We start from the raw sequence: 107,460 nt of genomic DNA on the forward strand, positions 1-107,460 counted from the left end.
TTTACACAGAAATTTGATGAAAGCGGTTAGGCCTAGCTCTTTGGTGTGAAAATACAAATGAATAAGCGACAGATCAAAGTTTCTGGGAAGAGTTCAAAGCCTTGACCTGGACTTACTGTTTGCAACTGACCTCTATTTCTTGTTTGGAATCCAATGCATCTGCATCTCTGGCAACACAAAATAAAACCTCGGTGATAATTAAGATAGTTTTCTGTCTGCATACCATCACATGCCTGCAGATAAATAGACTGAAACAAAAGGAATATCCACATGCTTTCACAGGGATCCTCCATTCTTTACAGCTTTCTAGAACATACATAGCTGTTCCGTTTGACCTTCCTGCAGTCAGTTGCTTGCCATTTTCCTCTCTTCTGCACTAATACACAATTGTTGCCTCTCTTTGGAAAGTGATAGAAGCCTCTTCTCCAGTTAACGTATGTGACAGGTTCTCCTCCATTCCACTCCCAATGTCCAGGATTGACTTGGTCATTCAAGCCTGTATGAAATAAGACCAAATGAGTGATATTGTTCATCCCTGGAGCCTGATGTCAACAGAAGCATGTTGTCCTATCCCTCTTAAAAAATATATGCAAATTGTGCAGGCCAAAAATAAATAAATAAATGAACAAATCTGGAGAAATACAAGCAATAATACACTTTAATATTTTGTACGGCATCTACACTTAACTTTTTTCCACATTACTGGCCTGAAATGTTTTCTTTCTCTCCATGTCTATCATACCCCAAGTTTCTCTTTTGATACTTAGGATGCCAAATAGAGTGTCATATTCAAGCCTGGGCAGCTTCAGACTTCATGGATTCCTCCTGAAAATAAAATCCTGCAGATCTTCATAGATCTTGTTTATACTGTTGAAAGGATGATAGTTAGCACAACTTAAAGTATGCATTTTCACTTAGCCTCTGAGTTCCTAAGACCAAAATGGGTCAGATATGACCTTTCTTCTTAGCTAGAAGAGATGACAATTAGAAAATTGACACAATGGGCTTGTAGTTTTTATTCTTATCAAAGGACTTTATTTCTCTCAGGGTAACAGAATCATTATGCCATTAAACATGAGTACAAACTGAATGTAGTTTTTAAAGCTGATTTAGTTGATTTATTTTACCAGCTAGGTTTAAAACGGGAAAGGTTTCTAGGCAACACAGATCATGATAAACTCTTCTTTTTGATAAAGACATAAAATTATCCAGGTGCATGACAGCTATCAGTTTATGCATTGCTCTGAAATACCAAAAGCTGCAGAAAGTTGAGGGCAATGAAGCATTTGGAAATGGTGCTGAAAACTTGTAGCAGTTTAAGGCTTTATCATCAGTCACTTTATTGTCAGCTGATATACTTGCCTATCCAAAAAGGCTTTCTCCCGCTGAAGTCCCACAGCCACTGCATGTGTTGTTCATTAGCCACACTTGCTAGACTCCCCTGGTATCTAGGCTCAACAAGAGAGAAGAAAGTAATTAGAATTCCACAGAGCGACAGACATCTCCCACAGACTTACCAACAAGATGCATGAAGGATTCTAACATACACCATATAGCTCACATTTCACAGGAAAATCAGTACAGGCATGAAAGAATAACTACATAAAGATTTAGTCTTACATTTACCAATTACTTGTAGAACTTAAGTCCTAGATTGATTTTTCTAATTTTCTAATGGAAAAATTAAAATGTCTGCGCAAATAAAATATGTGTATACTGGACATGTGTAACAAACTCAAAAACTATGTTTTAAATCATGGACATAATTGTTTATCAATACTGCCTTTTCTCTAAAATAAAAATCCACCACACTAAAAATCCAACACAGCACAGGATTCACCCCCCTACCCCTCTTTGCACAGTGGATCCCCCAACACCTACAGGACAGCTGTGTGTTAGCCCTTACGCTGTGTACCTGATGTGCCCTGATGCAAGGCTACCCTAGACCAAGGACCATACACAGGCCCCATCAAGGTCCCTTAAGATCTGAGACCACCAAAAAACAAAGTATGAAGGATCTTACTGACATCTTCCATGTACAATCCACAGGTAGAGGTGTGGCAGGGTGGCCTCAGAAGCATTGATCATGACTTTACAAATGGTAGACTGACCCAGCAGAAAGTGGTTAGAAGCACCCAGACAGGGGCCAGGGATTGCACACCTCCTTATGGTACAGAATCCCCAAACTTCACCCACTGATTGCAAAGCTGTGTTACCAGCTCTTGTGTGTGTACTCTTTGTCCCCTTGCGTCACAAGGGTGACATGCTTCTTCTCTGTGCTCAACCACCAGGCCCATCTACCAAGTCTCCAGTGAACAAAGCAGTTACTCTGGCTAATGCTCTTGGAAAGTTTTGGATTCTTCTTCTTCAAACAAAAGGTCCAGGAAAGCAGGGCAGCTCATTCAGGGTGTCCTCCCCAGGTAACTGATTCAGCAGCAGAACGCCATTCCCCCTCACAGTGACTGTGGCTGGCCAGTCACCAAACTTGAGGCTGAGAAGAGTTTTGGGCAGCAGTCTCTGTGGTATCACCATTAGTAAGCAAGAACAAAAATAGGCATTTTATCTGGCTGCTGCTTAAAGACAATCAAAGCACCAGAACTTAGTCAGATACTTTAGAGAGTTGTAATAGTTTCAAGAAAATTAAAAACAAAAAAAAGCATCAATTTGTATCAGTAACTGCTATACCATTTACATACAAGGGTGGTCTGAGCAGTAACAGATTCAGACTTTCTTCAACACAAGCACCAGTGAGAGCCTTCAGCATTGTGAAGGGAAAGCAGTGCAATAATTATGTTATCTAATCTTTCCTCCATAAGAGTGCTTTCTAAATACAGCCTGACCAACAAACATGACTGGAGAGAGAACAACTATTCTAATCATTAAACCTGGTCAAGGGTTTTGCGGTATTGTAGGGAAATGAAAACAGTACTGAAATACCACTGCTGTTAATATTTCTAACCTGTATCTCCAGGCAGAGCTCCTGACACAAGAATTGATGAAATAATGTTCATTATGGAGTTATGTAAATCTACCACTTCCTAATTTAAATTACTCCATACTGCCTTATTTATAAATATTTATAAATAAGGTCATACTGCCTTATTTAAACAACAACAAAACCACAACACTGATTCCTCTGGTAAGTAAGTCCATTTGCAAATCATTCCTTTGTGATTTAAAATTTTTGCTTTCAAGTCAAGAGCATTCTTCTAAGAGCAGTTTCCCAAGCTAAGGAAATATTTCAGGTAGCCATTAACCTTGAAGTATTATATGCAAAACACTTACCACAAAGACTTTTCTGATTTTACATGAAATTAACCAGTACGTTTAAAGGAGGTCTGTACCATTCTGATAAACTGAACTTCTGCAAAAGCAGACTTGACTGGCAGTGAAGATCTCTGTAGCACAGGAGGACATGTGATATGAATTACTGCAGTAAATTCATGTCCCATACTGACAGTGAAGGGGCAGTGACTGAGAGGCTCTGCTGTAATTATCCCAGGCTTTTGTTTGCTCACCTAGGGAGTAATCCTGGTGCCTTGAAATAGCTGTCTAGCGTTGCTTATGACACCTCCTGATATTTAAAACAATCAGATGAGATTGACAGACATGATGCTGAGTTTACAGGAGCCCTATATATCCAGAGTGGCTGTTGAAAGTCAAACACCTTGGGCCTTCAAAATTACTCCCTGTAATTACTCTCCTATGCTGGAGTCGCCTGTAACAATGTAAGTTAAATCAGTCTCTTACAGAACTAGTACAGCATTAGGAGTGGAGAGCAGTTGGGTCCACCCTGCTTTGCACAAGGCAGTACAGAGCCATCACAAAGGATCTAACCATTGTTTTAGATATGGCTTTACCTGTGATTCCTAAGGACTGAAGTCACATGTTGCTAAAATACAAACACAAAACAGAAGAACAGCCTGTCTTAAAAAGCTGGCAGCAAATGATCTGCAATCTGATCATATTTAGATTCTCTTTGAATATTTAACTTTGAGATGGTGAAGGCATCATTTGACTAACAGCAAATCAAGCAACAGTGGATTCTGTCTTTGCAGGAGCAGCAGTGAAACCATCTTACATGTGAGTGAGCCCTGCTGCATTGACCCTAGGGGAACATGTCGTTCTATGGGATAAACAAAAACTGCAACATAAATGACCAAAATTGCTGCTAAATCAGGCTGCTGTGTGGTCACTGAGCCATAATATCCCTCAGATGCCTCTCTTCATGCTGCCAAGAGTCTCCTCATGCATAAGAAACAAACACAGATAAATGAGTTTTAAAACACCTTTCTCTCCAGTGTATTGGAGGAGGCTTAGAAATGGTACAAGATTTTATGTGCAATTAGCTGAGATTTTTTTTTAACCATACTATCACTATTCAGCAACTTCTGTCAAGACAAGCCCATTTTTATGTTGTCTTCTATCTCTGCACATGGAAACCAAAGAGTGGTATGTCCCTTGTAACAAATGGATGCAACACATATCAAAGCTCACTGCTGCAACATGCAGCGATAGAACCCAAATGGGTTTGCATAAGCCCAAATACATAGTTATGTCCAGACAGCAGTTGCTTCCATGATAAATTGTTTGTGCTGTTTATCCTGATCTACATACTAGCAAATGTCAAGCAAGAAAATAGAATAGAAAATTGAAAATAATGCCACTTTTTTAGTAATAAAAAATATTCTTTTTTTGTATTTTTTTTAGTTATATATATATATATATTTATTTTTTTTTTCAGTGAAATTGGCTGGTATCATGAAAGTCAATTCTAATCTTTTTATTCAATATCTGATGTTTCTATGATCTATTAAGTGGCATCCATGTTGATTTCATTTGCTTATTGGAAAACTTCAGCCAATTAAATGCCAACAGTAGAAGTACTAGAAGTATTAATTACAGAAATACCAGAACCAGCAGTGGTGGATGATGGGGGCATGGGAGGATGAGGACAAAAGCACAAAATAAGATGTATTAAGTTATCTTATAGTAACACTTTAAAGTGTGTGCTTGGGGTCCTACTTTGGAAATCAATTCCAGGTGGAGGGCAGGAGTACTCCATTTACCATGATAAGGCTTCATCAGTCTGTGGTAATCTGACATTAATTAAATTGTCACTGCCCTAGGATTCACTTGCTTGTGGATTGTGATATGCCTTGACTCTTTGTGTATCTGTTTCACGCTGTCACTAACTTACTGTTACTCAGTTTAAATTCTGTATTACACACTATAGCCTTCAGCAGGAAGTTATCTTCCACAGACAGTATGGGTCCCTGGGAACACACTCTTCTACGAAATGGGAATACCTCCCAGCATACAGACATGTGATTAATTCAGTGAGAATTCCTCAGAAATCAACTGAATGCTGAGTCCTTTGGGAAGAAATACTAGAATATTCACAACTGACAGCTTTGCTGGGATAACCCAACACTTTAGGAAAAACTATCAACAATATGAGATTTGTGGTGAGTTTTCATACAGAGTATTGTCCATTATCTGGATAGAACATATTTGGAACTAAGACTCTCCTTTCGCCTGTTACCAAGACAAAATAAACCGGTATAACTGACTGGAATAAATCAAGGTTTGTCATGCATGCTTGTACATGTTTCATGTTGCCTATATATTCTTCAACCACTTCCTGAATATATTCTGTTTCTTTCATCTGCAACCCATCTGTGTGTTTCAATTTTCATTTCATGGAGCAATAGAAAGAGGCAATTAAAGCCCATCCTTTTGTTCAGCCTGGTGCTCAGGATTCAACACAAGATACTGAACATGCATGACCCCAGGCAAGCTCAATGTTACCAAGGCTAGCATTTCTTCCAGTCCTAAACTGTTGCTCCTAAAACAAAAATCACAAAGCAGGCCTCAAAAGTTCAAGGCTGGCTTGTATGGTGGATTTTGTATTTGCCTCCTACTCTGTTACAATTATTATTATAATTTACTAACTTTCATTTTTCCTTAGAAGTCAAAATCTTATTGTAAAATTGGATGACAAAGTTTTTGAGTAGTTACAGATCCTGAATCAGCTTCTTCAGAAGAATACCATGCAGCACAAAGGAGCTGGTAACATTGTGCTGTTGCTAATATTAACTGAAGACAGAGTCAAAGAAGCGGTGGATCAGAGAAGGCTGAAGAAAGGCATCCATATAATGAATATAGTATGATAACCACCCAAAATCCTATGACACTAATGATATGTGAATTTTCCACTGGGTCAGAATCCCAGGGCTTGTTCAATCATGTTGTAGCTGTGCAGCACAACAAAAGCAGGGCTTATCCAAGTGAGCTTATCCTCAGGATCAACATTCAGTTCAGGGCAACAGTCAGTGCACATCAAATACATTTGTTTTGAGAAGTGGCTTACTGTTCTCTGCAAGCCCGAGCAGCAGTATTCCAGGTGACCTTGTGATTTACTACCAGTAAATAGCAGTTCCCATCATGATGACTCCATCCGGAGGTACATTTTTTTGGGCTCACCTCCTGAAATAAAAGATGAAAAGGCAGAACAGACTCTTACTCACAGTAGTCTAGCTCTGCCCTAATAATCAGGCTTGAAGCTGAAGGTGCTGCTGATAGCCTCTCCAGAATTCGACTGAACATGAAAATTAGTGTATGTCAATAAAGCTAAAGCATCACTTAGAAGATGTAAAGAATTACATGCCTACCAGAGGACTCCATGGTTTATAACCAGTAGCATAAAGCTGACACAAAGTCTCAGATCCAGAAATCCTCTTAAGAGAGGACATTGCTTTGGATAACATTTCCTGGCTCCTACAGTTTGCGTAGGGAATGAGGTATAACAAAAATTCAGTATGAGATAGTGAGTGGCAAGGGAGGATGTTTGCTTACAGAATACCTAAGTCAGTTGATTTTACTAAATCCCATCCACAAGCATCAAGACAACTGTGTCCATGCAGTTTGTCTAGAAGCACCTGTGGGTGGCAGAAACAAAAGGTAGCCACAGCAATCAAGCTCTCATCTTGTCTCTGGGAATTTTCACTTCTGTTCACAGTAAACGTGACTCTGGACAACTTTTTTATCCCCTGCAAGCACAACTCAGTAGTTGTTACAGGCTGAACCTTTGCTTCAGAGTCTTAAGCTTTGCAGACTCCATGCTCTGCTTCAAATGCATAGTAATGGTGACCTTTTTACCTTGCTTTGGGAACTCCAGAATGTCCATATTATCCCATCACACTGAAATAACTTCTGAGTGCTTTCTTCATAATGCAAGAGCCCCTTCAAATCTGGTGTACAAGCCTTTGGAAAGGAGTTGAAGTCCTGGAAAAGGGAATGGCACTTGAACATTTGAAGGGAAATAATTACAAAAAACAAACAAGTTACGTGAAACAGATGCAACAGCTCTTATATTAAACTTCATTACACGAAAACTGCAAGGATTAAGTTGTTAATTTATCTGCGTATTGTTCAAACTCAGTTTTGGAACAGGGGGAGTTAGGCTTCTGATCTCAGAGGCATTAACTAATTTTGGAAAAGAGCACGACTGAAAGCAGATGGTAAAAATTCCTATGAAAGAAAAGGTTTCATACTTCATGGCTTGAGCGTGGTTCAGATGCCAGTTCTGCCTTATCAGCTTGTGGGATTTCTGTCTTCCTAGAGGAGACGACATTTATCTGCGTTTGTGCTTGATTAATTACTGACACTTCAGCCTTCTTGTTTGCTTTAGCTGATGAGGTATCATCCTCCATTTTGAGTGATACCATCCCATGATACTTGGATTTACAGTACCACAAACAAGCAAAACAGGAGAGGAAAAACTGTGTTAGCTCTTACAAGCAGCTTTTAAATACTGCCTCCCCTCCCCTACCTCCTCACCCCCACCCCCAGCAATAGTACAAACTGTTGGAAATTAAAGGGGAATTATACCAATGAAAAAGGAAGATACACAGAAAAATAAAGCATTGGTCACAATGAACAATGAACTTGGTTAGCAAGTTGTTCTGCATAAAGTCCAGAAAGAGCAGAATCAGAAAGAAATCACAGAAATGTATGAGCAATATTCACAAGATTCTTACTTTGAAAAATACATCCGTTCCATTTCTAAATACAGATGAAGGATGAACCTGAAAAAAAAAAAAAGTACAATAGCAGAACGAGATGGACATATTCATACATTAAAGAAACAAAAATTTCAGTGAGATGTGCTACATGGTCTAAATTACAAATTATGCAGAATGATTTTAGCTCTTTCTCTCTGAAAATGCAGACTAATGACTTTTGAAAACAGCCGTCAAAAATCACACGTTAAAAGTGTTTTTATAAACAGATTGCATTAACTTTTAAGCAGAACATGACAAAACCAACATAGCTTAAATAGGAAAACTCAATGGGCAGGCTCTGTTCACTGTTTAAACTAACAGTATTTTTACCCTTACAACTTCAGGACCAGTTTTACAATTTCCATGCACTGGCATGACTCGAGTGTCTTCAGTGAAACCTTGCATCTTTCTTCTAGCTGACCCATAACTTAGACAAGATTAAAAGCTACATAATTACTGTTGTTGCTTGTTGAACTTTTCCTTGTCCCAGCTGCTTTCATTCCTCTCCCTCATACACGGATCTTCAAAATCAGGAAAGGTTCCTGTGCCTCCTCACTCCCCATCCCCCTTCACAGTATTTTTAGTCCTGTAACACTTATGTCTGACTCAGGACAAATGCAAATAGGTAGTACCTATTGCACAGTCAGGTAGAATCACTTCAGAAATAGGACAATTAAATGAAGATATCAAACCCCAATTAATATATAAATCAGTCCATCACCACACAACAGAAGTGTCTTACTATTCTGCCATTTCCTATCACTCTCAGCCTGGTCCTTGACTGATTCACCAAGCTGTGCTCCTGGAGCGTGTCCCCTCTGTGCTCTCTCATCCCTTTGGAAGGAGGTGGTGGGATCCCTTCCAAGTGAATGCTGCCAGGCCTGGAAGGTGATGAGGAGCCTGAGGAAACTGCAAACAGCGTGCCTCTCCTCCAGAAGTCATGCTTGCTTTGGCCAGAAGAATGAAAAGAGCTGCACTGACCTGAAAGCATTAAAAATGGCAGATGGTCAGTTCTAGCTGCACGATCAGATAACTGGTCATGTTGACATGGCCACATAAACAGTTTGTCCTTAAAAGCTGGATGACTCTTTCACTTGATGTGGCTGATTTGCTGTTTGTTCAATCATCCTTGTTTGTGGGGTTTTCTTAATTATAACTGTCTATGACTGCAGCTATCTGTATATGTACATTTTTTTGCATAATGCATTTACATAATCATAGATCAGAATCCCTACCAAGTGTCTGCAGAAGATACCTGTTTTCATGGATAGATTAGGGTTTGGAGAGCTGGATTTTTGGGCAGGGATAGGTATCTTTAACTAATATTGGTGATACGTCCAGTATGACCAGTCAATTTCCTCTTCAGAAACCCAGGACACTATTGTTCCTTCAAATTAGTTGTGACAATTAACTCCTGGCTTATGTTATGAATGTTAAAGAGAAACTAGATCTCAAAGTTTAAATGGAATTTTGGTAAAATTAAGCCTCATTCATTACAACACATGTATTTAAAATACTGTTTCACTAAGTACCAGATGGGAAAATATTATTCACCTTTTACAGGACTCAGCTGCTTTGCTAATCATTTGTATTTTTCTTCAGTTGTTACTTTTTGGTGTGCTTTTAGGCACACTGAAAAACACAATAATAATAAAGAAATAAAGGCCTAAAGTCTGTAATAATCACTGCTGTGCACTGTAATGTTGTGGCCTGTATTTGCTATGCATTAGAAAATGTATTTCTAAGAGCTGTGTCTCGTTATGTTTCTTTTTAGAGAGGAAAATCAATCTTTTTCAGAGGTGTGTAACCGCTGTTGTACAATCACTGAAAAACAATTCTAATGGACTCAACAATCTTTTTTTTTTTCCACTTTAATAAATAAGAACTGAACTCATGTTGTTATGAAAAGTGGTTTGTTTCCCCCCACTCTTCTCATTTTGTACTTGTTGCTTTCTCCATGCTGTGTTTCCTAAGAGGATGAATATGATTGTGTGAGAGAATAAATGGTCTGCAACTGCCAAGCCTGTTTTCTCTGAAAAGAAAGTAAGCATTTTGATGTGAAGGTAAGTGTTAGGAACAACTTGTGGTTGGCAATAAGTAGCTACCTAGCCAAGATTGTCCCACAGTTTAAAGATGAAGATCAAAAGAGAATACCTCCTTTTGAGTCCAAAATTTTCACTACAGCTTTTGTCCTGGTGCCAAGAACAGCATTCACAGGGGAGTTCAGAACTACTTCAAAGACTTCATCATCTTCCTCTAATCCATCATGGGTAATTGCAATATTCCACATCTTGGTTGACATTCCTAACAGAAATAAACATTTTAATTACTCTTTAATTGCTATTTCAATCAATTGGAGTGTCAAAGAAATATATTAATTAACATGTCTGTAGCTAGAATGGAGTAGTTTATGTATGTTATTGTACTCCCACCAACTGACTGGACTCCTGCTGTTCTCCCAGATAACTTTAGGTTCGAATTTGCTCTTGAACAAAGATGATTCATTTCAAGTGCATACACTGTAACAAAAAGCTGCTTTAGACACTGCAAATGGCAATACAATACATAAATTTGGGACTTCCATTGGGATTTTCAGGAGGAAATGTAGCATATGCTTTTTATGCTGAAAACTTGGAGATGGAACAGCTATTCAAAATACCTGCAAATGGATCAAAGAGTACATCCAAAGAGGACACCAAGTACAACCTTTCAGAAGGCACAACATACACCTGGTTACAAAATTTGGCTTAGTTGCTTAAATTAAATTCTAAATTAATATCAGGCTTGCATTAGTGAAAATGAGAAAAGATTATTCCAAGACAAAGGACTAGACTAGTTATTAGCCAAAAATCTTCAGAATTTGTCTGTGAAAGGTCAGAGGTATTATGGCAGAAGCCAATCTGTGTACACATTGTTGTAATATAAATTTTTCAGGAACTGTTTCTGCATTACAAATTCAATGCTAAGGTCCAGAATTAGTATCAAAGACACAAGGGCAGCATGGAAAAATAGAATCTCTACAACCTTATGACACCTTCCGTTGCTTCCAAGTTGCTTCTTCCCAGTTTGTATCCTTTGGCCGAGAGCAGCTCAGTTAGTACCTACGGATCCATAAGCTTCAATAGGGCTGCCTTTGTCCTAACTTTCATTTAGAATTTATTGATATAAATCTAACGTGTCAAGTGGTTCCATCAACTGGCATGGTTGAAGTTTGTTTTTAAAACAAACCTGTCAGACTTATGATTAATAAATACAACTAATGAAAAAATATCAAACCTCTTGAATTGAGAACTGAGAAATTGATGCCCTTGATGTACCATTCTAGAAGGTCCTTCCAGGTAAACCTAAGCAAAAGACTGAGAGACAGCCACCCAGAAAGACCGTGTGAGGGAGCTCATCTATTTGAAAGAGAAGCTGGCCAGAAAAGGGGAACAGTGTGCACCTCTCCTGTCCACGTTCACCATCAACTTTCATGTGACTCACCATCATAATCAGGAAGCACCATGCTTGGAGAATCTGCTGCTACCAGCAGAAAAGGAAAATTCAGTAAGGGGACTTACACAGAAAATCTCTTTGCAATGATTTCTAGCCATTTTCATCCAAAGTTGGGTAAGTTTGATTGCACAATACATTACAGGAAGGAGAGCTGGAGTGATGTGTAAGCACAGTGTGAAAGATTTTTTCACACTGATCTCTAATCTTTCTTCCATCTTCTAATTTAGCATGAAAAAAACAAAATCTAATACTAAATATAGGGCATTAAGGAGTGGCTCACTGGTTTCAGAGATTTCATGTGTGCTTCAGAGTATTGAAAATTAGGGCAGAGTTCCACCTTCCCCCCTCCCCACCCCTTTTTTTTTTAAATTGTTGTCTGCTGAGGTACATTTATGATTTCATCTATGGAATACAGTGCTACATAATCTCCAAAGGATGTGATGCTCTTTTTTAATTAACATAAAAGCTGAGGTGCTAAAGTAAAAATCTCCAGGCTGGAACTGACTTGCTGTATTCCCAGTATCTGTTTTCCAAATGAAGATAAGCACTTGGACTAATTTTTACCATCAAATATGTGCTATTTATTTCAGCCTTTTACCCATTCTATATTTTTTCTCCTCTATAGCCACAGTGACTTTCTGCCATTGAAATCTTACTCCTGTCAGCAGTGGCATAACCTCCACTATCATTGCAGGGCACACCCAAGGGGCCCTCTGTGGACTCCATTTTCTAAACCCTAATAAATCCTAGTCTATGCCTACAGAATGCATTCCAAAAATCTCCAAAAGGCTAGCATATGCAAACGGACTGATTGTGATAGCATATGGGTTTTCATACCTAGATAATCTATTTATATGCGCAAAAACTTTCTTTTTCCTTCCCTTCCCTTCCCTTCCCTTCCCTTCCCTTCCCTTCCCTTTTTTCCTTTCTTTTCTTTTTTTGGGTGAAGCTGAATCTCTGAATGGTAAATTGTGAAACTCAGTCCCAGAGTATTTTTTCCCCAGAGACACCCAAAACATGACAATAATGAAGCCCACAGCACTTCTGGAAAATGAACCCAAGTATCTTTAATCATATGTTGCTCCTCTAGCTATGAAAACATAACACATTGCACTCACCAAAATGAGACTTTACACCTTCAAAATCAGTGAATTTGTTTTAAAATTAGTCAGTGCACTTGTTTGTACCTGGATCAAACTGAACAAGTTTGGAGGGTGTCACTGTGAAGTCCTTTCCCAGCACAGCAGATATTTCATTGACCTGCAAAGAAACAAAGCAGTACATGGCATGCTGCAACCTGTTTCACCAAACCAGTGTGCTGTGCTGTGTGCTGAAGGTACAGCGTTTCTCCACAGGATCCCAGCAAGACATGCTTAGGTGAATGTGTGCATACACTGAAAAACAAGATGAAGGCCTAAAGAATAAATGTTGTGATATGCAGCTGTCATTCAATGCCAGTCCAAGGAAGAAATTAACAGACTCCACTACTTATTATTAGTTTCCAGTTAAAACTTTTGGTTTTAGCTTTACCTTCACTGCGATGAAGGCAGAGTCGGCAGAGTGTCCTGCCCTGGTGATTTTCAGGGACAGCATCCCCACATTCTCACACACCTCATACTCGGTCTGCTGCATTTCAATCCGAGACCACTGCAGCTCCAGCCTGTAGGCAGAGGAAGGAAAGCCTGCATAGAACAAAGCCACCTTTCCCTGCTGCCCCCACCCCCTGCTGTCTGCAGGGTCAGTAAGGTGGCGCTTCTCTCTCTCGACTGTTAGTCTAGGCAATACACATACTCAGTCTTTCCTTCCAAGTCAAAACAAAAACATTTGTGTGTGATTTGGCTGATTACAAAGTGAGAAGCAGTTAATAAATCTTCCAGTTGAGACCTTGTCTGACTCAAGCCAAGCTTAAACTTTTTTTTTTCTTTTTTTTTTTTTTTTTTCAGAACCAGAGAGGTTCTGCAGTGGGTTTGGAAAGAGCATGGTTTGTCCATAACATCAGACAGGCCAAGCAATACAGGCTGTTGTGGTTCCCACCATCCCTGTGATTTGTTTTTATTGTCACTCCACAGTATTTACTCTGCAACACCCTCCTTTCCTCCCACTTCATTTCTCCTCCAACTCACCTCCTCTAGTGTATGGGCACACTCCAGGACTTCACTGCTTCTATATGTGTGTTCACCCCACAACCCTTCATTTCATACTCTGTGTGCTTTTCTCCTCAGCCATAGAAGTAGCTGAATCCAAACTTCTCATATAATCAATTTTAGAATGGCCTATAGGGAATGTGACTGAACCTTAGAGAATCCCATGCTGCACAGGGTAACCAATAAAGATCTCACCTTTTGAAAAGCTGTAATAAAAATTAGTGAGAGTCAGAGATGAATGAGACAGAGCAGAATGAAGGAAAATGAGCTTCACTACTTACAAATCAACCTCAACTTTTCCAAAACAAACTTCTAGAACTTTTGGGGTTGAATAGCTGTAACACTAGTGGAAGTTTCTTCCTGTCCTCCTAATATCTGCTGATACCCAAAAGTAGACAACCTACTTAGAAACTGATTTTCTTTCTTTTTTTCTTAAGAGTATTAATGATCCTGATATGGTGCAGCAGTCAGACAAAAGGTGGGATTCAATTTTGATAGTATCAATATACACATCAACTTTTCTTTTGACCCATTGACAATTAAGTGATGAACTATTAAAAAAAAAAAAAAAAGTCACAAGCTTATAAATAACATAATGAAAACATTATTTTTTCCTTAAAAGACAAATTCCTCTTTGTTCTGGGGTCCAGTGCAGCTATAAAATATTTTCTACTTCTCTGAAATTCCTTTTTCCCATAGGAATAATGTTTACTCTTTTCGCTTTTCCTAAAAACTATATTATGCCTTGCTATTTATATGCAAGTTCCCATGCTTTCCCATGAAGAGTGACTGCATATTAATATTGTGTTTAATATCAGAACATCTCTGAGCAAGCACAGGGCAGCTGAGAAGCGCTCAGGTTAACTATGTTCAGATGTGTTTGGATATAGGGACATCTTTTGGCTTAGTGTGTAACTGCGGAAACACTGGCTCCAGCTCTGCTCAGCCTCAATCCTCTCTGTCTTTCAAGTGCTTTGCAGAGGGACCTGGAGCCTGAAGCCATCTGTCTGCTCCTTCCCCTTTTTCCTCTCCAGAGAAGTTTCCTTTGTGATTCCTGGTTTGTGGGAACCAGTTCAGCACAGGGAAATAGTGTCAGTTATTTTTCTCAGTTACTTCAGATTAAATAAATTGAACATTCAGTCCTATTTGCAGAAATAAGAAAAACATTGTCCCCTTTGGAAGAGTTACTCCCACTTTCAGCCTTTATCTTCAAAGTACAGTTCAGATGATAACCCAGTGTGCAATTTTTGTACAAAAGGTTTATCATATGTCAAAAGGAAGATTGGATAATATGCCTAGTTGAAACTGTAGAATTACATGACAAAGAGAATGATGTGTGCCCTCCACCTTCTTTCATTTCTCTTTTGAAAAATTATGACTCCCTTAGCTTTTACAGCTGAAGAGCATCTCCACCATCGTGATCTTAGGCCTGTGGCAAAAAGTGTGCCCCAATCTGACTTGAAACTAACCCTTTGTATTTTGCTACCCCAAGGGGAAGAAAACTTCTCTATTTTTTAGCAAAAGAAATGGTGGTTTGAGTCTTTGAAACCATAGCTACATTCAGTTGTGCTCAGCTTCCAGGCCAGCACTGATTCATTTGACCTTAGCCACCCCAGAGCCCTGAGAGATGATGTGCACAGTGCATTGCAGCGCTCAAAACCAACAATCAAACTTACATTTGGGGAACTGCTGAATTTCCACTGGGATCTGTGACCTGAAACTCCAAGTTGTCTGAATTCATCTCCCACAATGGATTGATGACATAAAGTATAATCTTGCTATTTACATCCTTTTGGCTAAACCCTTCATGGATAAATCCACCTGGGAAAGAAACGAAAAGTCAAGGTAAGTTAGAAGTCTTTTAAGTCTATATGAACCATGTAGCTCATACAGACTGTTTTCAATATTTATCCTTGTTAAACACTTAGAAAACTTTGAAATTCCAGAAAGCTGTTTTTATAACTACACAGCAACAGTTTATTATCCCAGTTTATTATAAGCCCCAGTCAATTAGCTCCTGTGTAACATGTTGATCAAGTGAGCTAGTTCGATATTCATTATTACTCTCCTTGTCATAAAGTTCAGAGTACATATGCTTTATTCTAGTTTGCTACCTCCTATACCAATCTTTCAAGCTTCCTTTCCTAAAAGCAGTTTCTGAACTGCAACTACTAACAATCTTCTCAAACTTTGTAAGGATTAATGATGAACATGACATTCAGGTCTTGGTGCAAAAGCTTTGCTACTACAATCAAACTTTACCCAAAGTTTGCTAAAAATTTTTGCTTTCCTCTGCCAAGCAACTATTAAGAGAATAGGTTTTGAAATCTGGTCTGATTATGTCCCAAAAGACGGAGATAGAGATTACAGAATACAGTACCCGATGTTACATTTTCCAGGTAGCCATAATGAGGACCTCGTAAAATCTTAAAAATTATTTTGTCATCTTCTGTATTGTGATCAGATGCCTTCAGGGACCTGGCAGTAATATAGATCCCATAATTGCCATTCTTCAGCAGTTCCACATCAGAACAGCAGTGGAGGTGAATAATTTTTGGTGCCATTTTGTCCGTATGATCCACCTAAATCAAAGTTAGATAAATGTATATTTATTTTACAGTATCAGGATATTCTTTATCCATTCTTCTTTTGCTACAAGCACAATAGCCTGCTTAGGAGAGCAACTATCATCTTGATTAGCTGTCTGCTCCAGAAGAAATCTGACTACCAGTTAAGTACTATTTTCCATGTGAGGTTTCCAGGCTCTGTTTGCACAATTGCTTGTTTCATGCAGTGAGATACAGCACATGCTTGGGAGAGCAACACAGGTTCTGTGTATCTCTTTCCTATATCTATCTATCTATCTATATAGATATGTATATATATTTCTCTGAGTAATGTATTGTGGTAATTACTTAGAACATGGAAAGCAAGCCTTTTAGCTTATAAATATCTCTGTTAAATAATAGGCTGCAGCAAGTAGCAATTCTAAGCTTAGTCAAAATCAGTGCATTTCCCATCTTATCATGCTATATATCTCTTTTAAGTAGGCCTGTGGTCACACTTGCCTGAATGGTGAATGCCACTGGCTCGATCTGCACCCTCCCATTCACGATGAAGCCTTGATTAGTCCTATCTGTTGCAACAAATGTAAATCTGTCAATCTGGGAATCCCCACCTCGGTGCTTGTATGCAACATCCATGTTGTCCACATCTTTCTGAGTGAAATTGTACTGTAGCAGCACAACCCCTCGATAATAGAGATGACCATATTGGGGGAGCTGAGCCAAGAGGAAGGTAAGGTCTTCATTAGCTGTGTCTGGATCTGAAAGCTGCAGGACATCAGGGGAAAGGAGTACCATAGCACCTTCCACTAATCTTAACCCTGTGTTCCTAGATAGTGTCGGCAAAGCTTGGTCGACTGCCTCCAAGGAGATCATGAATGTCCCATGCTTAGTCCTCAATCCATTGCTGATGACGAATCTGGCAAAAAGAGGCAAGGTAGTCTTCAACATGTGTCTTGATTCACCATCTACTGAAATGAAATGATAATACACACCTTTACTACAGGACTTGCCTGTGGTGATACTGCAAAACACATGAAGACTGGAGCTGATTTGAGATCAAACCCAGACTGTGGGGCCTATGTATAACTTAAAAACATGAAATAATATAGCCAGGTATATTGTCTCTGCAGGAATATGACAAAATGCCAAAGGAATGGCTTTGAGAATACACCTGTCAGTCTCAGCAGTCCTAACAGAGTTGATCTGATCTTCTAGCTCAGGTACAGATGGAGCATATCTAAAATGAAGGGATGGTACAGATACAGATGTATCTTTAACTATATCTTCACCTGGTAACCTGCCAGTGGTAAAGTGAATATGCTGGCTTTGCCTACAAATTGCAGAAAGAGGTGTGTAAAGTACATGGTCTGCCTGGACAATGGTTTTGTTCTGTTCACTGCTGCAAACCTGTTATATCTAGTAGTCCCCAAACTACCTAAAGAAGACAAAGTGGGAAAAGAAATGTAGAGATCCCTCCTCATCTTGCTTTATAGCCTAGATTGGGCACTAGCTGTAACTATACATTTCTGTATATTCAGAGGAACTGAATTATGTTTCTTTACAAAAGACTAGTGCAATTTCACTGAAATATTAAGAATCTGATGAATATATTGGGCAGAACTGTACAAGTTGCTAGGGTAATTTAAAAAAATATAGATGTCCGTACCAGATTTTTATCAAAGAGTCACATCTGCAGGATTATTACTCTATGTTGGGAATTTCTATTAATAGCAGCATAGTTTCTTATACTTCTCTCCCAAGCTGTAATAGCTCTTCAGATATACTAAAGACATGATTATGCTTTATAGTTATTTTTCCTTTCCTGAACTTGAAAAAGATAAAGATACCCATGTATGGAGAGAAAATCTGTTGGAAGTCTACCAGCTGGGTATGGTCTTTTCAGTATAAGTGACAGCATGCTCTGCAGACATTTATTTATCAATTTTTTTTGGCAGATAAAGACTGAGACAATCAGTCTTTTAACCTTCAACATTCATTCTAGGTTTCACTGCCAATATTACTACTTAAATATTTTTGTCTGAAAGCAGTAACATTGCACATTCTCATGCCTGTAACAAAACCCATTGATAGTATAGAAAAAATAAAAATTGTCTTGGAAGCATCTCATCAATCTTAATGTCACATCATCATAAAATAAATGAGACTTACCTTTCTCTCTACAGAGCTTTCTCTGGTTGTGGCACGTAGTACTTACTAAAGCTTCTTGGAGATTGGTTTTCATGCAAGTTTGTTCTGTCTGAGTGAGAACAGAGTACCAAAAGGCCTTGTTTGGACCAAGGCTGCCTTGCAAAGAAATGCTGTTCACATTACCTGTTTTTGTTTTTGTTTTTGTTTTTTTTTTTAGTTAGTTAGTTAGTTAGTTTGTTTTGGTTTGGTTTGTTTTTTTGCACAATCCTTTGAGGACACATACAGCACCATTTAGACTGTTGATCTTGTGAGGGACATCACTGCATGCCAAAGAAAATATGTGGGCCAACCTAGCTGGCTGCTTTCCATCTATACCATATATATATATACCATCTATCTTCTACCATATATAAGTGGAATGAGGACTGGTTGAGGTTTAGATTTTTCCCCTCTTCTTGCTTTCTTGCCTACAGACTTCAGAGGAGTATTAAAAGAATCACAGTGTCAGAACCTGGTCTGCTGTTGTGCGCTTGGAATATTTGACCTTCAGTACGTCATGATGTACCTTCCTGTGTCACACAGGCTGTCCATCTAAAACTCCTCACTGACTTCACCAATGCTGGATGATTAGGGCTTGATCAACTTGTAAGCAGGCAAAATGCCATGAAGCAGATGGGAATGAGCATAGGCAGAGCAGGGACAATATAGCAGTTAGAAATATGTTTACTGAGGATGGTTTTCCCAGCTGGGAACCTAGAGACATCTGTCTGCACTGACCTAATGCTATTGTGCCAATGGTAAAAGCGTTGTGCTATTAGTAATCTAGCTAAAATCAAATACAGAATTAGAATAATGATGATTAATAGTATGCTAAAGGGAAAAAAAAAAAAAAAAGGGCAAAATATATTCAGTGAAGACCTTATCTGTATCTCAAAAAATCTGGGAGATTGCAGCTGAAGTGAGTTTTGTCTGATTTCTTTGATGGCTATACAATCATTTGGATAATATCTGAAACCATATGCAAGTGAAAGACTTAAAGAGGGTAATTCAGTTTGTGAAAGTGAAGATTCATCCGGAATCTTCTACAGAATACCAGACTGGAGCATACTTCTTGATTATACATCAGATTGAACATTACAATGTAAATGTTGTATTCCAATTGATTTTACAGGTGATGAAGCTGTCAGTGTCCAAGAAGTCCTTTTTTTTTTCTGTACTTGGGGAGACTTTGTTTTTTTATTTCTGGTTTATGGCTGCTTCATCTTTCCCCGGGGAATGGAGAACAGCCAATATTCTCCTCACTCTGATGAAATTTAGGGTAAAACTCCCAAGCACAGTTAGGAGGACATGTTGCATGGTTTGATTTCACCATTACCAACATTTCATGTTTTCTGCAGTTAGATGGCAATAGGACCTACCATCTGTCATGGCATTTAAAAGATAAAAATGGAATCATAAATAGTGCCAGCTCATTACAAAATTGAGCCAGCGTGTCAAAATGGAGGACATTAGCATGTTCTTTTAGCATCCTGCTGCCAGCATCTGATGTCAGGTTGCTAATCACTTGAAGTCATCTGTCCAAACAAGCACTGCCAAATCTTTCTTCCAGGCCAGCAGCACCAAACAATACAGGCAAATTTATGACCAAAGAAAGTATTTCAGTGGAAGGTAAAAATCTGATCTTTTCATTTCCCAAACTCCTACCCACCCACCCTCCATAATTACCCATATAATTAACATAACCATTCCTAGTTTAAATAATAATAATATTCTGCCACAAAAATTATGTGCCTATACAAAACCAAATTCTTTGCCAAAAGCTAACTTCAAGGAACATCAATTATTGTGATTAAAATATTTATCAAATATCAATATTTATTAAAACATCACAACCTTACTTTTATTAAAGCTGATTTTCTAATTTGTTTTTCAGCAGTTGTCCTAAACAGAGGACATTGACCATATATATGCACATTTGCCCTAGAATTATTTCATCTGTTGTCATTAGTCTGGTACAAGTCATACTGATGCAAGCCACTCATACACTACCAATTCCACTACCTATTTTAGAGTTGGCACAACTGCAGGTTTTCTTGCCTGAGATAATTTTAGTTTTGGTCATAGTGTTTTACAACTGTATCACTAAGCTTCCATGTAGCCAAAGAATATTCATTCACTTTTCCTTTTATGACAAGTGGACCAGACAAGTCTCATAACTATAGGCATCTGAAAATCTGAATTTCTGTTGCACTGAATTCAGTGGAAGGGATAGTTTTAAGTGTTTCTACTGAGGAATGTCTCAAAATTACATTTGGCTTAACTATAGATAACATCACTGGAGCTGCCCCACTGGAGCAGTGTCATAGGGAGGTTTATTTGATGTTTCCACACCCCACTTCCTTGGCTTCCCTCCAAAAAAGCTCTTAAAATGGTTGATGAAACATGTCCTTGTAGCTTCATCATGTATCATGGAAAATGCAGTAAGGATTCTATTCTTGTGAGTGTGAATACCTCTGAACTGCAACCATTAGGAGTGACACACTCCATTTCTCATAGTCACAAATGAAAAATAATTGACTTTTCCTGGGGAAAATCTGAATTTTAAAGGAACTTCTTTTTCCATAAAAGTCTCTTTTTAGGAAAAAATTAAAATAAGTAAATAAATAAAACAAAACAAAAAACAAAAAACAAAAAAAACAATGCTAACAAGAAGTTATCATTCTTTCCTTAGAAACATTTTATTTACTTCTGAACTATTTCTTTCTGAATTTTCTCTCTTTTACAAAACTTCCCTTGAGACAATACATATCCCCTGTTTTTACCTGAGGATAACTCATTGCATCATTCCATTCACTAAACAAGGGAAGTTTATTTAATAAAATAAGGAAATATTCACTTTAGGATTGAGCCTAGTCTAAGCTGGTATAAGGGAAAGGTTCAGAATAATGTGAAGCAAATTTAAATATCACTAGACTGCTGAATTGCACCTATAAGTAGCCAGGTTTGCTCCAAAAAAAAAAATAATCCAGTTTCTACATGATTTTATGAGCCATTCGAAGCTAGTCAGAATTGATTAATTGTTTCCAGTGTGTTGAAGAACAATTTATGCATTCAAAAAGCCTACAAGAGAATAGACATAATAAATACGAATGGAAAAGCAAGCAGTTGGCTAATAGCTGGATGAAGCTGTTTTATCACATCCGTCCACAGCAAGAAACCAAAGGAAATTTACACAGAGGATACTCTTGGTCCATCTCCCCCACTTAAATCTTAACATCTGTGTAAGCTTGGGTGCTATGATAATATTTAAGCCAGTATCATTAATTGCATGTGCCTCTGGCTACTATTTAAGCATCAATTAGAAAATACAGTTATTACTAAGGCAGTCACAACTAGCTATATAAATATTGAATATTCCCATAGAGCTTCCTCTTTCTTTTATTTATTTTTTTCTTTTCGTAGTGGATATGCAAGAAATACAAGGGGAAAATTGTTCAGATGAGGTTTTGCATGCCTTACCTCAGTGTATCTTCTGGAACAGCTGCCTTAGTGTTGTGAACGTAACAGACTATTTGTCTTGCTACGTCCATTTGACTGAAGCTTGTAATGGGGATTCCAGGGTGGCTGACATACTCTATTTGTCCATACTGGGGTGGGGAAGTTATCACATACAGCAGCTCCTCTGGCTTGTCAGTACCATCCAGTGCAAGCAGGACGTTGGTTGTAATGTAACCCCGATCCCCTTTAGGTACTTTGAGAGGTTTTATGAAAACAGCAATGTCTCCTGCAGGATAGGCAAAACAACACAAAAATAGTCATACTGAAGTGAAAATTGATCTCTCGTGCATCATTTAGCTATAGGGAAATTCACGTGGGAAGGGACTTCAGGACCCTTCTGCTCAAAGTAGGGTCAGCCATGGTACTAACAATATCCAGTGTTCTCAGAGCTTGATCCCATCAGGGCCTGAAAACCACCAACTGTGGAAAGAACAGAACCTCTCTTGATGTTTGTCTCAATACCCATTCCTAAACTAACATGGTGTTGGGATAGCCTGATCTAATTTAGGGCTTTAATAGCTATCCAGTGAAGGAAGAGAGATTGTAAGACAACAGCACAAACCTGGGAGGAAGGGTTGTCTTTGAGCAACATTTTTCTTTTCTTATTACATTCTTGTCATTTTTTATTTTTTTTTCTATGCTGTGATTTACTCACATAAAGATAGTTTCAGAAAGATACTGTCAATTATGTTTGAAAAGTAGCTAGGATTCCCTGGAGGCAAGGTGGAGTGCACTGCCTTAGGCAGAGGCTTTTCAAATCTCATGATGCCTTCTCCAGCACCAGGAGCATCAGGGCTCTGATCAGCGTGAAATTTGAGCAGAGAGACTTTGGGGGCTGCAGGGAGACTTGCCAAGGGCCTACATAGTGCTCAGGAAAGTATCAGGACGTGCCCTCAGATCATCTTTGTTTCAGAAACAAGCACTGTAAAACATCATCAGGCAGATCTTTACCCTTTTCCATGTCCTTGATATTTATGTAGAAGTCTATAGCTGGGGATCTGTTGTACCCATCCCACAGATAAAATGTGAACCAGTCTTGGTTCTTGGACCCTAGAGTTCCTGTATGGACGTATCTTACAAGGTTCATATCCAGTTCTTCCTGAGTACACTTCATTCTGGTTTGGAGAGTCACCCAGTCTTTGCCTACCTAGAAAGAAGAAACATCCCTCAGTAAATAGATGCAATCTCCTGTGTATCCTCCACAGTTAATTCTGTTTATTTGTGGTTGTGAGAACTGAAAGTGGCAGCTACCTGGCTTCCTTTCTAAGCTTTAGACTTTCTTCATATATGTTTCGTAGGTTTTGAAGGGTGGGATTTAGATGCAGTTTTTCCCAGGCATCTGTAAGCCTGGAGAAAATAGAGCTATCATAAATAAATGCAGGTAAATGGAATTTAGTGACTTTTACTCTGGGAAACACGTTTCTGTATACTTCTCAGTGAGACGCCAATAAGATGAAAATTAAAGAGTTCCTGACTCAGCTTGTGTTTTCTATTTCTTAATCTGACAAAGCTGCTCATAATTCTGTCCCAAACGATACCTGAAAGGATAACACAAATGAATCTATGGAGAACTCTAGAGAAGCATAGAAACTTAGAAAGTTCTAGCCGTCTAATGGAAAAATGCAGTGTCCAATACAATTTCCTGCTTTTCAGAAGATGATATGGTAGCCTAAGCTAGACTCTCTGTGTATTTGAAATTTAGCATGTAGTTATAGTAGCACTGGCTTCAGAGCAAAAGATATCAAGCACAGAAGGTTCAAGTACGCTCTGGTACCCTCTATATTCTAAACTGTCAGACTTGTCAGTAACTCTCTCTTGTCCCAGTGTGTAGATCCCTTTGAATTCACAAGCCTCACATGGTCCCAGATTCTTTCAGAAAGCCACGATAAAATACTTTGGGGCTCACAAGTTTTTAAAATTTATTTTTTTCTTTCTATTATATGTGTGTGCAATAAAAAAGAGGCATTTTTTTCTCTCTTTTTTTTTTTGTTCTAATATCTTACCTTTGGTTAGTAGATAATCATCTTTCATTCCATTTCTAATCTTATTTTCTAACTCCCCTTTTGCTATATCCTTTTCTTTCTTTTTTTTTTTTTTTTTGTCTTTCTTCTCCCCATGCTTTTCTTCTAACTCATTAATTAGTCTTTCAGAAACGTCTCCCACCATTCCTTCTAAACCCTAAAGTAACTAAAGTAATGGCTTACTAGCCACCTTTGTTGGTCTAGAACTTTTTTCCTTCCTTTTTTCACTTAGTTTCACCCCACTGATTGTCCATCCCAGCATTTCTCTCTATTGTCACCTCAGATGATCTGTCCTGCTTTTCACCTTCCCTCCCATCCTGTTGAGGATATGGCTTTTAGTGTCAAAGCCTCTGGAACAGCATCATTTTTTTGTTCAAATACTCTCTACAATTGAACTAGCCACATCAGTCTACTTCAAAACATGAAAGAGATCTGGGAGAAAAGGAAAAGAAGCTACATTCTTGTTGTTCGCGTACCTGCTTCTTGTCAAAATATAAAACCTAACCTTGAGCTGAAGCTGACCATTTTCTGGAAGTCTTTCAAATAAGTAGTAAATTCTGTCCCTGGGGGTATCTTTATCTTCAGCTGACAGAACAGCACTAGAAATTATTCGAGTTTCGCCCATGTTCACCTCTATATCATCCTTCCTGCAAAAGTTAAAGGTTATGCATTTATTTAATGCAAGAAAACTAATGCAATACATAAATTCCTTTCCAGGAATATGGATTACCCAGATGCTGACAGAAATAAGATCTGCAGAATGGAACAAGGTTCCTATTTCAGCTCAAAACAGGAGAAGAATAGACCAGCTTCTCCTAACAGTGGTGAAAAACAACAAAGCAGCTCAATATGACAACTTCAGATTTACAAAGTCTGTCTTTTTCCCCCAGAAGAGTACACCATAAACAAAAAAGCTGCATTATATGTTACTGCCACTGCGGACCATAACAATATTGGCTCTGATGTTTATTAGAGAAAAGACTCTTTTTCAGTTAACTAGCTATCACTGCTCGTCTTTATCTTCAAGAGACACCCATCTACAAAGAACTAAGTGTCTTATTCTCTGAGCTCCCTGTTGCATATTTCTTTCTGGGTGTTTGAAGCAGGTAAATAGGTTAAAGTCACCTGCTCCTTGACAGTCAATAGCCACATGAGCTTTTTTCCTAGTTTCCTTATTTAAACTGAAATGGGTATGATTTCATGCTTGGCAAAATGAGAAGCAACCACAATGACATCATATAGCAAGGCATGTCAAGTCATGTGAGTGATAGGTCAAGCAACCTTGATAATTCACTAATATCACTAATCATGCTGGGGCTATCCAAACATAAAGACCAGTTGTTTGACTTAAAGACTGTATGACCAGGGAAAAGAAATTTCAAACAAAGAGTGTGTGAAGATAAACACATTTAGGTATGCTCCCCAAATGCTTTCTAATCCCAAAACATTTATCTGCGTAGCAGTTAGTTGGTTAAGTCTTTATAGCACCCATGTATCTGATCCTGAGAAGAAGCTTTCAAGGGGAATGCGTGGGGGCCTTATATTCCCCAACGGCACTCCTTGCTACAGCATGCAATCCAAGTAGTGACAGATTGAGTTTTTGGCAAACACTGCAGATTAGAGCCACTGTTTGCCAGCCGTTCTTCAGTCTGTTGACCATAGCTAATGGAGATGAGAACTGAAACTCCTTGGGGTGAAAAGATGCTCTTAGATCAAAAGGTGAGAAAAAGCTTACAGGTATTGTCATATGTTCACTTGCAAAACATCTCAGTGGCATAAGGGAGTTCATACCCCACAGCAAAGACGTGGCAGCTGCATATGGTGGCTAAACCACTTTGTGCCAAATTGGACATGTTAGAGCACTACTGCTTAACTGCTGGCAGCAAACTGCATCTCAGTGGAAGAGTAACAGGTAAGAAGCATTAAGTTCATAGAATGATAGAGCTGTTTTGCAAGGAAATGGCTCAGTATATGCTACTGTTCACTACAGGAATTGTGATTTGTAAGATGTAGTACTGCCAGCAAAAGAAACAACCTTTTCTGGATCCAGCTGGGCAAAAGTGCTCTCCATCACCTTCCTTCAGAGAGAAAGATGGAAAATGACATAGAAGCATGGAACGGCTTGAGCTGGAAGGGATCTTAAAGATCATCTAGTTCCAACTAGACATACCAACATTCAATAAGCAAAGAACAAAAAGGCCATGGCCTTTAATCTGTGCTTATCAGTAGCTGATGTAAATATATAAACTATATCCTTTATTCTAACTTGAAATGGACTTTGTCCCTTGTTAGTGTTGGGTGGTTTTTGATAATCCTCACTAGAAAACTAACATTTGTATTGCAGGAGGCTCTACATGGTAAACAAAACAATTCAAAACTCTCTGCAATGGGAAATATAGGTCTGGTTTGAAGATAGGCCAAATCCATACTGTTCTGTAGCTAAATATCCTGAGGGATCAGAAATTCCTGCATTAGTGGCAGCCTGCTTAACATGCTGCAAGTCATTTCCGAAACACAGACTTTGGAGGTTTGGAGCCATATCCCCAAAGCCTTCAGGCCTCTAGCTCCCCATCTGCCTGCCTGGGTCTGGAAGACAGCCAGGAGGATGTAGGCCATGACAATATTCTGGGGCAGGTCATCAGTTGAAAAATGGGGATCCCAAGGGACAAGTTCCCTACTAAAATGTCCAGGAGGTTCAGCTCAGTCACAGTCAGCTGCCTATCTGAAAAAGGTCTGCCAGGCAATTTCTGACCAGGGCTAATTCATTTATGAATTCTAGTATTGGAAAGTAAAGGAGATTAGTGTATACCTCATAAAAAGTTGAATTAGGGCTGAGCAATAGAGTATTTTTAATTGCAAAGAAGAGAATCATCAAACTGAAAGACTATCCCTGGTGAGTCAAGGAGGTGTCAACCTTGTGGACTCTTGTGAAAGAGCTGATTTCAGAGGGGTGTTTGACAGGCGGCTGCAGCAGGGAAGGGTAAAGCAAAGCATCTGGGGTGGATACCAGTACAGTGGCCCGCAGAAATGTGTAAATATCAGGGCTCCCTGACAAACATCTTGAAGTAGGTTGTGAAAAACAAAACAGGCATGTTCTCCCTCTTTCTTTTCCAGTATTCTCCCTATACGCAACTAACAACCCTGTTTTATGTATTTTGAATACTGAGCAGTATTCAACATGTCTTTCACTAAAAATGCTTTTATTAAACATTCTGATAGTGACCCACATAGAAACATCTGTGTTGACATTAATCTCTGACTAATTATGGAATCTTCTCCTTATCAGTCACAGATTAGCTCCTTTGATCACTTTTGGATCATTTTGTCTGATCTCAGCCCTGTGCCAGAGACAGAAACATGTGGCTTACTTGCTCAGCACTGGTTTCTCATCATTAACTGGGATGACCTTTACAAAAATGGTTCTGAGGACTTTATGTTTCCCATCTGAGAGCTGGATTTTAAAGCTGTCAGTGAGGTTTTCAGAATTGTCATGCATGTACATCAGCTTCATTCCTATGGGGGGGGGGGGGGGGAAGGGGAGGAGGGAAGGGGAGGGAAGTGAGACAAAGAGTAAGAGAGAAAGGAAAAGAACAAATAAATCCAAAGTGACCTTGGTGAGCTGCTGCCATTCATTAATTTAACAATGTAGTAGTGACTCAAAGACACCAGTCTGACCAGCCTGAAGGAGTTACCCACTTCACGAATGGCTCTCTGTCAGACTGGAAGAAGACACATTTCTTCTCCTCTCCCCCTTCCAATTCATTTTAACAGAGACCACAGAAAGGGTGAGACAATTAGGTAGTACTCTCTGTACCTTGAATAATCCTCAGGGAGCTTTAAAGTCTCCGAGAGAAAAGCTGGACTTGTGGTTATGGCTATGGCCATGGGCAATCAGAAGATCTGTGCTGGAGATAGCTAATAACAGATAATGGTAAGCTATAGAGCCTGATTTCATACCCTTATCATTTATGGCTATGTTGAACCCCATAATAAATATATATGACTAAATATGACTTCTCATAATCAGACAGCATGTTTTTAAATGAATCTCTCTCTTCTAGATGCTGTCAAACATTTTGAAATGTGTTTATTGATATGTTTCAATACTCCCTTTATTCTTTTCAGGGCAGATGGCCTCTCTAGTCAGATTACTACCTCTTCTGACAGGTAGGCCTCTCAGGGTGAGTTTATTGGCAGTTCCTCAAATCATTAGATAACATTAGTATTAAATAGGTTGGTTTATATTCTTTAAAATTATCTTGAAATTATACCTAAGGCAAATGAATAAATAAGTGATGAAGGTTTCTTATGGTGCCACTTTGTCTGCTATGAATTATTAAAGGAATGAAAGACCAATGTCAGAAGAACTTTGCACCTACCATTCTTCAGTAGGTCCATAGAAAATTCATGAACAAGCAAGCCATGCCTGTGGTGGTGAATTAACTCTTTGTAATGTAGAGTATCATGGCCATGAACTCCATTAATGAGGAAACCATGCAAGGGCTTCTGCACAACCCCAAATACCAAGTGGTCTTGAGGCACATCCAGATCAACTGCACTGATAACAGAGAGATCCAGCTCTTTCATCTCACCCTCTTGAACCTGACAATAAAAGAAAAAAAAATCTTTAACATAAAAAGAAGCTGTAGCATTTTAGCGCACTTTTCTAAGTAGACCTTTTTAATCTAGGAGTCTGTGTTTCCTCAACTTCTTTCCCAGTAGTTCTTGAGCAAAGCTACTGATTTCAACCAAGTGTAAGAGGCATAGAGTAGTAAGTGGTTGCAGTGATGAAAAGGTGAGATAAGGAATTCATATCTGCCCCTATTAATAGAAAAGCTTTGGTAAGTAAAGATCATTTTAAGACATTTACTTAGGTAAGTAAAGATCACGTTAAGCATTAGTGAATGCAGAGAGGAGAAAGCCTTTAAACACATAAATGTGTATGTATATCTGATATACATACATATATGTTTATGATATAAAAATACACACAATATAAAAATGTGTATATGAATACACATTTATACATATGTCTATGCATATATATGTATAGATCTATAAACATGCATACACTTTTTTCTTTACAGTAAGATAAACTCATGTTTCCCTGGCATAGTAGTCACAGATGTATTATTTATATTAAAAACAGTCTTCAGAGAGAGGCTTTGCCAGGAGCAAATACTACTCTGCAAAAAAATTCTGAAAGACTCATGTGTAACCAGAAGAAGCATAAAGATCCTTCTGCTGTCTGAATGACTTATTTCTTTGAGACCTCATTTACTTTACTTAAAGTTACCAAACAGAGCTGTGCACAGCTTCAGGCTCATTGAAGCTGTGTCTTACAGGTTTACATGGGATTTAACTAAGGTGTTTCCTGAACTAGGCTGAATTGCACACGAGAAGGGAAAGATACAGAGGAATATATGTCAGAACAATGTTCTGATTTATATTAAAGGGTGTTTTCTATAAAAAGTAGTACTATGGCAGGCATTTTTCTTCTGTCCTTACAGTGATGTTTCTTGCTATGAATTCTGGGACTTCATCATTGGTTGGGCTAATCAACACAAAAAACGGGGTCTCTGCTGAGCGATGCAGCCCATCGGTGACATAAAGTACAAAGTGGTCTGTCGTTGGCTCCATTCGCATGTGCCTGGCTTGTACATAGTTTATGTTCTGGGCTTTCAGGTGCTTCAGCTGAAATGAAGCTAGAAATGTTAAAGAAATGAGTTAGTGCAATCAGTCTTCTGTCCACTGGTGTGACATACCATAAACAAATCTGAAACTATGCCCTTCTTCAAAGACCAAATTGTTTGGATTTTGTAAGCTCTCAGACATTTTCTTGTCTGCCTTACTGGATACTGAGGAAAAAGACAGAAAAAGGCCCTCCCCTCTAACACTCTGCAAATCCCAGTTTCAGACCTCAAGGCAGGGAGGGAAGGCAATTCCTTGTTCCCATGATGCTCAAATGAGAGGACTGATGAGAGAATAGGAGCTGTTAATCCTTCTCTTCCACTACTCACAAGCCAGTTTGTGACTGGAAAAAAGTCAGTCGCTGGGAAGAGAAAGCCACCATGCACATTTCCAGAGGAGTATGCTGGACATATGACCTTCTCTCTGTGGCACACCACTCTGTCCATCTTAGTGTAGACTGCAGAATGGCCCCAGATAACAAGACCCAGAAAACATCTGGGGCCTAAGTAATTACATTGATTGTTTTTGACTGGCAGACCAAGAAACCGGGGACCAAAAGGCTCAGCAATGCTGGGTGTCCAGCTGAAGACACAAGTAAGCATTACCAGTGCATGCGTGGTACAGTTTATTCTGCAGCAATTGAAACTGCCTTGCGGTATTCGAAGGCAGACCAGGGAAAAGACTGAAGTCAACTACTATCTCTATCACTTTTGCAACTTGGCCTTGGAGAATAACACAGGATCCAGATTTTTCACATCCTCTGCTACAGGTTTTTTTTGACAGAAATAAAGAGAGGCTGGGGGAAGGTTGCTTGGGAGAGTGAAGGCACAGAAAGCAGATTAATATTTCTTATTGCCACTTCTACTGGATTGCAGCTGGAATGCATAACACAAGAGCTGGCTTGTGCACTCCAAGTGCCAATTGTTCACATTTGCATAGTTGCAGTCTCTTTTTGAACTCCCCCTACACAATCCTACAATTCTTAATTTGCCAGCCACTGCTTTCCCCAGTAAGCCCATACACACCTGAAGCTACCTTTCCACAGCCCACCACATGGTTCTCTCTGTGTTTCATCTTCTCTATTACTTCATGTTTTGTAGACTTACCTATGCTTATACCAATGTTGCTCTTCTCAAACCCAGGAGAAGGCAGTATATTTTCAATGTAACCAAACTGGGGAGGAGAAACCAAGACAAACTCTAAGTCATCGGCAGTGGTGTCAGGGTCAGTGGCAAACAAATGGTTAATGGTAAGGGCTGCTGAGGAGCCCTCCTCCACCACAAACCTTGCACCTGCACACAAACAATATGATAACCATTACTGCTTATTAAGTTCAGCTTACTATTGTTTTTGTTAACAAGAATGGAAATAATAACTATGGAGGAAATGACAATAAATTCAGAGTTACTGAGGGCATTGGTTTGCCTTGGGGATTTTTGCTTACACCATCAACTTTCCCCATCATATAAGTAAAGGGGAAGGGTATCACACAATCATTTTACTGGTAAGTTATTAAGTATGGTTTATGTGCTGCTCAGAATCACTTGTTACCTCTGTTTGTCAGAGCATTAATTACATGATAGCTGTTACGAATTGCTCATAATGAACAATTTTTCATGCATCACTGCTTAATTTCCCTGCTGGGACAAGGCTTCATTTCCAGAACATTGCTTGGGTGATAGCCTGTAAATTACAAAACTGCTCATACATATGCTTAAATATTCTCTGGAATACATACATATACATGATGCATACAAACAAATGACATTGAAAAAGAAAAAGACAAGCATATGGAAAGCACACCTTTAATACATATACTACAAGCCTCATCCAAAGCCCTGTGATTCAATGGAAATTTCACATAGTAGCTAGTTGTTGCATTAAATGTTTGTTATCAGCACAATTTCCTTTTCAGCTGAGAACTTTTGATCCTGAAAAGTACTAGAGAAAAAGTGGCTTCTGATCTATTCATTTCATTAGTTACATATATGGACTAGATTTGTTTCTATTCATTAACAGAATTAAACATAGAAAATAAAATATTCCCTTCCTTGATACCTACATACTCATATAAACTAAATTTCTGTTGCATACTTAACACACAAAGGTATATACATGTAGATACTTATGGGTATGTTTTTGCATTGTATAAACATGACAATTGTTTGGACCTAAGTTCTGGGATGAGATGTTGCTCTGTTTTACCCAGACATAGTGTACATCTACAACAATACACCACATGTGTAGATGGATGGGATCAGATCTGAGCACCCTAATTTCTAGCCACATGAATATGCAGCTGAACTCATACTTGCACCTGCAACTGAATTTGGTGGTTGCACTGCACTAGTAAAAGAATAAATAAATAAATAAATAGAAATTCAATCTAAAACTTCTGCATGTTGATCTCAGCTGACTCTTCCTGGTGCTTAAAGAAGAAAAAAAAAAAAAAAAAAAAAAAAAGCTTGAGTCTTTAGCTGTTACATTAATTACTGCATAGCCCACATTATAATAATATGCTATAGTGAGAGGAAGCTTTCACCAGTTGCAATGGATGGTGGCTGGTTGTCCACTGGGAGTATAGTGATGTTAAGGTCATACACTGGGAATGGATCATGGAGTGGAACTGGAGGAGGAAGAGGTCTATCATAACAGCAGTCTTTCACATCTGGGCCAGCTTCACCATCAGAAATAATAAAGGTTAAGATCTCAAAGGAAGGAGTCAGGCCAATCTCCCCACCTGGAAAAGATGTTGCAAGTAAGAAGAAATGTTTTACTATAAGGAACCAAAACTTCAAAAACTTCACAAAGAAGAGTCTTGAATCCTGCAAGGAGAGACTCCAGTATTTGAAATCAAAAGATGGAGACAGACCAAAAGAACAAAACAAAACAAAACAAACAAACAAACAAACAAAAACAGTAAAATAACTAGAATTCTTAATTTGGGCTGTTTGGTCCACAGTTTGGTTTGGTATTTTTAAATAATTTTAATCAGATTACTTCTCTTCTAGAATAAAAAGCTGTAGACAAGTGTACAACTAAGTTAATATTACTGCTTTAATGTTATAATTTAATATTTTAATATTATAATTATAATTTAATATTATAATTGTAATATTACTGCAATAATATAATATTCAATTGTAATAAAATTGCTAATAGTCCTCATGATTCTGTTCTGCTTGTACTGAAGCATGTTCAAAATGTTCTTTTGTGCAGAAAGGATATTTTTTCTGGATTCCTCATCCAAGAAAGTTGGCAAAGATCTTTCTTGTATAAAATACTGTCACTCTGTGACATGAGGCAACATTCATGCTCTTCGGGAAGAAAACATTTTTGCATACCAAGAAATGCATGTATTCCTATATGCCTCTTAACCAAATAAAATGGACTGTAACAAGGACTGTGCTTTGTTACTGTGCTATATATGATGCCTATATCCAATCACTTTCAAGCTGTGGGCTGATGTTGAATGTCACACAACAGGCCACAACTGCCACCCCTCACCAGAAGCATCTGAGGGTGAGTGCATTCCATTTCTCAGCAGCCCTGGCAGCCTGCATCCAGTGCTGCTGCAAGTTGCTCCTGATACACTGCCTGAGAAGGAAAGGGAGTGACTCCCTGCCTCCTGTGCAACAGCTACTGGAAGCACATCTAGCATGCAGAAAATTGGGAATGGCAAATGCAAGTGACTTTACTCTTGAAAGTCAGCTTCTGGCCTTTAGTGCCCCTGCAAAACACTACTATTAAAATAGCATTCACAATATCTTTAGGATAGTGCACAAAAGTTTGTTATGGGTGGCCATAACCAAGTACTTCCTTCTCTTCTTAAATGCCAGCTGTTCATTTTAGACAGCGCCAAGCCTGAAAATATCACATAAATTCCCCACGCTAGCACAAAGTTACAGACTAATTACACATAAAACTGGAGCCTTTGGAAAAAAAAAATAATAAAATTAAAGCTGTCATCAGAGATGCAGAAAAGAGAACCTCTTTCATGCTAATAAAAGGACCAAATTAAGTAGGAAAGGGAGCTAACCAGCCGTTGATTTCTGTGAGTAATTAAAAAAATGTATTTGGGGATTTTAAAGATAAAACCACAAAATGACATCTTTCACCACATTCTCTTGAAGGAAATCTGAACACATTTTACCTTGTGGTACAGATAGACTGTAAACTTTCCAAAAGTGGGTACCTATCTAAATTGGAGAGGCAAGTGGCTAGTACCTTATGTTGTAAGCAGTTCTCTATTATAACTCAGCATCGATATTTACAGCATTACATTACTTTATCTACACAACTAAGAAAAAAGTCAAAGATATTTTAGTGTCATAAAACAAACAAAAAGATTCTATTTAGCTTCTATTTTAATATTAATATTGATAAAAATAATTTAAAAAACAATATTGCATCTGCAGCAGTGAAAGATATTGTCCAGGATTATGTTGCTTTCACGTAGCTCTACTATAATTTTAATTTCAAACAGTGATTTGGAGAACACATTAAAACATTTGATAGTAGTACATCATCAGCCCTGTTTCAAAGGCACCTCAGTTTTCTCACCAATCACAACATGTGATTTCTCAGCAGCTCCTGCTGAGCTTCTGGGAAGATTTTATGGATAAGGTTAAATTTTCTGCCAAAACTACCTGACCACCTCCCAGTCTCACTTACCAGTATGTTTATATGTGACTAAACCAGAGATGACATCAGCCTGGGAGAAACGCTCCACAGCTATGCCAGCTTTCCTCACCACCCCATGGTAGGGCTGGCGAACCAGCATAAACATCAATCTCATGTCATCACTGTCTGCATCTGTGGCATAAATGTACTTGGAGGAGAGGACCACTTCTTCACCTTCTTGGCAGTGTACCACAGGGATGAGGCCTGTTTGCAAAATGGGTGGCTCATCATTCACAGGCAACACCTAATCAGAAAGAGAATTTAAGATCTTTTATTCTTCATTTCAATGAAAGCCTGTTGTTTTAAATGCATTGCTTTCCAGACCAAACCATCAGCACACTGTCACAGTAAGAGTACATTGAGCTCTCTGTGAACAAGATTGAAACAGCTGAATTAGGTCCACTGTTAAAATCCAGATGTGAAAGTAAACCAAATTAAGTAGACTGTGTAAAGGAAATGGAACACATATATTGCTTCTGTCTTTACTTGCTCGATGATAAGGATGATTTGCCAAATTAACCCAAAAGCTAGGGTGAAAATGAAACCTAACAAGTCCATTATCTCCCAGTTTCCAAGGGAATATGAAGATTTTCAGAAGTTAAGCTTTGCAGTCTTCTGCATGGGCAAATGCTCTCAGAAGTATGCAACACACTGACCTTGACATGTAGGATGAACTCTACAGAGTGGATGCTGTCTGTGGCTGCAAAGAGGATTTCATCAGTAAATGTCTCAGAGCCATCATGCCAATACCTGTGAGAAAAAGAAGCCATACTAATTTCACACAGAAAAAGGAGTTGTGGTTTTTGATCATGCCAGACAATGTGTATGCCCAGATAGAAAGCCAATCCCTGTGCAAGGGTTCCTATCAAAGACTTACAGTTCTAAATCACAGTATGTTCAGAAGGCTTGTGGGGTCTCCTATGTGAAGAACACCCCTAAGATATGGCAGATATCAACTACGAAAAAGTTTTCACTGAATCTTTGTTATTTCTGCTCTATTAAACTTGCTTTCTCTCTGCAGTACTAACAGCCTCTGACTAACAGACGGTAACAAAGTCAGGGATCTCTAATTCTGCATGCAGGCAGAAAGTCAGCATCCTGTTCTCACCCCAGATACAGTAGCAAAATTTGCATCTTCAGGTTAATCAGTTTCAATAACAACCAAACTTTCTTGTAAGTTTCATTAAAAGAAAAAAGCTGATAACTGTTGCATTCTTCAAAGGAACTACATGGCTGCATGGCTTCCTCCTCACATGCGTGAGACAATGCTTCCTATTTACATCAGACGTGGTCTCTAGCTCTGTTTACTGGCCACACTTCTAGTTAGTTTCCACAGTGACCTTTGTGGTCCTCTGAGGCTGAGGTGGTAGTTTTGGCCAGGAGCAATATTGCCAGAGCCTGCTGCAGTGAGAACTTCTTGCTGTAGCCTCTGCACCTCACACTTCTTCACTGCAAGCGTCTCACTCATCCAGCTGAGACAGCCACCACGAGAAGAAAAGCAAACACTCTTCTAACCTGACTGCCCTGGTACGCAGCTCCCCACAGGAAAACCTGTCACCTTCACTCATGGGAACACTATCCAGCTCCACCACCCCGTGCTGAGGCTGTCGCTGCAGGAGGAGGAAGAGATGTTCTTGTTTTGTGTCCACATCAGAGATGAGAATGTGTCCCTCTGTGACAAGGCTCAGGCCACCCTCTTCCACTGTCAAGTGGCTTGTAAAAACCTATACGGAGGAGAAATGCTTAACTGATATTTGCTACTTCATGTCCAAACATACATTGAACACAGCAATTTCAATTTGCTCTAGTATTAAGACAGGTGACATCTTAAAAATCAAAACACCAAAGGCTTTAATCTTTTCTAATGCATCTAGAAAACCTGAAGAGTATACTAACAGTATGCCTTAATATGTAAAGCCCAGTCCTGATCCCATTCAGGGAGGCTCTTGACCTTCAAAGGCAACAATGCAGAATAGGGATTTAGGAGTTGTGGTTGAAGCCCTCAGTTTACTCACTATAAAAATTTTTAAATTAATAATAATAATAAAATAAATAAATAAAAATGAACAAACAAACAAAACAAACAAACAAACAAACCAGGCAGAGATCAGGACATTTCCCTATATTTCTTTTTTCTACGCAAAGCCATTTCCAAGTCCTTCAACCTCCACCTCCCCATCACCCTACCTCTGGGGCTTGGTTGTCCACAGGAAGAATTGTAATATTGAAGCAGATCCCATATAAAGTGCCACCGTGCTGATTGCTGACAGAAAAAACAAACTTCACTTGCTGAGGTTCAGGACCAATGTCCTGAAGTGGAGGCATATAAGCAACTTTCATGTAGTTGACAGCATGCTGCAAAAAGTGAAGAGGGGTGCATGTAAGAAGATAATATAGGAGTAGTGAAAATCAGAACTTCAGGGACCTTTCTCATCCCCTCATTAGATGTTATCTGAACTTGCAAAATTAATTTCAGGAACATTGCTCACAGTCTTTAGCTATTGACAATACTGTGAGCAAGTGTATCTTTGCAGAACCACAGAATGGCCAAGGCTGGAAGGGACCTCTAAGATCATCTGGTCCAACCCCCCTACTGAGCAGGATCACCCAGAGCACAGTGCACAGGATGGCATCCAGGCTGGTTTTGAATATCTCCAGAGAAAGAGACTCTACAGCCTCTCTGGGGAACTTGTTCCAGTGCTCTCTCAGCTGAGTACAAGTTCAAACACTCAAAACTCTTGTGGCAAATAATACAGTCATACACAGCAAGTGATTACAGAGGCAATGGCTTTACCTTCTTGATGGAAAATGAGCTCTTTAAAAATGCTGGTTCCAGAGCCTTTTCCACACTGTGACTTTAAAAAAATTATCTAAACATAACTTTTATTACAATATCTTCCAAAGCAGCTGAATTTGCCCTCACCCATATGAATAAACTGCACATCCTGCTTCCACAGGTAAGTGCAGACTGGTGAAAGAGCCTAGAACAATCAACAAAATTTTTCATTCGAACACATATGTTGGGTTAGGCATTAAGGACCTCTAGGCTCGCGGTTCTCATCATGGTATTACAATGGTCACCACTGTGCAGCCTTAAGCATACAGCAGGGTACAAAACAGGGCACTTTAATAATATGCTTAACAAAGACATCTGTCAAACTACAGAACAAAATCTTGAAAAAGAGCACATAGGCCTGTTCTAGCTTGGTACACAGCTATCAGTGGAGACACTGAGAAGAAATAGGGAACAGTCAGGGCCCCGTTTCCACATTTTGTGCACTTTTTCTTCATATCAGCATTATGCTGCAACCAAATACAGCCTACCTGTCAGCAACTGCAGCCCTTGTGGTTTCAGAGAGAGAGTTACATTTGCATACTCCAGAAATGAAGCATGACAGAAATTAGTTTTAAAAAACTGAGTTGAATTAACAAGCAATTGAATTATCTCTTCTAAAGCAGTATTCATGTGATAAAACTGAACCTCAATTTTCACTGCTTGTTTTCCTGTCAGGAATAAGCTATATGCTTGTGACTGTTCTTAAAATTGCTTGGTACTGATTATAGTACCACCTAACATAACAAACCTGAGTAAATGACCTCAGTGCAAGAGCAGCAGGATCCTTGACCAGTTTGGGGATGGTGTCCACCATAAACAGCTTCCCAGCGTCGGAGTGCCTGTACAAAAATATGCATGTTACATCCAAGTTAGTGATATTAAAGAACAGGTTAAAAAAGTAAAAATAAAAAAAGGCACATAGATAAGTCTTGCCTTTCAAATTAGCTTTGCAGTCCCAACTGCACTGAAAGGAAAAACATTTTTCTTTCTTATTTTTTAATTATTCATTCAAATTTTATCACAGAAGACTGACTGAAAGAAATATCTGTTGGGAAAGTCAAAAAAATCATTGCATACCTCATAAGCAAGCTCTGGGTTTCCTACTAGCATGTCTCTGCACATTGCAGATACCAGTTTCAGTGCAACTGTGCCCATTTACACCACCTGCAATGCTAGACCATCATATTCCTTTTATTTACACAACTGCATCTATCTGTATATAAAAATTAAATTATTTCTTCCTATAGACTGTCAAAGTCAACTAGTTTTCACCCAGCCATCTTTCCAATGGAGACAACGACAGTAATTAGCAAACTGAATAATTATGTACCTCATCAGCTGAACAGGGAAAGTGCCTAAACATCCTGCTCCCTCAGCTACATACTGATTCTCTGTGTTTTCAGGTTAGAGTTGAAAATGTTGATTTTCAGCTTAAACTATATGGTGGCTGGAGTTTGAAATTTTCTGTTTAGTAGGTTGTTGCCAATGTTATCATGAATTTACCAAACAGTGAAGCAGCATCAGGCATGTAAATTGCTATTACACCGGCTTGTCACATGTCCATGGTGTCCCCTGCATCCTGTCTTGACTGCAATTCTGCTCCACAAGTTCCTGGTCCAGGAGCTCACAATGCCATACATCACCTGGAAAAAGCTGTAGCACCTCATCTTCTCAGGCAGGGACAGCACAGGTCAGCACCAGTCTATCCATTAGGAGAGTTTCTGTGACTTGTAATACAGTATCCCAGGGGTGAGTGTAAAGTGCAAACCCAACCAAAGGAAAGAAAAGATTTCAGGTGCATTTCTTCTACTTTCTTGCTAAATTTTGCAACTTTCTTGTATTATTCTGTGTATTACTCTGTTAATTTCAGCTCTAGCTCTGACTTAGTTACTAACAGGAGAGCTGCACCCAGCTATTGTCAGCTGTACTTTAAGCGAACAGATGAATAACCTGAGATACAAGCATGCTATTGCCACTGAGTTTGCTCTCAGGCTTTGCCCTGACCCACCTGGAAGTTATGAGTCCACACCTACCCATGCATGCAAGAGAAAAATGGGGAAGTGGTTATGGTGTATGTGAGTTCCCTGTCTTGCTCTTCCACGTCTATGAAGTGAAGATGTTTCTTAGTGAGGTGAGCAATCTCAGTCTCCTTAACAACAAGGTGACGGGTCACTCCTGGGGCTTCTCTGGGTAGCTGATCATCCACAGGGATAATTTGCACCATCATCACCTAGAGTCAGAAGTTGATAAAATCAGCAGCCACTCGTCTTGATGAGAGACTGTCCAAGCAATTTTTTTGCACACAAGCACATACAGAAATAACTGGATCACTGGAATATGAGATAAATAACAGTTAATTGCAGAGCCCATAAACGTCAGCAGCATACCTTTAAAACAAAATCAAAGTTAAATTCAGTATGTTTGACATCTGAGTGGAATAGTCTGTTCTCTGTTGATTTCAGGAGTACTGTTTTTGTTGTTGTTTTTGTTGTTGTTTTTGTTGTTGTTGTTGTTGTTGTTTTACCATCCCCAAATCCAATATTTTCAGCATTTAATTTTATGATATGGGGAAAAGGTCACTGAGAATGGATGGTATTTTTCAGACAGAGAGAATTACCCCATGGAAAGCAAGAACAGGAACTAGCCCTGAAGGATATTACTTGTGGTGATGACTATGGTGACAGCAAACAGAAGAGACCTATCCCAATTTGGCTTGAAAGTCTTGCAGAAGTTGTAAAATCATCAGCTGTTTGAAGGAGAAATAGAGGGCCCTGCCAAAGATGTGTCAGTGTCATACCTGTGGCTCCGAGAGATTGGGAGGGTCATGGCTATCACACAGCACAAACTCAAGGGAGTCTTCAAACACTTCTCCTCCCAAATGATGATAATAAATTATTCCATTAAACAGATCCCTCTGATGAAAACTGCTGACAGGATATCCTGTTGAATTAAAGAATATGTCTTCTATTCAATAGTGTAAGACTTTAATCATTCATAAATACTGTCCATTAGCTATTCAAGTAACTAGTGAAGCGTAATGACCCCTTTCTCACCCTAGGTTGAGAAAAGTCTTTAAAATGTTCTCTGATCATCTTCCATGTTTCCTGAAGATCGTCAACTTCTTTTCTTTGTCAGTAAGCAATCATTTAAATAATGAAGCAATGTAGAAAATGGACCTGGAGCTCTAAGCAGAGGATAACAGAATTCATGTGGCTGGCAGCCTCTGCATCTAACACAGGGGTTTCTGAGTTCAGTTCATCTAATAGCTCTGAACTTTTCAGGTATCCTTGCAGATAAAGTTACTCCTGACTAGCCCAACACCTCTGGAGGAGAAAAATAGAGTAGAGAAATAGATGGAAGACTCAGGGCTAAATTGTGTTCATATTTAAAATTTTGCTTTAAAAGTGCAGAGACCACCATTAATTAATGATTAGGATTTACATTATAATAACAGCCCAATTTTTCCTGAGCCAAAGTAAGCCTAATCGTTTCACATAAAGCAGTCTAAAAAACAGAGGGAAAAGAAAATTGTGTTATTGTGGATGTGTTTCATTACCTATTAAGTTTGGCCCTGGTTTCTTCATGATTTCTCCAGCCTGGGGTAGCTTGGTAATGTTGAACACTATGTAGTCATCACTGGAATCCATGTCAGAAGCTTGAAGCATGGAGCCCTGAATCAGGATCATCTGTCCCTCATGAACCTCAATTATTACATTGCTGATCAGAAATGGAGGGCTGTCATCTTTAGGAAGGATATTGATTGGAAATTTATGGCGAATACTGTGGGAGCCATCAAAAATCCTAAACACTACAAAATCCTTAGTAGAATCACTGTCATCATGATGGTAGTAAACAACTCCAGCCTGAATGTCAGAGACTGTGAACATGAATCCTTTCCCTCCTGTCAAAGCAGTATAAGAAAATGTATCAAAAATGTGTAATTCAGCCCAGAGGAGAATAGTTCCACCAATATAAATGTTACAATGGTAAAGACGAGGAGAGTGCATTTCTAAACTTTCTAGTACAAAATTAAAAAAAAAAAAAAAAATCATCTACTGGAATAGTTAAGAATGCAGAATTTACAACTGTGCTATCAGGCAAAATCCTGCAAATGTCCATTGCATTAAGATAATTGGAGGCATCAGGGATTTCTAACTGTGACAGTTTGGATTTTAATTTCAACCAATCCTTTCTTATCAGAACATTTTGCTTTTATTTTATGAATCAAGGAGACTATGCTTTGTAATTACAGCTCAGTGTTTCAGTGCAGATAAAAATAACATTTTTATCTGATAGTTCTTAAGCTTTTTGTGCATATTCAGGTTACTGTCCATAAAGAGACTATTTTGTACCTCTGCTTCACTGGATGTGTTATACATACAAAAATATTTCAGGCAGGTTAAAAGTTCTGTGAACTCCAGGCTGGTGCAGGACAAAATGGTCTACCCAGGGCCTCCAAGGAAAATATTTTTGGCCCTCCATTCTTTGTGACCTCCACAGAGCCACCCACAGCTGCATGTACAGGTGCTTTCACACTTCCTTTGTGCCTTACTTGAAGAGAATTATAGTCAGACTTTAGGATGCAGTCATAACTGCATCCCCATCAAACAAAAGCCTTTTAAAGGTGACAGGAGGCACGGAGCAACACCATATATTCCTTTTCCTTTGAGGGCTTTCCTTTAGCCCTAGGACTGGGATTACCAGACCTATCACACAAGCACTCAAAACATTGGGTTGATTTATTGCTCTCTAAGCCGGTGGGGTTCGGTGGGCACTGGCTCAGACCATCTTCCAGCAGCATTAAAGGAGTGACAGTGCAGCTGGAAGGCTAAACCTGGGGCCTTCCTTTAGTATGTGAGCACCAGCTGGTGTTTGCCAGACCAGAAAGGCAACCACTAAAAATTGCAGTTACAGCTTCCTCTGCATGTGCCTACGCATAAATGACACAAAACCGAGAACCAGGCATGGTCACTGGACAAGAAGCATCTGTCACAGGGTGGCCTGCAGGAGGCAGAGCAGGCCCAGGGTGCTGCAGGCAGGGACACCACTGCCACCACAATAGGGGCCTGGGCTCAGGCTCTGCTTGCTGCCAAGGCTCGGCCAGCCTGGGTGCTTGGCCAGCCTGGCTGCGTGGCCACCCCAGGCCACCTCCTGCCACAGTCTGTCAGGCAGAGCTGGCCCTGGAGGCTCTGCCCATAGGGTGGCAGGAGGCCAATACCTTGAGGCCCACAACTGCACAGCAAGGGTTTCCTGAGGGGAAACATACTTCTCAACAACTTCTGTTTCCAGCAAATTCCAAAAGTACCACCTTCCCCTTTTCTTTGAATGTTTGCTTTGTGTTTCTAGGCTGTGCATTTTACTAAAAATATTTAACTATCAAAAATCCAGCATTAAGACTGGCAGCATCTTTCCACCCTGCCAACAGCAGAGTGATTTCTTTTACCTGTATTCTTTCCCATATGAGAGTAGCACTGAGATGACTCTTGAGATTTCAGACAAAAAATAGTAATATGGAAAATGCAGCAGGCTAATGAATTAGAAGTGTAAATTGATTTCCACCTTTTAAATTAAACTTTTTAAGATGCTGGTAAACAACAACCCTATCCTGGATTGTCTGTTGTCTGTATTTGTCAACAAATAAAGATCATTCAGCAAACCTTAAGCATCCTCAGCACTTAAGAAGAAAATGTAGTAACTGAATTTGACCTAGGCCATGCCTGCTCTATGCCAGCATAGCTGATTTCTTTAAAGTTTCGGCTTTGGGATTTAAATTAATGTTAAGAAAGTAAAAAATTAAATACTGTGGATTTTTTTATTTTTATTTTTATTTTTTACAGTGGTATTTATTGCATGGTTGCAATAGAGGAGGCCAGTCAGCAGAGGGAGATCAAGCCTGACATCAAGCCTTCCCAGCGGTGCAGCGCTGAGATGCCCAGAGCCGCGGGGCAGGGATAGCCCAGCACAGGGCTACCTTGCTCCTCGGTTCATTGCAGAGCCGGCTCCTCTCTGGCTCTGCTTTTGCTGTTCTCTCTGGCGGTGAACGCTGCAGAAGCAGCACTCCCATATCCCTGGCTTTCTTGCTGTCTTTGAGCAGCACGGGGAAATGTCAGACTATGCTGGTATTTCTCTGGTTCTGTGGAGGGATCACAGCCACCAAGGACTTCACCCATCCCTGGTGAGAACTGGCAGTAACAGGGCTGCTGCCCATAGTTACTCACATTAATTCACTTGGGCTGAATTCACCTACAGTGAAGAAAATAATAACCAATTTCATTTTCAAATGAAAGTGGCATGTAGGCAAAATGCCAGACTTACAAGTCTTTCCCACTTAATGATGGAGACAATATAAATATACTATTTGCAAAAGTGTGCGAGCTATGCAACTGACTTTCATTATGAACTTTTGAAATTCTTTGTGTACATCCTGCTGTTCCCTTCTGCATCTTCATTCCCTTATAAATCTGTCTCTCAAGCTGGCTGTCCTCAGCAGGGAGTGACATACAACAGACTTGGTCAGCATCTTCTTTACCACCATGTTAGCATAGCCAGTTGTCTCTAGAGACGGTGTTTCCCGGCCCTCAAGTCTAAACAGTGATTTACCTCTCACTGTGAGCCGCCCATGCTGTAAGCCATCAACTGTCACCAAGCGAACATTTTGGATGTCATCATTGTCTACAATTTGGAAGTGTTGCCATGTGATTGGTCGGGATTGTCCTTCCAGGAGATTGAGGCCTACAAAGAGCAGAGTGTTATTTTACAAAAGTATCAGCAATATTCAAGGCTCTCAGTATCCCTTTCTGAATGTTTCTGCAGTCAGGGGAAAAAAAAAAAAAAAAAAAAAAAAAAAAAAAATAGTCCCATCCATGTATCTGCCTGATACAGACATTTCAAGAGCAGCTTAAAAAAATAAAATAAAAAATTAACATTTCTTTAAGTTTCTATAACATTTCCTCCCCAAAAGGGATAAAGAAAAAAAAAATTACACTCCTTCAGTTTCATCCTTAAACTCCAGGTGTAGGTTTGAATTTTAGAGCTCTGTCAAATGCCATGTCCAGACTGTGAGCAATTCTGTAGAATAAACTAAGTAAAAGAAATCTCACCTGTATTCCATGAAACCCGGGGAGCATTTGTATCTGCTGTTCTGATAGAAAGATGCACTGTGATCGGTAAACTCCTTTCAAAGTAGAAGTCATGAACCTCAACCTCTAGCTGTTGAAAAAACAAAGAGTTTATTGGAAAAAAAATAAAAAAAAAAAAAAAAAAGTGTTTGTACACCAAAAATGTGTTTGTACACCAAAACACATACAGTGTGTTCTTATCTCAGTGATAGGAGATTTTAACATCTTCTGATAAAAAAGTAAAAAACAAAACTCAGTTTAGCTTGTAAAGAGTCTTTGAGATTCTGTACTAGATTAAATATCTGTCTTCTGTGTTCTTGACAGCAAATGGAGGTAATCTGCAATGTATAGAAATTAATGGGAAAGATGAGCGTTTTCATTGTTGGTTGGGGTATAATTAATACTGCAGTTAACACAAGACTTTTTTATAGCAATAATAAAGGGGGGAAGGGATACTTTCCTCTTTTTAATACCTGTAGGAGGGAAAAAAATATTTTGAAAAAAAAAGATGTACCCAAAGTGGGAGACATTCATCTTCTGCAGTCTCTGGCATGTCTGGTGGGTGAAAAATTGCTAGCAGCAAACATGGGAAAGGTAGAAGTGGTGCTCAGTTCCTGCCCAGAATACATAAATGTATTCCTGCAGCCTTGGTCTCATAGCTTTATACTGTTTAGTTGTTGACTTACTACAGACCTGCAGACACCAGAAGAAGTAGAAGAAGAAGCAGAGGAAGAAGAAGAAGCAGAGGAAGAAGAAGAGGAAGAAGAAGAAGAGGAAGAAGAAGAGGAAGAAGAAGAAGAAGAAGAAGAAGAAGAAGAAGAAGAAGAAGAAGAAGAAGAAGAAGAAGGAGGAGGAGGAGGAGGAGGAGGAGGAGGAGGAGGAGGAGGAGGAATAAAAAGAAAATTGTTTTTAGGTATTTTGAGACAAAGGATAAAACTCTTCAAGTTCAAAGAAATTACTAGAGTAGCAAGCAACAAAGACATGGTTTTTGTTAAACTGGTAAGCTGATGAGACATAGGTGAAAGCAGTAATATTTATAATCTCAGTTCCTGTATTGCATATAGTTAGAGTAACAGTAAGTTTTGTTCTGAAAAATATCTGTTACAAATGGATGCATTTGTTTATAGATTAACAAATTGCAAGATGAAAACCAGCAAATATTCATGTTTTACACTGGTACCTCATAACTCCTCCTCTCTGTGTGGCTGTTATTTGGAGGCTGATAAGCAATGAGCATTTCACTGAGATCTTTCCAAGTGAAGGAGCCAACAGGTTTTGTGTGGTCTGATAAATGGGTGATGAAGCCCTGCAGAGGTGGCTTGGTAATGTTGAACACAAGCAGGGACTTTGGAGTTTCACTGTCTTCAGCATCAACCGTTGTGGTTGTAATGGAGGTTAAAATAAACTGGTCTACTTCCAGGAAGAACTTTGCCCCCAGAGCAGGTTTGGGAATTTGATTGGGAATAGCACCTTTAATCTGAACACGGAGCCATGCATATTCAGTCTACAACAGGGAGAAAAAGGAGAACTGAAAGGAAAAAGTAAAGCAAACAACATAAATTCAACTTCCATTACCATCACATAGCTAATTGGGGCACTTGTTAAAGCAATAAATTATTCTGAAAAGAATTTAAACATTTTCATGAGAAAATGCCTAAAGTAAAATATTTATACCTCAGGAAAGGTCTTCCAGGTTCACTTGTCTTCTTTGTGGTTTTAATTTTGGGCTGAAACAACTTGCCTAATTTGATGTGAGTTTCATGAATAATTTTACCTGACAGAAACATGCACATGAGTCATTAATTATTATTAACTGAAAATGCTCACACAGCTCTTAGCTTATTAATTACTATATATGTTGAAAGCAGTGCAGTTCATGCTCTGTAAAGGAGTGGAATTATGCCAGGATTAATTTTGCTTTTAGGCTAAACTACTCAAGACTGCCAGTAAACAGCCAAAGGTGTTTCTCTCTAGCATAGGGACATAAAGATAATGCATGCAATTTGTCCAGCTGGCAACACTGTAAGAATAATTTAAAAAATAAAAATAATTTTTTTTTTGGAAACCAAGAAGACAGACATTGTAAGTTGCATAGAAGTCTACCTTGTGCAGAGTTTTGCTTCTGCTGTCTGTGAGATCCAGCCTCACAGGAATATAATCAGTGTCTGGTGAGGAAGGGTCAAGGTGCTGATACCGAATCCCCATCCTCAGAAACTCTTCACAGCTCATTTTTGTGTTGTAGATGACTCCCACTCCCAGTGTACAGCTCCCATTTCTGCACTGCTGGCCTGGACTGTGCTCTGTAACACAACAGAAGCCATAGTGAAACAGTTAACTGAGCAGAAACCAATACAGGAAGCCCGTTCACTAGGTTAAACTAACCCAGATTTCCTGACCCAATTTCTCCTACAGGGTTTTGCTTTCACCTGAGCTTTTCCAGCTCCAGACTCCCTTGGTCCTTGGCAAGATGCTTCCTCCAACTACTCCCTCTGCTGTTTCTACTGGGTTTTGGCACTCCCAAAGCCGTCACATCGGTCTACAGGTCTCAGAGCCAAAACCAGATTCCTCTTAGGGGATTACTGACCATTTGTGAGCTGCATTTTGCCCCACACAAACTTCATGACCCTTTCTGTTTCCAAGATAGCTCAAGCTGTTTGTTAAACTTCTCATGACCCACTCCTACCCAGCATGTCTGGAGAAAACAGCAAATGCAATCTGCCAGGTCCCTTTGAACCTGCTAACACAAACAACTAAAGCACATCATACTAGGGCCAGAGAAGAAGCTCTGTGGCTGATCCCCACGAAGCTGTTCCTGCTGCACGTCCCCCACGATGAGCTGGCCATGGGCAGGTAGGTGGGTTTCCGAAGAGGCTATGGAAATGGTACATTCCAGATTTATCTTCCTGTCGTAGTCAAAAGTGAGGACATTTTTGTCAATTGCCCTGGACAGACCGTAGTACTCAGGCACCTCCAAGGCTTGGGAGCGCATTTTGATGATGTTACAGTCTGGCTCAAGTAACTGCACGTGGAGAGTGAATGTTTCTACAAATGTTTCGGTTTCTGTAAACCTGCAGGTGATAGGAGGAAATGAATTATGCTTCATCCCATCTGTCACTCTCAGTGAATTTTGTGTTAGCCTCACTTTCTAAACTGATTTACTTGAACTCCTTTCACTCATGTGCTCTCAAATCCCAGATCGTCAGAGAACATGAGGTGTCCAACACAGCTGCCAACCTCTTCATGCTTGTAAAAAGGGTGTCAGTGAATGAATAGGCTATTTGTTATTTATACCCAGGGGTCTGTGTCCCTGTCAGAAGTAAAGGATGGGACATGCCATGCTTTTAAAGTACTCATGCCACTTTCAATAACAAGAAGAAGAATCACTAGTTTTCTGTAATGAACAAGCAGTATATAATATTTAGGAATACTAATAAACACATTTTCACAGTGTACTTGATATAAATCATGAAAAATGTTCCTGTAAACAGATGGTCAGCTGTTCATTAACAATGCTGCTGCTGAATCTAAGTAGTTACCACGTGTACAGCAGAACCTGCTTTTACCCTGAAAAATGAACTGCTTGCTCTTCCTTACAAAATTGCATTCATTGTAACAATGAAATGTGATGATCCAGTGTGATGCAATGCTGCTTACCTGTACAGCCTGAGCATGACCGTGTCTTCATCTAAAATTGGACAACCATTGTGGGTATATTTAACTTCATTAGGAAGGAAGTGGCAATCAAATACCTATGGAGGAAGAACAGACAAGTACAACACTGTCGAGGAAGCTAACTTCACAACTTCTGTTGTTGTTCTCTTTGGCTATCAGGAATGCATCAGCCTAAGGAAATTTCTAATCTACTGTTTATTTCTGTAAATAGGTATTTACCCATCCTTTGGTCTCCCAGAGAGATCCAGAGCACCAACAGCAATGTGCTGCTCTGCAGTTAGAACGACATATAAAAGTGATTTTCTCATGCCACCAAGTCCCTTCTCTTCCCTGTAGCTCAACAGCCAGCTTTGCACACACTCGCCACCGCTGCCTGTGCATGTATGGATACTGTTGTGCTCAGAGGAAGAACTGCAACTGACCTGAACTGATCTGAACTGCAGTTCTGATCAACAGTTTCTGAAGGATAACTTTGCATTTAATAGTTTTACAAGTTGCTTATACTGTAGCTACTTTAAACATTAAATCCTTTATATATATATAATATAATATATATATATATTGCTCTGGAGAGTTCTGATATGCCCATTCTTCAGAAAAGAGATTTAGATTTTGGGGCATATGATTGGCATGTCCTCACATACGCCAATTTGGTATATGTCCTCACATATGCCAGTTTGAGAGTATGGTAAGTTACATGCAGTTATAATTTTTAACAGAGTTTAATGACTGAAAGCTCCTGGCATTGATTTAGCATAGACCATTTCCAAATTATCCTTGTGATAAGAGGGAACCCTTACACATCCCATGCATGGGCAGAGGATAATCAATGTCTCATATTTACAGAAAGAACATATTAGTGTCAGCAACAGGGCAGAAGCTAATCATTTCTTGTGTGTTTCACTGCAGAGTGAAATGCATTTTTTATTCAGTTTCTATGGGCAGTATTCACACATGATTTCTTCCTCTGTGTACTAAAATAAAATCTGTTTAGCATTCACCAATAGTTCTGATGAGGTCATAACCTATCAGAATTAACACATGTGCAGTTGACTGGCAAGCGAGGGCTTTTTGCAGAAAGTAGTTATTTCATACTACCAGTCATTTCTTAAAATACAGTAAAAGAGTAATGAAAATGAAATGGATTGCCTTAATTAGCTACATCTCCCAGCCGCTCTGGAGGATGGTAAAATGGAAAGGGCTTTTTGGTGAGATTTTGACTGTAACTGTTGTAAACAATGAAATTCTTTAGATGCTCTGAATTTCAATGTAAAAATAAAGTAATACTCTCATTATTAGTAGTAGCAGTATAGTAGTAGTAGTGGTAGTAGAACTAGTAGTAGTACAGCAAGATGGAAGTTCTAATGCTGTGTAATGGCTACATAGAAACAAAGGCCAGTAGTTCTTACATCTTTCAATGTAAATCAAGGAAATGGTCAGGATGCACTTCTGTTAATTGCACATTAGCAATCAGAAATTTAGAAATTAGATTTCATCTGCTGTCCCTTCATCACTTTCATTATTATTGGCAGTGTCCATTTTCACTGATGGTACTCTCAGAGGCTCAAGCTACGTGGTAATTGTTCCATATTTCTAGTGATTTTAAAATGTATTCCCTGCTTTTAACTTTTACAAAGAAGCAGGTTGCACAAAATCATATTTTTTCAATAAGTAATGAATTAGTTGTTTATCAGACACATATACATGGATTTACCACCATATTCCAATTGGCTAAAATAACCTTGGAACAATCCACAATATATGGTGTTACAGACATTATGACTGATTTTTGTTTGTTGAGGCTGCTTAGGAAAAAAACGATAAGAAGAGTTCATGAAAAAATGCTTCATATATAGCCAATTTTTGAACTATGTTGTGTTTGTTCTGCTGTATGTTGTTTTCACGTGTTTTAGAAATATATTTTGTATTTTGCAGTATTCAGCAAATAACATGCCCTTTTCTTACTTAATATCTTCCTCTTTTTTATGGAAGCTAACAGCAAGGAAGGTAATTAACGAATTAGAGAATGAATTAACAGCAAGGAAGGTTAAGTAATGAATTAGAGAGTCTTCAGTGACATTCTAGAGAAAAAAAAGTTGAAAAAAAGTTGTTAATGTTGTGTCAAGCTAAACAAAAATATGTATTTATATAGGAAAGTCACTCATGCTATAGCTTCCTGTAGTTTAGTAACATACGCTGATGATAAGATTCTTCACTGATATAAACCAGTGAAGAGCCGTCAAGGTCTGTGGGGTTTTTGGTAATGTGTAGACCTGACCTGCACCTAACAATTGGCTGATTCATCCCTGTTTGTACAAGAATAGACTTCCTACAACTGAGGAGGTGGTTATTCATATCAAAGAATTTATTTCTTTCTTTATAAGACATAATTAGTTCCACCTCTTAATTGATAGCAAGGGGATAGAAGATGAAGGACCTTTCCACAAAGGTCTGTTACCACTGACTGGTTATTTTATATGTGTATAAGACTCAATCTGCTTTGCAAGAAGAAACATCTGTTTTATGTTTCCTAATATGTTTTCCTTTTATATGAGCAGGCAACTCTAATTGTCTATAAATTCACTGGGTAAAACAAAGGAGATCTAAATCTTTTCCTAATTACTGTCGAGCTTTGTTTTTTTCCACTTCAACTGCTTTTCAATTACAAATTATAATTAAATTGTCACACATTCCTAGTACATTACTCACTTTAATGGCAGTAAAATAGATCAGATCAGAGAGATTTTCAGGTGGTAGAATTTCCTAGTAGAAAGAGCATGAGTGGCACCAGGATGGCCAGACTCTGGCATGTTGTTACAGGAATGGTTAAAGATCAGAGAACACATTTGAGTGTATCATTGAAAAGAGAAGGTCTTATCCTACAAATGGCATATTGCCAGCTGGGCAATATGACTTGACAAGCAGACTGGCTAATTCTCTGGCAGCGTCCATGGAGAAACCCACTTGGAAACATGTTTGCAGCGGTCCCACCTCCATGTGGCTACAGAGCGAAGGAGAAGGCACCTCTCCTGTTGGGATGTCACTCTGGCCAGCACCCATCCAGGGGAGGTATCCCCACACCACTAGCAGCCATAGCCCTTCGCCATCTTGGTACCCTGTGTTCACCTGCCCATGAGAGCTCCTTCTTCCAGGTGAGGTGCACCTGTAGCCTCCAAGAGGTGCTCTTGTGCCTGGGATAGAATTGGGACCATGAAAGGATGGGCCCTTCACTTAACAGAGGTGGGGTTGGGAGCAGAGAAAGGCAAGGACCCTAGGTATTTCAGAAAAATTGAAAGCAAAGAGTAAGGTCAATTCCTCAGTCAGCCGCTTTGCATACAGAAGCAGTCTACTGGCAATGTGGTGTGTAAGACTCTTTTTCTCCTAGTGGGCCAGGCAAGGCTGGGAAAGTGGAGAGAAAAAAATGATGCATGCACCCTTGAGCTCAGAGAAGAGGGTTCTCTGCAAAGCCTTCCAGCAGAGGTACTGAACTTCCAGGGACCGGTCTCTGGAGAAGTTAACATGTTGCCATGTTCATCACCTGCTGTTTTCCCTGGCGTGAATGTGCTGGTTTGGCAAAAGTAATTGTGGTGCAAAATGATGTAAAAAATAATGTTGATGAGCAAGCCAGAAGCTCTGAAAAACTTTCTGGGGCTAGTGTTTCTGCAGAGACCACGACAAACCTCAGGGAGAGTGTTTAAAAATCCAGACACATACACAAATATAGTCAAGTACGTTATATGGTACAATTAACAAAACTTTACAGAAACAGAAAAAAGCTGTTTGGTTATGGTTCATTTTAAAGCCATTAATCTACCTCTACCATTATGTTTTCATGCCAGTTACTTCCAACTCCCTCCTGCTATGACTTAAATGGGGAGATTTGTGAGGCAAATGAGTGAATGGTGGTATGTGAAATATATTTCATCATTCCTACAAGCTTGAGATTTTAAAAGAAAACAATTTTTTTTTTTAATGTATTTGCCATCTGTTAGCAATTTGGCTGTTGCAGAGTTCAGCAAACAATACTGTACACAATATGCTTATTGTATGTGATGATTTTTTTTTCTTAATTGCTCCCAAGGTAGTGGCTGCGTGACTAAAATGCAAAATGTTCTAGCTGGCTCTGCATTACCCAAGGGACAGTGAATATCCTTATGGTAGAAAAACAGGCAGCTGAGATTAGAAGAGGTCTCCTAACCAAAAGTTTTGAAATACCCATTCTCCATTTGTGAAAGGAGGCTGACCACTTTTATGTATGCATGTTACTGGGCTCAGCTTTTCCATTTCAGGAGTGCAATCCTCTGTCAGCTGGCTAACTTTAACAAAAAGTTGAATCTCATTCACACAAAGCAGTCAGTTCAATGCAATTTAACCACTACCACAAAAAATCTTACATAAAGCAACACTTCCTACTTTCTCCCATACTTGTACGCAGGCAGACATGCAGAGCAGCACAACAGGGCCCAAATACCTGTGGAGTTAGCTTCCCAACCCTCTGTGTTATTGGCTCATTTATCACAACTTCAACTTTGCACAAATCCTTCTCTTTGGGGATGGAGAACTTGAGGTCATCTTCTGACAGAAAGACAGACTGTCCCTTCATCACTTTCATGCCAAGGTTGACGCTAATAAAGGAGGAGCAGACAACTCTTAGGAGAACAGACAACAGTGGCAACAACCAGGTTTTCTCAAATGGCTTCATGTTATGAGGGTACATCAGCTCTTTCCCACTAGTGAAAATGTTCTTGATGAAAGTGGTCTTCTCTTCCTCCACCAGAAGATTTATACCATATAATGAAGGACCAAAACGTTAGTCACAGGATAAAATGTACCACATTTTATATTAAGATGCATCCCTTGACTGAAATTTCGACAGAGACCTTTCAAATCATCCTTGGGTTTTTCTAAAATTCATTGGTCAAGCCAGACGAAATGATAAATTTGTTCTCAGAGTACTTCTCAGGTTTGTTAATCCTTTAAAAAAGAGGAAAAAAAAAAAAAAAAAAAAAAAGTGTAAGGCATTGAGCATCTCTTAAAAGCAAACAAGCAAGCAAGAAAACAAACATATTTCCCTATAATTCATTGTAATTTCAATTTAATTTCAATCAAAAAAATGAACTTTACCTTTGAACACCATTAAGAACATATATGCTCAGAAAATTAGCTATGTACCAATGAGACTTCTCCCTCAACAGATAAGCTCTCACTGTGCACTCCAGGCATTTTCACAAATAAACATTTGGTATGTAGGATCCTCTGCTACCAGCCATTTTTATCACTGAATCATGTTAGTTTTACTGAATAGCATATTAATCAAAGGGTATGAGTATCCAGATAATTTCAAAGTGCAGAAAAGTAGGCCTTTGTCCAGATTCAATGTAAGTAGTAGAATAAAGTAGAATAAAGGAAATGTGGCTTTTTGTTAAATACATTTTTTCTGTGTCATCGAATGTGGATGAAAAAAATCAACTTTTAGCTCCAAACATGATCCTAGTACTCTCTACTCTTCCTACTACAGTGACTGACTATCCCACAATGTTAACAGAGATATACATGATATTGCACTGCAAAGCTGATTTTTTTCTTTAAAAAATAAAAAATGTAATCAGTCTGAACTGAACTAAAAAATAAAAATAAAAAAACAGTAGCAATAAGAAACAATAGACAACGATAAAAATAAAATTACACAAAGTCTCTCATGCCCTTAGTTACAGCTAATCTCTTTTTTCATGTTTATAACTTCATAAGAAAAGCATAGTTCTGTCATTAACCAAGCAGTTTTGAAATCCTTACAAGACCCTTATACAGCCCTCCAAAGTAACTGGAACTGTGGCCCAAAGAATAGGCAACAGTATTGATTTAATTAAATCTAATCAGATCCTAGGCAATTACAACCTATTAAAGTATCAGAATTCCTTCAGTTTCTTACGTATCTCTCTATATTTCCTTCATTACTATTCACAGATACGTGTTCACTCTACATGTTTCTGCAGTGACCTTCTGAACAGTCTACACTTGTACATAGCCATCAGCTCAGTTCTACAGTTCAGTGAACAACAAATGGCAGTTAGAATTTGTTAAAGATTATCCCCTGCCTAAAGTAACACAAGACAGACCCACTCACTTCAGCCCAAATTTAAAACTGAAGACACTGGGAGTAACATATGTTTAAAGTTAGATGTATGTTGATTATGGAACCCAGATCTTAACTCTAGTTTTCTGGCTTTTTATCTAAAAATCTTTCCATTTTGGTCTAAAATTATGCAGCTTGCTCAGTCTGAAAAAATCTAGGAGAAAATGTAGAGTTCTAGGTAGAGAAAAGAGAACGAAATTCATGATTTCATCACATTTTTTAACGTGCTACAGAAAAAAAAAAAAAAAAAGGAATAAATAAAATTAAAATTAAAATTAAAAGATCAACTTATTTAAAAGCATTTAATTAAACATACAGATTTTACTAAAATCCTAACATATAAATGTGTCCAAAGTATATGCTAATTTTTGTTTTGTTTTGTTTTGTTTTTTTCTAGTGGGATGCATGTGCATAACACATCATCAAAATGAGCACATCCAAGACAGCACTCTTCTTCCTACAATTCAGTTTTGAAACACAGTTGGCAATTCCATAAAGGAAGGCATGGAAAGAGGGGGAAGAAAACAAATTAGACCTCAGGCTTTTTCCAAGTGAAAGAGTACAGTACCCTTTTAGCCTGAATATATCTGACTGGTATTTATCACCTAGTGCACGGAATGTTAACATTTTTCAGATATACACTATGTTTCCTAAAAATATCAGCTGCAAAGCATGGTCAGACGTTCTGAGTGAAGACTTGCCTCACTTGCCCTGCCCTCATCCTAATTCCTGAATCTAGCATGGCAAGGACTAGGCTAAAACAAACTCCTTGGCATATGGCTCAAGAAGATACTGTGTTTAATGTCTCCTCTGGCCTCAGGCATGCCAGAATCCTTAGCCAGCAGGAAACTCCTGGCAGAGGAATGCAGTGGCTTTTAAATTGTTGGAGGAGGAGAAGGAGGAGGAGGAGGAGTAAGAGAAGGAGGAGTAAGAGGAGGAGAAGAAGAAGACAAAGAAAAAAAAAAGGAAAAAGAAAAAAAAAAAAAAACAAGGAAAGGAAAAGGAAAAGGAAAAGGAAAAGGAAAAGGAAAAGGAAAAGGAAAAGGAAAAGGAAAAGGAAAAGGAAAAGGAAAAGGAAAAGGAAAAGGAAAAGGAAAAGGAAAAGGAAAAGGAAAAGGAAAAAAATATAGCCTGCACAGTCTTTATTCCCACCTGAATGGCTACCACAAAAGTACTTTGTAGCTTAATACAGCCTGACCTCCAATTCAGCAGTGACAGTGTTCAGCAAATGTATTGTTTTCTTTACACTTTCCGTACATGCTTACGAAAGAGAAAGCCAGCTGTATCTCTCAAACAAGCACTGTCAGAACATTGCTCATGTAGAGACATCCACAGCTCACTGTGGTTAAGCTCAGGTCAATCTACATTCTGGTCCCTGCCCCATAAACCCCAAGACTGAGTGCAGGTATAAACCTCAGGCATGGGCAGTGGTTTCTTCACTGCCTTTTCTTACTCTGCATCAAGAACACTAAGAACAGAAAACCAGAGGCCCAGAGGAGCCAGGAGCATTTTGTCCAATTTCATGGTGGATATATGAGCTATTCTCTGCCACAAAATTGGTCCCATGCTGTCACTGTGTCTTACAGGCTTTCTTTAACTGCTTTTACCTGCAGGCATTGCTCCCGTATCACTGTACACATGTGTTTTCCCGGAATGTTCCTGCAATTGTTCCCTACTTATCTGCTGCAGGGCTGTCTCCCTGTGTGGCTGAGTGAAGTTCTTGCGAAGTGTAACCTCACTTCCTCAGTCCAGTGACAACAAAACAAAATGACAGGGGATCCTTTCCAAACGTAATGTCAATAACATGAGAAATAAAATGTCCAAGTGAGAGCTATGATATTAACATTCTCACTTTTGTATGAAGAAGGACATTGCTTCAGCAAAGTCATGCATGCCCTACAAGGCACTTATGCTGGTGCAGAGTGTCCATGTGTTGTTGCTCTACTGCAGATGTACCACTGCTGGTGATGCCACTGTTGTTTTTCGTGGCTGCTTCTAAGTTGCTTACGGCTTCCCTACTGTTCTACCCTTCATATTACTGCTAAGCCTGATTCATCCCTGCTGTTCCTTCATGTGCCACCTATGTATCCAGAATGAAGGATACTGGGGCATTACTTCCAAATACTCTGCAATATTTCATATAAATGTAGATGCTTAATGAAATAATGAAGTTCATTAACAATACATTAGGAAGATTAGCGCAGAGTTTTTAGACTAAGCTGTTTTCTCATTGATTTTCTAAAGGTTTGGCTATGGAGTAAAATAGCTGAACTCCAGGTGAGTTCTGAGTTGTGCGAGAACCTAGTCCAAGATTCAAAACAGACATGCCAATTCAGCACTGTATTATATAGTAGTTGCTATGTCTTGGCAGAGTTACGAATAGTCAGGGGTCTGGAGCACATGATTTATGAGGAGAGGTCAAGAGAGCTGAAGAAGCAAGGGCTATGAGACAATCTTGTATCTGCTTTCAGATGTCTAACAAAGGAGTGCAGAGAACCCGGAGGCAAACAGCAAAGAGGTAAGATGCAACAAAAAATTCACAACAAGGGAAATTCCCATTAGATATTGGGGAAGAGAAATTCACAGTGAGTACTGCCAGTGGAACAGGTCACCAAACACTGTGGAGTTTCTATGGTGGAATTTATGTGCAGGGGTCTTTTACACCCTAAACCATGCTATGATTCTCAGCTGAAATGATATAGCTTTCTGGATTCTAGCACCCAAGTGAATTACCTGCTGTGTTTTTCTGAATCACTGCATTGTACCCTGCAGACTGTCCAGTAATTCCTGTGAGATCCAGTATAAAACCATAGTAGCATAACAACTGTGTTGATAAAGAAAGAAACTTGATAAAGAAACTTTGACACAATTACTTGTGGATTTGCCAATCTGATGCTGCCAGAGGAAAACTGCTTGAAATGAACTGTGAACCTGGAAAAGGAGTCTACCTCTGGCAATTTGGACAATGGATATTGTTCTTGGTGCAAAACATATCTCCAAGCATGTGTACAAGGCACTGTGCATGAGACACTCAGCAAGGGGAACTCCAAGGAGCTCCTTGTCTGCCAGCAGACTTCTGCCCTGCTCTGCAGATGATCCCAGGGGAGCAAGAAGGGAGAGGGAGAAGCAGCCTCTGAGGAGGCATTGGTGTGACTCTGATGAGCTAACAGAGGAATAGAGCATATTGGGTACAGTTTCGAGGAGAGTAACTGAGAACGTCTGAAGTGGTTTGTTAAACATTTCCTCCAAATGCTAGAAGAACTAGTTTTCCCTCACGGCTGCTGGTACACATGTGAAAAATTATGCAATGGTTAATTACAATCATAAGTGTCCTCACCAAATACAACTGACTTTCAAGAGGGAAGGGAAGGGAAGGGAAGGGAAGGGAAGGGAAGGGAAGGGAAGGGAAGGGAAGGGAAGGGAAGGGAAGGGAAGGGAAGGGAAGGGAAGGGAAGGGAAGGGAAGGGAAGGGAAGGGAAGGGAAGGGAAGGGAAGGGAAGGGAAGGGAAGGGAAGGGAAGGGAAGGGAAGGGAAGGGAAGGGAAGGGAAGGGAAGGGAAGGGAAGGGAAGGGAAGGGAAGGGAAGGGAAGGGAAGGGAAGGGAAGGGAAGGGAAGGGAAGGGAAGGGAAGGGAAGGGAAGGGAAGGGAAGGGAAGGGAAGGGAAGGGAAGGGAAGGGAAGGGAAGGGAAGGGAAGGGAAGGGAAGGGAAGGGAAGGGAAGGACTCAAACACTTTTTTTAGAGTTATCACTATCACAAAATTTCTTACAAAAATTCTCAATTTAGCATTATCTAGTGTAAATTTTTCAAGTGTTAACTGTCTTCAGAATCTGGAGAACTATGTATGTCCCTAAAAGTATCCATGAGTTATGGAAAGCTAGACATCTGTGCAGAACCCCTTCAGAGGTACATACAGAAACTCTCAGTTGTGTATCTCCAGAACCGTGTCAAAGTACATCTGGTCTTTTACATAATCTTTGCAAACAAAATTTATCATTGCAACTCCTGCATGAATGGAATTTACTTTCAAGAATGTAAATATTAATAAGCTGGTGAAAAGGTTTCCAGCACTTCTTCTTCATTTAACATTATAAAGGCAAGTATCCCTGGGTCTGAATCTGAGGGGAGCTAATGTTACATAAATAAAGACTAATCCCAAAGATTTAGATACACTTCTATTATACAAAATGACTGAAAATAAGATCCCAGGGGAAAAAAATAGCACTCACTTGTAATACTTAAAACCTTACTAAAAGAGCTGTAAACACAAGCAACCATGGACCAAGTTTCAATGACATCCGAAGTCTTCAGTGAGATTTGGATGAGACTTTAGTAGCTGTGACTTTACGATGAGAGTAGGCTGTGTGACAAAATCGCTGGTTGCCTGGGAGATTTCACAGAACAATAGCATTCATAATTGCCCTCTTCTTTCACAAAGCTTAAAAGGGATTATAGAGCATGATTGGTTTGGGCTGGGAGTTGGTCTGATTTGTTTTAATGAACACCAGGAAAAGTTTAAAAAAAAAAAAAAAAAAAAGACCATGAGATTTTTTTAGAAGGCAGGATTAAAGAGAACAAATTGTCATTCCTTGCACGATTTCTAGGAAGTGAGATAAATATTATTACAGCAATTAAAACTTCCCCCAGGGCAATGAGAGGACCCTAAAATATTCAATTAGGGGATTGTCACTTCAGAGCGTGCAATTAACCCATGCACCATTGGACTGTTTGCTATTTATCATTTTAGCTCCACACACCACGAACAAAGATTATAGGCCACAGTGAAACTAAGTATTCAGCAAGGTATTTGCTGAATTAAGGAATGCTAGGTAGCAGTTTTCCTCACTTCTTCCCTTCTCAGTTTTGGTCTGTAAACAGAGTCCTATATACTTTTCCACAAATCCTGTGCCTTTTTATGCAAAGCAAATAAACTTTTTTTTCATCAAGGAAAACAAATGAAGGATGTAAAACACATCAGATATATGCAGGCCATTAGAGTTTCTCTGTTGTACTCTCATAGCAGTGGCATAATACTTAGAGTATACAAACAAGTAAGCAAAGAAACAAAAACTGTTCTTTATTCTACTTTCTTCCACATTACAGATATGGATTATAAGATTAAAACCTGATATAGTTTCAGTTTACAGAGGTTATTTTTTACTTCAGTGTTCATTCTCAGTGTGCTGTTGTTACTCCCATAAACTAAATTATGATTCCTCCAAGTTTATGGTATTAGGTGTCTGGTGACAGGACGAGGGGGAATGGGCTAAAGTTGCTCCAGGGGTGTTTTAGGTTAGATGTTAGGAAGAACTTCTTTACCAAAAGGGTTGTTGGACACTGGAACAGGCTGCCCAGGGAAGTGGTGGAGTCACCATCCCTGGAAGTCTTTAAAAGACGTTTAGATGTAGAGCTTAGGGATATGGTTTAGTGGGGATTGTTAGCGTTAGGTAGAGGTTGGACTTGATGATCTTGAGGTCTCTTCCAACCTAGAAATTCTGTGATTCTGTGATTCTGTGATAGGTGGTGGAAACTGAGTATAGCAGTATCCCCCATTTGCTGAAGGGACACCATAAGACTGAAAGCATATTTGGTGTTATACAAAGACAGACAAGAAACTGAGGAGAAAAATCTGAATGTGATGTCATAAACATTAATGCAGTGTAGTGTGAGGTATTGGACCTTATGGCAAGGTGGAAGGAGCAGGGTGCTAGTTTCACTGTGGGGACAGGATCCCTTCCATAATCAAATACCTGGGGCTCAGCACCAGGATTGAGGACTGAGAGGTAATGGAAAAACAAATTGAAAACTTCCAGAGAGGTTCCTCCACAGATGCTTTTAGTATGATAATTTCCTGCATATCACCCTCATGCTCCTGGGACTGAACACTCACTGATTTCCCATTTTCCCCTTGGTAGTATCAACCTACAGGAAACATCTGTTTGCAGGGAACATCAAGCCAGCCTAGGAGAAGCCAATGAGCTGCTCATTGAGCCAGAATGAGCCGACCAGTTCGCCACTTCCAGGACTAACTAACCTTTCAGAAGATTTGGATATTTCCACTTATAATTTTCTTTAAACCATTCAGATACAGCAATAGGTTTTTCTGTCAGCATTTAAAGGGAGTAGACTACTCAGTGTAAATAGTATCACAATCCACTGTGTTTTTCACTGGTTTCATTTGTTTGTTTGCTTTTGTTTTAGTTTAGTGTCTTGGTGGTACTTTCATGACAGTTTGACGCAACTGTGAAGTTCAGAAAGGTGTTTAATCTCTCTCCCTCTCCTCTCTCTCCTCAGAGAAATACCGGAGGCTCTCTGTTATGAGAGACGGGATAAAAACTAGAGGAAAACTGGTGAAAATAGTGAAATGAAAGGACTAGAACAACTGCTAGATAAGCTCTTCTTTAGGCTTTTTGCATAATAATATGCACTGCAGAGACAGAATAAGAACTAGTCTTCCTAAGAATAGAGAAGTGTATAACAAGTGGGTAGACAAGTGGTTTCCCCTCATCCACACAGAAATGACTCAAAAGTAAAAATGAAAACTACCTCTAATAATGGAAACTGTGGATGGGTGAAAGAAGGCAAGTGTAATGGGCAGAGGAAATTTCCCAAGAAATTTTAACATCAAGTAGCTGTTTCATGTTAGCAATTAACTCGCTATAGATAGAAAAGAAATGAGTTAAACATAAGCAGGCTACCTAGAACTAGTCAATGATTATCATGTCGGTGTTACAAGGATAAAAGTGTTTGCCTCTCCTCAAGCCATGAGATTGACAAGCAAAACGCAAAAATTAGGGCACTGTACCCAATACTTAACGTGACAACACAAAGCTGGCTTTACAGCCCCATACTTTTCCATGACCTTTGCTAGCTATGGCCTCACCTCAAGTGTGAGGTGCTAGATGAGCTTGACCCATGGCAAAGCAACTACACCAGTGAATGAACACATCCCTGATCCAAAGGCCTGGGGGTGCAAAAACCCATGAAATAGGAACAGAAAAAGCCTCCTGTGAAAGGAAGAGAAAAGTGAGGAGACAGGGAGCCCATGACCTTTTTTCACTACACCATGAACTACATGGTGTGATACCTCTGGAAACAATCATCAGGCTGTGGTGATGAAATGTAACACCACTGACACACTGCACCTCTTCGCAGTGTCATGCATTGATTGGTTCATGTACTGAGGAAGCTGTGTGATCCCACCCATCCTTGTCCTGCATGGACAGCTGTGGGCTTCTACCCCTGGCTGACACCCTTATATGGTTAAAAACTTACTAGGAGCACAGCATGTGGTTTTGATGTTTTTAGAATAATTTCTTTATGCACTGTTATTGGTTGGCTGGTTTTCTGAGTGTGGGGGAGAAAGCTGGTGAGCCTGGAAGATAGTGGCAGAGGTTTTAAATTTCTGCAAGGGAAGATTTTGCAGGCTGCTCTGCACAAAGATGAGCTCACTGAAGGGTGTACTGCGTCTCACAGAATTAAACAAGCATTGCAGTCTCCTGCACATGCTATACACAGGACTTTCTTGAATGCTTAAATTTTAACAGCTGGTAGATGGTATAGTTTACATTTTCCCACAATCACGGTGTCTTGGTTCATCTCTCTGAGCCTTAGACATGTGAAACTTAGAGGCTCATTTGAGCTTTTCACCAAGATTACTGCTATACTCTGGTTGAAAAAGATGAGTCTCTAAAGAGCAATTCGTTCCTGTTTATAAAGATACATAAAGGCAAGAGGATGGATTTAGAACACATACAAATTTAGGTTTACAAAGTTGTGTGAGGGGGCTTGATGTTTCCTACATACAAATCAAAAGAGATTTTGAAATTCTGTGAAATCCATAATGTAACATAGAAGTGGTATTATTGCATGCAAATTATATTTGACAAACAGAGAGTATGCACTAAATCAAATAGTAGCACACCTCATTGAAATTATTCTAGATCCAAAACTACACAGTCCTTCTTTTATTAACAGATTTTTATTGACAAAGTTATATCCTTCTGCATTCAGGATGCCTGCACACTGCAGCTACAGCCTGTCTGCTCATGTGGTCAATGGTATAATGGTTTTAGACAACTGGAGGCTACATCTGGCAGAAAATCACACATGGTCCAGCTACAGTTTATTGTCACAGCCAGCTACTAGAGTTCTTTGAAATGTTGTTGCAGACGATGATAGCAGCTAGAGACAGAAAGAGTACGTTAGGGAGTGTTTAACAACTTCCCAAACAGTCTATTCAAGTCTTTTGTCCAACTGCATAAAAGGCAGTTGAATCACACCAAGAATCACACACACATTGCAAGTTGTAAAATCAGAAAGTTGTGATGGACACCGTCACTACAATAATTGCAGACCACACAGCCAATGGCAGGAGAGAAGTAAATCAGGGTCCACAAGCAGTGGCCACAGAATCTCAGAGAGAGAGAGACACAGAGAGAGAGAAACACAAAGTTAAAGTATTCATCAAGAATGATGTTTTTATTGTCTCTTTCTGCTCAACAGGTGTAATCTGCATGCAGTCATGTTTTTATTAAAATAGACCACACAGAAAAATCAGAATGAAAATGCTGGCAGGCTTACAACAGTAACGCCCGAGTAAGAGAAAAAGAAATGCAACTTCTACAGATGCATGTGCTCTTCCATGGTGCAAACTGGTATCAGTGCATCATGCATTTTGCCTAAAGTAACAAGTAGCTCTGAGTTAACTGAGATGATGAACTACTAGAATTCTCTAAGCAGCAAACATGTAACTTGCAAAATACCCTTTTAATAAATACTTCAAGAAGCTATGTATTATTGTCTACAGGACTTTTTGAAGTATCTCAGAACAACACAGAGTGAGAGAAACCAATCTCTAAAAACTGTTCTAGAGTTCAATTATACATAAGTGAATAAAAATGAGCAAGAAATTAAAAGACCGTGCAAGCTGTGTTCTCGTGTGTTCAGAAACAAACATAAACATTTACACACATATATGACCAATGAGCAGCCATCTAAATCAGATGAGTAAAGTCAGCTGTCTAAACACACACAAAAATGTGAAAAGCCTTGCAGATATCTCCTGCAAAATAAAAGTCTACAATTTTAAAGCATTCATTTAAAAATGAATTCTTCCAGTTAAATAATATATCCTTTGGGCAGACTTACTAATATCAGAAGTTTTCATGATGTTTTCCAGTGCTTCGTAATACATTTCTCTCTCTCAGCGTGTTTTTATTAAAAAGACAATTTTAAGAAAAGAATTCTTACTAAGTGTTTCCAAGCTCTTATAAAATATAAAAGCATAAAGTTTTATTAGTGCTGGTGGAAGAAAGCCAGCACAGTTAAGAAATCTGTACCAACTTGAACCTTAAGTTAAACTAAGTTACTTGGAACCTTTAACTTCCATGGGTCTACTAAACAACCAGCAAAATACAGTGCCTGTTTCCCTCCTAAGTCAGAATTGAGCTTTCAACCACCTTAAGTTCAAAAAATTGCTGTCTGATTGCCTTGGTGCAACATTTGTTAAGCATTTAAATATTACAAGCACAAACACAATAGCATTCAGCATATACAACAAACCTGAAACAGATACTTACGGGAAGCAATATTAGTCCAGGAGGCTGAACACAAGATCATACTAAAATGAAAGGAATAATGAATGTCACTGACCTGGTAGTCTCTGGTTTAAAAAGGCTGGCAGAGAAAGAAATCCAATGAGTGGGTGACAGAGGGAGGGAGGGAGGGAGAGAGAGAGAGAGAGAGAGAGAGGGAGAGAGATGAAATTCCAGTCTTTTTGGTCAGCTTGTCTGTAGTTTCCTTTGTACTAAAATTTGACAATAAACACTCTTTACTGGCAAGACTGTTCCTGGCTGCAGAGCCCCAGAGTACAAATGCTTTTGGGCTCCCTATGATAAGGGCATTCTGAGATGCCTTGCAGTGTTTACACTCAGCAATGCCTCTCTGGCAGCCAGCCCCGGATCTTCCCTTCCCCTTCTGCTAGTTAAATCTGTTGGGACTAGAAACTGAGCTCCTGTGAATAATGCTTGCTCATTTTTTCTCCCCACTTCTGCTGGCTTACTCCCTGCTACACACACACACAGACACACACGCCAACTTATGCATGTATTAAAGACTCAGAGAAAGTTGTGAGTTAAAATATTTTCAGATCACCCAGTTTTTCCCCACAAAAAAAGGAAATTCTTTAACGAAATACAGATGTGATTAATTTCCTTCCTAATATAGTAGCATAGTTTAGTTTGGTCTTATTTGAGGTTGGATGATGAAATTAAAATAAGTAAATTATCTATTTTATTGTGAAGTGTATTGCATGTGTGATACTTCTTAGAAGCTCTACTGTTCAGTTGACTGTGGTTCAAAATCCTTTTGCATAAGAAAGTATAAAGTATTCAAATTAACACAGTACGGGCCAAATCCCAGCAATGATTTAATACCTCAAGATACCCCTCCAGCTTTCTGACACCAGCTTTGCATCAGATTTGTAGATTTGACTGGCTTGTTCCTGGAAGTCTGTAAAATGTGCTAGCACATTCTGGCTTGTTCCTGAGAAGTATGCTCAACTGTGCACATTTTGAGTGCAGAGGCTACATTGCAAAGTCACCTTTCTCAGCATTGCCAGGGATAGACCATTATTACCATTGCAACACTTGAGCCAAAACCATTTTTTAGCATAAGGGTCACAAATGTTTTTAGCCCGGTGATGGGAGCATTGCTACAAGTCAAAGGGGCATGTGGGGAAGGATTGCTGACTCGCTTGTGTAAGCAGGGGCCAAATCCAGCACTAATGTAACAGGCCTAAGATCACCTCCTCTTGCAGGCTGACTTTAACCTTCATATGGAAACAAAACAGCAGTATAGAAACACAAAACAGTCAGCAGTATAGAAGAAAAGAACCAGCAGATGTTCCTGTGCCATGATGTAAAGGCAAATGAAAAAAACAGACAACTGTTAAAAGTTAAGACTCAAAGTTATGCCATGCGTTATATGCTACAATATGGGCTATAGTCACTTAAGAAAAAACACTAGACAAAAAAGCCTCCTTCAGGAACAACAGTAGTATCAGAGTGGTATAATGTTCAGGTTTTCAGACCTTGTAGAAATCCTTGGATTTCATAAAGTTTCAGAAACACTTGGAACGAGTATTTATCTTCTGTGAGCCATGTAGCTGACTATAATTTGTATGTTTGTGTTTGTGTTTACTAAAGTGTGGCTTCTAACTCACTGTGATGAGACACTGGTCTGTTTGTTCTGTACACTGGTCTGGTTGGGTTCATCAACATAACTATATTTACAGGCTGGTAGAAAAAGTGGTGGCTTGTTTTGAATTGCAACTTCTTCAACCCATTAATCCACAGCATAATTGCAGAAGCTTGTTTCAAAACAGATTGATTACTCCAGCAATGAATGTGGCCTTCTATTTCTTATTGCCATCCTTAACTATGATTGATTTTTGCAGTCTATCAATGTCACATTATCTAAAGAACAGATTAAAATTAACAAAGGTTTTCTTGAGAAATGCCACAGCACTGAAAAGAATACACGTCTTCTATATATACACTTTCACTTCTTATTTCAACATCTGTCCACATGGGAAAAGGAATAGGTCAGTTTCCTGTGAATTAAACTTAAGCACAGTGTATATCCCTCCTTAATTAGCAGATAAAATCTTACAGCCCAAACTGTTGATATGAAGGTAATCATTCAGCTGTTGTCTGTAAGCTGTCTGTAACAGGGTATAGTCATAATCAGTACCATTCTTTTCTGGCTTTTATCTGGAAAGTAGCATGTGTACCTGAGGCACAAAACAGGCAAGAATGCATAGACAGAGAGAGCAAACTCTTCTCTTTCCTTTCAACTCACATTACTAAGCAACAGCCTAAACTATTAACAGTGTCTAGAACTGTCAAGAACATGCTGATCTGCACAGTCAACACTCCTGCCAGGAGGATGAGGTTCTCAAAACAACAAAAGTCTCATGCTTATCTGAAATCTGAAGGTTGCACACAGGAAGATCTGCTGAACTGCGGGGGAAAAACAGAAATGATTATTTCCTGGGTATTTATAACATGGCAGAAGTTCTATTCTGTTAGCAGCACCACCAGGCTGCAGCAGTATCTCCTGTCCCACTCTTCACTCTGTTGAGGGATGCGGAGAACAGCATGAAAGACCATGTTTAAAAGGGCAAACATTAAATCTACCTTCTTCTCCCTCTCCTGATTGTATATCCTCTGTCTATAAAGATTCACTGTACTCCTGGTTACCACAAACGTGGGAAGATTCAATCAAAGTACACTGAATTATTTTTTGATCATGAAAATACAAGATCAGCAATGCAAAGTGAGACAGTGAACAGGAAATTAAGATACACTAACAGACAGCTGATCCTGACAGGAGCCTATCAGGTAGCCTTGAATGGGGACTTGCCTACTTGCTCCCAGGACCTAGCTGAATTTATTTGTAAGAACATTATAAATGAATTAATTAATAAAAATAAATAAATTAAAATAATAATAAAAAGACAAACAAACAAAACCAGCTTCCACAGAACAAACAAGTATAATTTGGGGCTGCCACCAGACTGTGGCTGGATGCCCTGTCAGGGGCTTCTTTACAACAGCAGGTACTATCACCACAACAAGGAAGGAACATTTGTCTTCATCCACAGTAACCCAGCATTCAGACAAGAAGTTAATAATGAAATTCATAATGCAACTGTCTGCTGGATATTTTCCCTCTTTATCTAAAAGCATTTAGTAGATGACTACCAAGTAAATACTATACAAGATACTCCTTTGAGTTTTCTCATAGAAGACTAAGTGTCTATTGGTTATCAGGTATGGCCAAGCAAGAAATATGCCCATTTTTCATGGTACAAAAAAAATAACATGTATATCACAACAGAGGAGATGGTCCTTGCTGCAGGGAGTGCAACCAATTCCTCCTCCACTTCTGAGACACAGAAATACATCATCCAAGACCAGAAAAAGCCCCTCTGCTTGTCACTCACAGTCTCTGAGTGGCAGTGATGGAGAGGTTGCTGTAGTAGCAAATTGAATAGAGCGCTGCCTAGTCAGATTAATGACAGTCTGCAGACACTCCATACACACAGCCAACATATCCTCAGAATTTGGAACATAGTCCTGGACAGTTCTGGTGACTTTCTTAAAGAGCCTGGCAGGAAGAAGATCTGGGAGACACCAACCCCCTTACATAAGCATGGGCATGCCACAAGGCAGCTCTTGAGATTCAGTAGCTGTCGTGGTTTAACCCGGCCGGCAGCTAAATACCACGCAGCCGTTCACTCACTGTCCCCCCTCCCTCTCTGGGACAGGGGAGAGAAAGTGAAGCCTGTGAGTTGACATAAAGACAGTTTAATAAGACAGGAAAATAATAATAATAATAATAATAATAATAATAATAATAATAATACAACGATGATAATAGTACTACTACTACTAATATGTACAAACAAGTGATGCACAATGCAATTGCTCACCACCCGCTGACCGATGCCCAGCCTAACCCTGAGCAGTCCGGCCCCCTCCCCCGGCTAGCCACCCCTATATATTGTTTAGCATGACGTCAGATGGTATGGAATATCCCTTTGGCTAGTTTGGGTCACCTGTCCTGGGTCTGTCCCCTCCCAGCTCTTACTGCACCCCCAGCCTGCCTGTTGGCAGGACAGAGCAAGAAGCTGAGACGTCCTTGGCTTAGTATAAGCACTGCTCTGCAACAATTAAAACATCGGGGTGTTATCAGCACTCTTCTCATCCTAAGCCAAAACATAGCATTCTACCAGCTACTAGGAAGAAAATTAACTCTGTTCTAACTGAAACCAGGACAGTAGCACAGCTACATGAACATTGTTTCTGGCTCTATGCCACAAAATCATTCTTAAGTATTTCAAATTTAGAATAGTTTAGTTGGAAGGGACCTACAAAGACCATCAAATCCAACTGCCTGACCACTTCAGGGCTAACAGAAAGTTAAAGCATGTTAATGAGAGCATTATCCAAATGTCTCTTGAACACTGACAAGCACAGGGCAACAGTCACCTGGCTAGAAAGCCTGCCCCATTGTCACCTGGCTAGGAAGCCTGCCCCATTTTCTGACCACCCTCAAGGGTGTTTCCTAGTGTTTCCTAATGCCAGCCTGACCCTTCCCTGGTGCAAATTCGTGCAGTTCCCTTGTATCATTGGTTATCATAGGTTATCACAGAGAAGAGACCAGCATCTCCATGTCCATTTCCCCTCCTTGGGAAGTTCTTAATAAACAAAAAGACTGGAAATTACTTTTCATCAGCATTACTGAGTCTGATGTGGCATAGAAGGGTTTAACTCTCTCTATAATCAATAATACGAGTGTCAAGTAACACAGACTTCTATACAAACAGCATGACAAAGGTTTCTCAGCTAATGAGTGCAAAGGGATAAGACATCATGCTGTTGACATTTCTTCACTGATAAGTATCAGAAAATACTCCTTTCAAAAAGACCATTGTAATAGAAACTTGGTAGTATTTTAAAGAATCTCTCAGGTGCCTAAGATGATATTTTCATTTCTGGTGACAAACAATTGACCTCTTAATTTATGAACCATGACATTACTGTGTTGTCTGGGGAAAAAAAAAAAAAAAAAAAAAAAAAAAAAAAAAACATGTAGCTGTGATCCAAAGTCAGATTTAACCCACATACACTTCCAATAAACTGCTAGAAAGGCAACCTGTTAACCTTCAGGAAATGAAGGAAATTACTATAGACCCAAACCACTGACAACAGTCACTTACTGAATATGAGGAAGCTTGTATATACCCTACTGCAAAGCTTCAAACCAGAAGAAAATATACTGTTAGTTCATTCAGACTACATTTACAGTACTAGTTTTGTTTGAGGAAAGAGCTGGGAGGATCTCTCTGCTAGCACAACTGCCCTGACTTTCAATTTATTTTTAACAGGTAATGAGCATGGGCAAGACATATCAGCATGTCAAAATGCTTGCCAGATTGAGTGTGACAACTACAGTTAGATATTCTCGATACTGATTTCAACTCAGAAGTTTCAGTCCAGCCACCTGGAAAGCATTTTTTAACTCAGTTATCCTATCAAATGAAAATTCTGCTTACTTCAGTCATCTTAAATGATTTGATTTGTTGAAGCCTAAGTCATATCAAGGCCATTTGAAGCCATTATTGGTCTTAAAGAGTGAAGGTGTGTGCTTGTAAAACATTGAGATTCTCAGTTGGAATATATTAGACACAATTACAATGCTATTTATTTCATGTATCATGGCAAATGGTTCATTTATGTTTACTAAGGTAGTTCCCTAAGTTAATGTTGTATTTTGGTTAAAGAACAAAGGAGAAAAAGAGAGAGAAGATGCTATTTTTGCCTACTGTTACATCAAATAAAAGGTGGTGGTTTTATTTGTTTGTTTGTTTGTTTATCAAGCTGGCAATCTACATAAATCCTTCTTTGAATAAGGTCAATTTTTCTGCAAAATCTGACATACCTGCAAAGCCTTCCTCTCCTAAACTGTCTATATCTATGTCCTTAGCATCTGAGATCATTACAGGAACTACATGTTTTACAGTTTTTCATTATGCTGTCAGTCAGTAAGTCTGACAACAATCCACTTCAGGTCTGAATACAACTCCAGGGAGTAAAACGAAGTATTGTGATGCAGTGTTAGTATTACACTCTTTATTAATCTCACACAACTTTTAAAGAAAATACTCTAATGCATTAATATCTTAAATAGTACACAGCTGTCAGGAGATCAAATGCCAGCTGTTTCACTGGACAGTACATGCAGCAAATGTGTAATAACACAGCCCCTGAACTCGAACTGTTCAAGTGAATAACCACAGAAGAGGAACAAAACTTAAGGTTAGGAACAGCATTCTCAAAAATCAAACCAGTGAAAAACCTTAAAAGACACCACAATGCATTTGCTGTGTGGCCAAGTAGAAGTCTGAGTTGAGAGTGAGTGGGCAGCATTTTCAGGAAGACTTGTAGCTTCGCTGAAAAATCCACACTTGATGCTATTCTCTCCATTTTCAAACAGTTTCGGTTTTCCCATAATTATTTGTATCTTGAGTCATAGCAGTGGTGAATGGATCTATAAAGACTCCAGCACTTTGGTGGTCCCTGAAGTCCTTTGGCCTGAGCATGCACCACTGCTCCTAAAGTTTCTTTAAGTTATACCAGCCATAAGGGGCAGTGTCTATATGTCCATACTGCAAATGATCAAAACATTTCCTCATAGCCGTGGCTTTCCCTTTGTGGCTGCATGAGAGGGACTACATGCAGCTGGCAATACAGCAGCAGCAGATTGCCCTCTGTGCACTCAGTAGTGGGATGTGTGGCTGTCGGGGTCATGGAACTATGTGACCATCAGAAATGCCTGACCCTTGCTGGGCTGGGACAGTAGAGGCATGCTATAGGATGAGAATCTTGGGCTAACACTGTAAGCTGCATATCTAGGAAGAAAAAAAAAAAAAAAAAAAAAAAAGATTGGATAGTATGAAATGGTTGGCAGCATCTAATATGACCACAAGCATCTCTAACTTCTGAGGGCAGGAATGGACTGATAATGCCACACAGATGTCACAGAGGAGGCCCAGGATGAACCTATTTCCATCCCTTTCTCAGACAACTAGTGTGCTCAAAGAGGGTAAAGATAGGTCTTGAGCACTACAAAATTAATGAATTTGGCACAGTTGGAGACAGGAACTCACTGAAAGAACTGGAGAAGCAGAAATTTTGGCATAATAGAAGAAATAATTAGATTACAGCTTGTGAAAAGCTGGCCTATTCTTTAATGTACATAGCAAGGGATAGAAAAAGAATAATTTTTTTTTTTTTTTTTTTTTTTTTTTTTAAGATCAAGAAGTGTAGGAGGCCTGGAGTAAAGACTACATGTTCAAACTGTAGTTAGTCACCCCCACAGACTAAAAAAAACATGTGTAGGATTGTTGCATATTGGCAGTCTGCCCACTTCCTGTAACAATGCTTGCAGCTAGGTTTCAAAATACATGTTCAAAATGCCCATGTTTTCTCTCGCTTCCCTTAAATTGTCTTGTTCCTGCTCCAGTCCTTCCCCCCAAAACCCCGGACCATATGGCCCCAGTCATGCTGATGGAGGATTATTGTCCGTGTTAGAAAACTACCCAATTTAAAACAAATGGGCTTTTAGAAATACTGCTTTATTGCCATTAAATTAATATCAATACACTCAGTAAACATTCCTTAGTTATTTTAATTGAGATCAATCAAAGTGAACTTAATGGGGTCTGAATGTTTTTACCATGTGTCTGGACTCTTTGAAAAAGGAGCCTTTGGACGGGCAGGCCATTAATTTTGGCTTACATGGATTTAGACCACAGCTGGCACAACTGGATTTTTAATCCATTTAATGCCTCTGAAGTTTCACTAGCTTTCCTTGTTTAGGTCACACTGCCGCTGATGATGAAAGATCTGCAAAATAAAGTTTCCAGACAATATGGTGCATTTTACACCATTTTTTGCAGAAAGTTGCAAGTTCTGCAGTTAGAGCATGTCTCAGAAGCACTAGCGGGCAAGACTAGTGTGTAACCAGTACAAATCCTGATCTCAACCAGTAGCTCCAGTAAAGTAATACATTTAGTACAGTGAAATCACCCGTCATCTATGCTTGCGTGTGCTACACATAGGATCCAGACTGAAAACCAAGAATGCTAATTGTCACAAAGACCGTCCATTTCCTCTGGTCTAAATTTTTACTTACAGCAATGTTTTAATAAATAAGCATATTCTAAAACTGTTGCAATCCCTAACTGTTTGGAAGGTATGCTGAAGTCGTTAAGCACAGGATGGAGCTATAATCTGCTATAATCCTCTAAAAAGATTAGTTTCTGAAGAATTTTCATATCTTGGCATTCAGCCAAGATATTATTAAGGTGACAGCTTAATTAGACAAAATTGAAGGAGCTTTCTGAGATACAGGAAGAAAGGAAACCTCACTTGTATGCACCTAGAGGGGGCTTGGGGAAATCTAGGAAGATGTGTTATTTTAATTATGACAGTGTCAAATCTGATCTTCCCTAGCCATGAATGAAAATATCAACTGGAAAAGTGACGTTCAGACTTCTCCATACCTGCACTTGCAGGTATTCCTGCGTTTTTTCTACTTAAACACTGAATTCCAGCTGTGGCCTAACCAGTGTTGTCTGGGCAGGTACAGGTGTGAGAATGAGAAATACACTGGAAGGTAAGAGACAACAGTCAACCTGGGAGATGCCAGGTTGGAAGATAAAGACAAAGAGAAAAGGAGAAGAGTGCACAACAGAGGCAACATCAGAAAATGAGAACCTGAAACCCAGGCACCAAGTATGGCCTGCAGCTCCATCTCACACAGTCTCAAGGCATGCCTTTGTTCTGCTATTCTTATTGAATAACATGCTAGCGTTAAGCAATGATCTGCGATGATCAGCCAAAGAAGCAGTTCCTCAGCCTGACACAGATGTACAGATACATAAAACACAGCATGAATTAGGTAAGAAATTACTACAAAAACTGCAAATAATGCAGCTAAATCAGGTTTGTGGGAGAAATAATTTTTTTTTTAAAGGAGCTCTGAAGATGGCAGTAGGTAATATGAGAAGAAAGTTCCTGTGAAAAACTAAGTTGTGTTTTTGTAGTCAAACATGTTTTCAAAGTAGAGTGTGTTTTTGCAGTAGAAAACTAACCTTCTGTATTCAAAGGTAGTTGTGTAGTCATAACAAAGAGAAATGCTAAGTAAGTGGACAGTAGAAGGCCTCACAGTTCCAAAATAATCACAGAATCACAGAATTTCTAGGTTGGAAGAGACCTCAAGATCTTCGAGTCCAACCTCTGACCTAATGCTAACAGTCCCCACTAAACCATATCCCTAAGCTCTACATCTAAAGATAGAAGTCTGAGAAAAACAGGGTGAGCAGTGTGAGAACAGTAAAAAAAAAAAAAAAAAAAAAAAAAAAAAAAAAAAAAAAAAACCAAAGATCACAAGTTATCTAAACAGAAGAAAGGAGAAAAAAAAGAAAGGGGGGAAGGGGGAGGGAGGAGGAAGGAGACATTAAAGTGTTGATCAAAAAAAATTTTACATATATCATATAGAGGAGCATCGAGTAGCTTGTGAACCTGTAGTATTCAGCCAATGAGGAAACAGGGGAGGTGATCAGGTGTTGGGTAGTAGGGAATAAAAGGTTATGATTTGTTTACTATAATGTGCTCCTAATTGGCAGGACACACGCCATTACAATTACGAATAAAATAGCTTCACAGAAGATCCTGTCTAAAGAAAATTATTGAGATTTTTCTCACAGTTCCCAAACGAGAACTTCTGAGAACCCAACACATGCTACTGAATAAATGTTTTAAGTTGTGTTAACATCATGATCTCCCATTAACAGAAAAGGAAATTATAAAATACACATCATGAAACACCTGGAAAAGTTACACAGAGCAGAGACTTTTCCCAAAATTTAGCATGTTGACCTCATAGCCACATTTACAGCTGGTAGCATTTGTTTTGTTTTGCTTTGTTGAAAAGAAAAGAAAAGAAAAGAAAAGAAAAGAAAAGAAAAGAAAAGAAAAGAAAAGAAAAGAAAAGAAAAGAAAAGAAAAGAAAAGAAAAGAAAAGAAAAGAAAAGAAAAGAAAAGAAAAAACACTAATCCTTCCATTTTTTCACTACCAACTACTGTTTTTCCTTTTTTTTTTTTCTTGAAGTCTTTTTCCAAGTTTTTTAATGACCAGAAGACATAGCTCTATTTAAGTTTCTCTTAGATCTGTTTGTTTTTATCCTCAGGATTTGTTTCTTGCAATGTATTTTGGTTCCTGAGCCATATCTGAATTTTTTGCCTTGTATTCTGGTTAGCTAATATCTTGGTTTCCTAGACCTCTGTGCTAAAGTATGGTCTCTCAAATGTTCTGCCAACCTAAACTTTTTGTTTGACTTGAATCAGCATCTTCTGCTGGTCTTGGCTTCTTTTTTAGCTCTTCTATTTAAAACTTCCAGCTACATAACGACTCAGAAGTCATTCAGCCTCCTCCCTGCACAAGTCCAGTTAAAAAAGAAAAAAATTAAATTAAATTTAAAAAAATCAATGTAATTTAAAACCTATTTCCAGACTGAGACTCTTTACAGAGTACCAGTGGATGATATTGAGAAGTCCATTCCCCTGAAAGTTTGTCCAAACAGAACTTGAAATCAGCCAAATATGGTCACTGTTAAAAAGCATAAAGTAAGTCAATTGACAATTGCAGTGTGTTGACTGGAAATACTGGTGTTCTGTGAGGGAGGGAGGTGTTGTGGAGGCACAGGAATATGAAAAAAATTAATTGTGAAAATTCTCCCATTTTTTGATATTCCCCTTCTAAAGATTAAGGTTAGATTCAAATACCAACATCACAGAAATTGGGCTTCCCCAGAGACTGGAGTCAGCTGGGAAATTTCAAGGCCACCAGCAAACTTTTTCTATGTTCACAGGGAGACTTGGGGGCACATCTTAAATGCCAGTGTTGGATTAAAAAAATCCAATTACTTTATTCAGCCATGTAAACAGAGGGAAGGGGAAGCATCTCCCCCAGAGTCTGTGTTAGGTGATTAGATGAATTTATTCAGCCTTAACAACAGTACAATGCACAGGGATGCCATTATGAAAGTAAAGGGTGTGTGCATGTAAATTTGTGCCTGTGTCAGTCCTTCATGCTGTTGAAAGCACTTTTGAGACTGAATTCAGAGTAAAACTGACCAAACAAACAAACAAACAAAACAACAACCTGAAGGTCAAAGCTGCTCAATTATTTTTGTTTCTGTGTCCACAAGTACAGAGGAAGCTTCACCTGCAGGGCACCACTGTGCTGAGCAAATACTGAATGCACTCAGCTTGGCGCTTGCTGTTGCAAGGCCAAGTCAGCACAGGGCTTTGCCTTGAAGAATACATCCTGCTTCTGGCAGAAATAATGAGCTAAGGAACCATGCTTACAGTCACTGAGAGCTGCAGTGGCATCTGTTTGTCTCCACCAGTAAGGAGTTTGTGACCACCCTTGTCCTGAGGTCACTGTTCCTGAAGCAGAGTGAGCAGAGGAGATGGGCTGGGTGCTCCTCAGCTACTTCGTCACAAATACTGAAATAGCCACCAGGCTTTTTCCCAGATCTCAGCAACTGTTTTTATTCAGGACATGCCCAAAACATCTGAGGGTTTAGAACTGAAAATCAGCATAAAACAAGCTTTTATTCAAAGCAGGCAACTCTACTCTAATCCACAAAAAAAGGGGGTCTGATTTGACAAGATAAAACCCTTTACAACCCATAAAAATATTTTGTGAGCATATACAGAGATTTCCAATGGTGGAATGTTGGTTCATTTCCAGAGAGATTTGTTATTTACTCATTTAAACTGAAAATAGAGCCCAATGAGATGGAAGTGCTGTAAAACTGAATTTTTTATAGCTTTTGACAAGAAAGAATCTTTTCCTCTGCAGAAGTCAGAATATGGAACTTTTACTTCCTAGCAGTTTAATCCATCATCACTTGTAGCAACATCATTGGATATTTAAGTAGACTTCCAAAATTGAAAATGACATTTTGTCAAACAATTTTTTTTTCTTTTTAAGAGAGAGAAAGAGAGTTTTAATTTCATAAAGGTTTAGGTATGTCACGTTAAGGGGTATAGCTGATTAACCGTTACGGGCCCGGTCGGATTCAGGGTACTGAACCAGTCGGACATTCACCAACAACGCATTAACAGTCTGGGGGTCCATTCAGACATTCACCAACAATGCATTAATCGTCTGGGGTTCTGGTTGGATTAAGAACACTGAAATATCACGGATAACCACTCTTACCCTAGTTGCATTTAATGAGAGCTATCACAATGCAATCAAGTATGGTTTATTACAGCAACAGATAATGAGGTTCTTTTGGATTGCCAGCGATAGTGACTGTCTGCAAAAGCAAGCTATCATGCATGAAATATTCAGGTGTTACAGGTGTTACAGGTGTTACAGGTGCGCAGCCTAGAAATAAACACGTTAAAAAGATCAAAGACTCTAGAGAGATTTATAAGCAAGTATTCAGATCTCACCCAAAGGCGTCCCAATGGGGGGGGGGGAAGAGAGGCTCAGCCCGTCGACTGATCCCAGGAGTCAGGAGGTCCTAAGGATGTAGTATTTCCTCGGGATGGTATCTCCCCTGATGGTGGTATCTTCCCTGACATCCCCTCTCTCGGGCCAATTTATATTATTTTCTATCTTTTAGGTGGAGCTTGAGTGGCTCTAGTCAAGCATATCTTAGTTATGATTGGTGAAAAGTTCTCCCGTCTCCGTTTAAAGTAATCGGCTCCGAGAAATTCAGGGCGCATGCTCGGTGAGGGGTGATTGCACCTTGGAGGCAGGTAGCTTTTGGGATGGAGGTGTGTTTTGTATTATAATGATATTATAATGAGCAAAAAGTACACTAGGGTACAGCATTTGTCAAAACATGACAGGTCCTTGGCTCAGGGTGGCAAAAGCGCAGCTTATCGGTCTCAGTGTGCACAAGAACAATAGAGTCCCTACCTGGTTACAGAGCCTAGCCGTGGTGTCTCCACTCCACTCTATGCTCCGTACTGTTCCTTAGGGCTAACACACCAAGTTTCCCCAGCACGATAGCATCTAAGGTTGGGAGCCCGGGGAACACTCAGGTAATGCAGCTATGCCCTACCCTGAAAGCCTCTTCAATGCTGTACATTTTCTTTAAAAATGTGAATGTTAGTTTTATTTTCCTAGTTACTTCAGGCAATTACACCACAAGGTAGCACTTGAGGTTGTTTGGGAAGAGCATGAATTTAAATGCCACCATATAAAGCACATCAAAATCCTCTTCACTAATGCTCAAACCTTGAACAAGGCAAGCCAACAGCCTCACCAGTGGAATTTACTGAATTATTTTGTCTTCCAGCCAGTACCTTTATTAAAGCAAACAATGCAAACAATAAAAATCCTAGTAAGCATCTAGCAAAAAGTTGTTGTTTGATCCTTTTAAATCACAGACTTATGTCACATATGTAATTACATGGAAGGGAATTACAGACAGCATAAAGGGTCTCTTACCTGTGGTGATGGATATGATCTTGGCCCGCAGTCTTTATAACATACTGAGTTTCACTGCTTCAAGGTTCTTGTATTCTACTAACTGCTCTTTTATCCCAATAGAAGGTAAAAAGAGTAGTTTCTAAAAAAAGTAATTAAGTAATTAAAGTAAATGAGAATGAAAGCATGACCTGAGAGGTTTGCTTTTTTTTTTTTTTTAATGTTCTCTGTGCTTTGTATTTCTGTATTTCCATGCTTGCAGTATGAGAGATTGGAAGATTGGAGCCTGGCTGCTGTGTTGGGGTGGGGGGTGGGGGAAGGGTAGGAGGTGATATGTCCATAAATGAGATTTCCCCAGTTGCAGCCATTTAGATGGGGAGAAAGCTCACAGGCAAAGCTGCTATCCAAATGCAGCCTGGGCATCCTAGTCTTAGTGACTGCTTGAACCAAATGCATGCATCTGTAGCTCACTTGCCCCCAGCACCAACTTCAGAAGAAAGTGCCACCATTGTGTGCCACTGCTGGAAGACACTTCATGCCCTGGACATACCCTGTTGAAGGGCAGATCGCTGCTGCTAGCACAGCACTCATCTCCAGCGCCAGTGACAGGCTGTCCCCATGGACACTGTGCTGGTCATACCATGCTACAGCAGGAGGATCCTGCGTGGAACTTGGCAGCATTGGCCTGGCTGCGTTACACCCATAGTTGTGATTGGGGTGGGGTCATGGATGAGAAAACAGCTGGAAGCACATTTTTCTTTTCTTCTGCCAGGCTCTTCTGCCCTCATCACTCACAACACTGCATCAGCGCTTTTACAGGGAGTTACAGTGGCAGTTTACAGGGAGTTACCTGGCCAGCACTTGGGCACTTGCAGCCCACGCACAGACGAGCCTCATCTAAAGTCTAAGGGCAAGTTTTTAACCATGCCTTAGTGTTCAATGTAAACTAAATGGCGACTCCAGTGCTTAACATAAAATGGAGCTGGACAGAAAGTCCCCATCACTTACCACACCTGCTGCCCCTTTTGCTCTCCAGCACTATGTGGACCACTGACAAGGCCAGACAAGAGACATTGTCCATCTGAGTGAAAATGCTAATTTTAATGTTTCTAATATTATGCCTTTATGTCCAAGGCTGATCTGGGTTATGTGCAGGACTGTTTACATGCTTAACAGGATGTTATAGACAGGGATATAGGCAAGCTACGAAAATGCAGACCTCCTGTCTGCAGACCTGAGGTTTTGGGTGAGAGCCCCTCTCCACTAAATCCAGTCAGAGCTGTGACAATGGCATGAGAGATTTTATCCTTGAGAACCATGTTTTACCCCTTTAGGATTCCTGAATTTTGACATAAACCCACTATTAAATATAGAGAAGAGTCATATCAAATGGATCAAAGACACTATAGTGGTTTTTTAATCCATGTATAAACCAAAAGCTTCAGCCAAAACACATTTTAGATGCTTTTTCCAGAGTTTTTGTTTGAATGGGCCAAACAGGTAGCACCAGTAACAGAAAGTCACTGTGTTTTTAGAAAAAAAAAAAAAAAAAAAAAAAAAAGAGTGGAAAAGTCTCATTGAAGTGTTTTTGTTTGTTTGTTTGTTTGAAATAATATCTTAACTCAAAATGATGTTCTGTCTCTTCCATATTACCACATTCAGCTCAAGTTTCCTCATTTCTGATCTCCATACGCGTCACCAATATAATCCTCTGGAGTCTCATTCCTGTCAATTATGACCCCATCTCTTGCTAACTTTTAGCACCTTCCTCTTTCCAGCAGCTTTACACAGTGAATCCTCAGTCTTGTTGGCACCAGGCAGGGCTATGGAACTCCCATGAGTGTGAAGATTCAGTCCTGCACTTGGATGCCATCACAAGACACTCTGATTTGTGGAGGTGCAGAGAATCTGGCATCTCCAGTCTTCCAGTGTCAGATGTTTATGGGTTTAGGTGACAATGTCATACCAACAGAGAGTTGCCATCAGGACCACAGCCACCAGGACCTATTCTTCTGTGCTTTTCAAGCCATTTCCTGTTGATGTGCATTAAAATTAAAATATTTTTGTTTAGAAAACTTCAATTGCCTTCATTCTAAACAGTAGCCAAACAGTTGCTTCTCCTGGACAGTCCACACCAAGTGCCAGACCTGTAGTCCTACAATGAATTGACACTGCCTAAGAGGATCTGTGCATGGAGCCCCACTGAGGTAAATACGGCTCTCCACATTCAAAGTTTGTCAGGGGATCCAAGCCTCATTGTTTATTGAAAGCTCAACATAAATATTATTAACAATATCTAGTTTTGCAAACAAAACAGAAATCCTACCAGTGCCACAAAACCTGCCAAATGAATTGCTAATTGCATTAGAAAATGAGGTGCAACCATGTTGTACTGTCAAACAGAAACATCTACTCCTCTTTTATACTGTGTGTTGAGGACCCCCATACACACACAATATCCAGCATTCAGCTTGGGACCAAACAACACTACAGTGTTTGCACTACTCACTCATTCTGCTAGGCTGAGCTCAGGCAGACAGGAGCTGCAGCTCAGCTCTTTCTGAGCCTGTTTCACAACAGATGGTTACAATCAGCTTTTACCAGTAAGCAGAAATGAACAGTGATGTTTAAATTCTTAGCATCCTCTAGATAACATCTCATGTAAACAGGAGTAAATTACATATAAGAAATGTCTTTAAATACCATTAGAGGGAGCACATTTATTTCAGTACTCCTCTGCAACTGAGAGCATGACTTCTTGAATATATACAGTTCAAGGGGCCCCAAATTCGCATCCTGCTGGATTAACCAAACAAGTTCTTGCTAAGAGCACTGCCAAATACTGGAGATGACAGGATGTAGAGCATGTATATCACCCTCCATAAACAAAGCAACTGCCAGAGTAACTATTCATGCTGGCTTTGCAGAATGTATTTTAATTCTAAAATGAGAACAATCTTTCACTCCCTGTAGCAAACATAAGATTAGAGGTCTGTGTTATGTATGACTAATAAGCATGCCAGTCTCAATCTTGCCTAAACAGATGTTATAATACTGAAAAGTATATTTCTGAAAGTTGGGGAAGGGAGGAGGGAGGTGCTAGGATGGGCAGAGCAGGAAATTTCTTTAAAGGAAACAGACTGCTAATCTCTGCAAGTGTCAGCAGTGTTGCATCACTCATAATCCTACAGCAATTTTTAGGAAATTAAATTTACCTCTGCTTACTGCAAAGAAACACATTTCTTTCCTAATACAGCTTCATAATTTTGTGATGTTTACACTGTTAAAGCACTTGCTTACTTTGGAAAAAAAATTAGTTCATCCCCACATGAAAAGTGTTTTCCATAATTTCTGCCATAAGCAGAAGGAGCTCTGGTAAAGAGCCAGTCCAGAATTTTTATAGAAATGCCAGAGTAATGTTTTGTATGTAAGTTTGCAGTCTTATTTTCTCTGCTTCTTTGTTCTCATCCTTCCACCTCTATTTGCTTTAGGGGGATGTGGAAAAAAAAGGAAAAAAATAAAAATAAAAAGAACAGGAAGCTCAACTTTTTGGTTTTCCTTTAAACTGATCTTCACAGATGCAAACATAAGAGAAGCAAAAACTGGGGTTAAAAGGGGGGGTTGTTGCAGCAGAAACTTCTCTTTGGACAGAACATCAAGTCTTGGTTGCTACAAATTAAGATGTATAGGGAACTGGTAAAGCGATTTTCTAATTAAAATCAAGAAACAGAACAAGGATGTTAAAATCCTTAGGAAAAAGGATGTTAAACTAGACTTTTGAGAATTTTTCAACTTCTTAAAGTTTTTTGTTTGTTTGTTTGTTTTTGTTTTTGTTTTTGTTTTAAGCAGCTTTTTATTATGATTTATAATAAGTGTTTGGAAAACACTTGAAAACATCTTCCTGTCAGTCAAAGAATATGAGCTGACTACATGTGTGGGTTTCCTCCTAGGCTAGGAGGTCCATCAACAAACAAAACACAGAGCAAATACTCTTGATGCTTTTTAAGAAATAAAATGAAAGACACTCTTCTTAAAAACAGAGGGGTGGGTTGAGAAGGAGGAGTCAACTCTTGAAAGCTCAGGAAGCTGGAAAGCAGAGAAAAACATGATTTTAGGATGCCTTTATTATATTTTATTATTACTATTTACTATTTATTATTACTATTTATTATGAGCATTTCAGTCCACCTTGAAGTAACATAATGGTGATGTTATCAAAGCTTTTTTTTCATACTATTAAATGTTTACTACTCAAATTTCACTGCATCATTTTTCTGCTCATGAATACACAACCCCTTTTATTAGAAGATAATTGTTTTGGAGAAAGAAGAAGTAAATTGATAAAGTGACATCTTGTTTATGTGGCATAATGAAGTCAATGTTTATAGTTCTCCTTTGTTTTCCTGAATAGGGGATGGATCTCTCCTCCCACAAAATAGGGTTGATATGTCTGTTAATTTCATGCAGATGCACAGTTTCCATAAGAAGAAAAAGCTCTTGTTAATACAACATGCAACTTAAGTTTCACATTAACCAAGTGTCCCAACCATCCTTTATCTTTAAATATTCAACAGATTATCATCATGATTTTGTCTCCTTTTTTTTCAACATTGGTAATAGATTACATTCAGTATTGAAGAGTCACCAGATTTAGTATATTATTTCTACAGTAGCCCTGGAGATTACAGCAAAGTAAGCAGGGGGACAAACCTAATTGTAGGCAGAGAAGCGTATACATTTCACTTGCAGCAATGCTATTAATCCCTGCATTTTTTCAATTGGTTTTCTGTGACCAGAACATTAGATTGCTGTTGTATTAAAGGCTCTTTCCATTAATCAAATCACACCCAGATGTTGTAATGGCCATAGGTGGTACTCTACAGGATCTCCACACATTGTATTGGTTGTTATATCCAGCTCCTCTCTTCTAAGAAATGTAGTCTAAACATGCTATATGACTTATGCTGCCAGAAGTCTAAACCATGAAAAAACACATTATCTTGTCTGAGCTAAAACACAGATCTTGGATAAGTGTAGCCAGAGACAGCTAGATTTATATGAACTGCACTGAGATATTCTCTCATCACAGACAGCTGGTAGATTGTAATCATAGTCAGTCCCAGACTATTTCAAAGTCACAGATAACCATAAAATATCAGGTATGTCTCCCTTAGATTATATCTTAATGTACTTTAGTTGTTTTAGTAAAAGCTAACTGCTTTCTCAGGGTAGCCAAAAGTCAGGGTAGCCAGAAGTGCAGGTTTCCCATATAAACTACTTCCCTCAGTCGTTTCTATCATGCTGCTCCTTTACCATGTTCTCCAGAGGTACATTCAAAGGCCTGGATAAAGTAGCAGTGACAAAAAAGCAGTGTTAGTCCTTCTGGTGTGACTCTTAGTGTACAAAGGGTTAGGGGAGGGGAAAAAAAAAAAAGAAAAAAGAAAAAAAAAAATCCTGTGTTTCCCGCAACAGATGCTTAAGCTCTCAAAATAGCCAGAAAAACATTAAGAGTAAAGGCCCCATTAATCATTTCCAGTGCATTGCACTTTTAATTAAAGTTCTGCCCTGGACAAGCACTTAAGCGCTTTGAAAAATCCCATGTCCTGCAGGGCCTAATGGTATTTATTCTGAGCTTTGCACACAGAATGAAGGTAAAATAAGGTCTGACAGGTACTAAAGTAAACCACACTTCATGCTCTTAGCAAGCCATTACGGAGGCATCTTTAATACCATATTAATGAAATGCCAAAAGGAAAGACTACTAACACCAATGAAAATAAATATAAGAAAATATCTTACAGATTACAGAATACACTTGGGGACACATATACATTAACACAGAACACACACCTGTGTAAACAGATCATAGAATCATAGACTGGCCTTGGTTGGAAGGGACCCTAAAGGTCATTTCCCAATTTCCAACACCCCCCTGCCATGGGCAGGGACACCTCCCACCAGACAAGGTTGCCCAAAGCCCCATCCAGCCTGGCTTTGAACACTTCCAGGGATGGGGCATCCACAGCTTCTCTGGGCAACTTGTGCTAGTGCCTCACCACCCTCTTAGGAAACAATTTCTTCCTTATATCTAATCTAAATCTCCCATCTTTTAGTTTTAAACCATTCCTCCTTGTCCTGTCAGTATAATCCCTGACAATGAGTCCCTCCCCAGCTTTCCTGTAGGAGCTAGAAGGCTGTTATGGGATGGGGCCCTGGGCAACCTGATCTAGTGGGTAGCATCCCTCCCCATGGCAGGGGGTTGGAACTAGATGATCTTTAAGGTTACTTCCAAACAAAACCATTCTGTGATACTGTGACCTTATAGCAACCTTCCATTACTTAAATGGGGCCTGCAAGGAAGCTGGAGAGGGACTTTTTGCAAGGGCATGCAGGACAAGAGGTAATGGCTTAAAACCAAAATAGGGGAGATACATATTAGGTATAAGGAAGAAATTCTTCACTCAGAGGGTGGTGAGGCACTGGCACAGGTTGCCCAGAGAAGCTGTGGATTCCCCGTCCCTGGAAGTGTTCAAGGTCAGGTTGGATGGGGCTTTGAGCAACCTGGTCTGGTGGGAGGTGTCCCTGCCTGTGGTAGGAGGTTTGGAACTAGATAGTCTTTAAGGTCCCTTCCAACCCAAACCTCTGTGATTCTGTGATTCTATGATTCTGAAACATTAACATTTTGAGCATACAGACATATTCTGATTCTTAGGGCTTTGTTTTTGTGGAAATTGCAGACACACAGTGACAGGCCCATGTCATGGGGTCCAGATTCTGAGTCAGAAATCCTGGAGAACTTGCTTTCCCCAGCAGTCTCTACATTTCAGGGCATGGCTCCAGAAAGATCACACATCAGAAAATGAATCGGGGGCTCTTCTCTCCTTCAGAGCTTCCTGTTGATTCCAGAGGCTACATCTGCTTTCCAATGGAGAAGTCCATTCACATGTAAAATATTTGCACTGTACCTCCACACATTGGATTTTTAGTTCACTAAAGCTTAAAAGACCTTCAAGATACCACCTGAAGATACCACCATTCAAGATCAAGCATAGGTGCTGTGTTGCTCCACCAAAAGCTGCTGAAGTAATCCATTCACATGGGGTCTCATTGTCTTCAGTAGAGATCCTGTCCATGGGTTTTATGTAGTACTACAGGTAGTTTTTGTCAAATGGTTAGGGAAGGTGAGAATAACTGGCCTGTACAGAAATGTAATTCTTCTTGAACCAAACCAGTTAAATGTTGTCAGGGAGTTTTTGTAATCCAGTTAACTCTGACCCAGACTTATGTTCTTCTAAAATGGACAATAACAAATGCAACTTATTTTAATGCTGAAACCCATCGCCCTTAAAAAGTTTTGACACGGGCTTCTCAGTAACAACAACAACAAAAAACAAAAACAGAGAAACACCTACCACCCTGTTACATATTCTGAAGATCATGAAGATCATTAAATGAATTTGCATTTCATTTCTCCTTTTCCCAAACCTAGAAGAAATGAATTCTTAACAAAACCACAGCATGCATCTGATCTAGTGGTGGTAAAATACCTTAAAGTGTTATGTTTTCTTCCCCATTCAGACAAACCTATATACACACTCAAGAGATTTCATGAACTATACAAGGGCATATCAGGTTCCCATTGCTGCCCACTGCTTGTCTAGTGCAATCACAAGATAATTTGTTCTGTGTCAGTAACAGCATTCATGAGGCTGTGCTGATAAGGTGGCCCTGGATGTGATTTATTCCCAGAGCAGCTGAAGATGAAACTCCAGCTGCATTATGTCCTCTTTGTGGAAACAGCTGTAAGTTATATCCAGGTCCCTGCAAAAGGCAGGGAGATACAGAAAAGATTAAAAAGGAAAATATCTCCAGGGACACAGCACCTCAAAAGCTCCAGGACATTTGGTAATCAGCTTGGCTTGGCTAATAGTCCTCTGTGTGACAGGGAACATATGGTAAAAAAGTTCTTGGAAAAACATATCATACAGGGAACATTAAACCTCAGGTAAATTCATCTGGTGAAGGGCAAAGGGCAGAATCTTAACTGGAAAGCACTAAAACAATCCCAGACATTCTTACTGGATCTGGGATCTGAAAAATACAGCTAATGAAAAAGATGGTCTAGTAATGAGCCATATACACCCTTCCATGGAGAAATTTTTCCAGATACATAATTGTTCATAGAAAAAAACAACAGCAACAACAAAAACAACAACTCCTCCTTCAGGTTTCTCTTTATGCCTTTCTCTTTCAGAATATTTTGTAGCATCACAGGGAAGCAAGACATGAGCATCACCTCAGAGCCAAAGAGATAGGGAGTGCAACTACACAAAGTCTGAAGCAATAGTGATTTTGTCATCCAAGGGACCAATCATCCTAACAATCTTTCCAAAATGCTCAAAAGCTGCCAAGCTGGGGTTAAACCTTCTTGCTCCTTTTTATACCTCCTAAGGGCATAGTGGAATAAATATTCCACTGTTAGTATGTATGTTAGCAAATATTATACTGTTAGTATGAGAAAGGGATGGGAGAGCTGCACCATGCAGGATGTGTTACCATCGAGCACCCTGTCCCGTCCCCATGTCCAATGCCAGGACCAGGTATGGCCACGGCCCCTTTTCCATGGGGTCACCAAGGTGGCCCAGAGTGGAACTGGGAGAAGAGGACGGTGAGACAGAGGCAGCTCATTACCTAAATGAAGGTCATTGCACAGGTGGAGAGGGGGAAGGAAGCAGCTCCAGGGATGTCTGTGATTTACCAGAGTATTTGTTTGACCAAGCAGAAAGCTCTACTGCCAGCACCACCCCAGCCTTTCAGTGTGCCAAGGGAAAGTGTCAGCCCTGAGGAGCTTGCAACCTGAAGATGAAGGATGGGACAAAAGAAGGGTGAAGTCCATATTTACAAGCACACACTTACTACCTACCATGAGATTTGAGTGAAATGTTATAAAATGCAGACTGCAGTCCAGAAGTTCCTGCCTAGCCTTCTGAGGTTTATGAACCTTCATCAGCTTCTCCATGTTGGTAGATCTGGTAGCACACACACACAACCTGGTTTATCCTGGTTTTCTCTTCTTCTTCCCTTCCCCTCACCACATGCAAACTCCATTGCAGAACCAGAGTCAGCTGGCTTCTCACCATCTGCTCATCCACCTCTCTCCACAACCCTTCAGCACATCTGCACACTTCCCCGGCCTTCTGAATCTGGGAAAATTGCTGGGCATACACTAATTGTCTGTTTAGGAAACAGCACATAGCCACAATGTGTTTGGGAGCTTGAATTCACAGTTTTCAATTGCCTGCAAACAGACTCAGGTAGGAACCAGTCTCCACCTCTTCTCTGGTCTTAGAGGGAAACGTTACAGGTAATAAGGATCTTTTATTTGAAACACAAGCATCAATCCCAAGAAAACCCACTACTGTAAAGTTACTCTATAACCAGAGATTGCACACACTAACAATTCCCCTCTTCTGTGTTTTTTGCTCAAAGGACAGAGCAACCAGACCTTTGCAAAGCAAGAAGCATTGTTAATACAATTCACAGTGAACTAAACTCAGACCTATTACATTTTTGCAGTTTTTTGCACACTATTGTTTTAAGGTGAAAATGAGAAGAAAAGGTAGCTCAATATAAAACCATGAATAAAAGGTTTTAGTTTGTTTTTATATTGGTGCCAGTGTTTTCTTTAGAGTAGGAAAAAACAGCTTTCCCTGTCTTTCTGTTTGTTTGTTTTTTGAATAAATCTTTTCATTTTTACATAGACATTTTATATCTGGAGATAATATAAAAAAAAAAAACATAGATATATATCATTGTCCAGTTGCAGGAAGGCTCCACCACAGCAATCAGGAGCCGTCTCTAATCTCTGGAATTATTAAAAAGTAAAAATAACTCAAATAAACTGCATTTTGGATTGGAACAGAAAAAAAAAAAAGAAAAAGAAAAAGAAAAAAAATCTGTCCTTGGCAACGTTCACCTGGTTGCCCCCATTTTCAAATTACATTTGGAGAAAAACATTTTCTTTCCCCAGTTTTTCTTAATCTGCTTGCCTTCATACTCCTGCTCCTACTTAGCATCAAAAGATAGCTATCAAAGATAGTCATAAGCAAAATCAAACTGGCAGACAAACATTACAGATAAAATAATTATGAAAAGCATGATTTTGCATACCACCCAGACAATCATATATTTTCTCTTTCCATCACATGACGTTTCTGAGGACATGTGCATCTGGCAGAGCCATGGACATTGTACCAACACTAGCCTAAAACATGAAAGGTGCAGATGGCAAATGCTAGAGAAGATTCCTGAAACATTAACTCCACACCACTGCTGTCCTTTGTTTTGTGGGCAGGTCCAAGGTTGGCTTTAAAAAAAAACAAACTCAGTACTAGCAAAGGATGTTATTTTTCCCAGGATAGATCCAAACTACACCAACTTTTGAAATAAGAAGAAATGGCAATGCCTTAAGTATTTTGGAGCTTTTCCAGATGGTCATCATAGTCCAGACTGTGAGTAAAAGGTAGTGCTAAAATACCTCCAAGAGTCCAAACTTGTATTTGTTCAGAGACAAGTAAGAAATTATCACTGGAAATGCTTTTCTCCTGGAAGTTTCTGTGTACAAACTCCCTTAATCATATTTTTTTTCTTAAGTCATTAATGTGCAATATTTGTCGTGGAACAGGTACCTATTTGTGACAGACTTTGAAACTGATGCATTTCACTTTGTTTACAGAAAGTATGAATTTTGGTAGGCTCACAAACAATTTCTGTAAATATGTCTGTGTTGGATGGCTAGGCTGCACTGCACAGAGTCCGTCAGTTGAACAATGAATCCAAAGGAGATTACAGTGCAGCTGCAGTGAATCGTAGAGACATGCAACGAACAAAGTGAGAAATCCTGCAGAGGGTGTAGCAATTTCCTTCTAACACTGGAATTGGGAAAATGTGAGAGGAGATGTTAAATCAACATGCTCTAATGAAAGAACAACACTGATGTGACCTCCTCCTCCACTCTGCACACCAAAAGGTATTTTATTAGCTAACTAGTAACTGACCATCAAGCAGTGGGAGCAGAGGGAGTGAATGCTGCAAGATGATGTTTCCAATCTTCCTGAAAGAATGAGCTACAACCGCTCAATAGAAAACACAATTCTGACAAGAAGAAACTGAAGACTGGACCATACAAATCCTGACTAAATACAGGCCTTGTCACCTGTAAACTCTGGCTTTCATATCAGATCCCAGGAAGTGTCAAAACAGTATGATGGATGGAGGTCACAAAACTATAAGCAATCAAAAATTACAGTCTTAATCCTGCATTTACTTTGTGATAACTGGGTGCATGCTTTTTCTCCATGGCAAGCACACAGTAGAATATTCTGGCCAAAATCAAGATGACAACTGGTATGAAACATTTTACCTCATTAAGATATGGTGGTCAAGAGCTTCAGCACAGACCTCATCTGACAAACAGTTATTTGTGAAACTGCAATTGTGATATCGTTTTCTGCAATACCTTTCTGGAGTTGACAGTGAAGCTGGTTCAACAAATCAATACTATTTAATGCAGGCACCAACAACAAGTTTTGCAATTTCTTTCAGTAAAAGAACATGTACAGGTCTGATTTTTAAGTAGAGCCACCTTAATGGTTTAGTTCCTCAGGTATTTCCCTGAATAAGCATATATTTTTTGTAAAACCACTAATTATAAAATAATTATTTTAAGTGTTCTAAATAATACTAAGGATGGATATAGAAATGGTAAAGAGAAGTCCTGAAAAGAAAAACACCAAAGAATGCAACCCAGCAGTGAAATTTGAGTTTCTTCATATAATCTATGCTGAGCTAAGACAGTCCAGAGAAGCTGAAATCAACAGTTAAAACATGTCTTGTCATTGGAGAAACTACTGATACTTTATGCAAATATAAAGTCTTCTAAATCTCTGTAGGATTCCTGACCCAGCATTCCTTCTAGATCTCTGTAGCATTCTTGATTCCACTACAGGTTTTCCAGAAAGTAACTTTGCCTAGTCTCTGGAGGAAATAATTCAGTGAGTCCCTCAGGCAGTTAAAATGTTGTTCTCCAGCCTTCTAGCTTATAAATGACTGGCCTTGCATATAGTTTCATTTTCTGGTAAGGAAAAATGGATCACAAATGGATGCAGAACAGCCAATTGAGCTGTGCATACTAGCTATAAAGCACAGAGAAATTTCAGCCAAACAATAGGTTGCTTGCAGTTGTTTTTTCATGTTTTATATTCTAGTGATGTGACCGGATCAGCTATCCAACTGAGAAGAAACAGATTCATGAAGTCCCTAAAATGCCAAAGAAAAAGACAGAAGGCACACTAAATTTTCACAAGGAAAATTGACTATCTGCCAATTGGTACTCTGAATTTGTGGAGATTCCTCCATTAATCCATAAATTATGAGGATTATCCATTTAAAAAACACAAGAAGCAAAACACAACATATCAGAACCTGTTCAAGACATCTAAAATAAGAACAATACTTTGATAGATATTCACAACTAGATCGTGGTCCAACAGCACAGTTAGTAAAAAAAGAGTTACAGATGAACCCTAATGAGAACATTAACCTCAGCTAATCTGCTCAGACAGTAATAAATATTGCAGAAGAGTCCAATACTTGCAATACCACTACAACATATGTGAAAAAAGCACGCAGTCTCAGTATTTGCAGGCATGCATCACAGACAATATTCAGATACCAAATGGGGGCACACCAGAACAGGTCACTGCAGCCACCATGCACACGCTCTGTGTGGGTTTCTCATCCTACTGCTGTCCCATTCCTATCCTCCGTGCCATGAGGTATTTGGGTTGCTGTTACAAAAAGATCACAGCACAGCAGCAAGTTTTGCTCAGACAGTTTCAGATTTCACATCCGAAGCGGATGGGGAATGTAGGCCAGAGCTGAACTCTCTGGCAATTAAGGGCTCTCCAGACCTTCCTCCATCCAGCACTCATTCTGAGGTCACATTAGCTTTTAGGGGGCCCTGATCATGGAGGGCTTGCCCTTTAAATTGCAGTGCACAGCTCTTTGTGTGGTCCTCTGCTAGACTCTTGATTAAAAAAATATGGCCAGCTTTGGTTTTTAAAGAACATGTATTTATGGAGCAGTTTTTGGCTCACAAATACTGTGGAACATATAGAAGAACACACAAAGTGACACTTTCCAACTTTTTTTGTGTAAAATTTGAAGTGTTAAAGGCCAAACTTTTTCATATTTTTTAATGAATCTGCACTTACATGATGCTGAAACAAAGCAACTTTCAGGCAGTGAGAATTCGATAAGGATTTTAACGAAGTATGTGTAATTGCTCTCTAGTTTAAGATAAGTGCTCCATTCTCCTCTCCATAGCTGAGAGAAGTTATAACAGTGGTTGAGCTCTGAAGCTGGCAAGTTGTTTCTTGGGCATGAATCTGAAGGGCTACAGAGTATGTAAATAGTACATTGCAAGAAGCCAAAAATCCAGAGACAACTTAGGTTTGCTCAGCTAGTAATGTCCAGCCCAGGCTCCTGAACCTTCTGTCTTTCCACTGTGACTGCCCTCAACTCCTCTAGGTGGTGCAGACACGACAATAAAGTAGTCCTGTGAAGCTGGCTGGTCAGTCTCAGCCTGCTTACCTCAGTCCTTGTGCTACCTCAGTTTCTCCACCTGTGAAATGAGAAGACTAATATTTTTAACTGTAATGTTTTGCCATCTAAAAAAGAAAGAGGAAAGCACATGCCATTCTTCAAAATCTTGGGCACGATATTTGCCATTGGTTGTCTATTTTCATTCTAAACTAACTGGAAGGTATTTATTGAAACTGAGGACATGGGTGAAAAGACACAAAATCAGTCAACACTACATGCTTACTTTGTAAGTAATACAAACTAAAGCTATTGTTTGCCAATCTGTCAGTTTAGGAGTGACTGACCAGGTGCCTTGCAAACAGTTTCTGCTATCAGTGAGACACAGTAAATAAAAGCAAGGCTGTTAAGAGGTTGCTTTTTGGAAAACAAGATTGTATCTCATTTCATGAATCCTTTCAAGTGGCACATTCCTATCCCTATTGCCTTACTGTCTTCCTTTTTGGTTTAAACTACTTATAAGTGAAAAAAAAAAAAAAAAAAAAAAAAAAGGAAAAAAAGGAAAAAAAAGAAAAAAAAAAAGGAAGAAGAAAAAAAAAAAAAAAAGTAAAGATAGCCCCGTTCTTTGGGCTCCCATGCCAAGCTTTGAAAGAAGTAAGCTGAAATCACAGCTGTGTTAATCACATTTTGAGACTCCAAAGAAGACAATGTTTCCAGATTTTTAGCATTCAGGAATGGCAGCAGAATCTGTGAAAGAAGTAAACTAGAATATGTTTCAAGACAGCAGCATTTGGGTTTATTTTTGCATGTCCTTAGCTACCTCCTTGAAAGGTTTGGGGATGAGTGAATGTTAAAGCAATTTCCTAGATTAAAGGAAAATATCCAGGTCTGAGAGTGTGTGGTGCACATCTAGGATAACCATGCAGGAGCAAATGTCAACATCACAACAGTGGAAATGGGAATTAAAAAATCATGTAATTGGTACTGAGTACCCCAAAGTTAGGTTAAAATGAGTGGTCTTCTCAGATCCAAGCCTTAAACACACTCTGAGTTCATTAGAGCTTTTAGTCAGCATGGTTCATTCTACTGAATCTGTGCAAGGCTTTGATGAACACAAGGTAACTGCAAAAGTTCTCTTTTTTTTTTTTTCCTGTTGAACTAGCATCAAGAATTTAAGATATATTAAAAGGCAGAAAATATGATACTGTATATAAAATCACATATTACAAAAATTAGGGAAAATAATCTGCTTCTATTAATTGAAAACTGTTATTTCCACATACATACTAAAAGCATATTTAAAGGAAATTGAACCATTATGTAGTGCTGTAGCTCATTAACAATAAAAAGACAAAGCTATACTCAAGCAGCAAGAGCATTTTAAAGAGGAGTCAGAGTAACTGGTATTTCATAGGACTGAAGTGCTAGGCAGTCTATAAGGAAAAAATTATAGTGATGAACCAAAGAGTATAGCAAAGGTTTTAAAAATATCTGGAGCATGGGAGTTTTGCTCAGGCATTCCTGATGAAGTGTTCCACAAAAAGGCATCAGCCATTTTATGAACTCTGCAAAGAGGGTATCTGAGCCTTTTTCTTCTCTGGGGAATAGAGTCCTCTTACAAAGCAGACACATAGCCTTTGTTATCAGTTACTTTAAAGCCCACAAAAGCTGAAACAGAACGGTCAGGGGTCAAGGATGAGAAGAGGGTCAAGCAAAAGCTGAAAAACTACACAGAAATTCAGTAGTGAGCTGTCAAAGCAGAGGAAAGCCTCTGGGATTCCCTTAATGTGTTCACTCCATTTTAATTACTTTGTTAACTAATGAAGACAATGATGTGTAATGGTATTTATCAATGAGCTTTTGGAGGATGAAACGATAACTAATAATTAAAATAAGGAGGCTTTTTCTGCATAAGACTGGCTTTGCTAAACATGCAGACACAACTGTATAAAAAAAAAAAAAAAAAAGACATATGAAAGAGGTACCCAGGGAGGTCAGTAGGCTCTGCTCAGGGGATGATGGCATTGAGAGAAAGCAGATAGCACTGCTGGAGAGCATTAAAATTGAGGGACAGTTAAATTTGATGCAGTGGAGAGGAAAACTAGTGAAGAAAGGAGATTAAAAGTACAGCAATGTGATTAGGGTGACATTTACAACTGTCACTTCACTGACCAAGAAGCTACAGGCACGCCAAGGGACATGGCATTGCGAAGGACAAAATAGGTGACCAATCCTCCCTCCTTTGAGCCACTATCTCCTTTTCATACCTACCAGCTTCAGGGGGAGCAGGGAAGAACTGTGATTTCTGCATATTAGCTCAGTTTTTGGATCAAAAACAGACACAAGATCAAACAGCAGACAATGGCTTCAGTGTAAATTCTGAAATGGAGTGATCAGATGGGAAGAATAGGCAGTTTTTGTGAAGTACACAAAAACTCAGGGTTTTCAGTACACAAAAATTCGGGGTTTAGAGGGAAATTCTCAGTGCTTTCTGCTTCACTGATGCCAGGAATCAGTTGTCATAAGAACAGGTAAAACATCTGCTCATTACTGCAAGCATGAAAGATTTATATGAGGGAAAGTCCAATACAACTAGAAGTAATTTCAGGAATTTGAGGAGGCAGATAAACACCTAGACAATTCAGGTCATTTTCCCATAGACTCCTTTTCTAGTGCATTGAAGCTGGAGAAAAGTCACTAGAAAAAGATTAATTCTGGAGCTACAACAGGAGAAAAGGTGTTAAGTGGATGAAACTGGGTTCCTAGGATGATATACTGAATTAAGACTTTCTTAAGGAACTCATTCTTATTACTCTATTACTACAAAGTAAACTGGAAACTGGGTCATCCTAAGTTAATTATTTCACAGTAGGAGGACTCATCTGCATTCTGTATGGTGAAATTATCCCCATTTGACACACAGAAGGATAAAAATGCAAGCACTGACTTGCCCAAGTTCAAACACTAAGTAGAGAGAGGTGGAAGACTTCCAGATTCTTTTGTATTTAGGGTTTTTATTCCAGTCCCTTGAGTCCCTCTGCACTTTACTAAACCTTAACCTTTGCTCCTACAAAACAGCAAGAAGGAAAAATTCAGTAGGCACGGCCTATACATTGGACAGAGAGTGTCTAAAAATATCAGTAGGAATCTCTTGATCTCCGGAAAAAAAGAAAAGAAAAAAAAAAAAGAGAGAGAGAGAGAGAAAAAAAAGTTTCTGTGGCTTATGCCAGAAGCTGCTTTTTGATGTGGGAATGAAATTGTATATTCCAGTCTTCTCTTCCTCATTTCTGAGAACTGAAATACATGTAAAACTATGCAGATTATCCAGGGAAAGAACTACCACAGCTGCTGTTCTGCTGATGCACCAGAATGACCAAGGGAAATAATCCAACAGTTGTCATGATGGTCTGAATCAGCCCATGGAATAACTCAATGGGGGACAGCAAAGATGCAGTTATGAAAACAGACTTCATGGGAAAGCTTTCGTGATGGAGTAATCCAACCTGATCTGTGTGTGTTCTCACTTTAATTTTCTCTGCATTTCATACAAATTGGAACAATGCTCAATGCTCTTTTTTTATTTTTTTTTTATTTTTGTCTTTTCACTTGTTTTCACATGACTTGCTGTTCCTTCAATGCTTGCTTGTACTGATGAGAGGAACTAATGAGCTATCACAAGTTTGCCTTCATCTCACAGAAAGGCGCTCATTAGCAATAATATTCTGTGCCTACCACTGGGATTTCAAAGTCTTTAAGAAAAAAACTTTTTGCAACTTCCACTGCATTTTGCATAGCAGAGTGAGAGGCTCCTCCCTTGTGGGCACTGAAAACTCAGAAGTTGTCTGGAGTCTTCAAATGCCTTCCTCAGATGCATCTTGTGGACAATTCATCATTCTGCACAGAAAAGAAACAGAATTGGCTTCAGCTAAGTTTCAATCTCAGCTGTGCTGTACAGAAGAACTGCAGGGATCTGATCCATCTACCTACCAGGGCAGGCTGTTTTTGTCAAAAAAAAAAAAAAAGCCTTAGCTAGACTGTCTTCAGCAGTCTGATTTTTCTCCCCCATTTCTTTGTAAAACTTCAGGATGAATTAATGTTTTTCCTTGTATTTTCATCTTTTCCATTTCTTTCACCTCAAGTTGCACATCAAGAAGAAGGCAACTGGATAGCTGGAATATCAACTGCCCCCAGAGCAATGCAGTTTAAAAAGTCAACAACTGTATGCTTTCCTGATAGAAAACTAGAAGCACAAAATGCATTGTCCCTGGATAAGTAACCATCATTATTTCTAGTCACAGCTTGGCTCTATTCTTACTTATTCTGTAGTTCCCTGATGTAGTGACAGCTTAATTGCTCAAAAATAACAGTTGATATTAAACCTTAATGTTTGTTTTTGAAGTTTCCATAGTTGACAATGAGTAATCCTGGTATGATAAATGCTACGTCTTTCCCGCCAGCACTGAACCTGAAATCACTGATGATGTTCTCCACAGCAGAGCAGTTGCACCATGCAGGCAATCACAAAAGAAGGCGATAGCTGAAACTCAGGGCAAGGGGCCAGGGAAATTTCACACATAAAATCAGAAGAGATTTTCCTAGTCAACCTTGCTTAAATATTCTATCCAAAAGGATATTTTGCAGAATGCTTAGAAATATTAGGATATTTTCAAAAAGATTTTGTGTAAGAGAAACAATCCCGTAAAATCACTATTTTACTGAATTATCTCAGCCATTATGTAGAAGGACCAAGGAAGGGTTTTCAAGAACTTTCCAAGTTTTTAATTTCTCTGCAAAGACCCGAGTAAATGGGAGACTTTGTATAGCCATTCTTGCAGTGAAGTAGGGTCTTGCTCCAGACCACTGATCCCCAGGAGGAACTGCAAATCCAAGACATTTTTGAACAAGCCAAAGCCCAAGTGAGTTGATGAGTAAATAAGCAACTGGAAGAAATGGCAATTAAAAAACAGACAAAGCCTGATTTCATATTGCATCCACTTAATGTCCATATTCTTCTGCTAAGCTCTGTTGATAAAACAACGTAGCAGATGCAAGCACGAGTCCATGAAGACAGTGAAACAACAGAAGTATTAATAATTTTACCAAAAAAAAAAAAAAAATCCCCTTTTGTGACAAAATATAAATTCATAAAGCTTTGGTTCCTCTTACTTCCACTGAAGTCCTTGGCTTTAATAGGTTCAATTTCTAATGATTTCAAGTGTACAGTCTTGCAATAGGACTGTAAAATTTCTGGAAGAAAAAAAAAATCTGACCACCTCTTCTGAAAAAAAAGTAAAAGTGCATGTGACATTGTGTCAAAACCTGTACAGATCATGCTGCCTTAGCGGAGATCACAGTGTATTTCTACTGCATTGCATTACATGCTGCAAACTGCATGGTCACAAAGAGTCAGAGAAAGTCTCTACCACACTGCTACCTCTAGCTTTTGCCCTTACCCTCTGCAGAGCCCTGCCTCAGCTTTTTCTTTCTCAGCACAGAGGCAGGGAGCCTGCCAGGCTGCTCAGAACACAGTCAAACAACTCTTTGCACATCTGAAACCATGCGTCTGGTAAACAACCTGGCTTAGCTGGGCCAGGCTACAAAGGAAGGGCCAAGGGGGGCAGAGCAGAGTGCTTCAGCTTCTTCCACTGCAGGGCAGAAGCTGGGGAGGTGGCAGAACTGCACTTTCAACATCAGGGTTAAAAGTACACCTGGAGCCTGTGCCACATGGGGTGGAAGGCCCTCAGCCCTGCCAAGTCAGTCTGTGTACTACTGGCTGTCTTGGCCAGCACAGCAGGTCATGCCTTTATGGTCCTCTTTTCCTTGTCATTGGTACCACATATCCCTTACTGTTACCTACCTACATTGATTATTTTCTATTACTTTTTTAAAATTTTTTATTTTTTTTTCTAGATGTAATGGGGAAAAGTAATTCTTTCCCTCATTAGATGTTTTTGGCACCATGTTGCCCTGTTCTAAAGCCCTGCTCCAGAAGAGTCACTCAGTCGGGTATTTCCTAAAAGCACAAGGTGTATGCCTGCTGATGTCTGAGCTGGTCTCAGACCAGCCATTTTCCTTTGGGTAACAGAGAAAAATTCACCTTCTGTATAGCAAAGAAGTGAAGAAACAACACCAGTTTTACTGACAATAATCTCCCAAGAGGCTTTTTACTTTCTTTCCCCTTCCTTAGACCTTTATGGTCCTTTAAGCAGCTGTGACATGACAGGAGGCAAGCCAAGCCCTTGGAGTCCCAGAGGGCGGGTAGCATGCCATGGCCGAGGTGTCTGCGCTGTGCACAGCACCTCCTCATACTCACTGTTCAGCTTCACAAGGGACACATTTCTCCTCAGCATGTGCCCTGCAATAGATGCATGTCCTGACCAGCTCTCTGCACTCACTTGGGCACATGCACCTCACTCTTCTTCCACCCTCCCCTGTATTTCAGCCAAAACAACATTTTGTTCAGCTCTCTGGCTTTGATGGCCATCTTCCTCATGCCTTTAGGTAGCTTTATCATTTCCCCTCACAACCTGGCTGTATTTGCCATGTCAGCGGGGGATGGTTCCCCTTCTTCAATCTTCCACTGCAGGCTGCGAGGGGTCACCCTAAAGGACACACTTTCTTGTCTGGTTTAGTGTCCCAGATATTTGCAGACATGCAAAACATGACATGGAATCTTTGCTTTCTGCTTTTCCCTCAGCTAGTCAGTTATAAGTTCAAGCTTTTCCTGTCTTCTTACCAGGATAGTCAGAGGCAGAACTGGAGGACCACCGTTTCAAGACCTTTTTCCACTGCTAGTCTGTGAACCTCTTATTGTGAGTCTCTTGTTGATTAGGAGGAATATTTTCCTCCCAGTGCTACCCTGGACTTTTCTTCCCACACTCAGTAATGTTTCTCTAGTCAAGGTCATGCCTTTTTCTTTGCTGAAAGTCTCAGCCTTAGCCTGCCATTTTACCCTGGGGGTCGTTACGATTGTGCCCACTCAGAAAGGCTACAAGCTCATCCTTTTTTTCACTGCTTTGTAAGGAGCCAGTTTGCCCCCAGGAAAGATGGCTGTCACATCATAAATGGGAGGTGTAAGTAAAAAATTGAGGGGGTGGATGCATGTAGAAAACACCAGGAGAAAAAGATAAGGAAGCAACAAGGTCAGCATATGGAGAGGTAATTCCATCTTAAACCCTGGAGACCAACACATTTAAGAAGAACACAAATTTGGACTGGCTGAACAGGTTCTATGGGGAGCACACAGAGCAAGGTGCTATGGACAGCAGAGGTGAGAAGATAGGAAACAGGGTATTGTATTATGAAAATGATTGAACCAAGTGACTGTATTAACAGATTTACAGGGGATGCAGATGGGAAGGTGAATAAATCAGAGGAGGTGGGTGCAAAGGAGAGTAAAGACCTAGTCCAAGGATGAGGAAAGGATTAACAGAGTTCTCCCTCAGCAAGCCCATATGTTTTCAGCAGTTTATATGAGTCCTGCAGGATTGGACCCTCCAGCTCAGAAAAACAGATGTCAGGTATTAAAACAACTCCTATTATTGTTTACAGATCTCATGGCTGGCAGTCCAAATAAAGAGAAGCACAGTGTAATGAAACGACCTGTGCCTGGATGCACAGCTTGCCATCACAACCACTCAGGAGCAAATTCCAGTTAAACCACAGGACTTTACCAGTGCAACTGGTTTCAATCTTCTCCACCAGCACACTTCATTCCTGTTAATGAGCATGCAATCTCTCCTTCACATACCCAGAAACATTCCCCCACAGGACTTGCTAGCTGTTCAATAGAGGGGCTTTGTTCTTTGTCTAAGTCCAGTATCTTTAAAAATAAACCAAACAGCTGCAGCAACTGTTACAGCTGAATTGTCATCCCAACTACTGAAGTTCCCAAGTTCTTTTCAGATCCTCTGTTAAAACTCCCTGGTGTTCCTCATGTTTGTTTCTCCACTTTTCTTCGCTCCCTCTTTTTACTGCAAGAAGCACTACAGACCAAGCATCCATATGAAATACTATGAAAATTAAGCACACAATATTTTATACTGTAAATGTAATAACAGATCTTTCTACGGATTCTGATCAGTGTCAGACCAACCTCCCACAGCCCTTTTTGTTTCAAACTCTTTTCTTAATGTTTTGGTGTATCAGACATCCAGTTTGTTTCCTTCCAAATGCCTCCTGAAATGTGAGTTCTCCTGAAAAGCCAATCAACATTTAGTAGAAATGCCACAGGCCCAAGGAAGAAAAGAAATATCTGTTGGGATCCCAAGGCCAGTCCTGCTCTCTGTACCACTCAGCTACTTTTTTTCTCTACTTGAAATTAAATTACATGGTTGCTAAAACACAGGAATCATTTTAGTTATATACTGGAGGGGCCTCTTAGGTTTCTAGAAGGTCACTCTTTTCTCAATAATATACAAAGAGTTATGCCCAGACTTAATAAGTATAATAAACAAATGGCAGCAGCAAAGCATATTAATTATAAAGAAAGAAATTGCAGTGTTTTTTTATTATTTAAGCCAATTATTATGCTGGAATATCAATAAACCAGGCCTGTGTTTTATGGATGGAGTTTATATTTGTTTTTGTTGTTATTTTATTTTGTTTCAATGGCAAAGGGGGAAAAAGGGGGGGGGGGGCATTTTCCCTGTTGTTTATTCAACAATCTCAAAGAGCACTACACATAGAAAGTAAATACTCCACTGCAGTGGCTATAGCCTTTTCACAGATCAGGCCAGAAAGGAAAATGATTGAATTAGGAGCAATAATGGCTCCTTTTTGCAAGTGAAAGAAAGCAAATTTTATTTGGATGAGGTCCAAGAAAAGCTTTCCCAGCGTATGCTATTTTAATTGCATTATGTAGGAGTGCAAAAAATATCCAGCCAAGTATAGCTTGTGAAGTTTGCCACCTACTGAGGAAAGCACAGCACAGCAATGCCAAGGAAAACGAGAGAAAGAAAAAGGGGGGAAAAAGAAAAAACACTGGATTTATATGATATTGCCATATTCACTCTTGGAAACAATGCTCATAAAGACTTTTGAACAGCTCTAGGCAGCTGCTGCCAATGGATCGATAAACAGCAGAAATGCTTCTCTCTGCATTTACACACACAAAAAAATCTTTCCAGAGCAAATCCAAGCCTTTGTGTTTTAACCCAAACCAGTCCTAAATTTGAGATCTGATATATAATTCTCTCTCTTAGAGATTTAACGTATTGAGATGTCCAAAGTCACAAACTACTAAATAAGAGAAAGTCTTACTGTAGATATTTCTAAAATCATATTGGTAATTTTTATTTACCTCCAAAGCCTATAAGAAATATTGTTAAGAAACTAAGAGTCTGTCTCTATGAGTAGCATACAAGAAAACACTACCTGTTAAAGTTTAGAAATACTTGTTAAGGTTTAGGAAAATCTCTCATTAGTATGCTTTTCTGTGAGATGCATGGCATATACATAGCCTCAGAGAAAGGTAGAGTCCTACACAGGTCATGGAGACTTTGCTGACTGTGACAGAGTTGCTTTCATTTCAAATTTACTTAGGTAAAATATGTGTAAAACTGAAAATGTTGTTAATAACTTTAATGAAGCCACAAATAATAATAATAATAATAGTAATAATAATAATAGCAATAACAATAACATATCAGAAAGTAAACACTTCAGAAGGCTGAAGAGTCCAATTAAATGCTCCTCTGCATCCGATCACTGAGTTTTATAAAGCACCACAACAAAAATACTCCCCTTCTTCAGAAGAGATTGCTTCCTACCACAGCAGAGAGCAACATCTTTGCAGCAGAACTCATCGCCTTCCCTTTGGCGCAGAAATAGTCTGCCCCAGCGACCCCAGCTGGACAGCTAATTGAGTTTCAGAAGGCCCATGAACCCTCAGAGCTACATTTGACATGGAAGCAAATCGCACTACACCAGTAGCAGATGAGTACCTCCACTGGAGCATGCAGCCATGACTCTGCAGCCACCCAGTCAGTGAGTCCCCAGGTCAGCTGTAGACCCTTCCTGCAGTAACAACTCACTCTCTGCTTTAGCATGGGTGCTGCAACCTCAGCACAAGCATGAGCACTTGTTTTATGTTCCTTTCTCATTTGGTGCACCTACCTCGGATCCCCCACCAACAGATTTTTGAAAGAGTTTTGCTGCAGTTGCTTCCTCTCCTGTGTGTGGTGTGGGACATCACTGTAACGGTCTCTTCACCACAGTCCTGGCATCAGGCTTGGCACCTGCAGTCTCACTCACCCCCTTCTGATGTTATTCAGATATCTTGTTGTCCTTCATACCTCAAATGATTTAAAGAGGTTCAGCCAGCCCCACGTGGCAGCTCTGTGCTTTGGATGTGCCAGGTCCCATGTCTATAGGGCTGCAGACCTCCAGATGAACCTCTCCCACCAAGCTGATTTTTCAAACTTGGAAATCTGCCACTGGTATTCCATAAATTAATGAGCATTCCCTAAAGTAATAAGGATTTGTGTGTGTGTGTATGAAGGATATACTAGTACAAAAGCATCTAAAAGCTGCATTAAGTTCCTGTGTTTTTTCACAACATCCATGGCTTTTTGTGCTCCAGTACAAAAGCAGCTGCTCCCCAGCTTCCCTCTGTGTGAACATCAGGCTGGTTTTCAGCTGTCCTAACACCCCTTGCCCCTGGTCCCCACCCAATGACCCTGCATGCTCTTGCATACCTGCAGCCAACAAGACAAAGACCAGTACCCCTAAACCCACGACACAAGTATTTAAAGATGCTTCATCTTGGTGATGGCAATAGGATTTTCATTACATCTTAAGTCTCCAGATCTCAACTTCTAATTCAGCTTTTGAGAATGCTATTTTCTCTGTGAATAACATTTCTCTGTAACCTGCAGTCTTCTGGATTCAGTCCTCCAGCTGCCTCTCCAATTATCAGAACATGTTCCTCAATAACACTGCACACATTTCTCAACCTCTGTTAATCATGCAATGGCTGTGGGCATTTCGTTCATATCCTGAGAAATTACTCCCATAGTCTTTTGTACTCCTAATTCCAGTTGTCTCCTGTAAAGAGCAGCCTCCTTCTTCTCTGCAGTTTCAAAATCCTTCTTTGATGTTTGTGATGATAAGGGCAGAAAGAGCTTTTTGCAGCTACTGCTCTCCCTGGGGAGCAGAGCTTTTACCATCTGGGAAGTGCTGACCCAGTCTATCTGAGTCCATATTTTTTCCTTACTTACTTAACCTTATTTATTAGCAACTTAATATTTAAACATATTTATTTTTCTTTTTCAGGAGCTGTGTCCTATAAATTACTCACCTGTCGGGTCTTTCAGAAAACCATAGATAGAATTTACAAATGCTTCCATATTTTGTTCAAACGGGGTTCAGCTAAAACATGTCTGAAAATTGATTTGTAGTAAATTGTACCTCAACAATGCAGGGAGGGAAACCTGCAAAAGTGCTGTGGTCATCCTTGCACAAGAGGACTTCTTAATCCTTGACAGTCAAAGGTATTGGGAATTAGGGACACCCCACAAAACCTGCCATAACACCTCCAGGTGAAAGCCTCTGTAGTCTCCATTGTCACACTTGGACCTTTCCTCTCCCTCAGCCTAAAGAGAGCAAATAAAACCAGTTCACTATGACAAACCACCACAAGAAGGATTTTGTTTGCATTTAATTAAAATTATGTAAACACAATTGTATCAACGTGTGTAATCCAAGCCAATATATTTCACATGCATTTTCCATCTGATGCCCCTCTGTAGTTATCCATGTTATCTTTACATTTGTAGTTGCTTCCAAATATACCCTGTGTCTATTACACACACTTCCAAAGCTTACTCTTTGTCACAGCAAAAGGACGTCTTTTTCCAAGTTATAGGTATTTGAAGAGAGGTTTAAACCCTGCAAATTTGGAAATATTTTGGGTTTTATTATTGTTTGTGACAAATAGCAGGCCTAGATCAGTACTCACGTATGACTTCTCTCACTTAAAAAGTTATTATTTCTCTACACTCATTTGTTTAACATGAGAGAAATTTTGGAACTTGAAGGTTTGTTTGGTTATTAAATATCAACATTTTGAAATGAACAAGGGCTTCCATGAGCGATTACAGAATTTTCACCTGGACTTATATGTATAGCACAAAAATTTGAAAACATACATAAAAGCAGTAGGGGTGAGACCAATCATTAGGAGTTGGGAAAATTTCTTTAAAAGGTAATCCAATTATTTACATATGTGTTCCATTCATTCTTTCCTTTCTCCTCTGTATGTGCCTTTCTGGAAAGATGAGGCTTCCAGTTATCATGGTTCCTACCAAGAAAAATCACAAAAGCTTCCAGTTTTCAGTCAATACTGCACAGTAGACATGAAAAATGCAAGCTGAATGTGCAGATGTCAATATTTGCCCCAGGCATTTGACCACAATTTACATTCCACTCCATGCAGAAATATATCATGCCAAATCAAAAGAGCTCAGAGCTGGAATTTAAGGCAATGGACATTTACCAAGAGAAGTTTTAGTGATTCAGAGACCAAGAGTCAATTCCAGAATTTATTAATTACATTCATAAATTGATGCTTAAATTGTAACAATTATTTGGTGAAGTAACCAAAAATTCGCACATGTAGGGATAGAAAAAATAAAAGCACAAACAGAATCTCTGCTATTTTGAAGTGATTTCTACAGACATCTATGTTATTACTGTTCAAAAACAAGAATATTACAGAATGAAATGTAAATAATACATACTGAAGTCCATTTTTAGCTGAAATGTTAACAATGAAAAATGAATACGTGAGAAATAACAAAGCACCTGTTATTGCATTTTGCTCCTATACATGGCCTGAAAGAAAAGTTATGCTGTCCAATCAATGAAAGCATTGATTGGTGTGGCTAGGAAATAAATCAAGACCTTTACTTTTATGAAAGAATTCAGCTGCCAAATGGATGGAGTGGTCTGAGCTTTGAGCTTCTGACAGTTCACAGGTACAATATATTGTAAAAAGACTTGTAAAAATTGTTGAAGGTTTTAAGACAACTGGCAGCTTGCACACTGTAAAGCCATAGAAAATAAAATAAACAACTGCTTCTGCACCCAGCAGGGAGTGTCCTCCACCCAATTTAAATGGCAGCCCTGCACACAGCATGTGAACTCATGTTATTGCTTGCTACCAGTAACACATGTGGCTCTTGCACCAGTCCGTGAGTCTATTCACCAGTGTCAACTTGGACTTTAGCTTCCTTAACACCCAACTTTTTTACCCAAACAGAAAAAAACAATTCCCAATTTAAAAGAATGAAAAATAATCTACACTCATTCTTCAAGATGTGCTTAATGCCTTTGCTTCAACAGCAAACCTGGGCAAGAATGATGGAGGAAATACAAGTGGATTGTATATTTTCATCCTCTACAAACAGTCCCTGGTGCTTTCTGTACTTTGTCTGGAGGTAGGCCCATTCCTGAGACCATGACAGCCAATTTCATCAGTTTTTAAGGAACTGAAATGTATGTATCCGAGGTGGAGATCCAGCCTTTATACAGGCCTCAGACACAATACGAAAGCTGTTAGTAAACAGCTGTTTTCATATCTGCCCTTCAATCACACATGTAAAATCGAGAAAATGCAAACACTAAGGAAGAGAAGAGGTGCAGGGAAAAGAAAAAAAAAAAAAAAAGTGAAACTCTAATATCCTAAGGCCCTGGATGATGACAAAGAGGTACCATCTTAAACAAAACAGATATTAAACATGAGCTAATAGAGTTGGAAATGGGGATAAAAAAAATAAAAGCCAAATGTGAGATGACAGGAAAAGCTGCACCATAAGGTACATTCAGGAGAAGACAGGATCAGTGAGGCTGTTAACAAGAAATACTTTTTCTAGCAATGCTAGCTATCATTAGTCTTAAAATCATATGTGGGATTTCAAAGGTGCTTCATCTATAAACACATAACATTGATGAATGCATGAATGAGTATGTGAATGTACGAATGAATGAATGAATGAATGAATAAGAAAAAAGAAAATAAATGTATTAGAAGAAGGAATAGGATGCATTTTTCATAGTTCAGGAAAATATTCTCTAGTTCAAGCTGCATCTTGTATGACCTTTCTATGAATTTTGCAGTTACTGATATACTCCTACTGCATTGAACTAGTGAGATGGGAGAAACCAGCAATCAGCCTAGTGTAAGGCAAGCACATGGCAGCTTCTGTCATGGGGACAGGGCACAGCCCGCTCTCAGGCATCCAACCTTCAGATTTTGTAATTATGTTCCCCCATGTAATGGCATCACAGTTCAATAAAATGCAGCTTTTGCAAACAAACTACTGGCAACATGAACAGAAATGAAGTAATAGTGCTTTAATTGGCTGGATTGCCAGAATGTCAGCAGCAAAAAAACGCCCATGCTGTAATGAAACGGTCCATTTTCTTTCAAGCAAAGTGAGGAGTTCAACACTGTTCCCTGTGGCTTTCTTCAAAAGCTTATCCTTTGACAAGTCAGCCACTTAGAGCGTTAAGAGATGGAACATGCCTTTCAAAAAGCCTGCAGTACAAATTCGAGCTCAGATATCGAGAGTTTGTTTGTTTGTGTTGTGGTTTAGCCCTGCCGGGCAGCTCAGCCCCACACAGCTGCTTGCTCACTGCCCCTGGGTGGGATGGAGGAGAGAATCGGAGAGGTGAAAGCGTGAGAACTCATGGGCTGAGGTAAGGACAGTTCACCAGGCAAAGCAAAAGGTGCGTGTATAAGCAAAACCAAACCATGAATCCATTTGTCACTTCCCACAATAGGCAAGCATTCAGCCACTTCCACAAAAGCAGGGCTCAGCACGTGGAACAGCTTCTTGGGAAGACAAATGCCATCAGTCTGAAATGCGACCACTTCACCCAGCTTCACCACAGCAGAAATGTCCACAGCCCCTTTGTGTCTTGCAGAAACATTAGAGGAAGCAGAGACTTGGGTGAGAAGATGCCCGCATTTATTGAACCACTGGCAGCTGGTTATGCCATAAAAACGTCAGCCTTCTCTGGATGAAACCACCTCCAAAGTCACAGGCTGCCAGTGTCCCTGGCAGCACAGTTCTCCAGAAAATTCTCAGACATGGGTTGTGTGGGAAAAACTAACAACAAAACCCTGCCTATCCCAAGAAACCCTGCTAAATGGCATAGCCTCCAGCAAGAAAGACACTGTGTAATTCTTGACAGCTCCAGTGCAGCACTGCAAACTCCTGGCTTCTTCACTAGGTGCTGCAAGATCGTTCCAAAGTCTTTTCAGCAGTGGAAATCACACAAGTTTTTCACCCCCGCAGTAGTAGCTGGCCACAGAAAACAAATTAGCAAAATGAGAGTCCCATCACACCAACTACACTGGAATTGATATGGACATGTGGGGTAGCTACACCCAAATACAGTATTTGGCATTTCAAGTAGGATTTACAATGCAGGCTACTGTCAAATGGTTTGGGTAGAAGCTGCCAATATTTAGGTAGAACAGGCCAAATTAAATGTCATTTAAATGTACTCCCAGAAATAGCTGGAATACAGAGCCTAAAGCTACATTTGCCCAAGTGGCTTATTTTTCTGAGACACAATGTTTTAAATTATAAATAAGAATACAATGGATACATGCTCACAAAACTCCTGCATATGCCTCCTGTAAATGGTCAGAGACATATCAGCCCAGTCCTTGCACTTTCCAGACAGGCAGTTACGACTTCTACCTAGCCTAGCTGTAAAGCAGCAGTAAAAGGGATTAACAAAGCCTAATACTAATCCCATTAACTTCTCACTGAAAAGTGCACTGGAACATAGGAGCAACTTCTGCTTCTTGGTTGGGGTGTGTGTGTGTGTTTGGTTTTTTGCTTTTTTGAAAACTGGCTGAACATACAAGCGTAGCCAGATGCATTACTTGACCTGTCCATAGACAAACACTGATTAGGTAACCTGTTCAAACAAGATGCCTGAACTGGACACTTATAACAACCTCAAGCCAGGACACAAGTTACTGAGTGCAGAATGCGTGCATGACAGGGGGAGCAAGAGGAGTATGCTGGAAACAGGCTTGCTTTAGAGATGAACACACTTCTCTCCTCCGGGAGCTCTGCCTGCATCACGGCAAAGCTTGTAGCCCAGCAGAGGTAGCAGCCCTACATATGGAAATTATATAAAATTATATATTAAAAAAAAAAAAAAAAAAGAAAAGAAAAAAAGAATGCTCCTTCTGCTCCTTCACTGGTGTCCCAGCAACACTTGCCAGCCAAAATCTTGCTCTCCTACTCTGATGTTTCAGCAATACGATTTTAACTGAATGCTTTAAATTGATCAAAACAACATTTTTCCATCTCAAAGGACAACCAACTTTGGCCTTTGCTGAAGGTCTACCCTGCATTGCTAGCAGTAATCTTGTATTAATGTAATACTCTTATTCAGATCCTGTGATGGCAAGTTGAGAAGATAATGGGAGTTTTAAATTGATCATGTAATCAAATAGTTCAAAATTTGCACCCATTGGCACAGCTGTCAGATTCAAGCTCCAAAAACAATCTTGTAATGTATGTTTGTGGTGAAAGACTATTTATGAAAACACCACAAACTACCATTAAAACCTAGAATAGGATGAGGTGAATTTGCATACAATATATTCT

General features: G+C 39.4%; 1 protein-coding gene across 9 annotated transcripts; it reads right to left on the reverse strand.

Moving 5' to 3' along the window:
• Positions 1-296: 296 nt before the first annotated feature.
• FREM1 (FRAS1 related extracellular matrix 1) lies at positions 297-67,651 on the reverse strand (the record flags this gene model as incomplete). Of its 9 annotated transcripts, none has more annotated exons than XM_082782522.1 (37): positions 67,629-67,651; positions 52,471-52,973; positions 47,982-48,076; positions 47,094-47,395; positions 46,431-46,627; positions 45,508-45,831; positions 44,310-44,418; positions 43,810-43,941; positions 40,766-41,110; positions 40,007-40,149; positions 39,243-39,439; positions 37,958-38,048; positions 36,561-36,728; positions 35,889-36,097; positions 35,030-35,123; positions 34,365-34,617; positions 32,233-32,430; positions 30,797-30,982; positions 29,508-29,704; positions 28,379-28,601; positions 27,368-27,512; positions 24,505-24,646; positions 22,930-23,125; positions 21,940-22,204; positions 16,774-17,188; positions 16,086-16,287; positions 15,382-15,526; positions 13,092-13,221; positions 12,749-12,821; positions 10,221-10,370; positions 8,809-9,047; positions 8,043-8,090; positions 7,557-7,739; positions 7,162-7,287; positions 6,374-6,489; positions 1,363-1,448; positions 297-496 (listed from the first exon to the last, which is right to left on the reverse strand). In XM_082782522.1, exons 2-37 carry the CDS (start codon positions 52,714-52,716, stop codon positions 297-299), a joined length of 6,570 nt encoding a protein of 2,189 aa, XP_082638648.1. In that variant the 5' UTR covers positions 52,717-52,973; positions 67,629-67,651. The 9 variants fall into 9 exon arrangements, 8 of the variants coding, with proteins under 8 accessions (XP_082638648.1, XP_082638647.1, XP_082638646.1 ...); XM_082782521.1 differs by lacking the exon at positions 67,629-67,651 and adding an exon at positions 63,785-64,223; XM_082782520.1 differs by lacking the exon at positions 67,629-67,651 and adding an exon at positions 63,712-64,223.
• Positions 67,652-107,460: the final 39,809 nt, after the last annotated feature.

Source organism: Aythya marila, assembly GCF_965140915.1.
Source record: "Aythya marila genome assembly, chromosome: Z".
NCBI classification, from domain to species: Eukaryota; Metazoa; Chordata; class Aves; order Anseriformes; family Anatidae; genus Aythya; species Aythya marila.